The sequence below is a fragment of the Schistocerca piceifrons genome, chromosome 1 (genome assembly GCF_021461385.2).
Source record: "Schistocerca piceifrons isolate TAMUIC-IGC-003096 chromosome 1, iqSchPice1.1, whole genome shotgun sequence".
Taxonomy (NCBI): domain Eukaryota; kingdom Metazoa; phylum Arthropoda; class Insecta; order Orthoptera; family Acrididae; genus Schistocerca; species Schistocerca piceifrons.
The window spans coordinates 747,971,178-748,115,356 of record NC_060138.1 but is presented as its reverse complement, the minus strand read 5'-3'; the positions used below and the strand labels follow the sequence as shown (position 1 = coordinate 748,115,356).

Here is a 144,179-nt window from a genome sequence, read left to right as displayed (position 1 = left end):
TACCAACTGGAATAAAGCTTTAGACAGCTTTAATCACCACGCTGATACAAAATATCATAAATTTTCTGTCGAGCAGGCAGCAAACTTTATAAAGGTCATGGAGGGAAAAGCTCTTGATGTTTCAGAGTCCACAATGTGGAAAATAGTAAAATTGCTGAAGAGAACAGAAGAAGATTGAAAGCTATTGTAGAAACAATTCTTCTCTGTGGAAGACAAGAAATTGCCCTAAGAGGGTGCCGTGATTCTGGAGTAGTTGGAATAAACGAACCTGCACATAATGACGGTAATTTTAGAGCGCTACTTCGTTTTCGTGCTCGATCCGGTGATGAAGCACTTAAGAATCACTTACTTACGCAAAACATCCACAGTAGAGCCATGTATACCTCTTCAGGAATTCAGAATGAAGTTAGTGAACTGTGTGGTAATGCTATTCAACCACAAGTACTGAAAAGGGTCAAGAAGGCAGGTTTTTTTACTGAACTGACTGACGAAACAAGAGACATATCACGCCAAGAACAACTAGCGTTATGTTTACGATATGTAGACTGCCCATCTGGAAAATCGAGTATCATGGAGGATTTTCTTGACTTTATTTACGTGGAAGATGTTTCAGCGCAAGCATTGGGAAACACAATCATAACACATCTCTTATCTTATAACTTGGATATGGACAAATTGGTAGGGCAAGGCTTTGATGGCGCTGCAATAATGAGCGGCCAAATACGAGGCGTGAGAACAATGATTGCAGAACAATATCTGACAGCACAATTTGTACACTGTGTGGCACATGTTCTTAATTTAGTTCTTGCGCATTCGTGTGAAATACCTATGATACGGAACTGTATTGGAACAATAAAAAGTATAGTAAACTTTTTTCGACAGTCTCCACTTCGGGACAACCTTTTGAAGAAAATTTCAGATCAAACTGAGTCATCTCATTCAACGCTGATCTCCCTTTGTGAGACACGATGGACCGAAAAGCATGTGGCTGTTGAGAGATTTGCAGAAATGCTTCCTGTAGTATGCGCAATACTTGAGGCCCTTCAAGACGCTGTTAGTAGGGATGTCGCCACTGAAGCATACCAACTGCAGACTGCCATGGAAAATAGCCAATTTATCATGTCGCTTGTTATATTACGAAAAATTTTTTCGTATACAGCGAACCTGAATAAAGCAATGCAGAAGGTCAGTGTTGACCTGATGAACACTTGCAGTTATGCAAAAACAGTTAAAAGTACTTTACAAAATATTCGGAATGAAAGTGAGTTCTTAGTCGTTTTCGAGCAGGCAAAGCAGATGAGCTCAAGTGACATAACTGTTCCAAGAACGACTGGAAGGCAAACCCAGCGCAGCAATGTACCAGGAGAAACTGCTGAAATATATTATCGTCGAAATGTATTTTACCCTTTTCCTGAACATGTGATCACAGAACTTGATGCTCGTTTTAAACCACATGAAGCAACAATCGAAGAAATTCAGATGCTTCTGCCTGAAAAAACCAATAATGACTCCAGGACAAAAGAAAATCTTAAGAAGATAGTGCAAACATTTCTTGGTGAGAATGTAGGCACAACAATTCTGAGTGAATACGAGATATGGCACAATCACTGGAAATCTGTAGAGTAAAAACCCGTCACTGCTATAGAAGTTATTGATCAGTGTGATGAACTATTTTTCCCTTCGATAAAAAAGTTTATTATCATATTAGCCACACTCCCAGTGTCAACGCCAACCCCTGAAAGATGTTTCTCGACTATGAAGAGGCTAAAAACTTATATAAGGAATAAAATGGGAGCTGAAAGACTTACTGGTCTTGCTCTAATGAGTGTTCATCGTGATCTGGCGGTGTAACTAGATTGTGAAGAAATTATTAGTAAGTTAGCAGCAAGACGTAAAAGGCTAAATCTAATACTTTAAATTAAATTAATTAATGTTTATTTTTAAATTATCTTACTACCTGAAGTTACAGCAAAATGCCAAAGAGTCACAATTTAAATACAAAGACTAATATAATAACATTATTGCTTAATATAAATGATTAAGTATGATATTCAAAAATATATAATTACCTCCAATGTTAGCTTACAATTAGTTGCTTTTTCATAAATAAATACCTCAACAGCTACAATACATGTTTTATTTAAAGACGCTTGGATCAATTAGCGTTTCTCTACAGTTTTACCTGCATGTAATATGGATGCTAACGTATTTGTGTTTTTCTTTTTTTTTTAATTTCTGCTTGATTGACTCTATTGGCGCTAACAGCAAAACCTTTTTATGTGGTGGGCGAAGACAGGTTTACCTTCCTAAAAGATAGTGTTACCCCCCCCCCCCCCTCCCCATGCACAAGCTGTAGGTACGTTCCTGAGTCAATCATACTTACACCAGAACATACGCATGATTTACATGCCATATTGAAATAGTTCTCTCACGTTTTTGAAGAAAAACTATAGTTATAAAGGGATACGTGTATCAAATGAAGGTACACCCACATGAAACTCTCTGTCGCACGCTATATGCAATTTCATGAATGAAAAAGATGGCAATAGTCAAACCTGATGTTAGTGTTCGCCTTGTCCTTGAAGCTAGGGTAATAAATAAAATCATCATACCCATAAGAACCAGGCCAGACAATACTGAAGAGCAATTGTTAAAATTGCACGGAGTTAAGTATTTATTGCAGCATTAGATACAGTGCTTAGGCCAGAACATTTGAGTCAAATCACTATATTATGTGGATGACCTTATCGCTACATCCACGTGGGAAGCACATGTACAAATACTTAGAAAAGTCTTAGAATGGTTCTCTGAATAAGAAGTTACTGCTAACTTGTAAAAATTTGAGTTTGCGCGGGAAGAGAGAAAATTTTTAGGCTGCATCATCTCACCTGCAGGTATTAGACCAGATCCCAAAAAGCTAGACGCAATCAAACATTTTCCTTGACCACAGACAAAGAAATACTTAAAGGCATTCCTAGGGTTAGCATCATTTTTTTTCGAAAATTCGTGCCCAATCAGTTATTAAATAGCGATGCTCTGCCAAATTTATCAAGGAAAAACACACATGGTTATGGATGCCCAAGTGCCAAGAATGAAGGCAATGAAACAGGTTTTAATAAACTCAGACACATACCCAGTCATCCCAAGGACTGGGGACAATATTGTTTCAAACCACATCAGAACAGGGACGTCAACACATGAACATCATCAGTTTCGCAAGTCGTACAGTTACAGAAAGTGAACGAGCTTATTCAGTCACAGAAACTGAGGCATTGGCAATAATATGGGCTTTTCGAATGTTTCAGTATTTTTAATGGGGAAATCACACTAAGATATTCTGTGGTAATCAAGCGCTTTCATTCCTATTAACATGCAAATTATTACACCAACAGGTAGTCTGATGATGCCTATTTTTACAAGAATTCGATTTTGATGTAATTTATGTCAATGGTGAACAGAATTAAAGTTGAATCAAATGAGCCCCTGGTCACAATTTTTAGCCTTAGTAACCAGGTTTCAACATTTCTAAGAGTGCCTTTATCAGAATTTAAACATTGAAAGTTACGGATTATGGGAAAAGAAATTTTTTACAGCCAGCTGTACAGGTATGTCTCGGTCTTGTATTGTTAGTCAGTACTAACACTTTTTTATGTATAAAATATTTCTTTTCCCATTAATTTGTAATTACGTTATAAGTCACATTAAACGTTTAAATTCTGATGAAACCTGGTTAATAAGACTAAAAATTGTGACCGAGTGCTCATTTGTTTCAAGTTTAATTTATAAACCGTCACCGAAAAAATCAGCCATGTTTAAAACTTGGTAAACAGAATATTTTGGTAGACGCTTTGTCTAGGATTCCGCAAGGATTGAGAGAATATGTGGAACTCAAGGAGCAAACCTCAGATTTCAGACTAGTACTTATGCATGACAATTCTCTTAGACCTTATTATCTTAAAATGGTGCAGGAACATGCCTCAGTAACAAGGAGAGGATGAACAGTGGCATAAGCAACATACAGTTTGTGAACAACAATTCTAAATTAGGGAAACGACACAAATAGAAGAACGGAGTATTATTTTACTAAAGAACACATGAATCTCAGAAGTGGTGTGGCTGCTTGCCAGAAAAATGCATTGACAGCTTTACACAGTTCACACACAATGCATGGGGACATTATGGCATGACAAAGTGTACTAGTAAAATCACATCTTACTGTTATTTCCCAAATATTAGAAAACGGCTACTGCAAGTAATCAATTAATGCATTATATGTCAAAACGCTAAACAACCAAATAAATCATGTCTGAATGAACTGTCTCCAATCCTACCAACAAAACCCAGAGACCTCGTGTCTATTGACGCGGCGGAACTGTTTCCAACCGCCAGAGGAGGTGCAAAACACGCAATCGCCTCATAATCACAGATTTTCAAATATATTAAAATTGTATGTTACCAAATCTCTTGTAGCGGGAGCCATAATAAAGAGAATAGTAGGAGGTTATTTTGTTTAAGTCTGCAAGCTGAACGCCATACTCACTGACCATACTAGCAATTTTACAGGCTCTAAATGGAAAGAATGTGTTAAATCTCAAGGCATAAAACATATTTTTGCTATCGAAATTCCACCCAGAAACAAGCCCCATTGAGCAGGTATTTCAAGAATTCAATAGACTCATCAGAACATACATCCCCACTAAACACAGTACACGGATACAGTATGTAACAAATTTCGAACAAATAATAAACAACTTGCCTCACTTATCTTCAGGATACACATCTTCCTAAAATAATGTTTGACAAGCTTTAAAGTGATGATTGGGTGAAGCCTTTACCAAAATTATACTAAAAAACTGTATCTTTGGAAGAAATGGTACGACAAGGATTGATAGCTCTAGAACAAATCACACAGTACAGGAAGGCGGAGTACTATAAAAAGATTGGTCATACGACTGCCTTTCATGTTGGGTAAGAAGTGTAGTTATGGTCACATCCACTATCAACAAAACATAGGATACTTAACCGAAAATGCCAATTAGTGTATGTAGAACCTTGTTGTTGTTGTGGTCTTCAGTCCTGAGACTGGTTTGATGCAGCTCTCCATGCTACTCTATCCTGTGCAAGCTTCTTCATCTCCCAGTACCTACTGCAACCTACATCCTTCTGAATCTGCTTGGTGTATTCATCTCTTGGTCTCCCTCTACGATTTTTACCCTCCACGCTGCCTTCCAATATTAAATTAGTGATCCTTTGATGCCTCAGAACATGCCCTACCAATCGATCCCTTCTTCTAGTCAAGTTGTGCCACAAACTTCTCTTCTCCCCAATCCTATTCAATACCTCCTCATGTAGGACCTTATGTCATACATGAAATATAATATCCAGGATGTTACTGAGTAATACGAAAATCGGGAAAAACGTGTGGATTGTACCCACATAAAGATGTGAAAGTATTTATACGATAAGACGGAGGTCATGGACAGACTACGATTAGGAAAGAATCATTTCCAAATAACACATGAAAGCGAAATATGAAGGTGGTCATAAAAAGCACAAATTGTTTTTAGGATGATATTTATTCCATACTTTAGCGACTTGTATATAAGGAAAGAAGGTGAAGGAACTAAGTGAAAACACACACTTCTATATAGGTTGGGGTGTAATATAATGTAAAGTAAGGTAAGTAATATGACTAGAAAAAATTAGTTTGTGAGAGAATTTATGTTACCTCTTAGAAAAGGTAAAAATTATAACCATTACACTGTGTATTATTTCACATTTGCTGGAACCTCATTAGAATTCGTTTCACGTGGAGCGGATGTCAAGCTGCCTCTAGAACAGTCAAGTAAGACAATGAGGATACGTTTTATGCTGTGCGTTACGCGTACGTACATCGACTCAGATGATACGGGGCGACAGCTTTGCAGGCACATTGAACTTGGACAGAACTGGCCAGGAAAGTGATCCAAATAAGCTGCAGTTCTGCGAACAGTTGTAGTAAAGATGTAAAAAGAAACAATATAGCTTTGGATTTAAATAAACAATATAACTTTGGATGTCACTTAATTTTTAAACAGAAGCAAATAATGTGTGCAAAACCTACAATTCTTAGGTGACCAGTATAAAACATAAAATGCTCTCGATCTAGCTAACCCTGTATTGCAATTAGACACAAGAATGAAGAAAATTCCTGACTTTAACAAGGGTAATTTTTCTGCATGAACTGTGTGTGGCGTAAAAGCGCACTTCTCTTTCCCATGTAGTTAAATATTGAAGTCACTGAAGATATTACTCTCAGTAGTCTGGTAGCCTCTGAACTCATTTCGTATCGGACTTCGAGGAATACGGTACAAATCAGTACTGTTACGTTGATAACGAGGCGATCAGTTACAGAATCCAAATACACTAAAAATCCACATTTCCTCCTCCTTTTTTATGATGTGTTGTTCTACATTTCGCCATCGTTCGACAGTGACGTGTCACAAAGCTTCGTACATCAGTTTCAATACCTTTGGCAGGTTAAATGTCTTGTTATTACTCGCGAAAAATCCCTTAACTTGGCTCCAGATCAATTCTACTGGATCTAGATTGCAGTTTTACCGCGAAAATGTTTTCCATGTTTTTATGATGTTTAATCAGTCTGGGTCGTGTGAAACCACATCTGTCCACAAAACAATGGGAATATTCAAATAAAGAGTATTTCATTTTCCATTTTTCTCCAAAAAATTTAATTGTGTAATGTTTTCTTAACTTCAACAATATTTTATAAAATATTGTCATGTAGAAGGAGGTGCAATTAGATGAATGACGAAAACTAACTTCACTTAATGAAGGTTTATTCAGGACTTGCACATACAGGAGCGCGGAGCGAACTGCCTCTGGCCAGAACACATACAGTATATATACAGATACAGAACATTCCAGTACAATGATTCTGGACATTTGTGGATACTTCTAGAATGTACTCGAATCGAATATAGAAATTAAGATTGTACAGTTCAGCTGAGTTTCGAACTCACGCCCCTCGATTCAACAGTTTGTTATCATAACCACTACACCACAGTGCAACTCATCTTCTTTTGTGACATTGCTCCCTCCTTAAGAGAACAGTGTCTCGGTGTTATGTCCTCCTAGTCTGACAATGAGTCATCGGTCCTGCATACTCTGACTCCCAATGACTGGCGGTGATCTTCTTAGAACTGCTGCTACGCTCTTCATCATCTTTCAACTTGTTGCCTGTCGCTGGAGCTTCGAATTTACTCTGGGTTGCAGGATCCTTGTAAGGCTTCATTCGAAGTATGTGGACTGTATCTCTGGTCTTTCATCGTCTTGTGTCAGGGTCGAAATCTTACAACTTCATAAGTAACATCATACAATTGTCTTACAACCTTATAAGGTCCAAATTAGCGCTGTAGGAGCTCCTCAGGGAGATCAATCTTCCAAACAGGAGTGAAGATCCAGACACGGTCATCAGGCTGGTGGCTCACATCATACCTTCGGCGATCTTTTACTTGAGTCTGCAGCATGTGGAGTCGAGCTAACTGGCGTGCTTCCTCATCTCTGATTAACACCTGACCGATGTAGTCGTCGTCGTCCACATCATCAGGATGTAATGGAAACACAGTGTCCATCATCGTAGTCGCCTCACGCCCATGCACCAGGAAAAATTGCGTACATCCTATGGTGCCTTGTTTGGCAGTGATGTAGGCAAACGTCACGAAAGGTAGCACCTCATCCCAGTTGCTCTGCTCAACACTGGCAAACATTGATAGCATGTTGGCCAAGGTCTTATTAAGGCTTTCAGTAAGCCCGTTACTTTGTGGATAGTAGGCAGTCATCATGTGATGAGTTATGTTGCACCGACAATTTATCTCTGTCACATGATTCGATTGAAAAGCTTTCCTTTGATCCGTAATTAACGACCTTGGAGCACCGTGTTTTAATACAATGTCTTCCACGATGAATTTGGCTACCTCAGAGGCTTCGGCTATTTTTGCGGCTTTTGTAATGGCATAGCATGTCAGATAATCAGTGCAAACAATAATCCATCTATTGCCACTAGCAATCGTTGGAAATCGTCCAAGGAGGTCAAGCCCAACACGCTGGAAAGGCGTTTCGGCTGGAGGAATTGGTATGAGTCGGCCAGGTGGTTTCTTAGGAACTGCCATTCTCCTCTGGCACTCTTGACAGTGCAACACATAGTGACGGACACTCCTAAATAAACCTGGCCAGAAAAATCTCTTGCGGATTCTATCGTATGTCTTAATAAATCCTAAATGTCTGGCCTCGGGTATGCCATGGAATTTCTGTAGAACATCTAAGTGCATATGTTTAGGAATCACTGTTGCCACCTCTTTCCAAACGGATCAAAGTTTTTCTTGCGAAGTAATCCATTAACTACCTTAAATTGTCCTTTCACATCCTCTGACCGATTTAAGGCAAGCATAATTTGAGATATCTTGGCGTCCTCCTTCTGCTCAGCTTCGACCCTGACTACTGGAGTGCAGCAAGACAGTCGCTTTCTTAATCAAACTCTTGATGGTCTTGCGCAGGGTTTCTTGAGAGACAGTCGGCATCTTGGTGTTTTCTTCCACTTTTGTACACTATGGTAATGTCATACTCCTGAAAACGCAGTGCCCACCTTGCGGGTCGTCCTGTTGGATCCTTAAGACCTGTCAGCCAACAAAGTGAATAATGGTCCGTAACAACTGTGAATGGCCTTCCATAGAGATATTGTCGAAATTTTCACACGGCCCAGATCACAGCAAGACATTCTCTTTCTGTAGTTGAGTAGTTTCTCTCAGCTTTTGTAAGTGTTCTGGAAGCATAGACTATAACCTTCTCTTTTCCATCACAAATTTGCACCAGAATAGCACGAATCCCATACCAACTGGCATCTGTGTGTAGTTCTGTAGGTGCTCTTTCAACATACAGACCAAGTACAGGGTCAGTCGTCAGAGCTTTTCGCAGCACATCGAAAGAATCTTGTTGAGCACCAGCCTAGATAAATTTAGCATCACCTTTTAGCAACTCCTGGAGTGGCCCGGCTTCGATATAAAAGTCTTTGATAAAATGATGGTAATAAGAACATAATCCGAGGAAGATTCTCACATCTCTAATACTTTTAGGAATAGGAAATTCCGTTATAGAGCTCACCTTTTCTGGGTCTGGCTGCACACCTTCGTTTGACACAATGTGTCCAAGTACAGTAGAGCGTCGATTATCCGAAGTAACTGGGGGACATGGGTGTTCGGAAAACTGGTTTGTTCGGATAATCGAACTGTACATGTTTATTTGCCAAAAAGAAGTACTGTACAGTAAATTTATTCATAAAAACAGGCATCTCTTTTAGTATTACAAAGTAACATACAAAGGCAACTTCAGTAGGAATATATAGTATGTGGCACAGTTTATTAAACAAAAACATATACATATTACATACGCATTTTGCATGAACAATACACACAGTATACAAAATTAACGTTTAAAAAATCCTTTATTTTGTTCTGTCTAAGCAAGCCTACATGCTTACTAGTAGCTAAGTCACGTACTTTTTTCATTACAGGCATCAGAAACTGGGCACTTTCAACTTAGGCTTCAAACCATCAAAAGGCAATATCTAAACAAGTGAACGCCTCAGAAGCTGTTGGTATACTTTCATCTTCAGTTTCTGGTGCACTGATTGATGAGATGCTGGCGGCGTCATCTTTATCAGTGACGACGTTTACAATCTCGCTGTCCTGCCTGATTTGGTGTCCTGGATTTGCATCATCGATATTCATCCATTCATGAACGTCTTCTTCATCACATTTGTGGCAATGTATTTCTTTTAGCATACCGATAATTTCGAACATATCATTCTGTTCGCCATTTTCAATCATACCTTCTGAATTTTCTTCTGTGTCCAAAATTTTATTCCAGGCTTTCATGTAGGACGCGTCTTTCAAGTCAATATTCTTACGATTTCTTAAGAGATTTTCTTCTCTATCCTCTTCTCTTTCTAACAATAACTTACGTAACAATTCTTTCCTGTAATATCGTTTGAAAGTCTCAATAACGCCTTGATCCATGGGCTGTAATAAGGAGGTTACGTTAGGTGGAAGAAATATTACCTTTATGAACTCGTCTTTTTCGTTTAAAATATCACATGACGGATGAGTTGGTGCATTGTCAAGGAGTAGTAGTGTTTTTTCCCTCTTCCCATTCTTTAGCTGATGAGCTTTTACAGAGGGTACGAAAACGTCCAGACACCACTTCATAAAAATCGCACTATCCATCCAGGCACTCTTTTGTGAGGTGTACACAACAGCAAGGCTGACGTATTAACGTGCTTGAAACAACGCGGTTTTTTGCTTTTACCAATGACGAACATAGGCAGTCGGTGACTTCCAGTAGCCTTAGCACAAGCCAAAGCTGTAATACGGTCCTTGCTTGTTTTAGGACCAGGTGCTGCTAATTCATGACGTGAAACAAGAGTTTTTCTTGGTAAAGCTTTCCAGTAAAGTCCAGCTTCGTCAGCATTGTAAACGTTTTCGAGAGCAAAATCTTCTTCCCTTAAATCGTCCCTTAGTTCGACTTTGAAAGAATCAGCTGCTGAAGAATCCGCCGACAGTTTTTCTCCCTGTATTGTAAGCTCATGAATGCCGTGTCTTGACTTGAAGCGTTTTAACCAGCCCATGCTCGCTTTAAAGGCCCTCCAAGTTTTTCGTTGAACTGCATTGCCTTCTCACACAGAATGGGACCTGATATAGGTTCGCCTTCCGATCTCTTTTGTGTAAACCACTTGTAAACATCATCATCTAGATCTGTGTTAGTGGCGAGCTTCATAGTTTTACGGCTTGTTGTTGATCCATCAGTAGAATCAAGCATACCTATAAAATTTGCTATGCTCGTCTTTTGTTTTTTTATGTCCGTAATTGTCGACTTCCCCACCTTGTACTCATTGGATAAAGTGGTTGCAGAATTACCTTCTTCTAACCTTTTAATAATCTCGTACTTGTCCCTCATATAAAGGACAACAAGTTTACGTTTAAGCATTTTGTATCGTCAAGTTCACTTCTTCACGCAGCAGCACACGAGTGGTCGTAACAGACAACAGAAGGTGACTGTTTGCACCGTGAGAAGCTCTTCTTGGGGGCGCGCACTCCTTCAAACTGTGCGGAGCGGCACGCTTCAACTCTTAAGTTGGCGCAACTGTTGCTGTGAACAGCTTTGATACTGCCGCTGCTTCTACTGCCAATGCCAAGCCGACAGAAGTGTGCTGATTGTTGAAACAGAGCGACTGGCGGCTTGGCCGGTCAGCAGCGCCTTGTGAAGGCCCCATTAGAAGCAATGTTCCGCCAGCGGTGGCCCAGTGCTGCGACTACTGTGGGATACTTGGTTTGGGAGTGAGGGGGATGATGGAAGGTAGGGTGGGAGAGTAACAGGTGCGAGCGAGTACACAGTTCGGTTAAGCTGTCGTTCGGTTGACCGACGTTCGGATAATCGACGCTCTACTGTAATTTGATTTCTTTTGCTCCAAAGAGACACTTTCTTGGATTAAGTTTCAGTCTGCCTAATTGGAGACATTTAAGAACGGGCCTCAGTCTTTTTATATGTTCATCAAATGTCTCCGAGAACACTATAATGTCATCTAAATAACAAAGACACATCGTCCACTTCAGGTGAAGTAGAAGATTATCCATCAACCGTTCAAAAGTTGCTGGTGCATTACACAAACCAAACGTCATTACCTTAAACTCATACAGACCATCAGGGGTGATGAATGCAGTTTTCTCACAATCATCCTCATCTACCTCAATTTGCCAGTATCCCGAGTAGATGTCCATGGTTGAGAAAAACTTAGCAGCCTTCAGCCAATCTAGTGTATCGTCAATTCGTGGAAGAGCGTAAACGTCATTTTTAGTTATCTTATTAAACTTCCTGTAATCAATACAAAAGCGCCAACTGCCATACTTCTTCCTGACGAGAGCCACTGGTGACGACTGTGGGCTCGGCAAAGGCTGAATGATGTCATTCTTCATCATTTTCTCTACGTGGTCACGAATTATTCGACTTTCTGTTGCTGACACACAGTATGCTCTCTAGCTTATTGGTTGATGGCCTCCAGTGCTAATCCAGTGCCTCACCATCGATTTGCCTAATTTGCTCTTCACCCGTGGATTGAAGCACTCAGAGAACTGGAAGAATGGCAAGTAGCTTCTTCTGTTGTTCCTTAGTGGAATCTGGTGATAGTCGAGCTAGAAGATCTTGTCTCCTAGTGGTAGCGCTAATTTCGCCCACAGACTCGGCATGGAAGGTTTCTATGACACACACAGCTGTTCTGCAATTAACGGCTCAGCGTTTGCTGTGCGCATGCGTCTTGGAAGGACATGTTGTTCATAGTGACAGTTAACTACCCGCTCTTCACTGAATCCATTATTAAACTAGACGACAGAGGCTGGGATGACCAAGTTATTCTTCAGTAGTATGCTTCTCTTAGATTCCAGTACAAGATCCATGGGTTGATGCATGGCATGACACATGACAGTTACCTTTCTAGTGCTGACTACAGGAATGATCACTTCATCCAGCACACAGTCTCCACACACTCGGATGCACGTCTTCCTGTCCACAGTATCTCACCCCGTCTAGCATAATCTTTGAACGACCACAATCTATAATTTTCTGAGAAGCTTTCAAAAAGTCCCATCCGAGAATGACGTCATGACTACGCTCTTGTAAGATGAAGAATTCTAAGGGCTGTGTGTGGCTACTTATACCCACACGAATGCTACATCTTCCTGTAGGTTTTACATATTTTCCATTAGCCACCTTCAGCAGAGATGTTTTGTTGTCGATTAATATGGTTTTCTGCAACTGGGGACAGTACTTCTCCGAAATGACTGAATCTGATGCTCCAGAGTCCACAAGAGCTTGGGCTGGTCCGCCATTTATGAGGATATCGACGTAGTTTCCTATCACTTTTGTAGTGATCGACGGCGAAGGATTTTTCTCCTCTTCGGCCTCACCTCCAAGGAAGGTCGCACCCTTTAGTTTTCCAGGTTGCGGCGGCCAGGTGATCGGCTGGAGCTTCTAAACAGCGATGGAAACCTTGATCGGCGTGTTGAGGAGCGTCCTCTCCAGCAGCTAGCTTGTGGCGATGGTGACCTACGTCGTGCTGCACCCATATCTTATTGTTCATCTTCATCGTACCGGAGTTGCCATCGGCTAAGATCGATCTGCTGTCTTCTGGCGCGGGTGTCATCAAATATCCGCCGCCTTTCTTGACACTAGCGCTCCACATGTCCCCGTTGTCCGCAGTGGAAACATACTGGTTGGTTATCCAGGATGCTCCAGACGTCAGTCTTCCTTGGTACCCAAATAGGTTCCTCATGCAGCATTACGAGAATGTAACTTCGCCTGGGTCTCGACTTTTTTACCGTTTTAAAGAGAAATGAAGGACGAGAGATTGGGTTCAATGTCTGTTCCACTTCCCCCTTTATGACCTCTTGAAGCGTCTCGGTTTTTTGCTCGCCTTGCAATCCAAATGCCTTTTGAACTTCCTCTCTCACTATCTGATGAAGAACACTTATGAAATCAGTTGCTTCCTCCATCACAGACATCGATACGACGTTTGGAAGCCATTCAAACTTCTTGCATGTAATTCTTTTTTGATTCATTGTCTCGATATATTGGTACATTTTATGAAGTCGTCTGCAATCGAAACTTCCTTCAGGAGTAGGGCTTGATACATGTCTTCAGCAACACCCTTCATGAGATGTGCAACTTTGTCTTTCTCCTTCATTCTAGGATTCACTATTTTACACATCTCCAAGACGTCTTGAGTGTAGGATGCTGTAGTTTCTCCTGGGCGCTGTGCCCCGCACTTTAATTTATCTTCAGCCTTTCACTTCTGTCGTTGTGTGTCGCCGAAATACTTGTGCAGTTCCATCTGGAATACTTCCCAGCTTGTGAACTTCTCCTCATTGTTCTCATACCATTGCCAGCCGGAGTGGCCGTGCGGTTCTAGGCGCTGCAGTCTGGAGCCGAGCGACCGCTGCGGTCGCAGGTTCGAATCCTGCCTCAGGCATGGGTGTGTGTGATGTCCTTAGGTTAGTTAGGTTTAATTAGTTCTAAGTTCTAGGCGACTCATGACCTTAGAAGTTAAGTCGCATAGTGCTCAGAGCCATTTGAACCATTTCTCAGACCATTGCTTGGCAGTGCCCTCCAACTAGAAAAATACGTTACCCAAACACATGGTGGCACCCCATTTGTTAAATTTGGCTATATGCTAATATACCTTCAGCCACTTGTTTGGATCTTAGCCATCGTCACCAGAGAACCTGCAAGGATGTGTCATGTGCTGGCACACAGTCTCTGGTAGATTGCGATCTGTTGAATATGGCTCGAACTCGGGTTTCTCGCCACGTAAACGGCAACTCTGTCGTGGCGTGATGGGAGCTGCTGTGTCGTCGATAATGTGCGCTATCACAAGTTCCAATACCCAGCGCCTCCACCGGAATAATGTCACGTAGAAGACGATGTAATTAGATGAGTGACGAACACTAACTTCGTTTAAAGAAGATTTATTCAGAACTTGCACATACAAGAGTACGGAGCGAACTGCCTTCGGCCAGAACCCATACAGTACATCCCTTTCAGACCAGCACCTAAACTTGAAATGAAAATTTTGAAATAAATGCATTTTTGTAACTATAAAAAATATAGAATCGTGGACCAATTGCTTAGAAAATTTTATTTTTTAATTTTGATACAAATTTTGAACCCACACGATTGTGTGGGTCGGGATTATCTTACATATTTATGTCATTTCTTGCAGGGATATTCACGAAAGCAATTACTGTCTTTTGACAAACACAAATAAATATTACACTTCAGACATCTTGTTCTCGTCCTCTTCTTCCAATTTTTTTGCCTGCAGCAACGAGCTGAAGGCAAATCATCAACAATGGCCAGTGATGATATCCGTCTAGCCGCTTTTCATCTCATGGTGTGTTTGCTGGTTTGTACATTTTATTTGGTGGCTCTTCATCGGATTCACTTTCATGTTCCTGTCCTGAAGAAGAAGAAATTAGCGCTTCCCCAATCACTTGTCGGAATCCAAGAAGATCTAAAGTGATTTTCTTTTGTACTTTATTGGCCTCGCATTCAACTTTGTATTGTAACCAGGAACTGACGCAAGCCAAATCAAGTAAATGAATCAAAGCTTTTAAAGTCCACTTTTTTGTCTTCAAGAAAGTCCTGTAGATCTCCATCATTTGATCGCAGAGGTCCACTCCTCCCATACACAGGTTGTACTTCACTACGAGTGTAGGACATGGCACTAAGATGTACTTCTTTTCTGGTTTACTCCATCTCTCAACATCGCTTACAGGTTCACATCCTGTACAAGTAGAGGCAAGGGTCACAGCTTTTGAATCTTTCCACTTGTCAATTTTATCATCGGCCCTGCAGAATTCTACTACATCTCCTCTCTTCAGTCTTTTTTCTTCTGTCAGGTGAACTGGTTTCACTCTGGTTTTCATTATGGTTCCTGTTCCTTCCAGCCTTAGGTCAAGTAACTGTTGCAATAATGGTAAAGCTGTAAAATATCTGTCAAAATATAGCCTTGCACCTTGAGGTAATGTTTGAGCAAGGTGAAGTATTACAGATGGCCCAAGACCAAGACCAATATCTGGCAGAGGAGTTGATTTACTTTAATAAAATTCAAAATCAAGTACCAAACCTTTCGTTGTTGCCAAAACAAAGTTTTTAATTCCCAAAGGGCGCGATTTGTTTGGAACATAATAAGACAATGTGCAGCGTCCAGTAAATGGTACCATTTGCTCATCAATGGAATAATCATTTCCAGAAGGGCGTGGAAGTCTCAAACAAGCACTGCATACAACATTAATTGCAGATTATACTTTCCACAATCTATTAGTTTCTGATTCACATGGAATGTTGTTAGTGTCCACAACATGCAGTGCTGTTCTGAGAGTGAAGAACCTGTCTCTAGACATACAACCTGCAATAATTGGCATACGCAATGACTTCTGCCAGTACATACGTGTACAAGGATATCTAATGCATCCCATAAGTAGATGCATGCCATACAGCTTTTTTATCTCTTGAGGATTTGTATGAGGCAACTTCCCTTTCTTCGAAAAGTAGTAACTGTTAGTGCAGTCAGATGCTAACTGAAAAAAATCTTCTGGGTAGTACTCGCTGAAATAGCTCATTGGAGTTTTAGTTTCCTGTCCTACCTCACTCTCTGAGTGCGCAAAAATTTTGGAGGTGATTGGTCTTTTTCTCCAAGTGCACAAAGGACGATGTGTTTCCACTGTTTTTTTAGAATTCTTTCTACTGTATTGACTGGGAAAATTGTCCTGAACTTCTGGAGCAACTGGTAGTATTGTTGCAGAAGCATTGTTACACATTTCCTCCTTGTTAGAAGATTCAGAGCTTTCTCCAAGTCTAGGTTTGATTGTTGGAAGACTCCAAGTTGTATCTAACAATTCGTCATAACTACTGAAGACTTCCACTTCAGAGTCATCTAATATCGCTAGAATTTCCTCTCAGTAAGCCCTAAAACGAAACAAACAAACGAACTGTGAAAATAATGCGTAAATACAATAGTAAAATGACTTATCCCGTAATCTGTTCCGAATCGTAACCACAAACGTCGACCGAAAACGACAAGATGTCTGTAAAATAGTCCCAACACGCACAATTGGCCGAAGTGGCCGTGCGGTTAAAGGCGCTGCAGTCTGGAACCGCAAGACCGCTACGGTCGCAGGTTCGAATCCTGCCTCGGGCATGGATGTTTGTGATGTCCTTAGGTTAGTTAGGTTTAACTACTTCTAAGTTCTAGGGGACTAATGACCTCAGCAGTTGAGTCCCATAGTGCTCAGAGCCATTTGAACCACGCACAATTGTGCGTATGGATATTACAATCATTGTAGCTATGAAAGTATTCAAGTAATTGTGGCGGACATATTTTTGTTTACTTCTGTACACCTTACGGAATCTCAAACACATTTTTCCAAATGTCAAAACGCGATAAATAAAGCGCAATAAACATTTCCCTCGTCAGACATGCTTCCGACCCGCCATCTTGAAAATTACCAAAGATTAAGACACAATATCTCGCGTCTGTAACGAGATATCGATATAAATCGAGTTGTATACGAAACAGCAATTACTGCACACTCGTGTGACTTAGAACCTTAGACCATAGATATTGGTTTCTATGGTCGAAGCTTCGACCATAGTATCTATGGTCGAAGGGTCGAAGCTTAGAACCAACCAACGAGTTAAAATTTTAACTCGTTGCTTAGAACCTTCGACCATAGATACTAGTAGACTGGCCTTGCTGTGCAGAAGCTATAGGGCTGGTGTGGCTCCAACATAAACCACGTGACTGTTGGCAAAACATGGCGGGATTTCAAATGAGTGGTCTGACATCCTGTGTTTGTCTCGTATTCTACCCACATTTCTCAATTGACTGCCAAACGCTTCCAACAAAAATTACTTTTTTATTTGCGAAAAATTATGTCAGAACTACATTTGACCTGGATTTGTTCACAGTACCATTTATAAAATCTAAAAAATATATCGAAGGCCCCTCTGGTGGGCAGTAGGACTAAATTACTATAAACTATCAGTTAAAGTAAAATGTCGTAAAAATTCTTTTAAACAGTAAGAGTGGGATCGTGTCAAAACTTTAAATATTGGATTCGCCGCGTTTTGAGCTCTAGCACTTAAAAAAGAAAATGGGATTTTGGAATTATGTCAACTATAGGTCCCAAAATTGTCGACTTTAGGAGCAGGTCTATTTTAGAGTATCAATTTTAGGTGCACTTCAAAGGTTCAGTTCCTACTATTTTTACAAAAGTTTAAACTATCAGTTTAAAAAAAAATGATATTTTTGATGAAAGGTGAGACTGAAGTTTCAGAAAATAATTTTGGAACCTACATTTATTTAATAGTATTAGAAGGTAGAAAAAAAATGCTCTTCATGTGTCGACTATATGTGCTCTTACCTTACTATAATCTCACTTGTATATACAAAAAGGCGCGTATGTGCAGATGGCTTAAAGTTTTTCCGTTTCAGGGCCTGTATCCAAAGCTGTCTTCGGTTTTCATCCTTAGGGAACCTTTGAGTAGGAACGAGAAACACTTATACTTACTTCTGTAACCGAATTATCACAGATACTTTCCAAAATGTAATATGAGTCTGACTTTACAGGCATCACTTTCAACACTTTAATTTACGTGATACTCTATTTCAAGTGTAAAAAACATATAAAAGTCACTTCAGCAGATTTCAATAAACGTATCTGCATTATCATAGAAACACACGTGAAATGTAATGCCATTTCCCCCGACAAAACACTGAGTACAGCCATAAGCGCCACACGAAACAACCATGTTTTGCCGACATTCACGTGACTTTAGCCCAGAGATGTTGGAGCCACGAAAATGACGTCAGGGCCAGTCTATTATATTTATGGTCGAAGCTTAGAACTCAACTGTATAGCGGAATAATGTGATGCTGCAACGCAAATAAACCGCGCCACACAATTGTGCGTATCGGGTCTGAAAGGAATATATACGGCTACAGGACATTCCAGTACAATGATACTTCTAGAATGTACTCGAACCGAATACAGAAACTAAAATTTTACAGTCCAGGTGAGTTTTGAAATGACGACCCTCCATGCAACAGTTTAGTATCATAACCACTACACCACGGTGCTACTCAGCTTCTTTTGAGACAATATCGGTAATAAAGAATGTATATTTGCAATGAAAACCAGACTTTGCATCCAATATGTAATTAGAAACTGGAAGACGTGCATTTTTATTGAAGAATGATAGTTAAGTATGAGTCAGTTAACATATATTTGATGAATTTAGATATTCTAACTGGAAAAAAAAATGTTTTATAGAACACATCGAGTTTCGAACCACCGCCCACCAGCATACACTAATTTCATTCTACGACAATAGCGTTGCCCCACACATAGTAAAATACATTGTATTTATTACATAGTGTTTCTCGAAAAACGTCAGACCTGACTTTTCTCTCTAAACTTGAGAACGGTGTTCCACATGAGTGTTTCACTAGGAAGCAGGAAACTGTTGTCCACGTCCACAGTGCATAGTAATAGCGAGGCAATCAGAGCACAAGTAATATTCGCACGGACAAAGTTGATAATTGGCACGGTGGCTGATGAGAGCGACTGTAAGTGGGAAATGCCTTTACAGTCGCTCCCCTCAGCCACAGCGCCGAGTGTCAACTTAGTTTGCGTGTGCAGTAACGTTTACAGAGGCTATGACTGTACACGATTTTTGAAATAAAAATCACGTAGCTAAAGTATGATTAAGAAAAACTATGATGGTTGTTAATACATTAGAATATCTTAAAGGTTCTTCTGTAGTGACATAGTAGTAAGATATCTAATACATAAGTTGGATCTACTTCCAAGAGTGGAACAACGCCCAACTTACAAGAGGTACGGATTCCGACCAATCATCGCGTTTGTGGATGTTTATATCCGGTTTATTCTTATGATGAACGAAGTATAGCAATGCGCTGTTGAGGTTCCGACAAAGAGGCAAGCGCTACTGTGTGCAACTAAAAGAGCAATTAATCTGACCCATCAGATAAAGATTTCTTAATTCAGTTGAGAATAAATGTTGTAAATAGATCTTTGTTGGCTAGTGCTAACACATTCACCTACAGTATTAAGCAACGATAGGAAGGGCCAATTTATGTACATACAGGGTGTTTCAAAAATGACCGGTATATTTGAAACAGCAATAAAAACTAAACGAGCAGCGATAGAAATACACCGTTTGTTGCAATATGCGTGGGACAACAGTACATTTTCAAGCAGACAAACTTTCGAAATTACAGTAGTTACAATTTTCAACAACAGATGGCGCTGCAGTCTGGGAAACTCTACAGTACGATATTTTCCACATATCCACCATGCGTAGCAATAATATGGCGTAGTCTCTGAATGAAATTACCCGAAACCTTTGACAACGTGTCTGGCGGAATGGCTTCACATGCAGATGAGATGTACTGCTTCAGCTGTTCAATTGTTTCTGGATTCTGGCGGTACACCTGGTCTTTCAAGTGTCCCCACAGAAAGAAGTCACAGGGGTTCATGTCTGGCGAATAGGGAGGCCAATCCACGCCGCCTCCTGTATGTTTCGGATAGCCCAAAGCAATCACACGATCATCGAAATATTCATTCAGGAAATTAAAGACGTCGGCCGTGCGATGTGGCCGGGCACCATCTTGCATAAACCACGAGGTGTTCGCAGTGTCGTCTAAGGCAGTTTGTACCGCCACAAATTCACGAAGAATGTCCAGATAGCGTCATGCAGTAATCGTTTCGGATCTGAAAAATGGGCCAATGATTCCTTTGGAAGAAATGGCGGCCCAGACCAGTACTTTTTGGGGATGCAGGGACAATGGAACTGCAACATGGGGCTTTTCGGTTCCCCATATGCGCCAGTTCTGTTTATTGACGAAGCCGTCCAGGTAAAAATAAGCTTCGTCAGTAAACCAAATGCTGCCCACATGCATATTGCCGTCATCAATCCTGTGCACTATATTGTTAGCGAATGTCTCTCGTGCAGCAATGGTAGTGGCGCTGAGGGGTTGCCGCGTTTGAATTTTGTATGGATAGAGGTGTAAACTCTGGCGCATGAGACGATACGTGGACGTTGGCGTCATTTGGACCGCAGCTGCAACACGGCGAACGGAAACCCGAGGCCGCTGTTGGATCACCTGCTGCACTAGCTGCGCGTTGCCCTCTGTGGTTGCCGTACGCGGTCGCCCTATCTTTCCAGCACGTTCATCCGTCACGTTCCCAGTCCGTTGAAATTTTTCAAACAGATCCTTTGTTGTATTGCTTTTCGGTCCTTTGGTTACATTAAACCTCCGTTGAAAACTTCGTCTTGTTGCAACAACACTCTGTTCTAGTCGGTGGAATTCCAACACCAGAAAAATCCTCTGTTCTAAGGAATAAACCATGATGTCTACAGCACACTTGCACGTTGTGAACAGCACACGCTTACAGCAGAAAGACGACGTACAGAATGGCGCACCCACAGACTGTCTTCTATATCTTTCACATCACTTGCAGCGCCATCTGTTGTTGAAAATTGTAACTTCTGTAATTTCGAAAGTTTGTCTGCCTGAAAATGTACTGTTGTCCCAAGCATATTGCAACAAACGGTGTATTTCTATCGCTGCTCGTTTAGTTTTTATTGCCGTTTCAAATATACCGGTCATTTTTGAAACACCCTGTATTTATCTTAAGGAATATGACACATCTGGCGGCTTCAGGAACGAACTAATATTCTGAATATTTGAATGAATAAATGAAGCGCCAGTGTTGTTACTCTTCATGAGCATGTAAATAAGATGGGAAATAGATTAGGATAGAGGGAAGCAATATATACAGGAGGAAAGGAGATTATACAGGGTGAGCACAAAGTCTTGCCCTGATTATAAAAATTTATAAGAGAATAACCGTTTGACATAGTACATAACATTTATGCCGTTACAAGGGTTAGTGTTATTAGTTGTTGTGATTTGTGACCAGTAGATGGCGCTAGAGCTCCACAACGCCGACGCGGTCTGTTAGGTCACGTTAGCTGCTGGCGAAATGGCATCAAAGCAGGAGAAAGCGCAATGTGTGCTTTGGTTTCACGAAACGAAATCGCCCATTAGTGTTCAGTGTAAATTTCGGGCTTCTTACGGGTGCAGCCCTCCTGACGTTAAATCAATAAAGCGATGGTATGCAAAGTTTAACGAAATAGGCAGCGTTGAAGATCACCCTTGAAGTGGCAGACGTCGTGTGAGTGATGCAACTGTTGATCGTGTTCGGCAATAGTTTCAACGGAGTCCGTCTAAATCAACTCATCAAGCATCACGTGAACTTCAAATACTGCAAGCAAGTGTGCTGAAGATTCTGCAGGAAAGGCTTAGGTTGCATCCTTACAAAGTGCAAATTGTGCAGGCCTTGCAGCCGAATGATTTGCTGACATGTGCTGAATTTGCAATTGAGATTCTTAACAGGAATGATGGTGCTAACATTTACTTAAATCGCATATGCTTAACTGATGAATCCATCTTTCATGTCAGTGGAATGGTAAATAGGCATAATGTCCGTATATGGGGTTCAGAGTCCCCACATGCTACTGTATAGTCACAGCGAGACAACGAATGTTTGGTGCGGCCTCATGAACAACCAGGTTTTTGGACTGTTTTTCTTCGCGGAAAAATCCATTACTGCTAACATTTACTTAGACATTTTGCAACAGTCCATTGCCACACAGTTAGAAGAATATCAACCATGGATACTTTTCAGCAAGATGAAGCACCCGCCGCCCCCCTCCCCCCTCTGGTCTTTGATAGTGTGTGATTTTCTGGATGAACCATTTCTGGATCGGTGGATTGGAAGAAACAGGCCACCACCCTGGCCACCCCGCTCTCCAGACATTACGCCTCTTTTTTTTTTCTGGGGTGTATCAAAGAAAGAATCTTCGTCACCCCAGTTGCTGACGTCGACGAACTGAAGGCTAGGATACAAGCTGCTGTGGGTACTGTGACAGAACACGTTACGAAACACCTGGGGGGAACTGGAATATCGCCTCGACATTCTCTGAGCTACCAAGGGAGCACACATTGACGTTTATTGACGTTTACTAACGTAAGTGCTCTTAGTTTTTTTTTTTTTTTTTTTTTTTTTTAAGAAAAAAAACCCTATGTAACGGCATCAAATATAAATTATTATGTCAAACGGTTATTCTGTAATAAATTGTTATAATCAGGACAAGACTCTATGCCCACCCTGTATATACACACGAACTATTTAAAAACCTAGAAACACAAAGAGAAGGAAAAACTATATACAACGAGATAATTAAGCGAACAAAAGAACGAGTTATACGAAAACTAAATACGCTTTATATTCTACTAGCTACTCCTATTTAATCTCAGAACGCCACATGCTAAGTTTGCTACGAACTACAACCGATTAAGCTACTCAGCTACAAGCTACACGAAACTACGGCTAGCGAAACTTATATCTAATTGGATTACTACTACGCTAAAACGCCGAAAGGAATGTTAGCTACACACGTAAATGGATTCGACACAGCACAGTGAGCGGAAGCAAGTTGCAAAGCTAAGTTAAAACGCCACAACACAAAACGTGATCCAGAAAACACATCAATGCAGGGGAATTCACTGCCAAATATTGAAATAAGAAGGTAAAGAGCGATTTGTTCTCAGGAAAGCAAATAAACAGAGGTGTCTATCAATCTGCAGAAGTACATAGCTGCAAAATTTATACATATGTGTGTGTGGAAAAGTTGTCTATAGCCTCTCGGAGCGACATGTATACTTAAGGATTTATGTCATAATTAATATTGCATATTAAGTGTAGGCAGCAGGTACCCCAAAAAGGGACCCTCTCCCACGTTCTATTACTTTTAGGTATGTATGTTAGTGATTGTGTGCGAGTGGTAATGAGAATTGTCCAAGCCAAGTACACTTGTTCTTTTACACTGCAGCGGTAAGCTTGAACTCTTGCTGCATTACCTACTAAGGAAGAGAACCGATCCAATTCGCACTATTTACAGCCTGCGTGGTGGAATACTGACACAAAAAAATATCAAATGATCCTTGTTCACGCATTACATTAGATTATGCATAATGTATAAATGCATTAATTAATATTCTATTACTCTAGGGTACGAGATTACAAGTTTTTAGGACTATGATAAAATATACATCACCACTAATGTTTGTTCAACGCAATGACTTTTGAAGATGAAGGTAGCTATTAAGTCAGAATTTAATAAATCGCTTGACTAATCAGTTGCTTAATGAAGTCCTTTCCTATCCTCACCTCATGTGTGGTCGAAATGTTCTTGTATTTATGACGACAGTAATATTAACTATTTCCGAACTCAGCTCGCAGAAGTTCTCTCTGTTGCCTGAAGGAGAAAGCTATAATAAATACAAGGAAAAAAGGAATGGTGTCCAAGGAGGAAGTTTACCTCAAAAGTAGCTGGTAAGATGACACTAGAGGAGACCTAATTTAAATTTCAAAAATACATAAGATTTAAAAAACTCTAATCCTTCATAAAACTGTTTGTTTCCAAAATTTGTATATGTATGTCGAGTGTTCTATGTGGAAGTGCAAACATGTCTGATCAAAAAGTGTGAATTAGAGAGGGGGGGATCATGATGCAATGAATTAAGCGTCCCAAAGGTCTTAAAAACCAGGCGAAAGAATCAATTTATTAGTGACACTAGGATTTATGATCATAACAATGATGCGTTGTTGGCGAAGACATGCGGTACCCACCTCAGATACTGGAATAATTTCTTCAGGTGTGGATGTTCTGGTGGGTTCCTAAGGCAATGCACATCCGTGCTGTCGTCGGAGTCTGTATTATATAGACAAAATTAAGAAGAACTGGTCTCCGACTCCACACTGTTACCCTTAAATTGCGAGGTGACTTTTCTGTAATGTATACCACAAGATGGGGTATCTGGAGCCCCTCTGTTTAAACCAAGGTTTAAGGCAAAAATCATTTGAAATTCTTAATGTATGCTATATAATTTTTATTTTTACAGTTGCTTAAGTGTTGTTTAAATGCTTCTAGTTCATTTTATTCCACTAAACAAAGCCTGCAGCATTTTATTATTTATCACATAAAGGCACAAAATTTTGTGTGGTTCTTTTAAATAGTACTCATAAATAGACTGTTGAAGAGTACTGAATTTTACATTCTGAACAATTATACAACCTCTGTAGAAAATAGACTTCCAAATAAAACTTAATTCCTGGGTTTAAATTTTCGCATAAAAACTCCACCTGATATGTGCAAAAAGAAAGTCTGTCAAATTGACACTCACTGCTGGGAAGTACATTTTTCTTATCACCACTCAGAACGCATTCATTTTAAGACATTTTAAGTAATAAGTACTTTTTTCTCTTTTGTTTATTTTTGTCATAATAATAGAAAGCAATATTTTAATGTTAAGCTATGATCAAAGTAGTCTCCATCGTAATTGAACATATCACCTTATGTTCCCAGAGAACAGAGGTTGAAAAATAAAGCCTCTGCCCATATGGCCTCACTAATGACAACACATTGCCTCCCCCTTTGTATTTGTATATGTAATTTTTGTGATAACCAAAATCTTTATGTAAAGTCAATGATCAATTATCTGTATGTAATGTGTACTGTACATCTTTGTAAGTACCAAACAATAGGGGGAAGATGTGGCAGTACTTTTTAAGTTTATTAAAAGACATGCTCTCTGACCGCTAGTCAGGGATAACATTTGTGCCAACAATGAAAGATAGTGAGATCAGAGATGATTATTAATGAGCAATCCAGCTCGCACTAATTACTTAGAAGCTGTCTGTATGTGTTGAGAGACTAGACGTGTGTGGAAGCGCGTCAAGTATGATTAACATTGTGAATGTATTACGAAAATGTTGCCTGTGAAAATATATTCAAGACAGTTTTAAAAAGTTATTTATCAGTCCATCAATTCCAATGTAACAATTTTGGATGATCGTGAGGGTCTGCAAGGTCACCAGTAATAATAGAGGGAAACTCCATGTTACTGCAGTGTTGAAGAGGTATAAAAAGAAAATGATTCCACAAAGAGACACATTACCATAGGGGTAAAAGTCAATAGTTACTGAACATGAAAAAGGTAATGCAGAGGATGACAACAGATCTGCAACTGTACATGAAGCAAACAAGGGACACACCAAAGGGGGATCTAAAACAGATAGTCACACTTAATTACATTGGATGAGGAATTAACAATGGCCAAATTAGTCCATGACTTAATTAATAGTATAGAGGATGCTAGATTAGAGATTACTCTGTTGCAGGAAGGGATTCACCGTGCTACCCATTGGCAATTAAGTATTAACAACACAATTGTTGTTAAAGGGTCTGCAACAGGCAGAGAATGATTTTCCAGCTGGCCTACAACACAGTCACAATAGATAAGTAGCAACATAGAACTCTTTTTATCAAGGTTATACAGACCAAGCCAGACTGTACAGAAATACAGTTTCTTGTAACCATATTAAATACCCAGTACTAATGTTATAATATACATCAGAAACTTTTCAAGTGGGAACATGTCAATAAAGGGGGGCGGGTTTGAACTCACGAAATATTGTTTGGTTTGGAAAAGAGGAATACACATGTCGGCAGCAATTTCAGTAAGTGTATCAGGGAGTTAGTCACCATTTTTCCAGCCCAGGTTGTATATACTGTCAATCATGCAACTTGCAGTTGTTGGGTCAGATGGAAGCACCAGAGTGTGAAGGAATTGAATTGAATTGAATTGAATTTTATTTGATCCTGTAAGATTACATCATGTACAGTAAATGTACGTGTAATATAGGACATGTCAAAGTATTAAAATTCTTTATCAATTATTTTTCTACACCTTTAGCTTACATTTTTACATCACTGATAATGAGTAACAATATATACAAATTTAATGGCATAAGTATTCTGCAACACTGTAAAACTCTTTTTCAATGAGATAGTCTTTAAGTTTCTTTGTAAATTCATTGTGAAGTACACTATCTTGCAAGGTTTTGGGCAGACTTCTTAGTAGTCTGATACCAGAGTACTGGGGTCCTTTTTCTAGCATTGCCAGTCGGTGGGGTATGCTCCGTACTTCATTCTTCTTTCTTGTATTGTGGGTGTGTACACTAGCATTTGTAATCCAGTCCTCACTACCTTTTGTGATGTACATTATTGTTTTGTATATATATAATGATGAAAAAGTTAAGATACCTAAATTCTTGAAACAGTTTCTGCATGTTTCAGAGGTCTTTCTTCTTAAAATGGTCCTAATTGCTTTTTTTTGTAATGTGAACACTCGTTTTGTCTCTTGTTTGTTTGAGTTTCCCCACACCGTCACTCCATACTGTAAGTATGGTTCGAAAAGTCCATGATACACTGTACACAGAAGGTTCTTGTCTGAATACTGTGATAGCTGCATCATTAAGAATATGACAGAGCTCAGTTTCTTACAGACATTATTAATATGTTTTTTCCATTTCAGTTCATTATCCACAAGAATACCTAAGAATCTAGCAGATTCTACTTCTTCCAGCCTTGTTCCGTCAACCTCTAAATCCATGTCTACAGCCTTTTCCTTGTTTTTAAACACTGCATACATAGTCTTTTTTAGATTTATAACCAGTTCATTTTCCAACAGCCATTGAGCTGTGACATTTGCAGATATGTATGCTCTTCTCTCAAGCTGTTCCATATTTTGGTCACTATTTAGTATTGTCATGTCATCAGCATACAATATTTTCTTTTCTTCCTCCTCAACACCTATATCATTAACAAATACATTAAATAACAATGGCCCCATTACCGAACCCTGCGGCACTCCATATTTGATGGATTGGGTTTCTGATTGGTATGAGTTTCCTAATGATACATACTGCTTGCGGTTGCACAAGTATGATTTTATCCATTCACCTGGTTGCCCCCGAATGCCATAGTTGCTTAATTTTTGTATCAGCATTTCATGGTCAATGGTGTCAAATGCCTTTGAAAGATCCAGAAACATTGCAGAGACAACCTTTTTCTCATCTAAGGACTGTAAAATGTATTCTGTTAGACTGACAATTGCTGATTCTGTAGATTTACCCTTTCTGAAACCATGTTGTGAGGTCATGAGAATGTTATGTTTGTCCAAATAGTTAACTAATCTGGTATACATAAGCATTTCTAGGATTTTTGAGAAACCTGATATCAGTGAAACTGGTCTGTAGTTGTTGGGATCATCCTTACACCCTTTCTTGTACACTGGCACTACCTTCGTTATCTTCAGTTTTTCTGGAAAAATTGCATCTCTGAAAGAACAGTTTGCTATGTTCAGCAGTGGTGTTATTATCTCCTCACATACCAGCTTTATTACATGATTTGATATTTCATCATCACCAGCTGATTTCTTGGACTTCAGTTTCTGTATAGTTTTCCGCAATTCATCTTCCGTGACTGGTCTTAAGAACATAGTACTGCATGATCTTCTTGGTACCTTAATACCCTTCTGTTTTTGACTATTTCTTTCCAATTTTAGGTTTTCTACTACACTGATATAGTTATTATTCAGTATGTTTGCTATTTCCATACCATCTGTAGTAGTGTCACTGCTTGGGCCGCATTTCAAAAGTGTGGGGAATCACTGGATCTATTCTGTTTTCACCAGAAAGTGGCAATAAATTTTGAGACTGAGACTTTCAAGGGTTTAGCAAATGTGAAGTACAGGGGAGGGGGGGCTATTGATTAATGGTATGAAATTTGATATGGCTGAAACACAATTTAAACTTCCTATTACAATTACTGGAACTGCTACGATTACAGATTCATGACCAATGTTGTATTAGCCAGGAACACCTTTCAGTGTCGTACTTACACAAAATTTAACTTTTCTGAATAGCACTTTAGATTTCACATTGCTACCTGATCAAATCAGAAAGAAGAAAAGTGTCAATGAGTCGCATGTTACAACATGTACAGGAGTATTATATACAACGTAAACTGTACATTGTAACAATTGGTGTATCAACCACTAGTATTACTGTGTTGCTAGCATTTGTTTGTGTTTTATATTCTTAGAGAAATAATCAGGAATGCAAATGAGAGACCGATTCATGAAATTCCTGTACAATGAATTAACATAAACAAGTAACAAGACGGAGAAATGTGTGATTAAGCTGTGTAAATAGGATAAACTCGAGTTAGAAGTTAGTAATTAGAACTATTGTTATAATAACATTGTATGATGTACTAAGGAAATAAACAAAATGTGGGACGAATGTTCTAAGAGGAGGAAGGTGTTGCACAGTGGAACATTTTTGTGTGGGAAGACAAAAAACTAAGGTTATCGGCCGAGCATTGCATCTGCAGTGAAGCCAGTGTGTCAACAGCTGTGGCATTTGTCTTAAGTGAGTACACTTGGCAAATAGGCTGGCAGAAACAGCAAGCTTGGCAAGGCAGTGTGTGGCAACGAGCAATTTAGTAAGAAGTGTGCAACAGAGACAGGAGAGTCTCAATGTGCCTCCACAACATTATTTATGGAGCACGATTCACTTTGCAACTCCATTCACCATGGGTTTATCAAGAGGGCTAACATAACAATTCACCATGGGTTTATCAAGAGGGCTAACATAACAAAACAAATCGTTAAGCAGATGTAGCAGTGGGGGAAGAGTACTGATGGCTAGGAATAATGGATGATGGTTTGGTCACTACAAATGATGTCTAATAGCAAGACCCCCTTCTCCAACTAATAAATACACCAACAGACAGGCCAGTAGTCACTTGATCAGAGGGATCGACAGCTTTGTGAGCTGCCTTCAAGACTGGAAAGACAACTGCCACTGATGAGCTACTCAGGAGGCAATCATCATGACACTGAGATTGGGCACAAGCTGCTCTAATGTCGCAGCCACCAATCCACCACCGGTTTGCAGAAGGGCGGGTCAGGATCGGTAAACAGCATGACATCACAACACAGTCATGTGCTGGGCAATAGCATCAGTCATCACAAAAACCAACAACAATTAAGTGCCTGGTGGGGCATCCGACAACTCTACAACACAGTGTGTGAGGCGAGGGGAGCCGTGGGAGGGACTGAGCACTCCTTTCTCTGAGAGGTCCAGTCAGAGAACCACAGCAGCTAACAGACATTAGTCTCTGCTCCCAGGACCTAGCTTAGAAAGGAAGCAGCTCTCTGGATTGTAAAAATTACTAAACAAACATGTCTTACAATTAATTCTTCTGTCACTGCATCTGCTCATACGTCTAGGAAACTACCACAACCATCATAGACACACTAGAGGCACCAGTTGGATGTGCTGGCTTCTACAGTAGTGAGATGTATCAACTGCTATGCCTAAATGTTTCTTCTCATCATCAGCATTAATTGCCACTTCTGGGTCTAAACATGTGGTGCCCTTTGTACAGGAATACCACAGGGGTGATTTATCCACAATTTCGGATCTCATATTCTTTAATAAAAGGAAGGCAGTCATTCTGGAGTGCAAAGATACCTTTCCCTCATACTTCACATTGACAAGTAGCTTTTTTAGTTGTACATCTGATATCAACCTTTTGAGGCCACAGCATATTTATGTTGTCATGTGGATCTATTTTTAAGCTAACCTGTTCCTACAAAACTTCTAGTTTGAAAAATTTCCTGTTTAAGTGAGCTACGAGGGCATCTGATATTAGTCACAGATGGCTCAACCTGACCACAGTCTCAAAAGATGGGAGATGAGCTCTCAACAGCTTGTCTCTCAAAGCCTGACTTAGTAATTCCAATAGTGACTTAAGATTTTTGTTTTGCCTTCTTTTTCCTTTCTGCTTTTTTCACATACTTTTAAACAGCTGTTAATATTTTCCACCCACTAGAGAGGGCAAAACTTTTGTAAGACCACAGACATGGCTATAATATTGTTGGAATTAGCTGGGCAGGATGGTGGTCAGAAGCAGCCCGAAAAGCTTGCAAGGGTGTTGTCCAGAATAACTTTCACCGTTTCTGATTTAATTAGCATCAAAGTTGGCCAATCGGGTTGTAACGCATGCAAATTCAAGCAGCCTGCCAGAGACACTGATGCCAAATGTGTTCATTCTTCGTTTGGTTTCCCTACTTAAATTTATCACTTCCAAAGAAGGAACATTTTTACTGGTAATAAGCATTTGAATAAGAGGTAACTTAGGGACCCACAGGTGTCTGTACCTTACTACATTTTAGTTCATGCAAATGCTTGAACTTGTTTGCATGGCGACCTGGTTGGCTAACTTCAATGATAAATAAATCAGAAATAACAAACGCACTGAATTTTTTTCTTAACAATTATATCTCAGCTCAACCACCCCTCCAAAAGCCTTACAAGTTTTCTAACTGTTTCTAACCACCATGTAGTAAAGCTCTCAGAAACTGAAAAAGGTTCTAGTCAACACTAGGACAACCTGTCCGAAAGGCACCATGCACTGTAAGCAAGCCGTAAGTCCCAAAGCTCGGGATCCTCTGCGTTATCCTCAATTTTAAGCTTGCTCTTCAGTTCTCTTAAAAATGTCTTATTAAAATTAGGGCCATCTATGGACACATCAACAACTTGGGTTTTCAGATATATCTTATATTGGGATGCACTTCGCTCAAATCCTCCAACTAAATCTTTCACAGGACTTTTTCCAAAAATCATTGGAGCGAGGTACTTGCTCGAAACCTTGCCCAATACAATATTCCAGAAATTAAAAAACAGATCACTCTGCTGGTTTTGGCTAAGCTTATTCACACTCTCCCCAAACCCAATTATGACTATGTCGCAGGCAGCAACAGTATCCTGTAGTTTTTGACCGAGAAGCACTGTTATCAACTGTCTTTCAGTAGCAGCATATAAGACATGCACAAGAATTATTACATTTCCGTTAAGTGCCAATGGGGGAAAAAAAATCTGAACACAATACTATAATTTATTTTTGACTTTTGAAGCTGCACTTTGCAGAATAATGTTACTGTCTGGGAACAGATTCGGTAAGAGATTAAGAAGGCTGCAAGTGCCGCAAGAAGATTGACATCTCACAGCAGCCAACACACAAACGGATCTCTTTCCTTCATCACTGCATCCCTTGGTACGTAATCCAGCAGCATTGGCCATCTACCAAACTTTTCTGCAGTTGGTGCTTGATGCAAATGCTTTGGGTTAGGACCATGTTGTCGAGACATCACAACTGAATGACACATTCAGTGCCCGAGCCACAGCAGACTAAATATGCATGGGGACTATTACAAAAGACTTTTTTTTTTTCACTGAAATTTTTCTTTCCAGTGCATATACGGAGTCAAGAGCACTGTCAGGATTGTTCTTTCCAATGTCAGAGTGGATGATTGCATTTCTTCAAAACTTCTTTTCCTTCTGTTCCTCATCTGTATGGATCTTGAAGTATTGGCACCAGCCCATTAAAATAAAATGTTAACTATTGTTGCAGCTTGAGACATGTAAACTTCATATGACTGGGATGGCCCCACAATGACCACAATTGAGTGTTTTATAAAACATACGATACGCTACTGTTGTCACTGACCAGCCCCATGATTGCTGAACACAAGCTGTTCTTACAAGCTTCCAGTGCCAGTGGTTTCTTCTGGCAGAAGAGTTGAAGGAGAAGGAAGAGGAGGTGAAGGAAAAAGACTGGAGAGGTTTAGGGGAAGGGGTACAGTTCAGAAAAGTCACCCAGAATCCTGGGTCACGGGAGACTTACCAGATGGGCCTTCTCATCCCATCCGGTAAGTCTCCCCTGACCCAGGGTTCTGGGTGACTTTTCTGAACTGTACCCCTTTCCCTAAACCTCTCCAATCCTTTTCCTTCCCCCTTCTTCCTTTCCCTTCAACTCTTCTGCCAGAGGGAGCAACTGGCTCTGAAACCTCAAACAGTTAAATCCGTGTGTGTGTGTGTGTGTGTTTTTCCCCTGCCGCCACTTTTTTACCTGTATATTACTGAATTGACATCACATTTCTGTCTATTGTGATGCTTCTTGGCAGGTACACAGCACTACGAGCAGCACCACTTACCTGTGCAACTTTCATCCCCCCCCCCCCCCCCCCCCGCTCTTTTGCTTCTGTGTGTAACTCAAGAAAAAAATTCAGCAGACATGCGACTCCCAATGGTTCACACTAAAATGTCCCTACTGGGTTAACTACAAATGCCAGTGGCCTTTCTTAAGTTTGGCACTTAGTTTTCAGATATTCAAGGAAAGATAATGGACGGTCTACCAGTTTTCAAACTACTGTTGGAAAATCACACTATATGCAGTGCAGGCCACCATGCAAATTGTGGTAAGTTCTTTACAAAATCAGAATAGAGCCAATGGTGTAGGGACTTTAATCATGTGCTACCACCAAAAAGTAGAAGCACATACAACAGTTATAACATTTCCCTTTCAATGCCAATGGAACAACTATAGCAATACAAAATGTGCATTACAAAATTCACATTATAAATTATCATTTTTTGATGTTATCAACTGTCTTTTAGTAGCAGCATATAACACATGTACAAGAGTTATTACATTTCCCTTAAATGCCAATGGAACAACTAATGCAACAAAAAATTTACAACACAAAATTCTCATCAAAAAGGAATCGAATATTTCTTGAAGTTATCAGTCATCATTTACTACATCATGGCATCTTTCAATACACATTCTAGTACTTCCTTGCCCCTGTGAGACTGCTCTATCTTTAATTTAGGGCTGCTGAATCCTGCTTCAGTAAACGGAAAGTTTTCAATATTTATACTAAGTCAGACTGTGTCTGGCCCAGGACAATCCATAAGATATGAACAGTCACACTCTTTCAATATTGCTTACAAATAGCAACAACATGGTTTATTTTCCTGTGTTGAGTTAACAGCCATTACTTCTTGAGGGGTATCTTCCCCATATATTATGCTGCATAACCAGAAGGATAATTCTAGCACTATTTCTCTCTTGTGTATCTTCTAAAGAAAATATAGTTTTAAGAAATTATGTACTTAATTCTGACCATGCTCAATCTTTGCTATTTTGATTTAGAGGGGAAGAAGAGCAGAAGGAAAGCTGCTTCTAAAATAGAAGACTATAAAAGAATGGACTCTATACTAAGTGAAAAATTGACTTACAGGAAGATACCCACCAATACTGAGACTGAAATCAGTTTTCTACACACTACTTGCAACATCACACTACCATCCAAACATATATAATAGCTTTACCCTTTATTTTGAGGGGTGTTGACTTTATTACATGGAAAAAAAATAATTCAACACTTAAGGACAACAGATGAACTATATTTAAAAAGAAGTTGTTCTATCAGTAAGTCCAGAATCAAAAATGGAACAGTGGAGATATATACATGTTCTTTGTGTAAGAACACACATGTAATACACCAAACAGCAATTTTAAGAAGAAACTTAAGGTTTGAAAACAATATATTTTGAACATGTTATGGATACAGATTTAATTTACATGTACAAGCTGTAATATGGAAACCGGATCATTTTCAAGTTGGTATAAATACTGATCAAAAATGAAATTGTATAAACTCTAGAAAAGAATCATACAACAATTCATACTGCTTCAACATTGTCTCTTAGACTTACATACACTATACCTGCTAAAATTATTAAGGAAATTAATGTCACTCAGCACTGTGTCGGAAAAGGAAAACATTTACTGGGCCATAGAATAAAACAAAATGACTTTGAGAGTCTCAGACAGTGGGAACACACTCATATACCACAGAAAAATAATCATAAAGGCACAAATAATTGTATATGTGTGTTTGTCTGTGTTTGTGTGTCTTTAAACATACATATTTATATATTTGTTCACTCATTCATTCATTTATTTATTGGTGCTGAAAATTTCATCTTATATTTTCAACGTATTTACACATATTCTGAAGAAACATAAAGTCAACAGGCATAACACATTTGCACACGACATACACATATATATATATTATATAAACAACTATTCAAGATGTCATGTAGAAATGTTTTCCGTTGATATGGAGTCACAACCATCTATGTACAAAACTATCATAAGCATTACAAAATGGTATTCCACAAATATATAATAAGTACCAAGATGAAACTTTCAGCAGTAAATTTAAAAATATGACATTACAATTCAGTACAGTATTTACACACTAAGCAGTCTAACTCCTTACACACATTTTTCATTTTCCTTTTTTTTTAACCCATAAAAATTGTAACAAAATCATTTATAGATATTCAAAGCACACATCACTCACTTCATAAATCCACTATGCTGGTGACAGTCATACTGTACAAACTAAAATAAGCTGTATAACAAATTGGCCAGCGTCATTATTTCTAAAGAGGAATCTTCAAGGAGTGAGCCTGCCTATGCACAAGGCCTGGCCCACTAGAATATCACAGAAATGCTCGTTCCCCACAGTTTGTGGTGATTTTGTTTTGGGCCTTGCCAATTTATTCTCTTATCTTGTTTTACCTCAATATTGTGTACACACAGAAGCCTCAAAATAAATTCTATGGACCAGGCCATTATATCGGTGTGTGTGTGTGTGTGTGTGTGTGTGTGTGTGTGTGTGTGTGTGTGTGTGTGTGTGTGTGTGTGTTTTGTTTACATAAAAAAGGTGTCATTTCACTGCAACTAATATTTATATCATTCTAGTGCAGTAAATGACCTCTACCACTAAGTCATTACATAAATATTCACTAAAACTATGAACATTCTCTTTCATTAAATACATGGCACTTAAATAAGGCCCTCATACAATTTACATTCTTTCAAAATATTAAATTCAATATACATATTCTAGTCCAAATACTCGAGGAATGACAAATGAGGACATAGCCCTCAGATAACTGAGAATGTTCACAGTGTTCTTCTTCTATTTAAAATCCAAAGGAATCTACATGCTCAGTCACAGTAAATGTGCAATCACTACTAAGAGTGAATGATGTGGCTGAGCAAAGCTCTAAGGAAAGGGATAAGGAATTGAAGAAAATTCCAAACATCACAGAGCCTTAAAACTTAATAACAACATAGTGCACTGCACAGACACCTCAAGCACAACACATTAACAAGTTGTGCTAAAACGTGAATTATAATCTGATTGTTGGGTTAATCAATCAAAACTGCAATTTCAATAATGCTTTCAGAATATTAAATTTACAAAATTATTTTACGATGATCATTATGCAGGTAAACTTTGAAAACAGTTCTCAAATGTCTGAGGTAGAACTTTTTCCTTAGGAAATTAATGTGAGCTTCTTTATTACACGAGAACATGAATATGCAAAGAAATACAGTGTGAACTAAATTTGCATCAAAACAATTTAACTACCAAAGGCATTAATGCTTCCATCCAGTTAACACAATAATGCTTAGCGCCACTGTAGTGAGCCAATTATAAAGCATTGGCTCTTGCCTGTGTTCTGCGTACTGCCTTTTTAATTCGTCGTTGAGCAGGAGCAGGTGAATTAGCTTCAGCTCTGGAATCAAAATAAATGAATTATTTATCCTCAATAAATAGAAAACTGATATGTCTGGATTACATTTAGTTAAGATTTTTATACTAATTTGCTCAAAGTGCTAAATACAGAAACAAAGAAATTGGTTCAATGATATCTGCAAATGTCTTCCAATCGCATTATGCAAACATCTATGAAGGTGTTAGCAGACAACACAGTTGTTAACTAAATGGTGACATCATTAGGAAATTGTTATGACATGCAGATACCTAATCGTCACCACTTAATTGATGTGTTAGCACACTTTACTTATCAGCCATGGTGATTTCTGCCAAGCACCGACTAATTATCACAACTGTCAATTATCTATTAGCGTCTGTCAAAAGTGATTTAAGGCAGAACAACCACTTTAAGGAGGGTAGGATATCAAACAGGCCGACTTGGAGCAGGAGAAGCACCACAGGACACTTTAATTAGACTGTGTATACTTTTACAAATTAATTCATAAAACTTTGTCATCATGAACTGGAAGGATTCAGGATTCACACTTACAGCAGTGGAAGTTCAAAAAAACATTTCATCATTTTTTCACTTATTATTGGCTGAATTTGTTGCTATAGGTACACTTTTCTTCATAAGTATGAGAGATTCTTCGATGAATTTTGCACTGCTTGCATACCATACTTATAGGTGTATCAAACTCTAGAATTTATTTAATTTATGACTTATCTCAATTTTTACCACAGTTTTTAATAGATTTGGAAAATTCTAGACTTTCATGCACCTGTAGGTATGGCTTATATGCTGTGCAAAATTAATTGAAGAATCTCTCTTACTTATGAAGAAAAGTGTACCTATAGCAACAAATGCAGCCAATAGTAAGAGAAAAAAAATGATGAAATGTCACATGTAAAAAAAATTATTTTGTTACGTTTAGAATTTCCACTGTCATGAGTGTGAATCCTGAATTCTTTCTGATCGTGCTGATAAAGTTTAATGAATTTATTTTTAAAAGTATAGACAGTGGAAATTAAAATGTTCTGTGATGCCTCTCATGCTCGAAGTCGGCCCGTTTGACGTCCTACCCCCCTTGGTCATAAGGAAACCGCTGCCAGATTCATGAAGTATTGTTAAATTACCAAGTTGGATTAACAGAGGAGACTGAAAAAGATTTACAGACAAGCTATATTCTTTACGATGGGTTTAGTCAGCAAAAAAGTACTATAAAAATATTAAATACATTGTGCTAGTGACAAAAAAGGGTGTTGTGGAAGACTATGAACCTACTCACAAAATTTGAAGAGACCACATTCCAAAACATAATTCTTCCAACACATATCTTGTATAGTGATCGAAAGACAGCAAAATTAGAGAAAAACTGTAGCTCATACAGAGAGACGTTGATACTTTCTTTTCATATACCATATGCACATAGAATAATGGGAGGGGGCTGTCACTCACTGACTAAGTATCCTACACCACATATGAGGTATATCCACAAAGTAAGTTCTGTTTGGTTGTATAAAACAAACGTGTACAGATACAGAAAAAATGTTTATTGTACAAAAATCTACAGTGGTTAAACTACTTTTCTACATAGCTTCCGAAATTTTGAAGGCACGTGTCACAGCGTGGCACAAGTTTTTGTATGCCTTCTTCATAGAAGAAATGGTAGACATGACTTTTCGAGGTGTTGTAATTTGCTTAGGCTTACCCTTAATTGGGGGTGAAGTGTGCCTCCATTCCATTGATTGCTGTTTTGTTTCTGGGGTGTCGTGTATTCAACCATGTGGTAACATGTTCTTTCAGCTCATCATCATCATCGTTGAAGTGTTGACCACCAAGGACAGATTTTAGGTGTAAGAAGAGATGGAAGTCGCTAGAAGCGAGGTCCAAGCTGTAAGGAGGATGATGAAACGAGTCCCAGTGAAATTCCTGTACGAGTTGTTTGGTCACATTCGCCATGTGATGTCAGGCATTATCGTGGAAAAAAAACCAATACCTTTTGACAGCAATCCTCGGCACTTGTTCTGTCTTGCACGGCGCAATTTCTTAATGGTCTCGCACTAACCATGTGCATTGATTGTTTGGCCTCATGGTAAGAAATCAATCAGCAAAATGCCTTTTCTGACCCAAACAATGGTGGACATGACTTTTTGAGGTGTCATAATTTGCTTAGGCATAACCTTCGTTGGGGAGGAAGTGTGCCTCCATTCCACTGATTGCTGTTTTGTTTCAGGGGTGTCGTACTATACCCAAGTTTCATTCTCGTGACTATCCGAGAAAGAAACCCATCGCCTCCTTCATTGTACCGTGTCAGAAACTGAAGTGCACTGCCCATCCATTGTTTTTTGTGCTGTTCAGTAAGAATTTTGGGTATCCAACGTGAACAAAGTTTTCGAAATTTCAGTTTTTCAATAACAATTTCATGAAGTAGTGACTGTGAGATTTGTGGAGCTTCCATAGCAAGGGCACAAAGTGTAAACCTACGGCTGTGCTTAATCTTCTCTTCAATTGTGTGAAACAGTTCATCAGTAACCACAGACGGGCGTCCACTTCATTCTTCATCGTGCACTTGATCACGTCCTTAATTGAACAGTCTGACCCATCTTCTAACCATTGAATCACTCGTAGCATTTTGTCCGTAAATCTCGCAGATTTGCTGATTAATTTCCTTTGGTTTAACTTTTTTTGCATTTAGAAAATGAATCACAGATGTGATTTCACATGCGGCGGCATTTTAAATTACAGCACACATTATGAAGAAGCACTACAAAGCACACATCGGCAGCAGTCATCTGAAAATGGCGTACATGTCATCTCCTTGAGTCAGAGTAACTGCCGCGCATACTCGAAACTGCGGTCATAGCGATGCCGCAGATAGAAACGGAAGTTACTTTGTGGACGAGCCTAGTACAATATGATAGCTTGCAGACTACAGATATTGAGGTACAGGTGCACCACCATTTTCTTTGAATATTGAAGATTGTTTCATTTGAAGACTGTACACATCCTATCATTAAGTAACATCCAAATAACTTTTCCTTCTGCCTTGATGCTCTTTGAACACAGTGTGAAAAGTACGTGGGCTAAGCAAAATTCTACTTAAAACTACAGGAGGTTACTTAACGTAAATGAGTTCTGAACAAATAATTTTTATTTGATTTGTTACTCTGAAGTACAATGCTGTCATAGATAGAAAAAATTCAACAGCAACACCTATTTGTTGTGTAGGTGGGTGTCAACAACCCACTAAAGTTTTGATTGTCTGACTAAAGAATCTTCAAATTGGCGCCACACCAATTTAGTTTTGCCAAATAATATAGTAATAGCAAGACATAGAAAAGAGTCTGTTTGCTGGATGCTTGTTTTTCCTAAATAAAGGGTGCGTTTCAAGTGGCAAGCACATCAATTGCACTGTTTAGAAAATGAAAATAGTTGAAGCCTTTAGAATTAACAATTATTACCTACTGCTATACAGGTTGTGATGAACACACTCATTTTCTCAGTATGGGGGAGGCTTGTTCTCATGTAAACATATATTAGTATATTGTTTACACACACACACACACACACACACACACACACACACACACACACGCACACACACACACAATTCAAGCTTTCGCAACCCACAGTTGCTTCATCAGGAAGGAGGGAAGGAGAGGGAAAGACGAAAGGAAGTGGGTTTTAAGGGAGAGGGTAAGGAGTCATTCCAATCCCGGGAGCGGAAAGACTTACCTTAGGGGGAAAAAGGACAGGAATACACTCGCACACACACACATATCCATCTGCACATATACAGACACAAGCAGACATTTGTAAAGGCAAAGAGTTTGGGCCAATATATATATATATATATATATATATATATATATATATATATATAAAAAAAATCATTCCACGTGGGAAAAATATATCAAAAAACAAAGATGATGTGACTTACTAACGAAAGCGCTGGCAGGTCGAAAGACACACAAACATACACACAAAATTCAAGCTTTCGCAACAGACTGTTGCCTCATCAGGAAAGAGGGAAGGAGAGGGAAAGACGAAAGGATGTGGGTTTTAAGGGAGAGGGTAAGAAGTCATTCCAATCCCGGGAGCGGAAAGACTTGCCTTAGGGGGGAAAAAGGACGGGTATACACTCGCACACACACACATATGCATCCACACATATACAGACACAAGCTTCTCAAACTCCCTCAAAACCAAACGCAAACACCACATCGGCACACTCAACGTGAACACACTGATGAAGACAGGAAAGATGAAACAACTGACAGACACTCTCAAAAAATTTCAAATCAAAATATGTGCACTGCAAGAAACACGATTCACAGATGAAGACCATTTCAACACGGAGAATTTCAGAATATACAAAGGAAAACCATCGAGACAACTGAAAAACGTAAGGCTTTTTGGCACAGGATTTGCAGTACACAGGTCCATCACGGACAGCATAATCGACTTTTCATCACCAAACGAAAGAATCAGCACCATCACAGTGAAATCGGCCAATAAATCCTACACAATAATCAACGCACATGCACCGACTAATGACTACAACAGGAAAAACCCGAACGAAATTGATGATTTCTGGACGACAATGGAAGAAACTATCAGAAAAATTCCTGCACATAGAGTCAAAATAATACTGGGAGACTTCAACGCTAAACTCGGAAAAGAAAAGATATACAGACGTATCACAGGAAAACATACTCCACACAAGGACACCAACAAAAACGGAAAACATCTGATAGACTTTTGCAAAAGCCGCGACCTCACCATTATGTCAACAAAATTCAAGAAACCAACACGAAAACTTACCACATGGAAATTCCCCAGCGGAAAGCAAGAACTACAAATCGATCACATAATAGTCCAGAAAGACTCACAAAAAGAAATTTTGAACATAGACACCCGTAAAGGCTACTTCGACTCAGACCACCACCTACTACAGATCAGGATTCGCCTTTTGCCCAAAAAAAAGCTCCAGAAGAACAAAATTGTTAGACCAGATCCAGAATACGTTACTTTAAACCAGACACAAATATTACACAAAATTAAAATGGAGAAAACGACAGACTGGACACAACTTTCACGAAGAATCCGAGAGGCCATGAAACTAGCAAAAGCACCACGCACACGGAAACACCGTTGGTGGAACCACACATGTGACAAAGCTATTGACCAACGAATCAGTGCATGGAAAAAATTTAGTAGCCATAAATCCCAAGAGAATTGGATGAACTTCTCGAAAACACAGAAGCAATCAAGCAAAATCATTCACAGTGAAAAACGACAGTATGACAAACGGCGACTGACAGAGATCGAATCGGACTTCATGAAGAACAATACAAGAAACTTCTACAGAACGTTCAGAGAAAATATGACTGGATATCAACCACCCAACTTGTGCTTCAGAAGGCCGGATGGAACCCTAGAAACCAATACCAAAAACAATTGTGACATTCTGGCAAAGTACTTTGAAAAACTGCTCAACACGGACCCCCCCCCCCCCTTATGGAAGAAATAATGACAGAAACGAGCACATACAATCCAGATAGTGAACCTCCAACTCTAGAAGAAGTTCAAGAAATAATTAAGTCACTCAAGAATCGTAGAGCACCAGGAGAAGATGGCATCATCGCGGAAATCTGGAAGTTACAAGACCCAGAACTCACCAAAGACATTCACAGGATCTTGGAAGACATCTGGAAGACCATGAAAATTCCTGACGACTGGAAAACTGCCCTGATACACCCACTACACAAAAAAAGTGATATATAAACCAATATTCACCATTGCATTAGCAATAAGAATGAGTTTATGTACTATTTAGATTTATTAATCACACAAGCCATATATTTACACTCTCTTGTAGTATAAAAGAAACACAAAAGAAACTCGGAAAATCATTCAAAAAATGTGTGCAGAGAGAAAAAATTCATCCAAATTGGGAAAAAAAACAAAAAAATTGCAACTGTTCTTCACCAGACAGGAGACAGACAAGACAAATATCATCAGAGTCTCCCCTCAGAAAACAATACTGAGGAGAAGGGGACACATTTCAGCGAATTTTAGTTGTAATTTTTCCCCATGAAACACTATACCAAGTGTACCGGTATGAAATGAGCGTTTTTTTGTGAAAATGGAACACTAATTTGAATTGAAAAGTAAAAACATTTTATTCAAAGTACTGACCATTGCTTTCTATACATTTTGACCACCTTTCTGGCAATTTGTGGACATCACGCCAATAGAAATGTTCGTTTTTTGAAGCAAACCAATCAGACATCCAATTTTCGACTTCTTCGTAGGAATCGAAGTGTTCCTCAGCCAATGTGTGTCCCATTGATGAAAACAAATGGTAGTCGGAAGCGGCCAAGTCTGGTGAATACGGCAACTGGGGTAGCAGCTCCCAGCCAAGTGTTTTGATTGTATCCTGAACCAGTTTTGCTTTGTGTGCAGGTGCATTGTCGTGTAAAAAAAATATTTTGCCATGTCTTCTGGCCCATTCTGGTTTTTTTCTGATCAATGTGTAGTTCAAATTGATCATTTGCTGTCTGTAGCGATTAGTATTCACAGTTTCACCGAGTTTTAGAAGCTCACAATACACCACACCTTTCTGATCCCACCAAACACAGAGCATTGTCTTCTTGCCGTATCAATCTGGTTTAGCAGTCGATGTTGATGGTCCCGGATTAACCCATGATTTTTCCCATTTAGGATTCTTAAAATAAATCCATTCTTCATTGCCACTAATAGTTTGATGCAAAATTGATTTTCTTTCATGTCTTTGAAGCAAAATTTGACAAATGGTTTTTCGGTTTTCCATCTGTCTTTCATTCAATTCATGTGGCACCCATTTTCCACACTTTTGGATCTTTCCCATAGCTTTCAAACGGTCAGAAATTGTTTGTTGTACAACATTTAGCATTGCTGCCATTTGCTTCTGACTCAAAGTACCACCTTCATCCAATATTGCTTGCAATTTGGCGTCTTCGAACTTTTTTGATCGTCTTCCACATTCTTCATTTCTTACATCAAAATCATTATTTTTGAACCATTGAAACTGTCTTTTGCATGTTGCTTCTGATAAAGCACGATCACCATATGCCTCAACAGGCATTCGATGCAGCGCAGCACTTTTTTTCAAATGAAAACAAAAAATTAATGCTTTCCGCAAATCATCACTTTCTGGTACAAAATCCGACATTGTTAACACGATGAAAACATATGATGATGTTTGTTCCATGACTTGATGTATACTAAATATCTTTGACAGATGTCATACCAACCAAACAAAAAAAAAAAAAAAAATTAAGGCTCATTCACAACTAATGTTCCCTAGCGAACAACTTCATGTTATGTCTAATGGAAGTACATGCTATTCAAAACTATTTACACTCTTTCAAATCATTGCAAAACATGTTTGTACTAAGGTTAGGTATTATATGTATGGAAGAAACAATTCGAGAAGCTTTCTGCATTACAGAGCTCTCCAGCAACCAGGTTGCCGGACCCATGGAGAAGGCATTTTGTGCGATGGAGTTCTCCAAGAGTGAGTCCACAACCACAGTGTCAGAAATTTAGGACCATATTTAACAAAGCTCCACCTACCAGGAAATCCATTTACAAATGGGTGCATAAGTTCAAGGAAACAGGATGTCTTTGTAAAGACACAAGCAGTGCGTGGTCATCAACATCTGAAGAACAAAAAAACAAGTTGAGTGGACTGGGGGAACACTGCTCAGTAGTTCACGAAAGTTTTGTACCTGTCAAGAGCTAGAATCCCCCGTGCCCCCAAACGTTGTTGAACATGTATAAGAATGCCAAAAGGTTACCATGTTTTGGGCTTTGTCAATAATTACATTTTTTAACACATTTTGGTGCTCTACTGCATTGCCACAGTGACGGATGTGAGTTACCATGACGACAGATCAGTCATGCATCAAATGGCATGGGCCCCACATTCACCGGACCTGACACCACACGATTTCCACCTGTGGAGTTACATCAAAGACACCAGCTTCACGTCTTCACTTCCCCATAACATCGCTGACATACAAGGACATACGGTTGCACATACAAGGACGTAACATGGCACCTGCAAATGACATCTATGAAGACACTTTGGCCCACTTTGGCCAACTTTGGGCTGAACTCGACTATTGGCTGGATATGGATGGTGCAGCTAATGGTTCACACTCCGAATATTTGTGAACATGACACAAAAACCTTCTCAGCCGCTGCTTCCATACATATAATACCTCACTGTAATACAAACATATTTTACAATCACTTGAAAGTGCCTCGATCATTTTGTATAAACCTTTACAAAATTAAACACAAACACTGTCAATAATGACACACAGCCTGTTTTTTCATGGCATTTCAGATCAGAGCAGATCCAAAGGTTATTTAAAAAGGAAAGCATGTTATCTGGAGCACAGTCTTCTGTCTTAAGACACAAATGGCTGAGTTTAGGGATGTTGAAACTCCAATCTAAAATGCTTGGAGAGTCCCCCAATCTCTACAGTTGCTGTTTAACAGACTTCCAAAATCTTCTTAAAATACTCTCCCAGGATTTAAGTCTGAGGCTGTATCCAGGGAAATGAGCTCACCTTTGTGTATCTCAATACATTAGTCTACCAGTTCAATAAAATCAACTTCCCATGTTCATCAACACATATTTCACAGTTTGGACAGAGTCATAGGAAAGCAGCTATATTCACACTTTCACATGCATGTCCAGTAGTGTTCAGGTGTGCCTTCTATATACTAAAAGCAATTCAAAGATCACCTTTCTGACAGTCATGACATCTGGCAAAATGAGTTCATATACTTGTTATTTCTTGGCAATTTCAACAATGGGTACATAACAGAATATCCATTGTATCCTGTCATGATCTACATGACTCGAGAACAAGTTTTATTTGCGGACAGCCCAAACTGTTTCCTTACTTTCGACTTTTTGGCAATGCACAGCTACAATACATAATCTGGAGCCTTCGAGTTCTTTTATTATTCTGAGCTCACTAGTCATCATCATGATGTCAAAGTTGTTATATAGTGGCTGCTTCCATGCTGCAAATAAATTGCGCAACACAATCAGCTTAAGTATCACACAAGCAGTTGTAACTTATTCAACTATCAACGTACATTTTATCGATGTGAGAACACAGGCCTCTTCAAAGGTTCTGAATATTTCTCTTCCAGCAGTAATTAAACTCCCTCATCCATGTTTGGAGTGTTGAACAGCTGGGCAAAGGATACTACTCTCTCCTGAAGTAATTGAATGCATTGGGAGAAAACAATGGATATTGCACGAACTTTCTTTCCAATCAGTTATGCTTCAAATTAGGTGCCAATTAAACTGGTATTTCATGTTATAACAATGGCAAAGACAGAAGCTAAAACAACTTGCTTCTAAATATTTAGTTCTTTTATTCAGTATGTCCCAGTGAGGATATGGCACTCAGTACACTGAAGTACCTGGCAGGATATGTTGTCTTCAAATGCAGGAACATCACCAGTTCACTGGGCAGTCGAAGAACATATTGTCATTTTAGACTTTACTGGTTTATGATTATTTTTAAATGATCTTAGTTATTAAGCCAAGTGGCACTGTCCAAATGGTGTGATATTCAGAAAATTGACTTGTTACTATGCGGAGGCAGTCGCAATGACTGACTATATCCCACTGCATGCCATAGTGTATACTCTCTGCCCTCCTTCCTGCTGTTGATTAGAGTCAAAGGTGCCAACATGTAATTCCATTACTGAAGTGCTGGTAGGAAGCGATCATCAGACAGTGTGTCACCAAGAAGCTCATGTCACACATGGAGTGGAGAGGCTTCTATGCAGTGTGGTTGGGTTGTTTAGGGGAGGAGACCAGACAGCGAGATCGTCGGTCTCACTGGATTAGGGAAGGATGGGGAAGGAAGTCGGCCGTGCCCTTTCAAAGAAACCACCCCGGTATTTGCCTGGAGCGATTTAGGTTAATCACGGAAAACCTAAATCAGGATGGCTGGACGCAGGATTGAACCACCGTCCTACCAAATGCGAGTCCAGTGTGCTAGCCACTGCGCCACCTTGCTCAGTGCAGTGTGTTCGCTGCTCTTCAGTCAGAATGGCATAATTGGGTCTTCCTACAGATTGCAGTTGTGATCCAAGCATGATCAAGGCTGGGTCACAGGCCTTAGTTGCCTTTGGCCTTTATTTATTAGCCACCAAGTAGTTGGTTATCTACAGATTTTTTTTTTTTTTTTTTTTTCACAGAAATGCAATCCCCTTTATGCTGGCTGTTTTAGCAACTTAATGTCACCATAATCCATTCCATTACCTTTCAAGATACAGTTCTCTCTTGTTATTTATCTGTGTGATGCCGGTTCTCTGTGCAGCTTTGTGGCATGGTCTGACCTATGTACATTTTTCAGCACTGGCAGAGTATGCAGTAGATTTGTTTTCAGAATTCTAAGTCGTCCGTAAACAGACTTCAACAAGGCTTTCATATTTGTGTGGCGGGCAAAATGCATACTTTATGGTATATTGTCACAGTATTCTTCAAATTTCTAACAATGTGTTACAGATGTACGGAATAAACACTTGTTGCAACACACTTTTAACTCTTTCTATCTACTCAGCTACATAAGTATCTTCAGTTTTTCCCATTCTGAATCTGGGGTAGTGGCTGTAACCTTTCTTCCAGAACTTTTGTGTACGTGCTGCAGCTCCACTGTCTTCATGAACCCTGTTATTATCAGCAGTAGCCAAAATGTTTATGGAGGCATTTAAACAACTTCTGGTTATGCAGCACACAAACCATCATGTTTCTTAAACACACGGACAATTATGTTTGTAACCTGACCAAACAATACACAAGACTTTCTGAATCTAGGAAATTGTTGCGCCAAATCATTAGATTCGTGACTGAGACAGAAAGAAACAAACACCCTCTGTTTCCTGAGTAAGCTATTCAAGCAAAGACTGAATGGCACACTAGGCAAAGCACATACCAGGTGTAGAAGTATGAAAGTGTAATTTCCCCATAGATGGTGCTAGCCGTCAGTGTAAGGACAGTGAGGCCGCATCTGCAGCACCATCTGCTTCCTATAATGGCTGATGAATGTCGACACACAGTAACCCAAGTTTCATATACCAGTATCCGTTTCAAACCCATAAACATGTCGATTTTTGTGCCTACGAACTACGACTTGCGAACAGCACTGGTTTTCTGTTATCATTTAAAGAAAACTGGTGCAGAATCACATCGAATGCTTGTCGAAGCTTTTTGCGAACATGCTCTTGGGAAAACAGTGTTTCAAGTGGTTCAAAAAATTCAAAAGTGGTGATTTTGAGATGAGAAACGACGAGTGTGGGAAACCACCCAAAAAGTTAGAAGACAATGAATTGCAGGCTTTATTAGGTGAAGAAGATATTCAAACGCAGCAGGAACTCGCAGAACAATTGAATGTGATGCAGAAAGCCATTTCTCTTCAGTTGAAAGCTGTGGGAAAATGGGTTCCACATGAACTGAATGGAAGACAGCAACCAAACTGAAAGACCTCTTGTGAAATGCTGCTCGCTAGATACAAAAGAAAGTCATTTATCCATCAAATAGTGACAGATGATGAAAAATAGATATATTTTGAGAATTCTAAGCATCATAAATCATGGGTGAATCCAGACACACCATCGAAATCCACTGCAAAACAAAATCACTTTGGAAAGAAGACAATGCTCTGTGTTTCGTGGGATCAGAAGGATATCATCTATTATGAGCTGCTGAAACTAGTGAAACCATTTTAGCACTGATCGCTATCAACAGCAAACGATCGATTTAAATCAAGCATTACATGAAAAACAATTGGAATATGGAAAAAGGCAACACAAAGTCATATGTATTGTTCCATGATAACACCCCATCATACACTAAAAATGGCTCAGGGAAACGATCGAGGCATTCAGTCGGGAAATACTAGGGCATGTGGCTTATTATCCAGACTTGGCTCCATCTGATTATCATCTATTTGCATCACTGGGACACGCTCTGACTGAACAACGCTTCAATTCTTATGAAAATGGCTACTGGTTTGCTTCAAAAGAAGAACTGTCTTTTTGGTGTGTCATTCATAGCCTGCTGGAGAGATGAGAGAAACATATAAATAGCACTGGAGATTATTTTGAATAAAATATTGCTTATCAGTTTCAAACAACAGACAAGTAATTATTGCAACCAGATTACTGTTTCATACTTCTACATCTGGTACTGCACACCAACTCATACACATTTATAATTGTATGCCTGCAGCTATCATGGACCCTCTCAATGAGAAGGCATCCTCTGTACACTAGTACACAGCACTCTTAAAACTTCCAACTGAAACATCTTAGCAGCAGGGCTGCATACCAGAAAAGTGAAGAAGCCTAGACCACAATGTGCAGAGGAAGATGAGAAACTTGTTGGGTTGTAACATACTGATGAAAATGGGGGAGGGGATTGTCTGGTAATATAATATCAAGTGTGCGTTTCGCCCCCTCCCAAAGAAAAAGTCCTGTTGGAAGTCTGTTAAGGATGACCCAGACCTCTGAAACAAGGAGTCTTCCACATCCCAGGCCAATGCGCATACGTAAATAGGTCAGATGATTCACATGGTGGAGGAAGCATGTGGAGCATGGGCATCACACAGATAAAAAACAACAAAGTAAGCTGTTGCAGACCAATGCATCTCAAAACAGGCAACAGATTCTGGGAATGTATTTTAAAATATCTATAGAGATCGAATTACACTTTAGACTAATAAATAAAGACAGTAGCTTCCAACTAAGGCCCGTGACCCATCCTTGCACATGCTCAAAGCCAGTCTGTGGGAAGACCCAATCATACCATCCCAACTGAAGAACTGGGAGCATCACACAGAACTCTCTGCTTCTCCAGCAGTGACATGAACTTGGCAATAATGGTTCACAGGGTGCGGATTGCCATTCACGTCAAGTCATTGCACTTCCCCACAACCTCAGCAGTGGCACCATGGTCTGGCATTACAGGCCTGTGGCTGACAGGAGGATGGATGGGAGAGGGTATATGAAATGACGCCTAGCAGAAGACAGTCAGTCATCAGGACTGTCTGAAGATGGAAACAAATCAGTCTGACAAAGTATAACACCATTTGGTCGATGACTCTGAGCTGACTGCTCGAGAATATTTTGAAAGGAGTTCTCAGTCTGCAAAATAAATATTGTGAACATGATTGGATTAATGTGACTTCTAAAGGAGATGTCACAGCTTCCATCACCTGCATGGCAGAGTAATCAGTAGAATCTATCATATTTTTGTGAATGATGTTTAAAATAACATCACATTTAATTGATAAACTTGCATAACATACATGATGTGTCACATTACTATAATTTTATCATTATGATTATTATTTGACATTTATCCAGGGTGTCCAGTGATTAATCATTTTCAAATTAAAGGTTTTTTCCAAGGCTTTCAAGGTAAATTTTTTCCATCTTTTTTTTTATTAATTTGAGACTAAAACATCCTTTTTTAAAAACTTTATATTTATAGTTGTTAGAATACACGTCACTAATTACGTCATTTCTTTAGCAGTATAAACCACAGATAAAAATTAAAATATTTTTAAATCATCATTAATACTATATTTTGATTTACAGGCAATAAAAAAATATAAAATTTACAGATTTTCTTTATTTATGTCATTAAAGGGGTTTTTCTACCTTTGTTCAACTGGTTAAGAGTGAAAGTACTGCTGAATACATGAATGCATTTGAAGGAAAGTGTTTATTTTATTTAATTTCCCCTGTACTTCATGCTGGTAGGAACTACTGGCCCCAGCAACACAATCCAACAGTGTGTGGCATTGTAGTAAGAAGCCATTATACAGTGAACAGTTGCTCATTTAAACATGATCAATGTTGGTGCATGAACGGACAAATGATGAATAAAGCAACTACTTCTGCCCCATCCATATCTACGCTGCTATGGACGCAGGGTGAAGCAAGAAAAATTATTACAAATATCACACAATGTTGCAAATGGAAGAAAAAATTAACAGGAGAGTACATTAAAAAAAAAGGGGTGTGAATAATTACTTACTAATGATAATTGTATAAAAGCTACAAAATGAGACACAATTACAAATGTCTAAAATTTCATTCATCTCCTCCCGTGTGAATACAGCCTCGATTCAATTTCTTTTGCTCACAGAAGCAATGTTAAGTTGTTCATACAGTTTGATACCTCATCTCATTTGTAGTCCATCTGTATCATGAAACTTAAAAAAAGAAAAATATTTTGGCTGTAAAAATGGAGCCTGCAAGTTATCTTGTAGTTGGGGTACAAAGTAGAAAGTTCAGCTCAGATGCAAACTACAAAATAACTCTTAGTCAACAACTGGTCGCCAGCTTGAGTATTTTGAAACTTGTTCGACACTATGATCCATGTCTTTTTTTGTATCTGCATCAGCAGTTGTTCAGTCTTCATTGCAGATGGTTCACTGACGTTCATCATTATCTGTGTTCCATTTTCCTTGTAAAATAGCTAGTAATAATAGAAAACTGAGTTGCGCAGAACTTGAACAGCTAGCTAACATGAACTAAGGAGAATAGGATCAGTTTATGGATGAATCCTCTTAAGTGAGGATTCCGATGCAAACAGTGAATGGAATGAAAAATGAGCAGTTTGCACAATAGCAGGCACTATGAATAACAAGGATGAATGGGGCGACATTCGTCAAGATCCACCAGTATGTGTATTTAATGAGGATGCTACACTGAAGTTAAACTTACATTGGTAAAGACCGATCATGGGTTCAAATGTCAGTTTCTTTATCAGCGATGAAGGGGTGAGCCGAAAAAGTAGAGTAACGAATGAATAAAAAGAAACAGTGAAGTATGCGTACTCGAAGTGGTACAGTCACTGAATATAAATCAAAAATAAAGTGTGTAACATGTGTAAAGTGTACTTAAGATTATCTTTTAATAAAAGGTTGATTTGATTCATTTTTTAGACAATGCCCAAATGTAAAATAGGAGGAGATATTGCCAGTTCTGAAGCAAAACTGCAAAAACAACAAGAACAGCGAAGAAATCAAATAGCTGAAGAGTGCAAAGCATGTTCAAGTTTCCAATGAATGGGAATGAGCACCACGAGGAGCAGAGAAATGAAATAACAATGAAATGAATGAACTCAAGAATCAAGAATTGCAACACAAACTTATAAAAATAGACAGCAAATTCAAGTCAGCCATAGAAGCTATCATCCTATGAGAAGCATGGACAAGGAAAAGTAAACGGTGCAACCTAACAAATGAAGCATTCCAATACAATCCATAACAAACACAAACACATCATAATCAGAAAAATGGATAACACATGCCAATTTTGCAACACAAAAAGTTCAGGAGAGAAACACAAGGATTCTGTTGCATGAATGGAAAAATTCAATAACCACCACTGGAAGCACCTTCGCAACGAATTTTCACATTACATGACTGGGGACAAACTGAGTGTCACTTCGATCAACACTAAACAATAACAGAGATGAAATCAATTGTTTTTTCAAACCAACGACAAATCTATCACAGCATGGGTCCATTACTAGCACTACCCAATTATGAGCATAAATTTCTGCAAATATACTTCATCGGAAATGAAGAAAAAGAAATTGATCAATGATGTAAAAATATCAGTGGACTGAGACAATTTTTAGTGCAAGATTTACAGAGGAACTTACACAAAAACAATAAACTGATTCACATATTCAAAATAGAACTAGACTGAATGATTTATAATGACTATAAACATATAATTCGACCTGACAAAAAGACTTGCTGGAGAACATGAATGTTGATTTAATGCACCTCAGATAGATGAAGACGTCATCATAACTCTGGACAACAGAAACACAAGCTGTGACATAATTGTACTACAAACAAAATGACTATTACACATTGCAGAGACACACCATTCATATGATGTGCTCCAATATCTATTAATATTTCTGCACAGAGAGGATGAACATCATTTTAATGTGAAACAAATCCAACCTGAAACAGGTGTAGAAACAAACAAAAGAGTCACTTCTAAGGAGTTCAATGCTTACTGCTTGAATATCATTATTTACCTAAACATAGCATCACATTCTCAACACTGACCGTTTATTCCAACAATTCCAGTTAGATATGTATGTAAAAATAGAAGTGGAATGGATGATTTACATAAGACTGAATCAGAGGAAACTATGCATGGAAGAATACATCCACCTTCGAGACGCAATAATAAATACAGAAACAATGACAACACTGGAACAATGATAATCTTACCTGCATCATACATATGTAAGTCTGAGACAAATGCATGAATACATTCAAAATGCCATGACCTACATAAGAAAATATGGACGGCCTGGCCTCTTCATAACATTCACATGATGCAACTCGACATGGCCAGAAATCAAAGAATAACCAAGATACAGACAAGCCCCCATGCATCAACATGACACAATAGCCCAAGCTTACTGACAAAATCAAATGAGATTTGTTGAAGTCCCCATGAAATACGAATCTTTGGAGCCATTAGATGCTGGATGTACACAATCAAACGGAAAATACGAGGACTGCCTCAATTCTCACATGGCTACACGACAGACACCATCTCATGGGTAAATGGATAAACTACCAGTTGCACCACGAGATACTCAGACATTACACATCTGTGAATGGGAGGGAGGGAGGGAGGGGGGGTGGTGGTGGGGGGAGGAGGGGGGTGGAGGGGGGGTGGAGGGGGGGTGGAGGGGGGGGAGGAGGAGGGAGGGGGAGAAAATTCATTATTTTCTTGTATCATTCTGCTTATTTGCAACTTCAATTTTGTAGTTGAAAGTTCAATAGAAATAAAATCACCATACACTTGGATGTGGTCATTAATTGTCAACCCTTTACAATGTATTCAAATTGGATAAAATTCTTGGGAACCAAATAAGGACCCCTCAAACGATTACTTTAAAAAAATTAAAACTGATCAGAGAAATATACATACAAGGTAATTCTGTGATGATGCAATGAACTTTACGGGACAATGGAGAAGGGTAAATGTATCAATTTAAGGTGAAGGGCCCTGGCCCAGGAATGACTTGAGTCGAAAATTGTAAGCAAAAATTGTTCTGACACCTCTGACAATGGCGCACATATTCCTGGAACATATTATTCGTCAATGGAGGGTGGGGTTTCAAAGTAAAGCAGCCCCACCTCACTTTGGACTGAAGGCTTGTGAACATCTGGACCAGACAGTCCCTGAAAATTGGACAGCATGTTCACCTGATCTCACCCTACTTGATTTCCTCTTGGGAGGCCAAGTGAAATGTCTTATGTACGAGACGGCTGTCGAGACCAAAGAGGATCTCCTGGAAATAATTCTTGCTACCTGCAACACTGCTCAAGTGACACTGGGGATATTAAAATGGGTACAACAGAATCTCATGTGATGATGCCACGCCTGCTCTGACACAGAGCAGATGCCATTCTGAACAACTGTTGCAAATATAGCATCTTGCTGCTGGGTGGGTGAGGGGTTGGGGCCAGTGTCACAATGATATGTACTTGCCTGCAGTATACCTTTCAAAATTTTCCGATTGTGACTGAAACAATCAAATATATTTTGCAACTTTATTTGAGTTTCACTCAGTCAAGTATTATCTTGCTACCAAATGTTAGGCTATTTGTAACATTTCTAAGCCAGTCTTATACATGCTCTTAGATGTTCTACTGGATTTGGGTGTGTAGGACCAAAAGTGTTTCCCAATAACGACTGACCATCATCCTCAAGTGGGAATGTGACATGCAGAAAAACACTACTAAAATAGAAAAGTAGGGTTTCTATTCATGCCTCTCAAGACTTATCACGGCATCTTGCACTTTTGTGTCCACAATATGAACTGTTTTCTATGCTATGCTGTAAAAAGGCTTTCACATGGCTAGTCATATTGAAAGTTATAGAGACGAATACAGGGCAACACTCAAATTAAATTCAAGCCATACTGATGAGATCTTTTACAATACCATTCTATATAGCATTTCATCAAATTTCAAAAACAGGTAGTAGAGTGCAGTTACTGCATTGCCATAATATATTACCACTTAAAAAGGTGCTGGGCTCTGTAATCTTTTCATACAACATTGGATTTCCCAGCTTGATGAGTGGCTGAGAGTGAGTGAAGAGGTAAGAGGGAGCCAGGGGCACCAATAATGGGGGTGGGGGACTGCACTGAGGAATGGCAACAACAGAATACTGAGGTCAATTAGAAAATTGCATTAAGCTGATCTGACAGATGTACAGGGCTATTACAAATGATTGAAGTGATTTCATAAATTCACTGTAGCTCCATTCATTGACATATGGTCACGACACACCACAGAGACGTAGAAAAACTCATAAAGTTTTGTTCGGCTGAAGCCGCACTTCAGGTTTCCGCCGGCAGAGCGCTGGAGAGCGCAGTGAGACAAAATGGCGACAGGAGCCGAGAAAGCGTATGTCGTCCTTGAAATGTACTCACATCAGTCAGTCATAACAGTGCAACGACACTTCAGGACGAAGTTCAACAAAGATCCACCAACTGCTAACTCCATTCGGCAATGGTATGCACAGTTTAAAGCTTCTGGATGGCTCTGTAAGGGGAAATCAACGGGTCGGCCTGCAGTGAGCGGAGAAACGGTTGAACTCGTGCGGGCAAGTTTCACGCGCAGCCCGCAGAAGTCAAAGAATAAAGCAAGCAGGGAGCTCAACTTACCACAGCCGACGGTTTGGAAAATCTTACAGAAAAGGCTAAAGTAGAAGCCTTACCGTTTACAATTGCTTCAAGCCCTGACACCCAATGACAAAGTCAAACGCTTTGAATTTTCGGCGCGTTTGCAACAGCTCATGGAAGAGAATGCGTTCAGTGCGAAACTTGTTTTCAGTGATGAAGCAACATTTTTTCTTAATGGTGAAGTGAACAGACACAATGTGCGAATCTGGGCGGTAGAGAATCCTCACGCATTCGTGCAGCAAATTCGCAACTCACCAAAAGTTAATGTGTTTTGTGCAATCTCACGGTTTAAAGTTTACGGCCCCGTTTTCTTCTGCGAAAAAAACGTTACAGGACACGTGTATCTGGACATGCTGGAAAATTGGCTCATGCCACAACTGGAGACTGACAGCGCCGATTTCATCTTTCAACAGGATGGTGCTCCACCGCACTTCCATCATGATGTTCGGCATTTCTTAAACAGGAGATTGGAAAACCGATGGATCGGTCGTGGTGGAGATCATGATCAGCAATTCATGTCATGGCCTCCACGCTCTCCCGACTTAACCCCATGCGATTTCCTTCTGTGGGGTTATGTGAAAGGTTCAGTGTTTAAACCCCCTCTACCAAGAAACGTGCCAGAACTGCGAGCTCGCATCAACGATGCTTTCGAACTCATTGATGGGGACATGCTGCACCGAGTGTGGGAGGAACTTGATTATCGGCTTGATGTCTGCTGAATCACTAAAGGGGCACATATCGAACATTTGTGAATGCCTAAAAAAACTTTTTGAGTTTTTGTTTGTGTGTGCAAAGCATTGTGAAAATATCTCAAATAATAAAGTTATTGTAGAGCTGTGAAACCGCTTCAATCATTTGCAATAACCCTGTATTACTCATCCTGTTGGAGAGTTGTGTGTTCTTGCTTTCCTCAAACTTATGAACCAGCTCAACAACATTTTACATGTGAGCACTTGGATACTAGTTAGTACCTGTCACCTTCCCCAATTTTTAAAATTGCATAGCCTACAAGGGCACCTGATGATCCCAGCCATTGGTATGAAGCACTGACATGCTGAACATTCTCAAACATCAACAAAGTCACAACAATCAGATATGAGCTGTTACATTGACTGCTGGTAAGGGTGTTGAGAATGACATCCATACAACAATCTAGTGTCTAGTATCTCATTTGTGGCCTTGACACTCACTATATGATTGAAATGTAAATGTCATGCATTCTTCCCCCTAAATTCAAGACCTACTAAATACAGCTGAAAGATGTCCCTTGTGGTTTTGGTGCTCCAATTTCAACATAAACACTCCAAAATATCTGTATGGGTGAAAGAATACTTTAAAAATGAAAAATCCAGGATGGAATAATGACAATATTATGAAACGGATAGATTGCTACTCAAAGTATAGACCCAACACTGAGTTGCAGACAGGCACAAGACTGCTACAATCTTTTTGTTGCAATTGTCTGCAACTCAATGCCTCCTCTACAAGATGAGAAACATTACTTCTAATATTTTTCTGGTTTGTTGATATTTTCATGACATGACAGGAAAGTTTTTATTCTCATGCTTTGCATTATATATAAGTAATTTATTACCTTATAGCTCGAGATTTACGATTAGCTGAGGTAAAAGGTACTTACGTGAAAGTTGGTGTATTTCCACCGGTGAAATTGAATGAAGGTTTTGCATTAGGGTTGAATGTTGGTGGACCAGCAGGCTGCGTTGATGAAAAATTAAATCCCGAAGTTGCATTCTGACTTGCTTGTGCACCATTTGCTCCTTGGCTTGAGGTGAATCCAAAAACATTATTGTTTGTCTGCAAATTCTGTCCAAAAAAGGGAGATCCTGTAAATCCTGTATTCCCACTAGCCCCAAAGGCTGGTGCAGTTCCAGGTCCAAAAATAGCTGGTCCTCCAGATGATGAAGTTGCTGAGTTGGAGCCAAAATTACCAAATCCAAAGCCAGAACTATGTCCTGCAGGAGAAGAGGTGTTGCTAGCTCCAAAGCTAAAGTTTGGGGGTTTTACTGCTGGTCCAGAAGCATCTGTAGCACTGTTCTGTGTTGAACCAAATGAAAATGGCAATGAAGGTAATGATGTATTAGAAGAAAAGACAAGTGGTGCAGATCCTTTACTGCCAGTGTCAATTGTTGGTTTTGTAGTAAAAGTTCCAGAAACTGAAGAACTGAAGCTTGGTGCAGGTGTTGTCACATTACCAAAATTCTGAGTACTCGTTGCACCAAATGCTGGTGTTGTTAGAGGAAAGGCTGGTGTAGCTGCCGGTACTCCAAACTGCTGTGAAGTAGTTGATGGTGCACCAAATCCTGACAAGTTTGTAGCAGAAGCACCAAAATTTTGTGCTGAATTAGTACTGAATGTGCTTACTGTTGACACAGGGGTACCAAACCTCTGTTGCAATGATTTCTGATTACCAAAGAGGGCAGTATTTCCTGATGCAGACACTGTTGATGCATTTGCAAATACTGATGTACCACCATTACTTTCTGAAGTTGCAGTTGCAGCTGTGCCAAAATTCAGCACTGGTTTGTCACTACTGAAATTAGTGGTGGCCGTTGTTGGTGTGGAAAAGCTTAGGGCAGCTGATGAACCAAACTGTGGAGTAGTTGTGATAGGGACTGATGTGAAACTTGATGTAGAGGCAGTACCGACACCAACACTAGATGTATCACTTGTAGTCACTGCACCAGAATGTTGCACAGATGAGGTCACACTTCCAAAATTCTGAGTAGTCAAGGGCACACTGAAGTTTACTGGTGCTACAGAAACACTTGTTGCAGCCACTGATGTTCCAAAAATTTGTTGCACAGTGTTAGTGGCACCAAAGGCTAATGCTGTTCCTGATGATGAAATCTGTGAAACTGAAACAGGTACACTTGCAGCTGAAGCAACAATACCGACAGGCTTTTGTAGAATGGAGACAGATGAGCCTGAATCCTGAGTTTTGTTTGGAATATTAATTGGCGAACATGAAACTGAATTTGTCTGAGGCCCTTCAGCTAATTTTGTTAAATGCTCCTTATTGGTAAACACTGTGTTTGCAGTAGTTACATGAACTGATTTGGCAGAGGCTTGTGATGCTCCAAAAATTGAAGCATCTTTCTCGGATTTTGATGTGACCTCATGAGCACTTTCAATCTGGCTGGGTTTCATTGATTTCTTTTCACTATCACTTGCTTCATTTGTAGACACTGTCCCTCCATTATCTTCAGATGAGGTTCGAACTGCAGCATTTGACACAGTCTTGGTACCAAATGAGAACAACGAAGGTGATACTGTTGAAATACTTTCAGATGAACTACTTGGCATTAAGAATTTGAAATTCACCACTGTAGATTCAGAGGATTGTTTATCACACCCACCAGACAAATGACCAGCCAAAGATACATCAGAACTTTTCTCTTGGTTTTTGGCGTCAGCATATGGTAAATCTGATTTCTGTGTCACTTTCACTATTTTACCCTGCTTCTCACTTAATGATTCATTACTTTCTTTCGTAGCTGCAAGCTTTGCAATGTTGTCATCCGATTTACACACGCCATCTCCAGAAGCTTTGCCTACTGCTGATGCGTTTGCCTTTATCTCCACAGGAGGAGGAATACCAAAAGTAAACACTGCTTTCTTCTCTGTATTTGTATTTTGAAAGTTGCTTTTCCCATTGTCTCCCATACCAAATGTGAATCCAGATGCTACTGCAACGGCCTCTGTTTTACCAAACGAAAATCCTTTTGGAGCAGAATCAGATAGTGCTGTAGTTTGTGATTTATTTATTCCAAAAGTAAATTTGCTAGCTTCTGCAGGGATATCGACATTAAACTTCAAAGTGGACTTTGCAACAGCTGATCCAGGTTTTAGTTCCTCACAAGCAGCACATTTTTGAGCTTCATTTTTGTTTCTTATCATGCAAGTTGGACACTCCCATGTGTCCGTGGGTTTCAAAAATTTTCCAATAACTGTTGACGTTCCAGTTTTTTCTTTTGGTTTACTTGTTTCACAAGCCTGACATTTGGATAAGGTTTCAGGATTTTTTATCCAACATGTAGCACATTCCCACGTAGTTTTTATTGGCTTTGTAACGTCGTTAGATACTTTTTTACTTTCGTCTTGTAGAAGTGTTTTCTCTTCAGCCTGTTCCAGTTTTGAACTTTTGTCCAGTTCTTTGGAGGAACTGCTTTTGAGCTGTTCCATGCTGTGAGAATAGGAAGAAGATTTTTGTGGTAATTCACGTGGTTCTGTACATGCAATGCATCTAGATGCACTGGGTTTGTTTCGTATCAGGCATGTTCCACACTCCCATGTGTCATCTGAAGTTTTTAAAATACCTCCCCAAGATGTAGTTAAACTTACATTTTTACCACTTCCTGAAGGTGTCCCCAAAGAGTGCAGAACTTCTCCATTTTTAGGACTAGTTTCAGGAACATTTCTGCTAGGACCACTGTCACCTTTTTCCCCTTCTGCTACCTTAGTCTGCGGAGGTGCACTCTTTACTTTATGATCTACTGAAAAAAGAGAAGCCTGCTGGCTACTCCCAGAACCACTAGTCACAGAACCAAAGAAACGTGTTTCTTTTACATTGCTGTCAGATAGGTTTGTGTCCATTTTTGGCTTAAGAGGAATGTCCATCACTGGATACCGGCTTTTATCAGTATTTAATGAAACTGTATCAAAACAGTTTTCACTGACACTTAATGGTTCACTAAACATAAAAGGTTTTTCAGATGATGCTGTCCTTGAAAAATCTTGAATTGTAAAAGGAGTTGCAAATTTTATAGCACCAGCCGATGTAGGCGGTGGGCTGAACTGAGGAGGAACTTCAATATCAAACTTTGGAAGAACTGTGATGGGCAACGCAATACTTGGCAGATTAACTTCTTTTACAGTTTCTTCCTCTTCAATGTTTGTTTTTCTTCCAAGTACCTTTCCTGATCTAGAGTCATCTTTGCTCCTATAAAAGAAAAAGAAAATGAAGCACAGATAATACATTTAACACAATTATTTGTCAACACCTGTACTACTGTTAGAAACATCTCACCTCAATTGGTAGCTGCTATCTTTTGTTGACGTAGCTATTAATCTAGCAGACTCCAGGGAATCTTGCAATTTCTCACGACGACGTAATTTTATTATGTCAGGTACAGTAGGAATGGTCAGCTGACGCAAGGAAGATTTTTGTTCAGTTACTGGTGGATCGAACCGTGAACGCTTAGAAGCCAAAGCGGGTAAAGATGGTGAATCTATCATCATTTTTTTTGCATCCTGCACTGGGGATGCAAACTGCTCCAATGCTTCCAAGATACGACGGGTTGTTTGACTCATTGCTGCCATATCACTTGATTTACTTGAGGAGCCACTGTTTACTGGCTGGACCTCTATGCTGGATCTTCTAGATATATGTAGCTGCAAAAATAAGAAAGTGATCTGAATCAGAAAGTGATAACATACTTTAAAGGAAAGACTATCTTAATATCAATAGAACAGCTCTAAAAGCAAAGTCATTTGCACAAGTATGGAAAAATTCATGATACCCGTGTAAGGACAATTCAACAGTTGAGGAGGAGTCAGAGTAGGACACTTAACATTTTAATTGCTGTCTGGTTTAAAGATGTACAGCACCATCGTCATCAGCAAACTGATTTTCAAGATCCAAAAACAGAAAAGATCAATTCAATCCCCACTACTACTAACAAATCAGAAAACTGTCTAAATCTATACCCCTTTAACAAACCAACCTGGAATTATTTTTGCAGACTAGTCATAAAAAGTGCAGAACATTTGTTCCTTACTGCCCCTTTCATGCTACTTCACTATCAATAGCAACCTTCGCTGCCATTTTTGCTGTAATTCTGATTTACTTCCTCTCATGAACAATCTTCCTTCAAGATACAAAAAAAATGTGCAGAATAGAAACATAAAAAATATAGCACAATTATGCAATTCAAGCAAAGTGAGCTGATCAAAGTTGATCGTTCTTCATAATGAGTGCTCCACTCACTATAATGGAATTATTCTTGGAGATTTAAAAAAACATCGTCATGTTTTCTATTTTTTATTATAAAATATTTGTCAAACTTACAACACTACTCACAAATCACACATAAGAGCCATAAATATTTACCACGCACGTTTTCTCATCTCATACAGCAATAATTTCACATTTTTATGTCAATAAAAAGCAACCACCTCCTGCTTTATTCCCTTCTTGCAGCGGTGTACCGTAGGTCTCTAGAAGAGCGTAGCCTTCCAAAGGATTGGAAAAGGGCACAGGTCATCCCCGTTTTCAAGAAGGGACGTCGAACAGATGTGCAGAACTATAGACCTATATCTCTAACGTTGATCAGTTGTAGAATTTTGGAACACGTATTATGTTAGAGTATAATGACTTTTCTGGAGACTAGAAATCTACTCTGTAGGAATCAGCATGGGTTTCGAAAAAGACGGTCATGTGAAACCCAGCTCGCGCTATTCGTCCACGAGACTCAGAGGGCCATAGATACGGGTTCACAGGTAGATGCCGTGTTTCTTGACTTCCGCAAGGCGTTCGATACAGTTCCCCACAGTCGTTTAATGAACAAAGTAAGAGCAATTGGACTATCAGACCAATTGTGTGATTGGATTGAGGAGTTCCTAGATAACAGGACGCAGCATGTCATTCTCAATGGAGAGAAGTCTTCCGAAGTAAGAGTGATTTCAGGTGTGCCGCAGGGGAGTGTCATAGGACCGTTGCTATTTACAATATACATAAATGACCTTGTGGATGACATCGGAAGTTCACTGAGGCTTTTTGCGGATGATGCTGTGGTGTATCGAGAGGTTGTAACAATGGAAAATTGTACTGAAATGCAGGAGGATCTGCAGCGAATTGACGCATGGTGCAGGGAATGGCAATTGAATCTCAATGTAGACAAGTGTAATGTGCTGTGAATACACAGAAAGATAGATCCTTTATCATTTAGCTACAAAATAGCAGGTCACCAACTGGAAACAAGTTAATTCCATAAATTATCTGGGAGTACGCATTAGGAGTGATTTAAAATGGAATGATCATATAATGTTGATCGTCGGTAAAGCAGATGCCAGACTGAGATTCATTGGAAGAATCCTAAGGAAATGCAATCCGAAAACAAAGGAAGTAGGTTACAGTACGCTTGTTCGCCCACTGCTTGAATACTGCTCAGCAGTGTGGGATCCGTACCATATAGGGTTGATATAAGATATAGAGAAGATCCAACGGAGAGCAGCGCGCTTCGTTACAGGATCATTTAGTAATCGCGAAAGCGTTACTGAGATGATAAACTCCAGTGGAAGACTCTGCAGGAGAGACGCTCAGTAGCTTGGTACGGGCTTTTGCCAAAGTTTCGAGAACATACCTTCACCGAAGAGTCAAGCAGTATATTGCTCCCTCCTACGTATATCTCGCGAAGAGACCATGAGGATAAAATCAGAGAGATTAGAGCCCACACAGAGGCATACCGACAATCCTCCTTTCCACGAACAATACGAGAATGGAATAGAAGGGAGAACCGATAGAGGTACTCAAGGTACCCTCCGCCACACGCCGTCAGGTGGCTTGCGGAGTATGGATGTAGATGTAGATGTAGATGTAGAATACAGCAACACATTTGGAACTATGGGGGTTAAGTGAAAATTTTCCATACAATACCTATGGATTAGAATAGGAGAGCATATTATGACTGCTCGCATACAAGTCAGCAGACTAATGACATTTTTAAAAATCTATTATTCAATCACTTCCAAACAAAAGCCACTCATTGAAAATTTCCAGCTTTTTATACAGACATTACTAAACAAACACTGTGTTCAATGGCAGTAACTTAGGAGGCAAATAAAGATTTTTTGTGTGTAATTATTTTTCTTTGTCTTACACAAAATCATCCTCCAAATTTTAAGAGACTACACAATATATGTCCTCCATCTATATCAAAAATAGGTGGTAAGTAAATTCCTCTAAGGAACATAATTTATATGGTTTTCACACCACGAGGAGTTTTCACATGACATAAAATAGCTTCAAGCCTGCCTCAGTACTATTAGCCTTATTACCAGTCCGCGTAAACACCACAGAAAAAAAGAAAAATTAAGAGTTTAACAGTTTCTCAACAATAGTTTGGGGTTTTTAAAAATGACTGAATACCTAAATCTGCATGAACACACAGGAAATTCATCCTTGCTTCTTCCAAATGCAAGGCCAGTGACTTAATACGAAAAGTGCAACAGACTACTACTTTTGCTGCACTACACCCAGTTACTGCATACATTATACTACTGGTATCAACTACCCAATCACACATACAACATTAAACTGTTGGACATCACTAACTTTTTAAAAACCTCTCTCAAAATTTCTCCAAGCTCAAAAATAATGCTGAAAGGATAATGCCATATAAAAATAGAACAATGTGCCTGAAGATTTACGTGAGGATACTATGCCTCCAAGTGATAAAGTAATATTTTATGCTATTTAAAAGCAGAAGACAACAGCTTTACTGGGTGCAATACTTCTGGCCTCAATAAGAAGGTGGGTTTACCCAACACAGTGCTTCACTACACTTAGTCCCATATAAAGTGAAATGCACTAACCTTATTCCAATCTTTGATGGTAGACCACCATTCTTCTATAGGCCTAAAGTTTAACCCTAGAATGACAGAAAACGCTTAAGTGATCTACCTGTCATACCTTTTCCTTCGATGTCATATCTAATTTTTGTAAATTGTTTATAAAACCATTTAAACTTTCCCAATTTTTCCGCTTCTTTATAATAATATATTAGGATCTACAAAATAATTATATTTTCTTGCACATTTCATTTGCTATGCCTTGAATGGCAAGAGGGATCAATTTGACACCACTGCAATTGCTCTTCTGAATATTTGTAAATAATCCAACAACAAAGCAGCAATAATCAGCAATCACCTAGAGTTGTTGTTGCTCAGTGCTGTGCCACGGCATATGCACATTCCAAGGTGCCGTAGTATATCATGACATTCACTATTTGTCCATGAAAGACATTTTCAAACATGTCATGAAGGAAAGTTACAAGTCTCAGAGAATTCCAAAACTGAATTGAAAATTGAATGTACTGACTAAAAATGAAGATTTTATACCAGAGACAAGTGAAGACCCAGACACTGTGTTTGAGAGGAGGATTCAGATGCTGATATATGTCAATCCTCACCTCGTTCATCACATCAGGCCCAATTGAATGACTCTACAAACACAATCAATAGGGATCGAATCTGGTGGGAGATAGACAATTTTGCATCTTCTAGAAGGAGGTCAGCTGTGAACATTCTATAGAAGAGGAGGTCCCACTATTTATGTTTGTCAATGAGCAGATGACTCTTATCAGTGCTTCCCATTTTTGATGAAGCAATGCTACATCTCATGATAAAATACACAGAATGAAATGCTTAAGAAAGTACTAAAAAACATTGCATGAGCCATGTCACCTGACAAACCGGAAAAATTGACAGTCATCATATATCCTCAGGGTGTCAATTGTACAAAAGTTATGTCTGCAGATGATCTTTCACTGCATTCTTCAGCGACAACTTTCACAGGAGATTCTCAAGATTTCTCGGTTACAATTAAACGTCACCTACAGCTGAATGCCTGCCAGACAACAAATTCACTTCTTTATCTGAAATTGGGGAAGTTCAGGAAAACAATATTCATTATTACTGCCCTGAAGAAAATATAACCATAGATGAGCAACTATTACCAAGCAAAGCAAGATGGCGGTTCATTCTATTCAGGCTCAATAAATACAGTATAAAATTCTGGATAGCTGTCGATGTAGCGACAGAGTATATATGTAATGCTTTTCCCATACCTCAGAAAACAGGGCACACATAGTGAGAAGCAACCGCTCAAGAGTATGACACCATGGCTCTTGGAGCCATTTCTAAATCTAGGAAAATACATGATTACAGACAATTTCAAATCTCTTCAAATTGCCAAGAAGCATAAAGAAATGGTAACTTTATTAGTTGGTACAATGAACAAGATCTGTTGTGAAATCACAGGTGAGATAAAAAGGCCAGATGCTGAAATACATTACACCACCATCCTGCACCAGATTGGCAACACAAACTGCACCTTGACTGTATGCCAACGAGAGTAGAACAAAAATGTCATTCTTCTGAGAACACTGCATGCTGAAACAGCAATGAGGAAAGAAGAAATGCAAAACCACAACATTCTATAATTCAACAAAGTATGAAGTGTACGCCACTGATCAAATATACTACAAAGGTTGTATGCAGACGATGGCTCATGCAAATGTTCTACATCGTCTTGGACATGACAATAAATACATGCATCACCTACAAAATAGTAATAAACAAGAAAATGGAAAGGAAGCAGTTCATGCTTCAGCTGCTGAATGAATTCAAAGGAACGAAAGAGCAAGAAGAAGAATGACAAAAGAGGTTACGAAACCAAAATCATCTAGAAAGTGGTAGTAGTGCCAAATCAGACTGCAAAGGCAGCAAGACCACTGCCATCTGTGCAAAGTGCTACAGAGCCATGTGCAGAAAATATGCACATAAAATACTAGTCGCTTATGCTAAATGTGCCTAGCAGATTACACTGACTTCAATAAAAAATACAATAAAGCCCTGTGTCGAATATGTGTGAGTTAATGTGGACCACATACATTTTCGTTTTTCTTAAAGAATATATTTTTTTAACTGATCAACATCAACTCAGTCCCACTCAAAGTAACCCCTCTCAGATAATGAATTTGTGCCCGTACTTTTTCCAATCTTGGTAGCACTTCTGGAACTCACTTTTCATTATGGTATACTGGTTATCCTTCAGCAATCCTGTTTTTATCTCATCAATGGTAGCAAAACAACGTTCTTTCACAGTTCTGTTCAGCCTCGGAAACAGAAAGAGGTCGGAGGGGGGCCATGTCCAGTGAATATGGTGGCTAAGGCACCACAAACAAGCATTGAGGTGTGAGCGGGAGCATTTTTGTGATGTAATTTCCACAAGTTGTTTTGCCACAGTTCCGTTTGTTTTCTTTGGATTGCTTCATGCAAACAGTGCACAACTTCCAGGTAGTATTCCTTATTGACAGTACGACCATAAGGCACGAACTAGTGATGCACTATCCTAGTGCAGCTGAAGAAAGCATTATAAAAAAAAAAAAAACCATCACATATGATCAAACTTGTTGAATTTTTTTCGGTTATGGCTCTTCAAGTAGTTTCCATTGGGCCTTCATTTTGATGTCATACCCACATATCTATGTTTCTTCACCTGTTATAACCTTCTTAATCATTGTCAACTTCACTCGGCAAGTCACAAGTGATGTCTATGCAACACTGTTTTTGGTCAAAATTCAACAATTTCAGAACCAACTTTACTGCTACACACTTCAGGCCCAAAACACCCGAAAAACTTGCTTGACATAGGCCAAAGGATATGTCGGCACCTTCAGTGATATCTCTAGTGGTGATTCGCCAATTTTCCAGAATCTATTTCGTTACTTCTACCACACTGACATAAGTAACTGACATGCTAGAGCTTGACCCTCTTTGAAACAACACTTATACCACTCATAAATTCTTGTCTAGTGGAGTTGAATAAAGCCGTAATCATAATTTCGAATGTGGTGCTGCACTTTATTCAACTTTCAAGTAAAATTTAATGTAAATTCTTTGATCCACTTTTATCAAAAGTAAAAATTCACCGAGCATTCTAAAACATGTATAACCTTTCAAACTGTCAACAACAAACTAAATATTCATAACAACTGAAAATTTAAACATACTTTAGAAACGTGTTAAAAAAAAAAAAATATATTGAAAATCTGAAGTATGGAGCCTGCGAAATATATTTCCTGTTACTTTTTGATCACACCTCTTATACTGTGTGTTTCAGCTGGTTTCAGCAGTGTTAATGAATAATCAGCATGAGAATAACAGTAGCTTACCATTTTAGATAAGGACACTGCAACACTTTACTGACTATGTCCACCTATAAATCCAATGCAAATCAGCACTGACTGTTCTTCACTGGTGTAGGGAATCTCAATGGTCTTGAATGTGACCAACACAAATTTTTAAGCAATCTGTCTCTGGTGAACAAGGCTTAACCCAAGAAAAGCACACATATACAGAAAACTGAGGAACAACCATACAATGCTGTAGGGTCATTCCATGGAAATTTGACAAAAATGGGCATTTTCCTCATCCACTATCTTAGATTTGGATGAAACTTGGTTTACTTGTTCTCTCTACGGAGATAAGTAAATGTCTCATTCTCTCTATGGAGATAAGTGATGTTGTCATGGTCTTCAGTCCAGACACTGGTTTGATGCAGCCCTCCATGGAGATAAGTAAACATCTTCTGGATTTTATCTCCCCTCATTTCCACTTTAAAATCTCAAAGTTGTGTATTCTTTAGTAAAGGATGGTAGGGAAAAATCTAATTCTTCCAGGGAAAACCACCAAGACAGGAAAAAATCTGTAACCTTATGTCATCCATGTTGGATTGTTTTTCAAGGAAACTGCGACTGTTCAAATAAAGCAATCTACCTGTTTCAGTAACTTTTTGTTTTCCCCCAAGATGTGTTTCAAGGGTTTATACGTTCATCTTCAGGTGGCAAACAGTGATATCTTGTTACACGTGTACCAGCTGGATGCAGCTAGTTAGTTGGTTTGGTTTCTTTATGACAAACTGCAGGATTCTGTACAATGGAACAGATTCAGAATGAAACCAAAACAAACAACTAGCTGCATCCAGCTGGTGCACACATAACAAGATATCGCCGTTTACCACTTGAAAATGAGAGTATAAACTCTCAAAACACATCGTAGGAGAAAATAAAAAAATGATTGATACAGATAAATTGTTTCTAAAGAACTTTTAAAAAATATGTACTTACACTTTTGTACTTTATTGTAAAAAAACCAACAATGTTTTTTACATTGAAATCACATAAAGGGAAAAATACAGTCCCTAACATTCTTTTGCAAAAATATGCCTTATGACATGAGAAAATAAAATTAATGTGGTTTCGTTAAGTGATAATGGTTTTATTACAGAATGTACATATAGCCACCTCGGCTACATGCAGGTGAGGTGGCTATACAAACATTCTGTAATTAAGTTAACGCACTGTTGCTGAACTTCAGCCTATATAATAGTTTTAAATTTTTTCTTGAGAATAATAATAAAAAAATTAAACAAAATTTCAAAGGTACTGAACAATATACTTTCGAAATCTGTTAATCTGAAAGAGATTAAACTCAATCTGACTCAAACTCAATCAATAATCTGAAAGAGATTAAACTCAACCAATATAACCTTCTTTTAAAATCATGCTTAAGCTAATTCATTTCTTTTCATGAACACCAGATACATTATACATAGTTTAAACAGTAATACTTTTTTCTGAATGGAGCACATACACTAAGTTCTTCAGTTGATACTTTAGGACATTCAACAACAAGAACATGAGAAACTGGAACCAGACAAATATCCTCTCATTTTGGTAAAATGACTTAGATCCTGGAGGATGCATAAATTGTACAGTGACATCATGTTTTGTTGTATTTAATTAACTGGTTACCCAATAGCACCACAGATTGGAATCTTTATACACTCCATATTCTTATGGGCTCAAATTTTCCCCTCTCAGAAAGGATGTCCAACTTTGTTTAAAGATGGGCTCCACATTACTATTGTCAAACAGTTCACTAAAGAGTTGAATGGCTTAAAAATTACAGAAACTCCTGCTATCAAGAAGTGTTTGAAGTTCTGCAAAGCCAGATTGTGTCTGATATAAAGTGCCTTAAGGAATAAAGTGAAACTTAACTTTGGTGATGTAAATATTACAAAACTTAAACAAATCTACAATAGTATTTGATTTACTATGGGTCTTTGTAAACTTCAATCTTGTGCTAATCTTTTAGGTTCCTCCTATGCTATCACACTCAGTTTTTCCATAGCTCCTTGCAAACAATAACCACTCAGCACAGATATTAAAACTGTTTTGATAAAGATGTAGATGTATAAAATTAAATTTATTTTATTATCTTGTGCAGCTATCACTAAAATAATTTTTTAAATATTTGAATGTGTTCTTTGATAATTTCAGTCACAGCTTCTTCAATTTTGTGGACCACAAAGACATCATGTTTCATGTCATCAAATATAAGACACAAGACACTTAATCTTTCATTTTCAGTACATTATGATTAATTATATCAGAATGTACAGCACATGTCAAATGTCCTAGATAGTGAAATAGTGATTTTCACTTTAGTCCTTTAATACTAGGGTAACATTTACATCAGATGATTTTTTTCAAGTGTCTTACAGTATTTTAATTGAGGATGTGATATGATGGGGACACAACGGGGAGGTCTTTAGGGTCCATATGAAAATGTAATGAGAGGGTGATGATAAATCAGAATTCAAAGAATTCTGAAACTTTAACTACATTAAAAAAAACAGCAAAACATTTGTCACACACACACACACACACACACACACACACACAGAGAGAGAGAGAGAGAGAGAGAGAGAGAGAGAAATACGAAAATCATGAAATATGTCAGGTTTCAAACTTGGACTAAAAAAGAAGTTGTTAAAAGAATTAAAACAGCGTACCAAAGTGCTGTGGTTGACTGATTGATGTCCTTAATTAACATATTAAATACACATGCAGGAGTGCAACCTCTTCTGCACTGCACTAAAATGAATTACTCTGGCTCCCTGTAGGGACCAAGGCGACGAATGGTTAAAACCCTGGATTTGGGATTGTACTTTCTCCACACTACGTGACTCGGCACACATCGCACGCAGATCCGAAAGGACCTTGTTGCTCATGGACAATTGGAAAAAAGGTGTTCTAGAGGTGCACAAAGAACAATATGGTATGCAGGTGAATTTGGAGCTCCGATTAACTTACTTGCCTGATGCAACATGAGGAGTTGCCATCAGACTGTAAGACGCAGTTCATCAGCCTCAGCACAGAGACTGGGCATGGGGCTGGTCCAACGTGCACCGTGGACAGACTAATGGTGAATAGTATCAATAAACTTCAAGTAAGAAGGCCTCTGCGATATATACACTATGCACCCACAGTCTAGCCGTGGATGCATGAAAGTCTAGGACATAGCCAGGATTTTGACAAAAGGGGAGGGGTCTGATTTAGGGCTATGTTTTTCATTTATTCTGCAACACATTTGTTAACTTTGTGTACATAATTAGCTTTCAGAAGGCTTTCACACAAATAGCAAGAAAAGCTTTTCTTAAAACAGTATAACATACATTCTCAACAATATGACATTTCTGAAACCAAGTCAGAATCCCTTCAGCACATCAAAGCAGCCCAAGTTCCTCAATTCAAACTCAAATTTTATTAAAATATCTCTATTTTCATTAAAATTTTAATTGCACAATCAAGAACTTTTTTAAAATTACTATTTCAAAAGTCAACTATAACTACCAAATATATTTATAAAACAAAATGGAAAACACAAATACCATGAGCTACAGTTTTTAGATTTTAAGATTATATAACGTATTGACTTCAATTAAACTTCTAATATATGCAATCTCCTACATGAGTTCATATTTATCCATGATAATATGGTGATACAGTCTTTGATGCTAAGAAACTCCTCTACAATGTACAACAAATATTGTTGTTTATACGTCATTTATTTACAAATAAGTAAGACTCTCTGCAACAAGGATATTATGAACGAGACATTTCACAATAGAACATCAGTCTTGTAGTAAAACTTGAAGACTTGATATATCGTCGTTCCACAAGCGAGCCATCTTTATGCACAGATACGTACCACAAATTGATGATTGCTAGCACCAGCAAATGTAAATATCGCTAAACTACGCAAATTGCCAAAATGTTACTCAGACCAACATTAAAATTAAATATCGTCTTTCCAAGAAATAAATAACTTAGCCCAAAATCTAGATAAATGCTGTTACAAAACGTAACAGAAGAATTATTTTTTACCATTGTTTCTACAATGTAAAAACATTACAGTTTGAAGATAATAACAGAACACCTGAAAAAGAATAAAAACTACCAAACAAAAGTATGCAAATAAAAATAATTAATTTGAATATATTAAATCAATATTTAATCCACAGTTCCGTCACACAAATCGTTATATGAATGTCTTCCATATCAGTTATCTTTACACGATAAGAACAGGCAAATTGCAAACTGAGTTAATCAATTTCACTAAAAATATTTTAATGTCGTACAATTAAATGAAAATAATATTTCCTTATGCTATTCATGTTGTATAAAATCAGAGTATTCACTGAAGATTAGACAGACCTATAAACTAAACAACTATTTGTTTTACATGAAAGATGAACTACTTAGATAATTAATTATTTAAAAAATGGCACTTATCACCAGTTTTATTAAATAACATTACATTTGTTGTTATGATTGTATAAATACCACAGAGTTTAATTTGATAACTAAAATCTTTGCCCCCTCTTTTGCCATGAAATTTTAAAAAATCTTGATTATTGCTGTCAGGGCTTTTGGAATAAATAGACCTGACACTGTTTTGTTTGATAGAGAAGTTAGAACAATTTTTGGTGGCAAAATTGCAAAGGATCTGGAATTATTCTAGCCTACACTTTTCTACATTTCCTCATTTTAATCTCCATCTGTCACTTCTGGCAATGCAGAAAAATAATTTTCTGCATTAAAGAATGTCCTGACAGTTAAATGTTTGATCCATAATAGGAGAATTTGGATTACTACTTATTTATTGTATGGCTTTTGGTGCTGAGATTTCCCGAAGAGATATCTGACTTGCCTTTGATTTAGCTCTTTTCATTTAATCACAGTGGTTGCATCTTTAAGGGAATTTGAATCTGTCAGTAGAGAAAGGAATTCTGAAAGAATTGGCTCCGGCCTATGGTAGAAACCAACCCCAGAATTTGCCTAAACTGAATCGCAGCATTACCCTGCTAGGTAATTAGGCTATTATACTAGCTATTATACTAATTTTAACTTACCATAATGCTAGTGGACAACTGAAAAATGTTTTCCTCTTCTTTCTTGTTACATACTTATAAATAATTAGAAACCATCATAGCAGCAAGCAATACAAAAAACAGTAAACAACAGCAATTACATTAAATTTAACTGCAAATAAGAACTGAACTGACTAACAAAACAACAACTGAGCTCCAGTAAGGCTAACAATGTACTGTAGTTGGTAAGGAAGGAAGAAGGATTGGGTTTAATGTCCTGTTGACACCGAGGTCATTAGAAACTGAGCACAAGCTCAGATTGTGTCAATGATGGAGAAGAAAACTGGCCGTTCCCTTTCACAGGAACCATCCCGGCATTTGCCTTGAATGATTTAGAGAAATCTCGGAATGGCCGAACACGGGTTTGACCATCGTCCTCCTGAAAGTCAAACTGGTCTTGGCTAAAGTAAGGATAGGTGATAACAGATTGTGCTATCGATACATCAACAGATTAAGTCTATTGATGGCCTTGCTGACTATCAATACTGCATATCCTTTTTCGTCATACCTTTCAATTTCACTACATGGCAAAAGGTTGTGCCTCATTTCATTTGGTGATAGGGGCATCCAGATCTCCTGGACTACTCCTTTGACTACATCCTTCTGAAATCCCTATAAAATTGGAGCAGATGTACCCTGTCTGCTCCCCAAGAGCTGTGGCTAAGGCCTACAGGGTACTGGCTTTCATGTTCCTCAGGTGCAGCAACCATGACAATTTGGAGTAAAAAAAAAAAATGATGCCCAGAAATCTCATGAAGTCTTTAAAATGTAGAATGGTATCTCTCATACGCAAGCCAGGTAAATTAAAATTACAACAAGAATGATTAAAATCAACACACACACACACACACACACACACACACACACACTTATAGGAAGAAAACTGAAAACCTGTCTTAGCAGCCCACTTCTCTAACCTCCGCACAGCAAGCTGCAACTGACGAGTCACTGTTGCAGCAAAATCATTCATAAATAAGGAGCATTTTAAAGGGCTCTTTACCGCAAACATGATACTGTTTATAGTAAAGAGCGTAATAGTTAAGCTTGTCTCCAACGTGGACCCTAAAGAAAAAAACACTCAGGAAAGACCATACGAAGATGGTGAGGCGGCCACGAAAGCCCCATTGATGAAGTTACTCTAGAATACCATTTGTCCAAGTAGTGTCATACGCTTTACTGATGTCAAAGTAGATACCAGCACAGTAATGTTTACACAGGAAAGCCAGCCACAATCAGAGTAGCTTGTCGACATGGTTCGAAATCTCCACAATCCACATTGAGAGTGGCTAAGGAGTTGTCTGATCTCTAACAACCAGATCGGATGATGGATAACCATTCGCTCCAGGGTCTTTCCAACACAGATTGTTAAGGCGATACTCCAGTAACAAGTGGGACATGTGCAGTCCGTTCCTCATTTGAGGAAAGGGATCAAAATTGCCTCTCTCCAATGGGTGGGAAGTAAACTGTCTGTCATATCAAATTAAAACATTCAAGGAGGATTTCCTTTGATGCTGTAGGCAAATGTCAAAGCATGTAATACCAGATTTGGTTGTGACAGGGTGCAGTATCACCAGTCTCAGACAATGCCAATTCCAGCTCCCACATGGAGAGATGGTAGTTGTAAGACCCAAAATAGTTGGATCTGATGTCCACGTTGCCCTTCTCTTCAGTAGAACAATAGCAGCAAAATGCTGGATCCTGACTGGCATTAGCAGTAATCTTTGCAAAATGCTCCACCAACGTCTGCGTGATGTCTCCAGACAGTGTCTGGAGACACCACTGTTTCAGTTGTCTGGAGACACCACTGTTCCAGCACTGCTGCTATTGGCAAACAATAGTGTTTGCCAGAAAACCTGTTGATGGCCTCACATACTTTTGTAGAACAAGTGGAACGGTTGATGGAGTCCAGGAACAAACAATTGCTGTGATATTTTCTTGCTCTTCTTAATCAGGTGTCAAGTCTTGGCTCTTGCGACACAACATGCTGCGACGATGTCTGCTGTTAGGTGGTACTTAAACCATTGAAGAGTGGTACAGCTCTCTGGATTGCTGACTGGCACTTACCAGACTACCAAGGTAAATGTTACCCCCAAGAGGAGCTGACAACTTTGGGATGGATAATTCTGTGGCATGATGCAATGCGGTCCACACATTCCTGGACACTGCCACAGTGTTCGAAGACAGCCAGCTGGCTGAACAGTGTCCAGTTAGCCCTGCTTAGCATCCATTTCAGTGGCTTCTGTTCAGGTAATGTTCCATCCACAGTGGGAAGTGGTAACTGGAATTAAGGTCATCAACTGCTTCAAACTCAGAAGTCTGCCTGGGCAGGAGAGCAGAAAGAGAGATCGATGGCCAAGAACAACCCAGTAGCAGCCCAGAAGTGAGTGGGACTGCACACCACCTGAGAAATCATAAGATTCTCCAAGACTCAACCACTAGGGCAAATATAGTGTGAGCTCCATAATATATTTGACATCTCTTTATAGGAGAAATGGTTGGGGAAGTTGTTCCTTAAGATCTACTTCAAAGTCTATTCCATCTTCTGGTGTTTTTTTTTTTTTTTTTGTGGTTTTAGGGTGCACAACTACAGTGGCCATTAGCGCCCAGACTAAATTATGAATGCACTGCAAGGCACAATGTTAAAACAGCAACTAAAAAGGACAACACTATGGCTAAATGGCTCTGAGCACTATGCAACTTAATTTCTGAGGTCATCAGTCACCTAGAACTTAGAACTAATTAAACCTAACTAACCTACAGACATCACACACATCCATGCCCGAGGCAGGATTCGAACCTGCGACCGTAGCGGTCGCTCGGCTCCAGACTGTAGCGCCTAGAACCGCACGGCCACTCCGGCTGGTGACAACACTATAAAAGGCACATTAACAGGCAAGGGATTAAAAGGAAACAGCATAATCAAATGTCCTTAGACAGGTTTGTCAAGCGGATAAAACGAAGAACGCGAGCAGCTGCTCCTGGGTCATCCGCTAAAATTTCGTCCAGAGTACATGGCAGGCCAAGATCAATGCGCAGTGTATTAAAATTCAGACAGGACGTTAAAATGTGGCATACTGTCAGCAATTGCCCACATGGGCAGAACGGTGCCGGCGCAGCCGTCAGCAGATGGCGGTGGCTGAACCAGCAGTGTCCAATCTGTAACGGGGCCAAAACAACCTCCTCCTGCCGAGAAGGACGTGAAGAGGTCGTCCAAGCCGTTGGGAGAGGTTTCAAGGCCCGAAGCTTGTGTTCAGTAAGTGTAGACCAATCAGCATGCCACAGCGATAAAATGCGCTGACCAATCAGCATGCCACAGCGATAAAATGCGCTGACAAATGACCCTGCTAAAATCAGATGAGACACACAACAAGAAGCTGCCTGAGGCTGGAGGACCGCAGCCTTGGCCGCGGCATCTGTAGCTTCGTTCCCAGGGATACCGACATGGCCAGGAACTCACATAAAGATAACTGGAGAACTGTCGTCCACCAGCTGCTGAAGAGAGTGTTGGATCTGGTGCACTAAAGGGCGAACCAGAAACGGATCACTGAGGCGCTGGATGGCGCTCAAGGAATCAGAGCAGATGACATAAGCAGAATGTCGGTGGTGGCGGATGTAAAGAACAGCCTGATAGAGGGCAAATAGCTCAGCTGTGAAGACCGAACAATGGCCATGGAGCCGGTAGTTGAAACTGTATGCCCCGACAATAAAAGATCACCCACACTGTCATTGGCCTTAGAGCCATCTGTATAAATGAAGATCGTATTAATGAACTTTGAACGAAGTTTGACAAACCGCGAGTGGTGTACCAAAGCTGGGGTAGAAACCTCCTTTGGGAGCGAGCTGAGGCCAAGGTGAACGTGAACCTGAGCCTGGAGCCAAGGTGGCGTTTGGCTCTCGCCCACTCTAAAGGTTGCAGGGAGTGGAAAATCAAGTTGCTGAAGGAGGCGACGAAAGCGAACTCCAGGAGGTAGCAGGGCAGATACATACAACCCGTATGACGGTTTAGAGAATTGTCAAAAAAGGAATGATAAGACGGGTGGTCGGGCATTGACAATAGCCGACAGGCATACCGACAAAGCAGTATATCGCGCCGGTAGGTTAGTGGCAATTCACCGGCTTCAGCATGAAGACTCTTGACGGGACTAGTATAGAACGCTCCGATCGCAAGACGTAACCCCCGATGTTGTATAGCGTAGAGGCGGCATAAGATCGACGGCCGTGCAGAGGAGCTCTCATAATCCAGCTTTGAGCGGACGATCGACCGATATAGGCGAAGTAGGACGGTTCGATCCGCTCCCACGACATACCGCTGAGAACATGGAGGACATTTAGGGAACGGGTACAACGGGCAGCCAAATATGACGTGGAGACTAGCTAAGTTTCCTGTCAAATGTAAGACCTAAAAGAATGGGAGAGCAACGGGACCGAGATGTAAGGACAGTGGGAGAAATTCTTTGTAGCGCCAGAACTTAATACAGACCATCTTCTCGGCAGAAAAACGGAAGCCATTGGCGACACTCCAGGAGTAAAGACGGTCAAGACAACGCCGAAGACAGCGCTCCAGGAAACATGTACACTGCGCGCTGCAGTAAATGGTAAAATCGTCCACAAAAAGGGAGCCTGACACATCAGCCAGAAGGCAATCCATTACTGGATTGATCGCTATGGTGAAGAGAGCGACGCTCAAAACTGAGTCCTGTGGCACCCCATTCTCCTGGCGAAAGGCTTCGGACAGGACAAAACCCACACGTACCCTGAACTTTCGATCCATTAAAAATGCAAGAATAAAAAGAGGGAGGCGACCGTGAAGGCCCCATGTATGCACGATGCGGAGAATGCCCGCCCTCCAACAGGTGTCGCAAGCCTTCTCCAAATCAAAGAACACTGCCACTGTCTGGTGCTTCCGCAAGAAGTTATTCATAATGAAGGTCAACAAGGTAACCAGATGGTCAACAGCAGAGTGGCACTTACGAAATCCACATTGCACATTGGTAAGTAGGCATCGAGATTTGAACAGCCAAACCAAACGAGAGTTAACCATTCATTCCATCACCTTACAGACACAGCTGGTAAGGGAAATGGGTCGATAACTGGAAGGCAAGTGCTTGTCCTTCCCTGGCTTAGGAATCGGGACAATCGCCAGCATGTGGGAACACGACCCTCAATCCAGATGCGACTATAAATACGAAGAAGAAAACCTTTATCTGCAGGAGAAAGGTTCTTCAGCAATTGAATAGGAATAGAATCAGGCCCCGGAGCGGAGGACCATGACCGGGCAAGTGCACTTTCGGGTTCACGCATGGTGAATGAGGCATTATAACTTTCATGATTTGAGGAGTAGAAGTTAGGTGGCCTTGCCTCTTCTGCCTGTTGTCGGGGGAGGAAGGCAGGGTGATAATGAGCAGAGCTCGAAACCTCTGCAAAAAAAATCGGCCGAAAGCATTGGAGACATCCTCAGGGGCCACAAGGACGTCATTCGCGACCGTCAAGCCAGAAATGGGTGAGCGGACCTTAGTGCCAGATAGCTGGCACAGGCTACCCCAGACAACAGGAGGAGGAGTAAAACTGTTGAAGGAGCTTGTAAAAGCAGCCCACCTGGCTTTCTTTAATAACACGATGACACTGCGCACGTAATTGTTTATAATTAATACAATTCGCCATCGTAGGGTGCCGTTGAAAGGTGTGTAAAGCACGTCGACAAGCATGTATAGTGTCTCTACATGCTGCGGTCCACCAGGGGACCGGTACGCAACATAGAGAAGAAGTAGTATGAGGGATGGAATATTCAGCAGCAGTGATAATGACTTCCGTAAGGTGTGCGACCTGACTATTGCAGCTTGCGAAGTTTTGATCCTGAAATGTCGCCCTGGAAGAGAAGAGCCCCCAGTCTGCTTTGGGAATGTTCCAACTAGTTGAGCATGGAGATGAGGTATGATGTAGGAGATCGATAACACAAGGGAAGTGGTCGCTCGAATACGTATCAGAAAGAGCGTACCACTCAAACCAACATGCAAGTCGGGTAGTACATATAGAGGGGTCTAAATTGGAATAGGTGTGTGTTGTGCCCGAAAGAAAAGTAGGGGCACCAGTATTGAGGCAGACAAGATTGAGGTGGTTGAAAAGGTCTGCTAAAGGTACGTTGTCCAAGACGCGACGCACACTAGCGACTGCGACAGGTTGCTACGTGATGACAGAAGTTGCCTACTGGCGCATGCGCAGTTCGAGTTTGAGATGTGACGCGCGACTGTTGCGGCAGCACTGCACCAGTGAGCAGTGTTGCGATGGAAGTCGGACGACACGAAGAAGTACGGCTGCCAGAAAGGTGTCGAGCCAGTCAAGGAAAACTGAAATGAGCCACCCACAGGATGTGATGCTCTGTGAGTTGGTCTCACAACATCCTTGCCTTTACGATTTGAAGAACCCTAAATACAGGGACACTTTGTTTAGAGACAGAATTTGGGAAGAAATTGATGCATAGCTGAAACTGGCAGGTGAGTGAAATACATATTTTTTCCCACTAATGCAAATTTTTCAGTCCTGTTACGAAAATCAGTATAATCCATGCAGATGTAGAATTAGAATGATGAAAATGAACTTGGAGGTTAATTTTCGCATTACTCCTTTTTTGTGACAATAAAAATTGAAAACGGCAAGTACATTATAAAATGAACAATCTGAAGTACAACGAGAAAGTTACATTTTACAATACCTCCACTTTGAAAGTAAACGGTAGACTGGTGTCTTGATGATACCTTCCCGTTGTGAAAAACCACCACCAGATTGTTGTGCAGCTTTCTGTAATCAATAGGTGCTCGTTTTTGAGGAAGGCGTTTCTCAACAGATTGTGCAAACAGTATGCTGCAATAAGTAATTTGTCACATTCACTTCAATTCATTGGTAGAAGATGGTGCTCAAAAAACTTGTGCCAAAAGTGCACAACTGTTTTACAAGGCCCTTCTGGTCTGACACAGTTCACAATTGAAATTCGTCTTTTGTAAATCCTGGAGTCATCTTTTGAGTGCAGCTTGGCAAGATTGAATGTTCATGTCATCCATAACGATGTATGCTGTCAGAATATAATAATATGGAAGGTCATTTGGATGGGAATAAAGAGTCAGTCGGCTATGAAAGTTGCCTTAGCTTGTTCCAAAAGTTTCTACATGGGAGAAACTGACAAGTATAATTTGGGGAAATTTTGTGAACAAGCACGGACATTATTCCTCCCACATTTCTGCCAGAGTATACTGTAGACGTTCAGAATGAAAATTCTAGAGATGTGTAAGGTGTAACCCTATCTTGTTGTCAAGAACTTAAAACAATGCAATGACGCTAGCGTGCGCTTATTGTTAATAAACTTATCTTTCATTGGAATTTTAGGTGAAATGTGCAAAAACAGATGGGAGGAATATTCGGGACCCGTATCAGAGAAATAAACGAGAAAGCTTGGAACAGGTTCACATGCCTCAGCAAAACCAAGAAAATGGATTCTGCTTGATCACTTGACTTTCCTGGAGACAGTTCAACAGGAGAGGCAGTACATATATTTGTTGATTTTAAACACACTGCTTTCATCTGCACATCTGTTTCGCTTCTTTGCTATTGTAAATAATAATTTTTGCCTCATATTGATATATTTAACGAGCTACAACCAAAAATACTTTGTTCCAGATCTATCTCCAATATTTCTCTATCGGAAGAAACACCCGACAGTATAGTTTCTGGCATTATACCTGATTTCGAGGAGAATACAGACATTGAATCTCCTCAGCCAGAAACGTCTGAAATGACAGAGGTGGAATGCACAGTAGATTTAGGTACAACTTCCAAGCAGTTGAATCAAGAACCTTGTCCCAGCGGCACAAACGTACGTAAAAGGAAGAACTTGCGTTCTGAGGATAGAATATTTGACCTGCTCGAAAAACGACAGAGTGAGCGGGAAATGGCATTTGAAGAAATAAAAAAAAGATGCCTGGAGACAAGTGCAAAGGAAGATGATGTCGATTTGTTCTTACGCAGCATGGGCCTGACAATGAAGTCATTCCATCCTACTACTTTGGCAGAGGGGGGGGGAATCTGCATTCTAGTGATGGACATGCAACTTGAAAATGAAAAGTTTCAGACTACGGCAGAACAGCCTAAAACTATCTGAGGCGATTGTACCGTAAGCGATACGCACGGTATATTTTCTCTTTTGTAAAAATGTTGCTTCATTTATAAAAGTGTGCAGTTCTTTTTAAAATGCATGTTGTTTCATTCAGTTTCACGATTTTTTTTTTTTTTTTTTGTTATTCTAAATCAGTTACAAATATGAAAATAAACTTGCTTATAGTGTTGAAAATTATTCTTTTATTTGTGGCACTACAAACTGAAAAGACAAGTACATTATAAAATTAACTATATTAATAGGAAATATGGCTGTCCTTCATCAAATGATTATTACTATAATCATTTGTTGTTCTTGCCTGGGATTCAATATCTGTTTTGCCAAGGTACAGAACCTTCATTTGCGAAATAATCTGTAAACTGCTTTCTAACCTGGAAAACTTCAATTTGAGAGAAACCGCCATGAAGTGTAATGGCAACTAAGTTTTGCGTTGGTTGCTGCAGCGTTTTATCCTCAGTGTAGTAGGGTTCCCCATTTCTTTCAAGGTAGGCATCTCTCAATAGATTATGCGAACAACTTGCTGCAATATCTATTTTATCACACGTAGTCACTTTAACTGCAATTGGTTGGTAGAATACTCTGAAAACTTGGGCCAGGAGTGCAAAACTGTTTTCCGAGACTCTTCTGGTCCGACACAACCTGTAATTGAAAATTCTCTTTTGTGCATCCTGGCGTGCTTCACTTCTTGTATATGGTTTCATCATGTGTTTGCCAAGACTGAATGCTTCATCACCTACAATGATGTATGGTGTCACAGTATCAGAATCTGGAAGAGCAGTTGCAGGAGGATAGAACGCCGTTTGGCTAAGCAAGGTCCCTATTTTTGATTTATGTAAGATTCCGCTGTCTCCTTCTTTTCCATATGATCCAACATCTATCATTACAAACTTATATTTTGCATCAACAATAGCTAAGAGAACAGTAGAGAAATGCTCATGGTGATTGTAATAAAGTGATCCAGAATTAGGTGGGCAAATCATTCTAATTTGCTTGCCATCTACAGCACCGACACAGTTTGGAAACTGCCATTTGTTACAAAATTCCCTTGCATTTTCCAAAAGTTTCTCTTTTGAAGGTACTGGCAGGTAAAGTGGAGAAAGTCTGTTGTCAAGTGCGGTGAGTACTTCTTCCACTAGTCTACTGATGTATCCTGTGGAGATTCGGAAGGAGAATGCTAAGGATGTGAAAGATTCTCCTGTTGCCAAGAACCTGAAAATAAGAAACCCATTAAGCTACTATTTTGAATAGACTTAGCTTCCATGGGATACTAGTGAAATATGCAAGAACAGACGGAACATTTTTGGGACTTGCTTGGAGAAATAAAAGAAAAATAAAGCTTGGAAAAGGACCAGTTTTTTGCTAATGTGGTGTTGGGAATAATAATTGAAGCCTGTGGTTGATAATTTTTTGTTAAGATGACCATGTACATGTGTAATGAAATGCATAACAGTGATAGCTGAAATAATTTCATTCATACCAATTCAGTCAGTCGGTTTTGTGGTGCACCATTAAAAGTAGCTTAGGTCATATGAACGAAGGTAAATGTTGTGATGCTCCTTGTAGATTCATCTGTCTCATGTAGGATATAGATGACGTGTGATAAGTAAAAGAATATTGTTTTCCATATTCCCTGGAATACGGTTTATGACCGAATCTGATGAATTTACGTAAATGTAAATATTATAGGATACATTCTCAAGCATTTCCTTACAACTTTTGTTGATACATTTAACAAGCTGTAACAAGAGAGACTTTGTTCCAGATATGTCTGCAATATTTTGCTCTCACAGTTGAATGAAATGATAGACAATACGGTTTCCATCGCTGGGACTGATTTTAAAGACAATACGAAAGTTGAATCCATATCAACAAATCTGATAAAAGCCTGAGAGAAAAGAATACAAGCTGCATCAAAAGTTTCAGATGAACATACAATTGTTCTGATCCCAGCGCCGCAAATGTACATAAGATAATAAAATTACACGTACCTTAGCGTCACTGCGAGTTTTTCAGCTGCACTGATACGTTTCTTGACCCGGTTGCACGATTTTCTCTGTATGTCACTTTCTATAAGTTCCAAAACATGAGCAAACTGGCTGACACTTAATCTGAAATAATGTCTGAATTTCGTATCATTTAAAAGGTGCCTGTTAAACAGCCTTCATCACCACGTGTCGCAAAAAGACAATGAACCTCCTCCTTTTTCCTTTTGTTGTGGAGCCACAACAACATTACTGTGTCATTGTCTTCTTCTTGCTGTAAAATATCTAAGTACTTTAAAGTGAAATCGAATGTGGCTCTACTTCTCTCCATCATGTCAATGACAGACCGCAGCTTGGGAAACACACGCCGCTACTGACAAGTGAAGGTCAAATACAGCTGAGCGACAGATGGCATACCCATCCGTACTTATCGCATGATGTACTATGAAGCGACAATGCGATACTCACTGGAAGTAACACTCAAACCCAGTGTCGCTATGATTTACCTACCACATCACATAAAAAATATAATTGATGGCAGGGCGATATTAAACTAATTTGAACATTTTCCCACTCTGTTGAAAAACGTAAATTTTTGACATTTGTTGGTTTTGTTAGGACGTCTACTTCTACTTGGGTATCCTCGTCCAGGTTCAGAAGAAAATACTAGAGGTGAGTAATTTATCCTCTTCCCAAGAATGAGAAGAAAATATATTGAAGGCAGTATGTCTTTACTTTTAAGAAACCTACATTTCGTGGCATTTTAAATGAAATTGTCAAGAGCATATGGAGAAATATTAGTAACTCATACCGGAGAAATATATGACATAAAATGGTTTCATTAGGTCCAAATGCGTTGACGAAACAAAACAAATGCATTCTCTATCGTGTGATGACCACATGATTCATGTTGCGCACCAACATAACTGGCGGCTAGTCACAACGCTCCCGGAGATACATGAGCCCAAATCTCGGAAACGGAGATCGATATCATTCTGATCTCAACTTTAAAAATAATTTCGATATGTTAGCTTCTTTTCATCGGCAACGATGTATGACCTAACATGAGCCATATGCAAAGTAGCCAGCGACCACATCTTTCACTGTACACAATTCAAAGTTTATGCAGTAGGTTACTTGTAAATTAAGTATCGGAATAACTGACAAATATCGGAAAAACAGACACCTCATTATCAAGCTGTGATGTGAAACTGTAAGATACGCAAACATCGTATCGAAAAACTAACTCTGGGAGCCAATGTAACTTTGTTCCATTAACATACAGTACTTTTTACAGCAAGAAAATAGGAATTCTTATTTTTCTTATGTATTTGAATCCACCGCCGCCGACCAGAGCTTGGGAAACAGTGATGACTCCTGTCGTGTTGCGGCCTTGTCATCGTCTGCCAGGGTGGGAAAAGAGGAGGGGGCAGCGTTGTAGTTGCAGCCAACTGTTGCGTCTTGGACAACGTAGCTTAACAGGGAGCCTCTCGGGCAGGATGCTGTAAAGCCTCAAAGGGGATGGTGGGCATTGAAGTCTCCAGTCAACAAAAATGGTGCAGATAGCTGAGCAATAATTTGCACCATGTCTACCCTAACGGCAGACGACAATGGTGTGTAAACAGTACAAATGGAAAATGTGAAAGTGGGGAGAGTAATTCGGACGGCAACTGCCTGCAGATCGGTGTGCAATGTGATGGGATCGTAGTAGATATCATACCGGACCAGCAACATAACCCCTCCATGAGCCAGAATACCTGCCACAGGGGGTAGGTCAAAACGCACAGAGGTATAATGTGCCAAGTCAATATGATCGCATGGGCGTAGCTTCGTTTCCTGGAGAGCTACTACGAGCGGACAGTGCAAGCGTAGCAACAACTTTAAGTCCTCTTGGTTTGAGCGAATGCCGTGAATATTACAATGATGAAGAGCCATCGTGAGAAGAAAAAGTAAAAGGAGAAGCAAGAAGGGGTCACATTGAAGGACGCTGAGGGCCTGGCTTCAAGTGAGCACTGTTGCCGCTATCAATAGGCGGAGAGTCGTCGTCAATTTTTTCAATAGATTCGTAGGCCACCATCTTAAGAAGGTTGGGAGGGGGAGCGTCCTCCGCCGGTGAACGGCCAGATGTTCAGCTACCAGTGGAGCGGCCAGGTGAAATGGATGACGGCCTGGGGCGACAACTGCTGGGTGGCACAGGAGAAGAAACACGCCGTGGTGGAGAAGGAGAACTTTGCTTCCTATGAGCCTACTTGGAAGGTCGTTTAGTCAAAGTACTGGCCGATGGCTGGGAGGTAGGGGTACGTAAGAAGTCTTCATGGGACGGTTCCTTCTTGAATGCCCATGCTTCTGGGTCTTAGACTTGGCAGAAGCTGATGAAGGTGCTTGTGTCTTAGGGGTGACGGGAGGAAGAGGAGACGTTGACCGGGCGATCTTAGCACTAGCCAAACAGATGACTATAGCGCTAAAGGTCAGATCGCATGTCTGCGTCAATACCTCCCTGGTAGGCCGAGGACGGTACTGTATTTCCCCGCTGGGAGCAGCGTGGGCTTCCTACTAGCAAAAAGCTTGCGAGCAGCCGAGGTGGACACTTTCTCTTTGACCCGAATTTCCTGTATACAGCGTTCATCCTTGTAGATGGGACAGTCGCGAGAGAATACTGCATGGTCACCCTGACAGTTCACGCAACGAGGAGACGGAGGTGGACAGTCACCCTCATGGGCGTCCCTGCCACAAGTGACGCATTTAGCCGCATTAGAACAAGACTGTCAGGTGTGGTTAAAATGCTGACACTGATAGCAGCGCGTAGGTGTCGGGACATAGGGGCAAACAGAAACAACCTCATAGCCCGCTTTGATGCGCGACGGTAGCTGAACACTACCAAAGGTCAAGAAAAGTGTGCGAGTCGGTACAAGGTCATTGTCGACCTTTTTCATGACCCTATGGACAGCCGTCACGCCCTGCTCTGCGAGGAAAGACTGAATCTTCTCGTCAGTCAATCTGCCGAGTGATATAGTATATACCACACCACGTGACGAATTCAAGGTGCGGTGAGCCTCCACCCGGACAGGGAGCGTGTACGGGAGTGTGGCCCAAACGAGTTTTTGTGTCTGAAAGCCGCTCTCAGTTTCCAACAACAAGGTACAGTTACGCATCCTGGTACAAGACTTTACAGGTCTGGCTATGACATCCACGGCCTTCTGAATAACGAAAGGGTTGACAGATGAAAAATCCTTTCCATCGTCAATCTAGAAACTACGATGAACTTTGGGTCAGGCGGTAGTACTTTTGTCACTGGTGGCTGGTCAAGTTTCCGTTTTTGGGCAGAAGTCGAGAGAGAAGAAGAAGAGAAATCCATTGCAGATGAATCCCCTATGATTGCCAGCGTCTCCGATGGCGCGCTCCTTCCTTGTGGGGATCCTCTCAGAGGGCACTCCCGCCTTAGGTGAATGTTTACACCTCAGGTCACACCTCCCAAGAAACGGACAGAGGGACCAATCGGAAGGTGTCAGCTTGGGCAATCACCCCTCCCTGGGCCTGGCATTTACCAGGGGGTACGCACAGGCCCTACTCGTCTACCCAGGGCGGGGAATTACACCGGCTATGCGTGCGAACGCGTGGGTCAGCCTTCAGGCACGCACAGAGAGAAAAGAAGAATAGGAGAAAAAAAGGAGAGGGAGAGAAAGGACAGACTGTCTCAAACGCCGAGGCGGAGACCATAGGGTGGACAAAAAGGTAAGGAGAAGCAGCTAAGGTAAAAAGTAAGGAAGACAGTGAGAGAGGGAGAAGGACAAAGAAAGGAAACAAACAAAGGAAGGAAGAAACCAGAATAAGCGAAAAACCAAAATGACCCCATATGTAAGTCGCTGAACCGTCCGTCTCCGGACGCAGGTGCAAACTACCCCCTTGAGGGGGAGGGACTCCTTTCAGTTGCCTCTTACGACAGGCAGGACTACCTTGGGCCTATTCTTACCCCGGACCCGCAGGGGGGATCTTGTGGGGGTAAAAGTGAGCAAACAGTGATCCCCCAACACACGTGACTTTCAACTGTGACTGCTTGCAAGTCAGTAACTACGGGGAGAACAGGGGAGTGGTGTGCGTTACTGACCAACATAGTGACCCCTCCCTTGGCTCTTTTTCCAGTCAGGTCATCCTTGGAGTGGAGGGTATACATGTTTCTTGTAAACAAGCACAGGGGGCATTGCCTGTGCAAGGAGCTTCAGTTCCTCCATGAGACCTGAACCCATTCATGTTCCATTCTAGTATCAGAGCCATTTCACCACTTTGCACTGGGGAGGTGGGGCACATTTAGAGTGAGGGGGAGTGAAGCGAATGCCTGCATTCGATGATGCATCTAACACTATGATGTTCTCCTACGCAGTCAGGTGTGCCAGAATAACTTCTGACTATGCCCGGGCAGCTTTTTACCTGAACACTGTGACCCCTTCCGTGCTCCCATTCCCTTCGAGGATATGAGGAAAAGGGGGCATTGAGTCACTCTGCTTTCATGTGCCTTCTTGACGCTCCCTGCAGAGCTGTTGCTCGTCTCTTCTGTTGTTGCCACCAGGACTGCTATGTCTTCACTCGCTTTGCTTTGCCATATACAGGTACAAGTATAGGTGGAAGTGTCTACCTTGGGAACAGGTTTCCACCACATGCAACCATATGAAGTAGCAAAGACAGTGGATTTTGTTGCCTTATACCGTATTTACTCTAATCTAAGTCGCACTTTTTTTCCGGTTTTTGTAATCCAAAAAACCACCTGCAGCTTAGAATAGAGTGCAAAGTAAGCGAAAGTTCTGAAAATGTTTGTAGGTGCCGTCACAACTAACTTCTTCCGTCGAATATATGTAGCGCTACACAGGCATGCTTTGCAGGCACAAAGATAAATACTGGCGCCAAAATCTCTGCGTCATTTAAAAAAAAAAAAAAAAAAAAAAAAAAAAAGGAGGTGTAAAACGAGCTCTTTTTTCTCCGCCCCGAGTTTCGACCACTGCATTTTCATACATTATCCAATGAAGTAAATACACTCCTGGAAATGGAAAAAAGAACACATTGACACCGGTGTGTCAGACCCACCATACTTGCTCCGGACACTGCGAGAGGGCTGTACAAGCAATGATCACACGCACGGCACAGCGGACACACCAGGAACCGCGGTGTTGGCCGTCGAATGGCGCTAGCTGCGCAGCATTTGTGCACCGCCGCCGTCAGTGTCAGCCAGTTTGCCGTGGCATACGGAGCTCCATCGCAGTCTTTAACACTGGTAGCATGCCGCGACAGCGTGGACGTGAACCGTATGTGCAGTTGACGGACTTTGAGCGAGGGCGTATAGTGGGCATGTGGGAGGCCGGGTGGACGTACCGCCGAATTGCTCAACACGTGGGGCGTGAGGTCTCCACAGTACATCGATGTTGTCGCCAGTGGTCGGCGGAAGGTGCACGTGCCCGTCGACCTGGGACCGGACCGCAGCGACGCACGGATGAACGCCAAGACCGTAGGATCCTACGCAGTGCCGTAGGGGATCGCACCGCCACTTCCCAGCAAATTAGGGACACTGTTGCTCCTGGGGTATCGGCGAGGACCATTCGCAACCGTCTCCATGAAGCTGGGCTACGGTCCCGCACACCGTTAGGCCGTCTTCCGCTCACGCCCCAACATCGTGCAGCCCGCCTCCAGTGGTGTCGCGACAGGCGTGAATGGAGGGACGAATGGAGACGTGTCGTCTTCAGCGATGAGAGTCGCTTCTGCCTTGGTGCCAATGATGGTCGTATGCGTGTTTGGCGCCGTGCAGGTGAGCGCCACAATCAGGACTGCATACGACCGAGGCACACAGGGCCAACACCCGGCATCATGGTGTGGGGAGCGATCTCCTACACTGGCCGTACACCACTGGTGATCGTCGAGGGGACACTGAATAGTGCACGGTACATCCAAACCGTCATCGAACCCATCGTTCTACCATTCCTAGACCGGCAAGGGAACTTGCTGTTCCAACAGGACAATGCACGTCCGCATGTATCCCGTGCCACCCAACGTGCTCTAGAAGGTGTAAGTCAACTACCCTGGCCAGCAAGATCTCCGGATCTGTCCCCCATTGAGCATGTTTGGGACTGGATGAAGCGTCGTCTCACGCGGTCTGCACGTCCAGCACGAACGCTGGTCCAACTGAGGCGCCAGGTGGAAATGGCATGGCAAGCCGTTCCGCAGGACTACATCCAGCATCTCTACGATCGTCTCCATGGGAGAATAGCAGCCTGCATTGCTGCGAAAGGTGGATATACACTGTACTAGTGCCGACATTGTGCATGCTCTGTTGCCTGTGTCTATGTGCCTGTGGTTCTGTCAGTGTGATCATGTGATGTATCTGACCCCAGGAATGTGTCAATAAAGTTTCCCCTTCCTGGGACAATGAATTCACGGTGTTCTTATTTCAATTTCCAGGAGTGTACAAATGCCGTATTGTTCATCTTCGAATGTAGCAGCATTTCAATGTACTACGAAAATCCGACAGGCAAAACTGTTTGGGATGTTTGTCAATATGGCCAACTCCACGAACCGAATTTTTTCCTACCTGGAGGAGAGACGGTTGATAATAGGAACTTTTATGAAGTGTGAATCACATGCAGTATTCTCTTCACCATAAGAATAATACGAATATAAACATTTTGCCATGTATTCTTTCGTGTTTGCTGCTATCTCGTTTAAATCGTGTCTGCCTAATAAACTACAAAACTAGAGTGAGGCAACAGCAAACATGGAAGAATATACATATTATGTCATGTTTATATTTGTATTATTCTTATGCCTAATAATGATACAGTCAGAAATGAAGCATGGCAATTGACTAGAATTTTAAATCTAAGATGACTAATTGTAAGCGGCAGTAGCGTGCACAAAAGCAAGCCATGCCATGACCGACGACAGGCCGTAGACACTCATTATCAGAATGCGACAAACAATGCATGACACAGTACAGTAATGCATTTTCAGCTTAGAGTGACGTAAACACCTATAACAAAGAGAACTGCACTTATCAGAGCAAAGATAAATAAGCAATCAATTCAAACCAGACGAAGCACGTGAAAAAGGAAGGGTACCCGAATAAATATGGATGGAGCACCTGACGCATAGCAATGGCTACCTAGTAAAGCTTAACTGCTAAGCTTACGATTCGACCCAAAGTACTGTAGCTTTATCGTCATTCATTCAAGCTAAATTGTTTCTCATATTACAATGGACCAACTTTGTTTCGATTTGGAGGTGCAGCCTATAACTTTTCTCTCCCCTTGAATTTCGAGTCTCAAATTTCAGGTGCAGCTTAGATTCGAGTAAATACGGTATTCTTGTTTTGCTTCGGCGTGGGGAATCCACATGGTCACTTTTAATTTCCTGAATTTTGCATTTCTCAGCAAAAACAGGGTAGTCCCAGCTCCACACTGGGTGGCTCCCAGAGCAGTTGATACAGATCGACAGACGGGCAGTTCACTCCCAGTGTCATTGACTGCCTTTCCACACTTCAACTCCACAACTCACTGCTATACAGCCAAAACACTGGAATTTATAACACCACATAGGATCAGGGATGTAAGGCCTAACTGAAGCTGGAGGAATCCTGCCACAATACATTTAGGCAGTGTTGGAGAACTAAAGGTAACAATGAAAGTGGCAGTCTTCTCAGTTTCTCCATTATTCCTTTGCATTCGTTGCTCCACATCCATCATCAAATGTGTGTCCATTCTTGGTTCAGTTCTGCTACGTCCATGTCCGTGGTATAACAGCACATGACCATACGAGTTGAGAGAGGTGTGCATTTCAACGATAGCAGTCACCCAATTTGTACGATTTCTTAAGAAATTCCACCCACTTTGATCGGTTAGTTTCGACCAACAACGAACCATTACACACTTCTTTAATAGCTTAAAAGGTGCCACCAAGTCCTAATTCTCTATGGATATAGAAGGGGGACACTTTTTCAAACGTTCCCTACTTCCTCTTGATCACCAAAAAAACACATTTTGATTTTTGACTCCTCGAGGCCTGTTACTAAAGTCCAAATGATTCTGATTATCAGGAGAGCTAGCCTTCCTCATTTGTTTGGATGAATGGGTGTAACTATTCCCAGGTGGTACATTCATAATACTGGGAGTAGAAGGAGAAGATTTTGAGGGTTTCATCTTGGTCCCACAAACAGCTTTGGAAACAAGGGTCTATCCAGACAGAGCCATGCGTACCTGAGGAAACTTTACACAACTGAGGTGCGGCAGGTTCCCCAGAAGTTGTGGCAGGTTCCCCAGAAGTTGTCCACTAATGACTGTTCTACCTCGACAGCCATGCATCTCATCACCATGCAGCAAACCCTGATACTGAGAGATTTTACCATTCTCACGATATGGGAAGTTAAGCCAAGATACATGTTCCCTGTGATACACAATATTCCATCGCCATCCCCACAGCGGTCGTTGAGGCATGCCCAGAGCTTTTGGTAACAAGGACTGGGGGTGTCCATCAGTCCCCAGCTTAGGAACCACGGGGTTGACAAATTTGGTGTGAAATATTAAAAACAGCCACACCCATCTCTAAAATGGAATCCTTCAAGTATTTTCAATAAATGAAAGATCCTCAATATAGTTAAAAATGTTTCCAGTAGGTGTGACAATTTGTGTTGCAGAGGCCAGGTTTTTGCATACTAGCATTCTAGTGATATCTTTATGGCTTTATTAGCTCATTAGTAAATTTATGTTCTGATAAATAGTGTATATAGATAGTAAAAGGTCACCATTAGCATCTGCTATAAATCATCATTTGGGGCCAAGTGAACATAATGTACAAAAACTTACTGCATTTTCTAGACATTCTCTTTTAAAACTTGAATTATCATCATGTAAATTGTTTCTGACCAACTGTTTTCTTTCACAATACTTCTCCTTGTGCTTTTAGAATCTTTTATACACTTTAAAAACCTAGACTGTTCATTACTTTGGAAAAAAATTATTAAAAACCCATTGCTTCAAGATTACGTCCCTTAAGCTTTTTCAGGAATTATTCTGCTATGAATTCTTTTTCTTTAAAAAGAAGAAGAAGAAGAAGAAGAAGAAGAAGAAGAAGAAGAAGAAGAAGAAGAAGAAGAAGATTCTGTAGCTGCCATGCTGAGTACTCAGAAGCTTCGAAAATGTTTTCAATTTTTTTTCTGAAGCCAGTTCAGTGATGCAGGTACAGTCAGAAAATGAATTTGTTTGATCTTCATAGTTTGGTGTCAGCTGTTCCTTATGTTACAATGCATCAAGTCCTATTAAAATATGTGGAACTTTGGGGAAACTTAAGTTGAGGCCAGAATGATTTCAGGAGTGGAGAAAGAGTTCTAAGGATAACTCCCATCTGTGCAGTACAGAGAAGCTGGTGGTGGAAGGGAGGATCCTGGTGTTCCAGGTTGCGAAGCAGCCACTGAAACTGAGCATTTTATGTTCAGCTGCCTGTTGGACCACAAGTTGGTCCACTTTGCTCTTAGCTACAGTTTGGCAGTGGCCACATGTCCTGGTGAACAGCTGGATGGTAGTCATACTAATATAAAAAGTTCTGCAATGCGTACCAGGATGTATGGCCACTGCCTAGCTATGGCCACAAGCAAAAAGGACCTCCCTGTGGCACAACATGCAGCTGAACATAATGTGCTTAATTTCAGTGACTGCTTCACAACTTGGGCCGTCTGAAACCCCCTTCCAACACTAGCTTCTCTGGACTGCACAGATGGGATTTGTCTTACAATGTATTCTTCGCTCCTGAAATCATCCTGACCTCAACCTGATGCAACCTGCTATTCCCGACCCTCCACCCAACAGTTCTGCCCCGTCTGTTCTATCACCTCCTCCCAATTCACGTCCTCCACCCTCATTGTACTCCACTTTGCCAAGATCACCAATCTTTTCCTCTCTCTCTTGTTCTCCATCAGCTTTTTCCACTTTCTGCTATTTTCATTTGCCACCCCTATTGTCCCCCTCTCCCACAGCCTCCTGATGCCATGTCACGCAACCTTCTTTGGCCATCAACTAGTCCCTGCATGCTCAGTCAGGCAATGCTAATCCCCCCTCCCCCCGTCCCTCGCTGTTCCTCTCCCAGCTCCAAATTGGTGCTTTCACTAGAAACAACACCACTGCACTCTGGACACAGCAGCCGGAGAGAGCAGCCATGTATGTGTGAGGTGTGCCAATTTGTGAGAATGTGTGTATTTTCCCTTTTCTTTTCTGAAAAAGGCTTTGGCTGAAATCTAAGTGTGTACCAATCTTTTCACTGTGCCTATCTGCAACTCAATGTTTTGTCTTTATGGGGAGTAGCAATTTATCCTTTTCATAATATTGTTGATATTTCAACCTGGCCTTACTATTGTTTAATGTTTCATTTTAGCTAGACAAGAAAAAATTACAAGGTGTACAACTTTGCTTTCGCCGTTTGCCGATAGGTGGTGACAATGGTAAGTAGCGGTCGAAAGAAACAGATCGCAGAAGTCAGGCAGTTAGCTTGGACCTTGGTCAACATAACGTCATTCAAACATTAGTCGATTTGTGCCTGCATCATAAGTTGTTCTTGATTGAAAAGTCAGTTTATGAACCTAATTCTCGTCATTTGCGGGAGGTGTTACTGTTTTGTTTCAACATGAAGAAAACAGTAGCTGAGTCTCATCGAATGCTGTCAAGTGCATATGGTAAGGATGCTATTAGTGAAGGAACGAGTCGTGAGTGGTTTCAACGGTTCAAGAATGATGATTTTAACATCGTAGAACGGCACAGTGGTGGAAGAGACAATGTTTCTGAAGATGTAGAACTGGAGACATTATTGAGTGAAGAATCGCGTCAAACTCAAGAAGAATTGGCACGATTAGTGGTAGTGACACAGCAAGAAGGAACTTTGGTCCTATGTGAGCTGAAACCAAGAGACGTTGAACGGCGTTTGCATGTTTGTGAATAGTTGCTTCAGAGGCAAAACAGAAGGGATTTCTGCATCGCACTGTGACTGGAGATGAAAAATGGGGTCATTACAATAGCCCTAAACGCAAAAAATCATGGGGATATCCCAGCCACGCTTCCACGTCATAGGCCAAACTGAATATTCACGGCTCCAAGACCATGCTCCGCATTTGGTGGGACCAGCTTGGCATCATGTACTAAGAGGTGTTAAAACCAGGTGAAACAATCACAGGCGCTCGTTATCGAACACAATTAATGCGTATGAGCAGAGCATTAAAAGATAAACGGCCACAATACAGTGAGAGGCACGATAGAGTGATTTTGCAGCACGACAACGCTCGAACCCACGTTGCAAAAGAGGTCAAAACGTACTTGGAAATGTTAAAATGGGAAGTTTTACCCCACCCGCCATATTCTCCAGACATTATTCCCTCTGACTATCACCTGTTTAGATCAATGGCGCATGGCCTGGCTGACCAACACTTCCGATCTCATGAATCAATTTGTGGATCGCTTCAAAAGATGAACAATTTTTTCAATGCAGGAATCACGCACTACCTGAAAGATGGGAAAAAGTAGTGCCCAGCGATGGAAAATACTTTGAATGATACATGTGCAACCAAGCTGTTTCATTAAAGCCTCAAATGTTGGGGAAAAATGGCGGAAGCAGTCGTACTCCTTGAAAAAACAATTATTTGTTACAAAAAGCAAAGAATATCAAAGGAACAAAAACACCATTAATTGTATTTTCCCGCAAATAATAGAACTTTTGAAATGCCTTCCATTCCTATTCTTTAAGATGGTGGCACTGAATGTTGTATGATTTTCATACATTTTCTTTGACGTTAGTAATGAAACACTTCTCAATGGAACAGTATGTTGTCAGAGTGAGAACTAAAAATGTTGTGAACTTGTAGAGAGACTGGCCACAAATTTTGTGGAATGTTTGGTCAATGTAATGCACCAAATAAATCAACTGCCAAATTTCAGAAAACCAGTTTGGATATGGACAGTAAACTCTTGGGGCAACCTCATGTTACTTCTTCTGTGGAAAAAATCTCTGTCATGAATGATGAAGTTGTTGTATGTCCGGTGAAACCTATTTGCTGATTTTCCCAACACTGATATTTCCAGAACCTGTATGCAACGAGTTCTAAAATACACAATACCTTCTGGCCTATAAAATCCAACTGGAAAGAAATGAAGTCAATCATGAAAAGCACCCAGAATGTGGCCCATTAGGTGCTTACAAAACAAAGAAAATAACATTCACTAATGTGGTGCACTTTCTGTTGGAATGGCTTTGTGAACAAGCAAAACTGCAAGATTTGTGACACACAATATCATGAAGTAATTACAAAGAAGTCATTACCTCCATAACAAGTACTTTGTGGTGTGGCAGTTGGGCTATGAATGTTACAGGGTTGTACTTCTGCCAGAATGGCACCAGAAATGCATTTAACAGTGCATAGCGAATGCTACCGCAACACTTTACAGTGTGTTTTTGAGGTCTTAAATGCATCATATGAATGTTGAAAGAATTTGGTTTCAAAAAGATGGTGCAGTCCGTCACTCAGTGATTGGAACAATGGAGAGTTATCATGACTGGTTGATTTCTTGCAACAGTGGTGTGAAACGGTCACCAACATCTTACTATATGATACCACATGATGCCTTTCTGTTGCACTATACTGGAAACTCATGCATACATAAGTCACTTTCAGCACTCATAATCAAGATGATGTATGTAATTTCAAATGTAGAGGTGCAAGTACGCCAAGAAGTTATGAAAAAGTTTCATCAAAAGAACAAGAATGTGCCTGCAGAGTCATGGGCGGCATTTAAATAGCAACATATATCATACATAATCAAATGTAGTCCACATTGCAATAATAAGTGAATTATTTAATTTTGTCAATAAATTTGTTCATTATCATCCACTCAAAAGTTGTGGTCTTTATGGTACACCCTCTCCTATAATTCAGGTAGTGAAGGGAGACGAAAATTTAATAGTCATGGGTGACTGGAATTCGAGAATAGGAAAAGGGAGAGAAGGAAACATAGTGGGTGAATATGGATTGGGGGGAGACCTTTGGAGAAAAGAGAACCATTTGTATGAATATCAAGAGCTCAAATGGAAACCCAGTTCTAAGCAAAGAAGGGAAAGCAGAAATGTGGAAGGAGTATACAGAGGGTCTATACAAGGGCGATGTACTTGAGGACAATATTATGGAAATGGAAGAGGATGTAGATGAAGATGAAATGGGAGATATGATACTGCGTGAAGAGTTTGACAGACACTGAAAGACCTGAGTCGAAACAAGGCCCCCGGAGTAGACAAAATTCCATTGGAACTGCTGACGGCTTTGGGAGAGCCAGTCCTTACAAAACTCTACCATCTGGTGAGCAAGATGTATGAGACAGGCGAAATACCCTCAGACTTCAAGAAGAATATAATAATTCCAATCCCAAAGAAAGCAGGTGTTGACAGATGTGAAAACTACCGAACTATCAGTTTAATAAGTCACAGCTGCAAAATACTAACGCGAATTCTTTACAGATGAATGGAAAAACTGGTAGAAGCCGACCTCGGGGAAGATCAGTTTGGATTCTGCAGAAATGTTGGAACACTTGAGGCAATACTGACCCTACCACTTATCTTAGAAAATAAATTAAAGAAAGGCAAACCTACGTTTCTAGCATTTGTAGACTTAGAGAAAGCTTTTGACAATGTTGACTGGAATACTCTCTTTCAAATTCTAAAGATGGCAGGGGTAAAATACAGGGAGCAAAAGGCTATTTACAATTTGTACAGAAACCAGATGGCAGTTATAAGAGTCGAGGGGCATGAAAGGGAAGCAGCGGTTGGGAAGGGAGTGAGACAGGGTTGTAGCCTCTCCCCGATGTTATTCAATCTGTATATTTGGCAAGCAGTAAAGGAAACAAAAGAAAAGTTTGGAGTAGGTATTAAAATCCATGGAGAAGAAATAAAAACGTTGAGGTTCGCTGATGACATTGTAATTCTGTCAGAGACGGCTTGGAAGAGCAGTTGAACGGAATGGACAGTGTCTTGAAAGGAGGATATAAGGTGAACATCAACAAAAGCAAAACGAGGATAATGGAATGTAGTCTAATTAAGTCGGGTGATGCTGAGGGAATTAGATTAGGAAATGAGACACTTAAAGTAGTAAAGGAGTTTTGCTATTTGGGGAGCAAAATAACTGATGATGGTCGAAGTAGAGAGGATATAAAATGTAGACTCGCAATGGCAAGGAAAGCGTTTCTGAAGAAGAGAAATTTGTTAACATTGAGTATAGATTTAAGTGTCAGGAAGTCGTTTCTGAAAGTATTTGTATGGAAGTGAAACATGGACGATAAATGGACAAGAAGAGAATAGATGCTTTTGAAATGTGGTGCTACAGAAGAATGCTGAAGATTAGATGGGTAGATCACATAACTAATGAGGTGGTTTTGAATAGAATTGGGGAAAAGAGGAGTTTGCGGCACAACTTGACGAGAAGAAGGGACTGGTTGGTAGGACATGTTCTGAGGCATGAAGGGATCACAAATTTAGCATTGGAGGGCAGTGTGGAGGGTAGAAATCGTAGAGAGAGACCAAGAGATGAACACACTAAGCAGATTCAGAAGGATGTAGGTTGCAGTAAGTACTGGGAGATGAAGAAGCTTGCACGGGATAGAGTAGCATGGAGAGCTGCATCAAACTAATCTCAGGACTGAAGACGACGACAACAACAACAACAGCAACAACAACAACAACAACAACAACAACAACAACTCTCCTATAAAGTGAACAAGCACCTAAATTAACATACTTTGGACGAAAATAAAAAACTAGTAGTTTATTTTCAAAATGTTAGCTGCTGTTGTTTCATTCCATCTCAATGATAAAAACGACAAAACTTACAAATTTTGAAGTGCCATAAAATGGATACAGGCAGAGATAAAATGTTGTAATTTGATAAGTTTATTGATCTGCACAGGAAGAACAAATCATCAAAGTTAAATTTAAATTTGAAGTGATGGGTAAATGGCCTGTATGACTTGTCATGGAACGACCCTGTAGCAGTCACAGGCTCAAGAGATACAAGTGAATAACAGTTAAAATGACGCACTTTCTGTGAACAATAGGAATTTAGTTGCTGTTGCTATATTACTTTCCACAGTTATTTGTGCAATACCCATTTAATGTGTAACCAATCAAGAAATGATGGAAGGGACCACATTAATGTGAGAAATTACCGCTTCTGCTAAGTTGGGAGTATGTATAGATCATCTTCCTCGCCGATGGTCACATTGTGGTTGAATCTGACTTGCTTCTTTTAATTACTGGAACAGTTTTGGTATGCTTAAAACATATCCTACAGGTGTGCCTGGCCTGGTTCAACCTTTCAGCTTCCCTAAAGGTTCCCATTGCTTCAATATACATGAAAATAATGCCTCATAAATGCATCACCCCTCCACTAACTCAACCAATAAGATTTATTCTCTTTCTGAGTGCACAGCCATGAGTTACTGCTACACATTAGTAACTGCTGTCATCTGCATTGCACTATTGCCATACTGGCAATAAAACAGTTCCATCCATAGGGTCAAAATTATTCACTGCAGCAAACTGTGTGTGATACTTTGTGATCACTGTGTAGTTATTAGTGTGTGTCTAAATGTGCTAATGTGATCTGAAAGTAAATATCGCAGGTGATGGCAATAAACATGAAGGGCTTCCAAACATATTGAGGAGTACAACTTACTATGTTAACAAATTTTCAAACGTGAATCTGAAAGTGTGTCTCCTACATTCTGAAGACACAAGAACGGACTGCAAAAGCCTGCAGTGTCAGTAAGCGAATTGTATAGCTAATTTTGCATGAAAATATCACAGCAGTAGAATGGATTCTAGAACTAGATTTTGTGTTGCCTGGAAGCATCCAAACCACAAAGAAAACCTGTAACACTGAAATCTATCATACTCTGCTACGGAGAAGTTGCAGAGCTTAGATGTTTAAGTAAATCCACAAGACTTCCAGTTCAGTTTCTGTCAACAAGCAACTGTGAATTACTATTTTATTCATAATACAGTATGTATCACACCGAAATGATAAATATAATAAGCGATTTCATCTATTTGAAAAAATTACACGTAAGAGGAAACAAAAGTAAAGGGGCCAAAAGATAGATTTTTATATTTTTGCATATTTGAACAGCCCTCTATTCCCTCTGTAAAACCATTTTTGCTTCATATAAAGACCACAATTTGTTCATGAGTTACGATTGTTTTCCTAATGCTCTGTGTGGTCTGGCATTTAAATGCCACGCCTTCAATCTTGCACCACACACAGAAAAATTGCACCGATTTTGATGTTCCTTGTATGCCATTTGCTGCTGCTATTATTTTATCGTGTCAAGGTTTCCTATCCTGTACCTGATATCAATACCCTTCATTCCAATCATGTTTGTAATTGTTTGTGAACACTGTTGTTTATACTTACTGAAGTTTGTTATGAGTGAAGTAAGTTCTGATTTATGTTTCCTCTGATTTCAATATTTTTATAAATATGCCATGAACAAAGAAATTCTTGCCCAAATTAAAATTCAGTGGAAATAAATAGGAAACGGTAAATTAAATTCATGGGCGAAAGGAGTGAGATGTAAAGAAAATGAGCCCTCAAGAAATTGTGGTATCTTTAAAATCTCTTGTTGCAGTCAGCTAGTGTAGAGAACACTCATTTGAAAATACTGTGGTGAACTTCAGCATGCTCTCCTATTTTACTTCTAAAAATATTGTGTGCAGAATATGTTGTAGTGACATATCTTTGGGAGAGACTCTGTGACTTCATAAAGGGCTTGTGTCCAAACTGACATTGAATTAGGCTAGGCATGAAGCACCTGCTACAACAAAGATATCATAAATGGTAAATAATACTCTGTATGATGATGATAATATAAGGCCAGTTTATGATCTCAGATCAATTGGTAAAAGAATGGAAGCAGGCTAATTCTTTGTGCAATGCTAGACATTCCAAATTCACCTGCAAAATTTATTACTTTCAATGAAATTATTGGAACTGCTGTTGCTGAAGTCTATAATCTCTCAGTGAAGGAAGCAGCTGGAGAAGCTCTCAAGGAAAGTGATGATGGTGAAAGTGGTGATATTTGTGCACATTATGATGGCAGCTAGCAACAATATGGCCACACTTCACTAAATGGTGCTGTGGCGGCTACATCATTTAATACCGGCATGATAACTGATAACTTGTGGCAATGGGACTGAGAAAGAGGACGAACACAACTGTCAGAAGAATTATGATGGTCCAAGTGGTGAGATGGAAGAAGCAGCAATTCTAAGGACTTTTAATTGATCAGTGGCAAACAGAGATGTTAGATACACACCGTATTTAGGGGATGGTGACAGCAAGGTTTAGGACCCGATATGTGCAGAGAACCCAATGGTCCTAGTGTCACAATTTCCAAATTGGATGTATTGGGCATGTGATGAATAGAATGGGGAAAAGTAAAAAATAGAACTGGAAGATGGTAAGAAGGTAGTTGGTAAAGATCTCCTGACAAACAATGAAATAGATAAATTATAGAAATAAATTACAGAATTATTATGGCCTGAAGATAAGAAGAAATGTTGGGAATTGAGACAACATGAAGAAAACTGTATGGGCTATCTTTTCCCCCAAAAGGTTTCCACAAACGATAATTCTCAGCATTTTCTTTGCCCAAATGTTCCTGACACTTGGTTCCAGTACAGGAAAACAGCAATGTATGACCACAAACGTTCTTTACCTGCTGCAGTAATGAATGAAATTAAACAGACCTATACTTAGATATCTTTGTAAAGACACTTTGTTGAAAAAAATATCGCCATGGGAAAACACAAAATGTAAATAAATGTATAAATTCTGTCACTTGGTCTCTGTTACCAAAATCTGTTCAGATCACAACCCTCAAATTTGGTATTTATGATTCAGTTTTATGCTTCAATGATGGTGTAACAAACAAACCAAAGTTTTGGAAGCACTGGCCATAAAATCTAGTGGAAATACTACAAATTCCACGATGAAAATAGATAAAGAGAGAATCCAACCAGCAGAAATTGCCAATTTAAAAAAAGGAGGGACCAAGATAAGAAAAGAAGACTAGTAAGATTCAGATGATGCTCAGTATGGAGCAGGAAAACATTAATTGTACGTAGTTCTCATAATTAACTATTCTAAAATTGCAATATTGAACTTTAAATTGACTTTTCTAAAAACTACATTTATGACTTTTCAGATACCATTATTTTCTGAACTAAATGGCTAAGAAATATAAAATTTGGTCAATTTGTACTCAGATGGTAGTAAATTATTATAAGTAAACTGAGAATCACCAACCCCAACAGAAACTGTTTTATGATCACTAATGTACACTCCTGGAAATGGAAAAAAGAACACATTGACACCGGTGTGTCAGACCCACCATACTTGCTCTGGACACTGCGAGAGGGCTGTACAAGCAATGATCACACGCACGGCACAGCGGACACACCAGGAACCGCGGTGTTGGCCGTCGAATGGCGCTAGCTGCGCAGCATTTGTGCACCGCCGCCGTCAGTGTCAGCCAGTTTGCCGTGGCATACGGAGCTCCATCGCAGTCTTTAACACTGGTAGCATGCCGCGACAGCGTGGAAGTGAACCGTATGTGCAGTTGACGGACTTTGAGCGAGGGCGTATAGTGGGCATGCGAGAGGCCGGGTGGATGTATCGCCGAATTGCTCAACACGTGGGGCGTGAGGTCTCCACAGTACATCGATGTTGTCGCCAGTGGTCGGCGGAAGGTGCACGTGCCCTTCGACCTGGGACCGGACCACAGCGACGCACGGATGCACGCCAAGACCGTAGGATCCTACGCAGTGCCGTAGGGGACCGCACCGCCACTTCCCAGCAAATTAGGGACACTGTTGCTCCTGGGGTATCAGCGAGGACCATTCGCAACCGTCTCCATGAAGCTGGGCTACGGTCCCGCACACCGTTAGGCCGTCTTCCGCTCACGCCCCAACATCGTGCAGCCCGCCTCCAGTGGTGTCGCGACAGACGTGAATGGAGGGACGAATGGAGACGTGTCGTCTTCAGCGATGAGAGTCGCTTCTGCCTTGGTGCCAATGATGGTCGTATGCGTGTTTGGCGCCGTGCAGGTGAGCGCCACAATCAGGACTGCATACGACCGAGGCACAGAGGGCCAACACCCGGCATCATGGTGTGGGGAGCGATCTCCTACACTGGCCGTACACCACTGGTGATCGTCAAGGGGACACTGAATAGTGCACGGTACATCCAAACCGTCATCGAACCCATCGTTCTACCATTCCTAGACCGGCAAGGGAACTTGCTGTTCCAACAGGACAATGCACGTCCGCATGTATCCCGTGCCACCCAACGTGCTCTAAAAGGTGTAAGTCAACTACCCTGGCCAGCAAGATCTCCGGATCTGTCCCCCATTGAGCATGTTTGGGACTGGATGAAGCGTCGTCTCACGCGGTCTGCACGTCCAGCACGAACGCTGGTCCAACTGAGGCGCCAGGTGGAAATGGCATGGCAAGCCGTTCCACAGGACTACATCCAGCATCTCTACGATCGTCTCCATGGGAGAATAGCAGCCTGCATTGCTGCGAAAGGTGGATATACACTGTACTAGTGCCGACATTGTGCATGCTCTGTTGCCTGTGTCTATGTGCCTGTGGGTCTGTCAGTCTGATCATGTGATGTATCTGACCCCAGGAATGTGTCAATAAAGTTTCCCCTTCCTGGGACAATGAATTCACGGTGTTCTTATTTCAATTTCCAGGAGTGTATATGAAAGTGAACTTTTATGAGTGAAACATTAAAAAATTTAGCTGAAATCCATAAGAGACATTTTGTTCATTTTACTTATCAATGGAGGCATTTATGTTGCATACATTCAGTAAAAATTTCACTGTTCTGACACTTATAGTTCTTTTGAAAAGCATACACGTTCACAGGCTGGAATAGCATTGACAGAATTGCGATAAAAAAAATGCCTTTCATCCCTACTTAACGTCCTCATGAAGCTGTGTCAGGTGTTCAGCATCTTTCATCCGGTTCATTGGAAAATGACTGTGTGTACAGTTCTGCAGCATCATCAAGACATGAATTTCAATGTTTATCAAGCAGATGAGAAACTGTTCAAAATCAGGTACAACATTTATTATGTTTCTCGGGTATTTGAATGTATAATACGATGTACTGTAGTCAAATGAACCTGAGTGTTGGTTGCAGCAATACAGCTTGGAGATGTGGACACTTCTCCACCTCTGTTATCATGCATAAGCAAACTTTATCTCTTACTTGTTTCCCTATCAAAGCCTGTAAATGGTCACCTTCCAACATGCTGCACGCTATAGGGTTGATAGATTGTACCCTCAAAATTTTAAATACAGATAGCAGTCTTACTGACCCTTATATCAAGACTGGCCGTGTCAGTGTACATTTCATGCCATCTGCTCTGTATTAGTGCAGTTTCTGTCTCAATCCCTCAAGACGTATGATTACATTTGGGTTGGGTTTATCTACCCTACAATCCATTACTTCTTACAAACAAAGATTTGCAAGTCCTTGCATTCCTGTGGCAGTTATCTCACATCATGATTGGCTTCATCACTTTCCATACTGTTGTCTCCAAACTAGGGTTTCTTACCTCAAATTTGAACATCTGCCTTTGTTCAACATCCCTGAAAGTTTGTACTACTGTGAAAGTACAGTGTTATTTAGGCATTAGCCAAACCATATTTCTTCCATTCTTTTCTATTATTCTCTTGTAATGATTTTATGATGTACTCCACACTTAAACACTCTTCCTCTACTAAAACACTCTTCCTCTACTAAAACACTCTTCCTCTACTAAAACACTCTTCCTCTACTAAAACACTCTTCCTCTACTAAAACACTCTTCCTCTACTAAAACACTCTTCCTCTACTAAAACACTCTTCCTCTACTAAAACACTCTTCCTCTACTAAAACACTCTTCCATACTAAAACACTCTTCCCAAGTCTGGATATTACGCAGCCATAATATAATCATATATCCACAAGGTAATACCACATTTAGACGTTTGGTGACATTTAGGGAATCAAGAGATGCCAGTTTTGTAATCTCCTGAAAGATTACTACTTATGACCTGTCATCTGAAGACCATTTCAGATTTCTAAGTGCAGCATATGTTCTGTTGTCACAAACACAGAATTTTTAATTGGTGGTTTCTCCCTTTCTCCACTTACTCTTAATTATAATAAATTTACCTCTAACCGCTCTTAACTGTTCATAAAAAACAGTGTTTTTACATGGACAAATATTTTTTTCTAATGACTGACTGGTTTACTGCGCAAAATTTTAACGCACACAAACTAAATGTAAAACCAATGTCTAGTGGTGACCAAAATGATTCAATGGTTTTGCTGTTAAACCCCAGCTTGTTTAGAAAGTTGTAGTTTTGTTGTAGTGGATTGTTATGACAGCGTTTAGATATCATATGGTGCAGCAAAAGAAGATACCAGATAGAGAGAATTGCAAATTCTACTAACAGGATTTTTTTGAAAGTGTTGCAACCTAGACTTCCTGTCATCAAGTTAACATTTGATTAAGAGCAATGGGATGATAAAATGATTACACAACAAAGCTATTTTGCTTAAACAATTTCACTCGTTAAGAGCTGACTTATAAAGACTTCCTGGACCAGCTACAGGAAATGAAATGATTCTCAAACTCTCACTATGCTAGCAATTTTGCCTCTCAAAGTTGGTTTTCATGAGCTCCAGGAAATATTAGCTCCTATCCAGTGTAGTACACAATAATCACCACCAACTGATCTTCAAGAATTTTAGTAGCTTAAGGGGGTAGGACGTCAAACGGGACAACTTGGAGCACGAGAGGCACCACAGGACATTTTAATTTCCACTGTCTATACTTTTACCAACAAATTTATAAAACTTTGTCAGCATGACCAGGAAGGATTCAGGATTCACACTCATAGCAGTGGAAGTTCACAAACACGACAAAATAATTTTTTTTTTTTACATGTGAAATTTCATCATTTTTTCAGTTACTGGTGGCAGAATTTGTTACTATAAGTACAATTTTCTTCATAAGTAGGAGAGACTCTTCGATGAATTTTGCTCAGCATACAAAACATACTTACAGGTGTATGAAACTAGAATTTATTTAATTTATGAAAAAATGAAAAAGCTGTTACATTTTAAACTTCATGTTTAGAACAAACTCAAATTTTATAGTTAATTATCTCAATTTTTACCACAGTTTTTAATAGATTTGGAAAATTCTAGAGCTCCATACACCTGTAACTATGGTTTGTATGCTGTGCAAAATTTATCGAAGAATCTCTCCTAGTTATGAAGAAAAGTGTATCTATAGGAACAAATGCAGCCAATAAGTGAAAAACTGATGAAATTTCAGATATAAAAGAAAAAAAAATATTTTGTTGAGTTTTTGAACTTCTGCTGCGAAACCTGAATCCTTCCTGGTCATGCTGCAAAAGTTTTATAAATTTGTAAAAGTACAGACAGTGGAAATTAAAATGTCCTGTAATGATGCCTCTCCTGCTCCAAGTCGTCCCGTTTGACGTCCTACCCCCTCTTAATGATGCGATTCAGATAATTAACACCAGATAATTTTGTGAATTGCATATTACCATTTAGCAGCAACGTAATGCTGCAATTCTACTTCCATCTTCCACAAATACAATTTCAAAAGAATTTCACTTGAATAGACCCAACCCAAGATGGGGAGAAGGTTCTGCTGGCAGCAATTGAGTACAGCGGATCACGGCTAGCATCGGCATGAATGACACATGCTGCCTGGGTATAGAGGCCATCCCTTGTTCTTTCCTACAGGTGACTAGCTGATTTGGTGAAGACAGGTAGCCTTGCTCACATGGTGGAAGAAGCTAGCTTCACTCGCATGGCAGAAGCAGAGCTATTGTTTTGTAGCAGTTCTCACAACTGGCCGCTGTCCTCTAGTTTGGAGCCATGTGGACAGCTTAAGCCAGAGGCTGAGACCATTCTGTGATGATCTTTGACACGTATTTCTAGAGCTACCTATCAGGTGAACAAATGTAGGACCCTACAACAATGGCTATGAGGGTAGCGGAGTAAGTGTAGCATGCACACATTGGTTTTTTAGGATAGAGAAATACATCCACAGGCCTGAGAACATGCATTCTTAGTCCAGACAGGATAGCATTTGTCACAGCAGATCTGCGAAAGGAAATGTTCAGACATAAATTAAATTTCTGGGACCTATGGAAAGACCCCGGAACTAGACTAACTTATAAGCAGTTGCAATGGCCACATAGTACTAGGGACAAAAACTTGGCCAACATCAGGTGTCAATAGCAATGCAATTCTGAACTCCAACTGCAATGTGTAACGCAAATATAGGCTGAAGGCTGGTGGTAAAGGCAAGCTTATAGCAATAAAAGTGATAACATAATATCTAGTGAGATTACAACAGATTCAGAATGTGAAAATCTGGGTGAAGGTAAGTGTCGAAGGTGGACCAATATGGTCATCAGATGCTTTTATAGACCCCCTGGGCAATGGCAGAACATCTGAGGGGGGAAACTTGGGAGAACATGTGTTGATTTCCTGGTCGTGTTATAATTTTAGGTGGAGACTTCCATTTACAGTTTATAGATTGGGAGACTAGAGTGATTAGGACAGGTAATAGGGTAAGAGAATCATATGAAACTGTTTTAAGTGCCTCGTCTGGAAATTACATTGAGCAATTAATTAGAGAACAGACTCATGAAGATGCCTGTGAAGTACTGGATGGTTTAAGCAAAAGCTTTTGAACGCTAGGTGTATTTGTCGATTTAACTAAGGTGTTTGAGTTGATCACAAAATATTACTCCAAAAGTCAAACCATTATGGAATACGGGGAGTAGCTCACAACTGGTTCACCTCTTACTTTAACAACAGACAGAAAAAGGTCATTATTCACTGGGTTGAGAATGGTTGTGATGTGGGGTCCGAGTGGGAGACGGTCAGTCAAATGGGTGGTGCCCTAGGGATCAGTGTTGGTGCCATTCCTGTTCCTTATTTACATACATGATATGCAGGTAATGAATTGCAGGTAATAAAGAATAACAGGTAATTCTAAAATATTTCTGTTTGTTGATGACTAAAGGGTGTGTGTGTGCAACATTGGTTCTGTTTCAAATAGTGCAGTTCACGACATAAGTTCATGGCTTGTACAAAATAAACTAACGCCAAATCACAGTGCGCCTCAGTTTTTATAGTTTCTAACACACACTTCAACAAAACCACACTTTTAATTTCACAGAATGGGCATATGATTAGTGAAACTGAACAATTCAAATTTCTTGGTGTCCCGATAGATAGTAAACTGTCGTGGGAAATCCATACTCAGGATCTTGTTTGAAGACTGAATGCTGCCATTTTTACTACTCGAACGGTATCTGAAGTAAGCGACAGTTCGACAAGCGTCCCCCCCTCCACCGCCCCCCACACACACTTTACTGTCATTTCTTGTTAACAATGTCAGCTTATTCCCAAGAATTAGCAGCTTTCACTCAGTTAATACTACGCAGAAAGCCAATCTGCATTTGGATCGCACTTCATTAACTCTTGTGCAGAAAGGTGTGCAGTATACTGCTGAATCAGTTTTCAATAAGCTACCACAAGAATTCAAAAACCTTAGCAGTAGTCAATGTGCTTTGAGGACTCTACCCAGAAATGGTGAATCACAGCAGATTATTGCAATATCATGCAATCTGAACATAAGCTTAGCTGTGAGTTACATTGTGTTACTCCTGCATGTTTTGTAGGGTGAAAGCTGTTACAGTAACTGGTTATATCATGACTATTTACCTCGGGTGTAAAGTCGTGACTGCGTCTGTATGCTGATGCACCTCCGTAACCAGTCCGCCCAGCATAAAATGGTGAATTAATGACAGCCGATCTTGAAAGTGAGGTATCCGATTCCTTGAATGCAAGGGGAAATCATTACAGCATTGCTTATATAAACAACAAAAATTACAATGTTAAACTATACCAACCAAACTTGGAGACCCAAATGCTGATACATTAAATAAACTTCTCCTCCTGTTCAAAGGAGTGTTCATTCTTGGACTGCGTGTACGATTAAGTAACAGTAATCTCCTGCTGTTCGTGGGAGCTGCAAATAAAATGAATATCATGCCAATAACAAGCAAAACACTAAACACACACTTAAAACACATCATAACATGAAAAAAAAATATAAGCTTACTCGTGTTGTCAAAGTTTCTTTTTGTATTTGATGCACTATTATTAACGGATGTCTGATGAGCCACATGGTGTGGGAGAGATGAGCATCCACTTGTCGATTCACTACTCTCCGACACATCATCTCCTACACAAAGGTAAGAAGTACATTACAGAAATGAAAAAAAACCTGACAACATGAACACAGCTGAAATTACAGAAGTCTGCAGTCATACCATTTATTTTTCTGTCAACACTTCCTGAGCTGACAGTAGATTGATTTAAATAAGTTGACAGAGATGGACGTGGCCTGATGTTTCGATGCTCTCTGACAGAACTAATTCCATCAGTTGTAAGGCCTGCTGATGCTACAGCATTTAATTTAATTTGCTGTTTGTTAAGGCCACTAGGGCCAGGGACTGGATCATCAGTAATCCTTTGAGGAGAATATCTCGATTCAGTCTCTGGTCTTTCTGCCACCAATGCTGTAACAAAGGAGAACATGAAATAAAAGTAAGTTTCCTCAATATTACAATTAAAATAACAATAACATCATGCACACAAACAAAAATTCTCATTTTCAAATGCTGGATGGTATGGCTCAATGCAATTAATGTAGAGAACACACACACACACACACACACACACACACACACACACACACACACACAGAGAGAGAGAGAGAGAGAGAGAGAGAGAGAGAGAGAGAGAGAGAGAAACTGGGTTTGTTGTACATTTTACATAGCAGCATTGCCTTTGACTCAAATCATTTATTTGCCGAATACTGCCATTATTATATGAAAACTAAATGTCAATAACAAGGCTTCATACATGCTCTGATACAACCCAAAAGAAGAGTCGGGAGGGGGGAGTATTTCTGGCACTTACTGCTTTAGCAGCTATTAGATTCGACTGCTGCACACTATGACCATGATCACTTTGACTAAATCCTGAGAAAATTTTATTAAAAATGAAAAAAAAATATGGCTAGGAATTACCAATATTAAAGGAATCCTGATGATATAACAGCATTTCCAATAAAAGATTTATTCCTTCTTCAGGACTGGAACTGTACAGGAGGAAGTAAGGCAGGGAGAGTCTTAGGGGCAACTGACACAGGGTGGTGCTCTTTGAAATTTGGCAGCTTCCCACACTTTTCATTTGATTTTGTGAACAACCAAAACATTTATTTGAAATCTGTAACTACAGTGTTTTCTGCTTCACATTTTCCATTTATATTTTGCTACAACTCACTGGGATACAACTTCTATTTTTAAATTTTTATGCAATATTACTACATAGGTCATAGTCCACACTTAATTCTTTCGTATGTCTACAGTAAATCATCAATACTTTTATTCTCAAAATTTTTCTACAACAATTGCACTGACCACAAAATGCAGGTCACATTAATGGTCTAATTGTACCCCTTTTCTAAGCCACTCCAGTAGTTTTCCTTCACGCCTCTTCCTTCTCCTTCACCTCTTCTGCCAGAAGAAGCGCCACTGGCTCTGAAAGCCTGGGTAAGTTAAGCCTGTGTGTGTGTGTGTGTGTGTGTGTGTGTGTGTGTGTGTGTGTGTGCGCGCGCTCCCACTGCTGCCTGATGAGTACCTCTTTTTTATCTATCCAATCATATTATATGCTACACATCAGTAGGTCATCACAGTTTAGATTTGATAATAAGATTCACTGGCCTTTCCAACCCAACCGTCATCGTCCGACATAACCTAGACCTCATGCTAAGATACAGATCTAAAGTCCAAAAAATAATACAGACCAAAAACAAATATTGTCAGCATTCTAATCTCACTCTATTTGACTGCATATTATGTCACGCACCACACTGAGTTACAGGACGAAGTTGACATCTGGTACTGGTAGGTCCAGTTGACCTGATTGACATAACTGATAATGCCATTTCCTGTGAAGAATAAACTAAACTATGCTGGGTCATGAACCATGGACCTTGCCATTGGTGGGGAGGCTTGCGTACCTCAGCGATAAAGATAGCTGTACCGTAGGTGCAACCACAACGGAGGGGTATCTGTTGAGAGGCCAGACAAATGTGTGGTTCCTGCAGAGGGGCAGCACCCTTTTCAGTAGTTGCAGGAGCAACAATCTGGATGATTGACTGATCTGGCCTTATAACACTAACCAAAACGGCCTTGCTGTGCTGGTACTGGGAACGGCTGAAAGCAAGGGGGAAACTACAGCCGTAATTTTTCCCTAGGGCATGCAGTTTTACTATATGGTTCAATGATGATGGCGTCCTCTTGGGTAAAATATTTGGATCTCCGGGTGGGGACTGCTCAGGATGACGTTGTTATCAGGAGAAAGAAAACTGGCATTCTACAGAACGGAGCGTGGAATGTCAGATCCCTTAATCGGGCAGGTAGGTTAGAAAATTTAAAAAAGGAAATGGATAGGTTAAAGTTAGATATAGTGGGAATTAGTGAAGTTTGGTGACAGGATGAACGAGACTTCTGGTAAGGTGAATACAGGGGTATAAACACAAAATCAAATAGGGGTAAAGCAGGACTATGTTTAATAATGAATAGGAAAATAGGAATGTTGGTAAACTACTACAAACAGCATAGTGAACACATTCCTGTGGCCAAATAGAACGAAGCCCACACCTATCACAGTAGTACATATTTATATGCCAACTAGATTCGCAGATGAAGAAGAGATTTATGAAATGTATGATGAAATAAAAGAAATTATTCAGACAGTGAAGGGAGACAAAAATTTCATAGTCGTGGGTGACTGGAACTTGATAGTAGGAAAAGGAAGAGAAGGAAATGTAGTAGGTGAATATGGAATGGGAGTAAGGAATGAAAAAGGAAGCCACCTGGTAGAATTTTGCACAGAGCATAATTTAATCATAGCTAACACTTGGTTCAAGAATCATGACAGAAGGCTGTATACATGGTAGAAGCCTGGAGGTACTGGAAGGTCTCAGATATATTATATAATGGTAAGATAGAAAGATGAAATAGTGAAGGTAGCAGAGGATCAAGTGAGTAAAAAGACGAGGGCTAATAGAAATCCTTGGGTAACAGAAGACATACTGAATGTAATTGATGAATGGAGAAAATACAAAAATGTTGTAAATGAAGCAGGTGAAAATGAATACAAACGTCTCAAAAATGAGATCAACAGGAAGTACAAATTGGCTAAGCAGGGATGGCTAGAGGACAGATGTAAGGATGTAGAGGCCCATATCACTAGGGGTAAGATAGATACTGCCTACAGGAAAATTAGAGAGACCTTTGGAGAAAAGAGAACTACTTCCATGAATATCTAAGAGCTCAGATGGAAACCTAGTTCTAAGCAAAGAAGGGAAAGCAGAAAGGTGAAAGGAGTATATAGATGGTCTACGCAAGGGCGACGTTCTTGAGGACAATATTATTGAAATGGAAGAGAATGTAGGTGAAGATGAAATAGGAGATAAGATACTGCATGAAGAGTTTGACAGAGCAGTGAAAGACTTAAGTCGAAACAAGGCACCAGGAGTAGACAACATTCCATTAGAACTACTGACAGCCTTGGGAGAGCCAGTCCTTACAAAACTCTACCATCTGGTGAGCAAGATGTATGAGACAGGCGAAATACCCTCAGACTTCAAGAAGAATATAATAATTCCAATCCCAAAGAAAGCAGGTGTTGACAGATGTGAAAATTACCGAACTATTAGTTTAGCAAGTCTCGGCTGCAAAATACTAACACAAATTCTTTACAGATGAATGGAAAAACTGGTAGAAGCCGACCTCGGGGAAGATCAATTTGGATTCTGTACAAATGTTGGAACATAGAGTAAGAAAAGACAAGCCCACATTTCTAGCATTTGTAGACTTACAGAAAGCTTTTGACAATGTTGACTTGAGTACTCTCTTTCAAATTTTGAAGGTAGCAGGGGTAAAATACATGGAGCGAAAGGCTATTTACAATTTGTACAGAAACCATATGGCAGTTATAAGAGTGAAGGGGCATGAAAGGGAAGCAGTGGTTGGGAAGGGAGTGAGACAGGGTTGTAGCCTGTCCCTGATGTTATTCAATCTGTATATTGAGCAAGCAGTAAAGGAAACAAAAGAAAAATTTGGAAAAGGTATTAAAATACATGGAGAAGAAATAAAAACTTTGAGGTTTGCTGATGACATTGTAATTCTGTCAGAGACAGCAAAGGACCTGGAAGAGAAGCTGAACGGAATGAACAGTGTCTTGAAAGGAGGATATAAGATGAACATCAACAAAAGCAAAACAAGGATAATGGAATGTAGTCGAATTAAATTGGGTCATGCGGCAGGAATTAGATTACGAAATGAGACGCTTAAAGTACTCAATGAATTTTGCTATTAGGGGAGCAAAATAACTGATGATGGTTGAAGTAGAGAGGATATAAAATGTAGACTGGCAATGGCAAGGAATGCGTTTATGAAGAAGAGAAGTTTGTTAACATGGGGTATAGATTTAAATGTCAGGAAGTCGTTTCTGAAGGTATTTGTATGGAGTGTAGCCATGTATGGAAGCGAAACGTGGAGGATAAATAGTTTGGACAAGAAGAGAGTAGAAGCTTTCGAAATGTGGTGCTACAGAAGAATGCTGAAGATTAGATGGGTAGATCACGTAACTAATGAGGAGGTATTGAATAGAATTGGAGAGAAGAGAAATTTGTGGCACAACTTGACTAGAAGAAGGTATCGTTTGGTAGGGCATATTCTGAGGCATCAAGAGATCACCAATTTAGTATTGGAGGGCAGCGTGGACGGTAAAAATCATAGAGGGAGACCAAGAGATGAATACACTAAGCAGATTCAGAAGGATGTAGGTTGCAGTAGGCACTGGGAGATGAAGAAGCTTGCACAGGATAGGGTAGCATGGAGAGCTGCATCAAACCAGTCTCTGGACTGAAGACCACAACAACAACAACAACAACAACATGCTGGGTCCAAGGGGTACGAAGGGTTTTGCAGAACTCGAAATTACAACAAAATCATCAAATATAAAATTTGAGTGGCGCAGGTCTTCAGGACAAATTTAAGATCCAGGATGAAAATATTATGGGCTGATGAATGCAGAAGGTTAAAAATTGTGACAATGAAAGACAGTCAAAACAAAATCATATTCATACTACAAAATACTATGTGGATAAAGCAGATGCCAGACTGAGAGTCATTGGAGGAATCCTAAGGAAACGCAGTCCAAAAACAAAGGAAGTAGGTTACAGTACACTTGTTCACCCACTGCTTGAATACTGCTCACCAGTGTGGGATCCATACCAGATAGGGTTGATAAAGAGATAGAGAAGCTCCAACAGAAAGCAGCGCGCTTCGTTACAGGATCATTTAGTTATTGCGAAAGCATTACAGAAATGATAGATAAACTCCAGTGGAAGACTCTGCGAGAGAGACGCTCAATAGCTCAGTACGGGCTTTTGTTGAGATTTCAAGAACATACCTTCACCGAGAAGACAAGCAGTATATGGCTCCCTCCTGCGTATATCTCGCGAAGAGACCATGAGGATAAAATCAGAGAGATTAGAGCCCACACAGAGGCATACTGATACACTTTATTTCCACAAACAATACGAGACTGGAATAGAAGGTAGAACCGATAGAGGTACTCATGGTACCCTCCGCTTGCGGAGTATGGATGTAGATCATCATACACTTGCCAAGTATAAAATCTGACAGCTCCTTCATATTCTCAAATACTGTTAACAGTGAAGAGGACACCCGCGTTAGCAAAGATGTCAGACAGATACGGAATCAACAACTACATAGATGTTGGACAACTTTTTTCTCCATAAATAAACAACACAATTTAGATTTTTAGTGCAACAGTTATTTTTTGACCTATTTTAAGGTCACTGAACTACATCACCACACAGGACCACAAATTCAATTCTACTGCTCATGAATTCTTGAAAGAAGCTTATTCAACCATTTATGGATAAAATTGGGATTATTTCAAGTTAAGCTGGGAGCAACACATCTTTCACAGCTCTTCTCCATAGTGATTGGATATATATTTTGCAATGAAATTTACGAGGGCATGCCTTACTATATTCTTTATATGCTGAAATTCATTATGCTGGCCGGTAATATCTTTATGCAACATCAATTTCTCCTTGACAGATTAATTCCAAAGAAACAAGCTTTGCTGTGAGTAAATTATATTAACACTTGAGGTTTAACACATCATTTTAGGGAAAATGATGTGTTACACTCTCTGTCCTTAAAGAAGATGAAAGAAGAATGTGACATTTAATGAATATTTGTATTAGTGAAGTTAAGTTTCGAATAAAATACTGTCAGAGAAACAGTATATTATTATTGCAGGCAATGCAAGTTACATCGCAATAGGAAAGCATAGCCCCCACAAACACACATATGATAACAGACACAGAGTTGTTCAATTTGCACTAGCACATAATACGGTTGAAGGTAGCACTATGTTCCCACACAAAAGGAGTTATGAAGCAAATGACGTAGCCCTAATCAGCATATCTTCAACCAAAATGATCAATAATTATTGATGGCAGGCATTTCTCAAACTTACTAGATGTACATACCTACAGAGGAATAATGAGGATTCAGACCACCATTATGTAATTGCTAAACTACGTGCTCAAATATCTAATGCAAGAAAATTGAAAGGAACACCTCGAAGAAAATATATGCTGTCAAAGCTAAAAAATAAAGAGATTGTTAAGACATACTCTATGAGAACGTTACTGAAAATCTTGCGCTAAACACTTCTAGTGTAAGTGATACTCTGAATCAGAAATGAAGTGCTTGCAGGGACACAGTCATTAAGGCAGCAGAAGTAGTGCTATGGAAAGAAGGAAAACAATCAAAGAATTCCTGATTTGATGAGAGAAGAGAATAAGTTATGAGGAAAAATCCTGGCTTATTGGAAAATGTTTGAGAAATCTTATACACATTTAGTGGCAAGAAATTATCAAAAGGAAAGAAGAGAAGGAACTGCATCGGAAGAAGAAAAGGGAATGGGAAAGAAAGCTGACTGAAAAATTGGAGTTAACTGGAAAAACAAATGATGTCAGAAAATCCTATCAGAAAACTGACAGAGAAAGAACAACATTTAAGCTGCATATTAATACATGTAAAAGTAAAAATGGGGAATTACTTACTGACAACCAAGAGAAATTGCAACGTTGGGTAGAGCATTTTGGTGAATGGTTGGATGCTCTAGAGCCCCCTATTGAAGAAATCCTAATCCACTCAGAAGAAGTTGTTGATGCCGTAGTCCCCACCCCTCAAGGAGAAGTAGACAAAGCAAATGCATGACTGAAGAACAACAAAGCAACAGGGACTGACAACATAACATCAGCAGCTATTCAAAGCCAGGAGTTGAGTTAAATTGTAGGGTATTCAAAATTTTGTGTCTCATCTCAGAAAAGAAAGAGTTGCCAGAAGAATGGAACATAGGGATGGTGTGTTTGATACACACAAGAAAGGAGATATATTTACATGTGGCGACTACAGAGGCATATCACTCCTAAATATTACATGTATTGTCAAATATCTTGTGTAGTAGACTCCCGCCCATAGAGGAAAACATCATTGGAAGTTATCAATGCGCTCAGAGCAGGAAAGTCAACTGTGAACCAGATATTTACTTTCCGACAAATAGTAGAAAAAACCAATGAATTTAATGTTGGTGTGCACCATCTTTTCATTGATTTCAAATCTGAGTATGAAACAATAAATCACGCTAAACTTTATGAGGCAATGCGGGAACTTCGAATGCCTGGGAAGTTGATGCGTTTGATAGAGGTTACCCCAAGGCACCCCCAGTGTACTGTGTGAGTGCAGTCTACGCTATCACCCCAGTTTTCCATACGAAATGGACTAAGACAAGAGGATGGGATTTCTTGCCTACTCTGGCACTCAAAAAGAGTGGTACGTGAATCAAGTATCCAGACAAGAGGTACTACCTACTATAAGTCTGTACAACTGCTGGGACATGCAGGTGATTTGGACCTAATGAGCAGAATGCATTCTCAGCTCTAAAACTGAATGCACGGAAGATGGGCTTGAAAATTAGTGAAGGAAAAACCAAGTATATGTATAATGGTACAAACCAACCCTTATAGCCCACATTAACCTATAAAATGACTGTTGAACGAGTGGAATGTTTCACTTATCTGAGCACAAAGATAGGAGCCAAATGGCAGCACTTCGACCGAAATTACAGAACACAAAAATGGTTCTAATCAATGTTATTTTGGAATACTACAACATTTAAAATCCAAGCTTCTACACGAGAGACTAAGTGCCGAGTATAAAATGCGGATAGGCCCAGAACTTACATATGGCTCAGAAACATGGACGATTACAAAGCAGGGTGAAAGCAGATTGAGATCAGACAAAAGAAGTATAGTGACAAGAGTCTGTGTGCGCAAATGGGAGTTGGAGAAGGTAAAGGAATGACGAGCTTTACGAGTGCTGTAAGGACGATGATGTGGTCCAGTTCATCAAGTTGCGTTGATTGAGATGGGCATGTAATATGACTCTGAGACAGATCATGTAACGAAAGCCAGCTCCAGTGAACCTAGAGGAAGAAGCACAAGAGGACGACTGAAGTTGAGAGGAAGTGACGAGGTTGGAGAAGACACCACCCGAGTTGGTTGCCAGAACTGGAGGCCTACAGTAAAGTCCATGGAGGAATGGAGGAAAATTATTGAGGAGGCCAAGTCACATCCTGGGATGTAGTGCCAATGGAAGAAGAATGCAAGGTACATGGCCACAGCAAATATGTGCACGATGGGTCATCAAGCTTGGAGTGTCTACCTGCTGTGAGCTGCCTGTTCCTACATATCGTGGCTTGGAGGTGTGTTGCAGCCATGGAAGTATGGAGCTCACAATAACAATAGTGATGCCATAGAAGACAGAACAAAAGTAGTTTTAATACTGTTACTTCTTTGTCTGAAAATGGAGAGAGAAAGTGTGTGTGTGTGTGTGTGTGTGTGTGTGTGTGTGTGTGTGTGTGTGTGTGTGTGTGTGTGTAAAAATAAAAAAAATGACAACTCAATGTATAAAGAAGTTTAAACAGATTAATTAGCGTTGAAGAAGAAATACTGTTGGGCAATCTGTAAAATTGAGGATCCAGCTCTCTTTCAGCCTACAGCACTGAAAACACTGCAACGAGAAGTCCACTAGCAAGAGCAGAACACTGTTATTTGGATTTTGATTAACTGGGGTGGACAGTGAAATAAGTGACCACAGAGAATATATTACACAACAAGACAGAGTAAACCAAAAAATAAATAAATTACACTCAATTTTGTCTCAATTCCCTGACAGGGCTGAGAAATAAAACTGACACACCACACTAGACATCACTTGAAGTAGTAACAGCAATGTATTTCAGTTCACAAAATTCATATATTCATCTGACAGGACAGGACACGACAGGACAGGACAGTACATCAAAGACGGAAATAAAACAGCTTGACATTGATGGAATTTTATCTTCCACTAGCATCCAAAGTTATCCTATTCATGTTAGAGTGTCTTCCTCATCTTTGTTCTTGTGACAAGTAACAAAGGTTTCAGCCGAATGTTACATTTCTAATGAGCATTCCCTCACAATAGACTCAATACATATTTCAAAATTAAGAGTTACTTAGATTTACTGTGCTGTAGAGACAAATAAAAACAAATGTAGGTCACAGATACCGCAATCAGAATCATTGAGGGAGAAAGTTATGTAGGACTTTGAATGAAAATAATGTGTAAAAGGTGAAGCTGAGGGCCAATTCTGTATTGGCTTTTAAAAGACGTTCACTTTGCATGTATTTATTACTGCAAGTGAATAAATGCCTATATTTAGTACACCAATCTTTTATTAGTTCAGTTTAAAGGAAATGCCCTTAATCGGGCAGGTAGGTTAGAAAATTTTTTAAAAGGGAAATGGATAGGTTAAAGTTAGATATAGTGGGAATTAGTGAAGTTCGGTGGCAGGAGGAACAAGACTTTTGGTCAGGTGATTACAGGGTTATAAATACAAAATCAAATAGGGGTAATGCAGGAGTAGGTTTAATAATGAATAAAAAAATTGGAGTGCGGGTTAGCTACTACAAACAGCGTAGTGAACGCATTACTGTGGCCAAGATAGACACAAAGCCCATGCCTACTACAGTAGTACAAGTTTATATGCCAACTAGCTCTGCAGATGATGAAGAAATAGATGAAATGTATGATGAGATAAAAGAAATTATTCAGGTAGTGAAGGGAGACGAAAATTTAATAGGCATGGGTGACTGGAATTCGTCAGTAGGAAAAGGGAGAGAAGGAAACATATTAGGTGAATATGGATTGGGGGGAAGGAATGAGAGAGGAAGCCGCCTTGTAGAATTTTGCACAGAGCATAATTTAATCATAGCTAACACTTGGTTCAAGAATCATAAAAGAAGGTTGTATACCTGGAAGAATCCTGGAGATACTAAAAGATATCAGATAGATTATATAATGGTGAGACAGAGATTTAGGAACCAGGTTTTAAATTGTAAGACATTTCCAGGGGCAGATGTGGATTCTGACCACAATCTATTGGTAATGAACTGCAGATTGAAACTGAAGAAACTGCAAAAAGGTGGGAATTTAAGGAGATGGGACCTGGATAAACTGAAAGAACCAGAGGTTGTAGAGAGTTTCAGGGAGAGCACGAGGGAACAATTGACAGGAATGGGGGAAAGAAATACAGTAGAAGAAGAATGGGTAGCTCTGAGGGATGAAGTAGTGAAGGCAGCAGAGGATCAAGTAGGTAAAAAGACGAGGGCTAATAGAAATCCTTGGGTAACAGAAGAAATATTGAATTGATGAAAAGAGAAAATATAAAAATGCAGTAAATGAAGCAGGCAAAAAGGAATACAAACGTCTCAAAAATGAGATCGGCAGGAAGTGCAAAATGGCTAAGCAGGGATGGCTAGAGGACAAATGTAAGGATGTAGAGGCTTGTCTCACTAGGGGTAAGATAGATACTGCCTACAGGAAAATTAAAGAGACCTTTGGAGAGAAGAGAACCACTTGTATGAATATCAAGAGCTCAGATGGCAACCCAGTTCTGAGCAAAGAAGGGAAGGCAGAAAGGTGGAAGGAGTATATAGATGGTTTATACAAGGGTGATGTACTTGAGGACAATATTATGGAAATGGAAGAGGATGTAGATGAAGACGAAATGGGAGATAAGATACTGCGTGAAGAGTTTGACAGAGCACTGAAAGACCTGAGTCAAAACAAGGCCCCGGGAGTAGACAACATTCCATCAGAACTACTGATGGCCTCGGGAGAGCCAGTCATGACAAAACTCTACCATCTGGTGAGCACGATGTATGAGACAGGCGAAATACCCTCAGACTTCAAGAAGAATATAATAATTCCAATCCCAAAGAAAGCAGGTGTTGACAGATGTGAAAATCACCGAACTAGCAGTTTAATAAGTCACAGCTGCAAGATACTAACGCGAATTCTTTACAGACGAATGGAAAAACTGGTAGAAGCCGACCTCGGGGAAGCTCAGTTTGGATTCCGTAGAAATGTTGGAACACGTGAGGCAATACTGACCTTACGACTTATCTTAGAAGAAAGAATAAGGAAAGGCAAACCTACGTTTCTAGCATTTGTAGACTTAGAGAAAGCTTTTGACAATGTTAACTGGAATACTCTCTTTCAAATTCTGAAGGTGGCAGGGGTAAAATACAGGGAGCGAAAGGCTGTTTACAACTTGTACAGAAACCAGATGGCAGTTATAAGAGTCGAGGGGCATGAAAGAGAAGCAGTGGTTGGCAAGGGTTGTAGCCTTTCCCCGATGTTATTCAATCTGTATATTGAGCATGCAGTAAAGGAAACAAAAGAAAAATTCGGAGTAGGTATTAAAATTCATGGAGAAGAAGTAAAAACTTTGAGGTTCGCCGATGACATTGTAATTCTGTCAGAGACAGCAAAGGACCTGGAAGAGCAGTTGAACGGAATGGACAGTGTCTTGAAAGGAGGATATAAGATGAACATCAACAAAAGCAAAACGAGGATAATGGAATGTAGTCAAATTAAGTCCGGTGATGCTGAGGGAATTAGATTAGGAAATGAGACACTTAGAGTAGTAAAGGAGTTTTGCTATTTAGGGAGTAAAATAACCGATGATGGTCGAAGCAGAGAGGATATAAAATGTAGACTGGCAATGGCAAGGAAAGCGTTTCTCACGAAGAGAAACTTGTTAACATCGAGTATAGATTTAAGTGTCAGGAAGTCATTTCTGAAAGTATTTGTATGGAGTGTAGCCATGTATGGAAGTGAAACATAGACGATAACTAGTTTGGACAAGAAGAGAATAGAAGCTTCCGAAATGTGGTGCTACAGAAGAATGCTGAAGATTAGATGGATAGATCACATAACTAATGAGGAAGTATTGAATAGGATTGGGGAGAAGAGAAGTTTGTGGCACAACTTGACCAGAAGAAGGGATCGGTTGGTAGGACATGTTCTGAGGCATCAAGGGATCACCAGTTTAGTACTGGAGGGCACCGTGGAGGGTAAAAATCGTAGAGGGAGACCAAGAGATGAATACACTAAGCAGATTCAGAAGGATGTAGGTTGCAGTAGGTACTGGGAGATGAAGAAGCTTGCACAGGACAGAGTAGCATGGAGAGCTGCATCAAACCAGTCTCAGGACTGAAGACCACAACAACAACATAAGGAAAATAATTTATGTACCATATTTATTTTGTCAATAAAGAGCATTTTTAACTTTGTTATAATACAATCATTTACTACCACTCCTAGTTCCATAACACAAGTACTATAAATGCACCTTTCTGTAAGATAGGCAGTCCCTTTGTAAGATAGGTAGTCCCTTATAAGTTCATTTACAGTGTTCAGTTCTGAACTGTGTGAAGCGATAATAATCACCTTTTGACAGGACATGACATTGCACCGACATTCGGAGTAATTTGGCCTCTACTTTTGCAACATTCTTGAACATTTCATGGTTTTAATCAATGTGGTGTTGTGGTCTTCTGTCCAAGGACTGGTTTCAGGCAGCTCTCCATGCTAATCTATCCCGTGCAAGCCCCTTCATCTTCGAGTAACTACTGCAACCTACATTCCTCTGAATCTGCTTAATGTATTTATCTCTTGACCTCCCTCGACGATTTTTACTCCCCACGCTTCCCTTAAGCACTAAATTGGTGATCCTTTGATGCCTCAGACTGTGTCCTACCAACCAACCTCTTCTTTTAGTCACATTGTACCACAAATTTTTCTTCTCCACAATGCTATTCAGTACCACCTCATTAGTTATGTGATCTACCCATCTAATCTTCAGCATTCTCCTGTAGCATCACATTTCAAAAGCTACTTTCTGTTCTTGTCTAAACTGTTTATCGTTCATGTTTCACTTACATACACGGCTACATTCCATACAAATACTTTTAGAAAGGACTTCCTGACACTTAAATCTATACTCGATGTTAACAAATTTCTCTTCTTCAGCAACACTTTTCGTGCCAATGCGTCTAAATTTTATGTCCTTTCTACTACATTCATTATCAGTTATTTTGCTCACCAAAAAGCAAAACTCTTCTACTACTTTAAGTGTCTCATTTCCTAATCTAATTCCCTCAGCATCATCCGATTTAATTCTACTACATTCCATTATCCTCACTTTGCTTTTGTTGATGTTCGTCTTATATCCTCCTTTCAAGGTATTGTCCATTCAACTGCCCTTCCAGGTCCTCTGCTGTCTCTGACAGAATTACAATGTCATCGGCAAACTTCAAAGTCTTTGTTTCTTCTTTCTGGACTTTAATTCTTACTCCAAATTTTTCTTCGGTTTCCTTTACTGCTTACTCAATATCCAGACTGAATAACATTGGAGGTAGGCTACAACACTAACTCACTCTGTTCTCAACCACTGCTTCTCTTTCATGCCCCTCGATTCATAACTGCCATCTGGTTCCCATACAAGTTGTAAATAGCCTTTTGCTCCTTATATTTTACCCCTGTCACCTTCATAATATGAAAGAGAGTAGGTTTGTTTTCCCTTAACCTATCATCTACGGGAAGTCATAGGGGCAGTACTGCCTTGCATGTTCGTACCTTTCTCCAGAACCCAAACTGATCTTACCCAAGTTCAGCTTCTACCATTTTTTTCATTCTTCTGTAAAGGATTCGTGTTGGTATCTTGCAGCTGAGACTTATTAAATAGATAGTTGAGTAATTTTCAGATCTGTCAACGCCTTCTTTCTTTGGAATTGGGATTCCTATATTCTTCCTGAGGTCTGAGGGTATTTCGCCTGTCTCATACATATTGCTCACCAATGCTATCAGTAGCTCTAAGATAGGCTGTCTACTCCCAAGGCCTTGTTTCAACTAACGTCTTTCAGTGCTTTATCAAATTTTTCATGCAGTATCATATGTCCCTTATCTTCCTTTACATCTTCCATTTCCATAACACTGCCCACAAGTACATTCCCTTGTATAGACCCTCAATTACCCCTTCCACCTTTCTTCTTTCCCTTCTTTGCTTAGGAATGGTTTTCCATCGGAGCTCTTGACATTCATACAGGTGGTTCTCTCTTCTCCAAAGGTCTCTGATTTTCCAGTAAGCAGTAACTGTCTTACGCCTAGTGACACATGCTTCCACACCTTTACATTTGTCCTCTAGTCATTCCTGCTTAACCATTTTACACTTCCTGTCAATTTCATTTTTTAAAAGTTTGTGTTTCCTTTTGCCTGCTTAATTTATTGCAGTTTTGTATTTTCTCCTTTCCTCAATTAAATTCAATGTCTCTTTTGTTACCAAAGGATTTCTACAAGCCCTCGTCCTTCTACCCACTCAATTCTCTGCTGTGTTCACTATTTCATGTCTCAAAGCTACCCATTATTCTTCAATTGTATTCCTTTCCCCTGTTATCAATTGTTCCATAATGCTCCCTCTGAAACACTCTACAACCCCTGGTTCTTTCAGTTTATCCAGATGCCATCTTCTCAAATTCCTGTTTATTTACAGTTTCTTCAGTTTTAATCTGCAGTTCATAACCAGTAACTTGTGGTCAGAGTCCACATCTGCCCTTGGAAATGTCTTACGATTTAAAATCTGGTTCCTAAATCTCTATCTAACCATTATATAATCAATCTGAAACATTCCGGTTTCTCCAGGTCTTTTCCACGTATACAACCTTCTCTCATGAGTTAGCAATGAATAAATTATGCTCAGTGCAAAATTCTACCCAGCGGCTTCCTGTTTCATTCCTTTCTGCCAGCCCATACTCCCTACTACTTTTCCTTATCTTCCTTTTCCTACTATCGATTTCCAGTCCCTGATGACTATTAAACTTTCAGCTCCCTTAACCAACTGAGTAATTTCTTTTATCTGATCATACATTTCCTCAATCTCCTCTTCATCTGCGAAGCTAGTTGTCACATAATCTTGCACTACTGTCGTAGGTATGGGCTTCACGCCTATCTTGGCTACAATAATGCGTTCACTATGCTGTTCACAGTAGCTTATCCATGTTTCTATTTTTTTTACTCATTATTAACCCTAAACCTGCATTACTCCTGTTTTATTTTGTATTTATAACCCTGTATTCACATGACCAGAAGTCTTGTTCCTCCTGCCATTGAACTTCACCAATTCCCACTACATCTACATTTAACCTATCCATTTACTTTCTTAAATTTTCTAACCTACCTGCCCGATTAAGGGATCTGACATTCCACGCTCCTATCCATAGGACGCCTGTTTTGTTTCTCCTGATGACGACGTCCTCTTCAATTAGTCCCCACCTGGAGATCCAAATGGGGGTCTATTTTACCTCCGGAATATTTTACCCAAGAGAATGCCATCATCATTTAACTATACAGAACAGTTGCATGTCCTTGGGAAGAACCACGACTGTAGTTTCTCCTTGCTTTCAGCCATTCGCAGTGCCAGTACAGCAAGGCCGCTTTGGTTGATGTTACAAGGGCAGATCAGTCAATCATACAGACTGTTGCCCTTGCAATTACTGAAAAAGACTGCTGCCCTCTTCAGGAATCGTATGTTTGTCCGACCTCTTAACACATACCCCTCTGTTGCACTGACGCACACAAGCCTCCCCACCAACGGCATGGTCCATGGGGTGGGGTATTCCATATACATTATAAAAGAATATATATCTAAAACAAAGATGATGTGACTTACCAAACGAAAGTGCTGGCAGGTCGATAGACACACAAACATACACACAAAATTCAGGCTTTCGCAACCAACGGTTGCTTCATCAGGAAAGAGGGAAGGAGAGGGAAAGACGAAAGGATGTGGGTTTTAAGGGAGAGGGTAAGGAGTCATTTCAATCCCGGGAGCGGAAAGACTTACCTTAGGGGGAAAAAAGGACAGGTATACACTCATGCGCGCGCACACACACACACACACACACACACACACACACACACACACACACACACACACACACACATCCAACCGCACATACACAGACACAAGCAGACATTTGTAAAGGCAAAGAGTTTGGGCAGAGATGTCAGTCGAGACGGAAATACAGAGGCAAAGATGTTGTTGAAAGACAGGTGAGGTATGAGCGGCGGCAAATTGAAATTAGCGGAGATTGAGGCCTGGCGGATAACGAGAAGAGAGCATATACTGAAGGGCAAGTTCCCATCTCCGGAGTTCTGACAGGTTGGTGTTAGTGGGAAGTATCCAGATAACCCGGACGGTGTAACACTGTGCCAAGATGTGCTGGCCATGCACCAAGGCATGTTTAGCCACAGGGTGATCCTCATTACCAACAAACACTGTCTGCCTGTGTCCATTCATGCGAATGGACAGTTTGTTGCTGGTCATTCCCACATAGAATGTGTCACAGTGTAGGCAGGTCAGTTTGTAGATCACGTGGGTGCTTTCACACATGGCTCTGCCTTTGATCATGTACACCTTCCGGGTTACAGGACTGGAGTAGGTGGTGGTGGGAGGGTGCATGGGACAGGTTTCACACCGGGGGCGGTTACAAGGGTAGGAGCCAGAGGGTAGGGAAGGTGATTTGGGGATTTCATAGGGATGAACTAAGAGGTTACGGAGGTTAGGTGGACAGCGGAAAGACACTCTTGGTGGAGTGGGGAGGATTTCATGAAGGATGGATCTCATTTCAGAGCAGGATTTGAGGAAGTTGTATCCCTGCTGGAGAGCCTCATTCAGAGTCTGACCCAGTCCCGGAAAGTATCCTGTCACAAGTGGGGCACTTTTGGGGTTCTTTTGTGGGAGGTTCTGGGTTTGAGATGAGGATGTGGCTCTGGTTATTTGCTTCTGTACCAGGTCAGGAGGGTAGCTGCGGGATGCGAAAGCTGTTTTCAGATTGTTGGTGTAATGGTTCAGGGATTCCAGACTGGAGCAGATTCGTTTGCCACGAAGACCTAGGGTGTAGGGAAGGGACCGTTTGATGTGGAATGGGTGACAACTGTCATAATGGAGGTACTGTTGCTTGTTGGTGGGTTTGATGTGGACGGACGTGTGAAGCTGGCCATTGGACAGGTGGAGGTCAACGTCAAGGAAAGTGGCATGGGATTTGGAGTAGGACCAGGTGAATCTGATGGAACCAAAGGAGTTGAGGTTGGAGAGGAAATTCTGGAGTTCTTCTTCACTGTGAGTCCAGATCATGAAGATGTCATCAATAAATCTGTACCAAACTTTGGGTTGGCAGGCCTGGGTAACCAAGAAGGCTTCCTCTAAGCGACCCATGAATAGGTTGGCGTACGAGGGGGCCATCCTGGTACCCATGGCTGTTCCCTTTAATTGTTGGTATGTCTGGTCTTCAAAAGTGAAGAAGTTGTGGGTCAGGATGAAGCTGGCTAAGGTAATGAGGAAAGAGGTTTTAGGTAGGGTGGCAGGTGATCGGTGTGAAAGGAAGTGCTCCACTGCAGCGAGGCCCTGGACATGTGGAATATTTGTGTATAAGGAAGTGGCATCAATGGTTACAAGGATGGTTTCCGGGGGTAACAGACTGGGTAAGGATTCCAGGCGTTAGAGAAAGTGGTTGGTGTCTTTGATGAAGGATGGGAGACTGCATGTAATGGATTGAAGGTGTTGATCTACGTAGGCAGAGATACGTTCTGTGGGGGCTTGGTAACCAGCTACAATGGGGCGGCCGGGATGATTGGGTTTGTGAATTTTAGGAAGAAGGTAGAAGGTAGGGGTGTGGGGTGTTGGTGGGGTCAGTAGGTTGATGGAGTCAGGTGAAAGGTTTTGTAGGGGGCCTAAGGTTCTGAGGATTCCTTGAAGCTCCGCCTGGACATCAGGAATGGGATTACCTTGGCAAACTTTGTATGTAATGTTGTCTGAAAGCTGACGCAGTCCCTCAGCCACATACTCCCGACGATCAAGCACCACGGTCGTGGAACCCTTGTCCGCCGGAAGAATGACGATGGATCGGTCAGCCTTCAGATCACGGATAGCCTGGGCTTCAGTAGTGGTGATGTTGGGAGTAGGATTAAGGTTTTTTAAGAAGGATTGAGAGGCAAGGCTGGAAGTCAGAAATTCCTGGAAGGTCTGGAGAGGGTGATTTTGAGGAAGAGGAGGTGGGTCCCACTGTGACACACAACACTAGACCTATGGAACCAATTATTGTTTTGTAGAATATGGCTGGCCACTGAGAGAGCCACAGATTCTGCCTGACAGAATTTCAGGGCACTTATGACTAAAGCACATTGTAGCTTCTGCAAAGTGTCTTCTTAGTGGTGTGCAATGATTATGGTTCCAGGTTTGAGGAACTCAACGTGCAGAGGACCCCTGCAGCCGAAGAAGGAAGTCATCATGGCCTTAATGAAACTTGTATGAACAGCCGGGACCCTCTGCCAGGGGAGATGTGGGATGTTTGCACTTTGGCCGCCGTTTGCCATTGGGCTTGAATTTGTGGCACCACATTTCGTCCCCAGTTACAATAGAGGACAGAAAGTCATGTCCATCAAAGTACTGCAGATGACTCATTCTGTCATCTTTTGTTCTCTGTCAGGTGATGCGAGACCCACTGCATATAAATGCTGTGGTTGTTGATGATGGCATGCAGGGAGCCATGGCTTATTCAGGCCTTAACATGAATTTCATCCTCCTTGATTTGTCAGTCAACCTGGATAAGGCTATCAATCCCCCCCCCCCCCCACACACCAAAGCGTGTCAAGGGTAGTGGCTTGTAGGGCCTGTTATGGGCATGAATTGTTTTTTGGTGATGTGTGCCCTTCCCGGGATCTTCTCTGCCACCCATGCATACAAGTCAGGGACATACAGTGTTTACTGTACACTGCGGTACTCCAGCATCCTCAGCCACCAGAAAACAAACCACACTTCTCTGCTCGTTGTCAAAAGCCGAACAAACACACTAAACCGTTCTGCCAAAACAAAGTCATAATTCCACAAATGCGTGCACTTGGATAAATCCAATGAAATGGTCCAATGGGGTTGCTTGACCATTTCTTAATATTTTGATTTTGTTTATGTGATTACCCTATAATTAAGAAGTTCAAAACAGTTAAAAAAGTTACTTTGCACCATTACTGAATGGCAGCCATTTTTATTTGTAAGTGCACGATGGTTTTTCAGTTTGGAGACATTAGCGTTAATTTTAATACCTCTACACTAGGTTAAGTTACAACATTGCAATTGACATGACTGTTTCTAGGGTGAAGAGGGGGGGGGGGGGGGGGGTCAAAATGGCCTCCAAAGTTTCCTACTGAAAATTTAGAAAATTCACTTTTTAAAGCCAAAAATAACAACCAAGCAATGATTTTTCAGAGTATATATATATATAGTAGTTAGATATTATAAACTACTAGCTTTATATACAGCTAGAACAATGACAAATGTTTCCTTAACTTTCAATATATTTTTGAAATTTTAAAATCTTTATTTTTTGTAAAGTTTGGGGCTAGTTATCACTGGTGGGACTGAATATAAAAATTTGATTTTTGCATATTTTGTACACCTATAAAACAGCAAAGTACTGTAAAAATCTCAATATTGATATTTGACTGTGAACAAAGGTATGAATTTTTGAAAACAAGGAAATAATTCACATTACACTACAACTGATTTTATAGTTGTTGCCTATTTAAATCGTTTATTGTTTCGCTGCAACAAAAGTTAGTAGTAACCTATATTGAGTTAGCACTATCACCCTATATTTAATTAGTATTATTTATTTTAATAATAGAGTATCAAATAATAGGAGTTTTTGCTTTAGTTCTACGTCAAAAATTTCTCATTTTATCTAGGTTTACCCTCAATTAAGTAGCTCATAATTGCAAGTTCAAAACGATACAAGCAAAACAATAAACATATCAAATTTCTCTATTGTTGAGAAGGCTACAGTTTTCTGCACGAGTTTAGTCCTTAAGACAAGTGTGTACAAGAGCTCAGTGGGCAGAGTAGCAAGTCTGCACAGGAGCCTGCAGTCATTGACAACTTGGTACATGAACTGGGTCCCCCACTAAATTCGTTGTGGTCTATTCAGGAACTTCTGTTAGAGTGGATGTACATACATCATTGAGAATGTAGGATATTTTATGTGTTATTGTCGTGAGTGTGATTTTTAACTAACTAAAATAAGTTTAAAACTTAATAGTAAATAAATCTGAAAGACTAATTGGACGCAATAAAATGAACTAATAGTGCTCTATTTGACAGATCGTGAGGTGCGTCACAAATCAGTTTATGGTTATGTTTCAAAAAACTTAAAAATGTTAATGACTTTGATGGAAATAGACAAACTCTGTTTAAATTATGAGAAAGTTCTTCTGTCTCACCAGTTTGAGAGTACCAGAGAAAAAATACCTTCTGAAGTACACTCATTTTTTGAAGAAAAAAAAAAAAAAAAAAAAAAAAAAAAAAAAAAAAAAAAAAAAAAAAAAAATTTCGAGGGAAATAAAACTTGAACATCTGCCTTGTTAAGTGTGAAGTAAACAGCTTCCCGAGCAACAATGTGAATTCTGGAAATTTCCTGTGCCCAAATTGTTACTCAGAAATATTTTACTTGAATTCAGAACCAGAGCCATGTAACCTTATTAATGACATTGTATTACTAATGAGGAAGTGATCAGCTAATGGAAATTTGCTTGTTCTAATTTAGAAGTATCTCCTGCTTTGAAAATACAAAAACTGAGTGGCAGAAAAAGAAAAGCAGCTATCGAAAGCAAGATACAATGAATTTAAGACAAAATTAGAAAAGACTTAGGATCACGCTTTAATAATGCATACACCCATATACCATCAGCACTTCTAAAAAAGAAGAAAACCTATCTCTAGAATCATCTGACACTGAATTTTTGAGCTTAATCAAGAAATGAAAAGTATGTGTTTAGTGACACCGACAGAGGAAAAAAATAAAATTTTAAGTTTTCTGCCTGACTCATGGTTAAGAGCAAAAACAGTTCACGAGTTCATTGTTTCTGATTGTTTGGTTAGACTAACATAAAAATTGGTGACAGAGCAAGGCATTTTACCAGTTTTAGGAAAGAAGGAAGGAGTAGGTATAAATGAAGAAACAAATGATAAGATCCAGCATTTTCCTGAAGATGATGAAAATAGCAAAATGTGCCTGGAAAGCAAATACATTATAAAGAGTTGTTATACATCAAGTTAAAGTAACAAAGGAGAAGCGACTAGTGGTGTCAAATTTAAATGAACTTTATGTAGCTTTCATAAATGCTCATCCTGAATGTAAAATTGGAACGTCAAAGTTTTGTGATCTTCACACTAAGTGGTGTATTTAGGCTGGCTCCTCAGGATCACACTCCGTATGTGTTTGTTTATATCATCAATCTGAAGAGAAAATGCCTAACACTGTTACCTTCAAACAGTGGGTCACAAACAACAGGGCTGAAATGGCAACAGAGGTTAAATCTCAGGTAGAGTACTTTGTACCTTTAATTGATATCTTAGAAAATCTCGAAGTCACCACTATGTTTCTGAAATCTAAAGCAACTTTCTGAAGGACAAAAAAGCACAACTTTTTGATACTGTATGCCTACTCCTAGCTGATTTTGCAGAAAACTTTACATTTGTGGTTCAGGATGAAACACTAGGGTACCAGTAGGTCAATGAGCAGGTAGTAGAGCCTAAGTGAGAAAGATGAAGTTTACAGTTCAAATGGCTCTGAGCACTATGGGACTTAACTTCTGAGGTCATCAGTTAAGGACATCACACACATCCATGCCCGAGGCAGGATTCGAACCTGTGACAGTAGCGGTCACGCGGTTCCAGACTGTAGCGCCTAGAACCGGCTGGCCATCGCGGCCGGTGAAGTTTACAGTTCTTAAATTTGCATTCAAAGCAACTACTTGGAGCACAACATTTTGGTTGTCCATGTGTGGATTACATAAAAGACAAGATTGAGAAGCTCATATACTTTTCAGATGGATGTGGTAGTCAATACAACATCAAAAAGAATTTTTCAAATCTTTGCAACCACTCAGTAGATTTCAGGTTGGAGGCCAAATGGCATTTTTTGCCTCCTGCCATGGTAAAAATGCATGCAATGGCGTAGGGGATACAACAAAATGTGACATGAGTAAAGCCAGTCAACAAAGAACGATCACAGACCAAATTCTTACAATAGAGGACATGTATGCCGTTTGGCAAGGATATTAAAAGTATCACCTATTTTTTCATTAAGAAAGAAGGGGTAGTTCTTTATCTCAAAACAACACTGCAAACTAGATTTCAAAACTGTATAGCAATAAACGGAACAAGGCAACTCCACGAATTCCCTGGCACTAAAGGAAGCAATTCGATACTATGTAATACCAGAAAGGCCATGTTTGGCATCTTGTCGTCAGTCTTGTGACTCACTCTGAGGATGGCTGGACGATACGCAGCTGAAATTTTATTTGTGCGGCTGCATGCCCAAAATTTAATGAACTACCAGAAACAGAAATTTACTAGGGCCATTGTGTAACACTGAATGACAGTGGCATGCGTGTATGATGGACAATGGTGGCTTGCATAGGTTGAAAGAATAAGTTTGGAAAACAATTATGTTTTTGTGCATTTTTACCACCCTGCTTGCCCCAGAATGTTTCATTCAAGAAATCTACTAGTGACAAAGTTTGGATACCAAAGAAAAATTTATTAAGAAAGCTTTCGGTGCTTGAACTTACACCAGCAACTGGGATGTCTTATTCTATATCACAAAAGCTGTCTGAAGAAATGTGTTCTTAACAATCACCACTAGGATTAGGAAGCACCACATCTCTTAAGTATGTTAATTCAAAATATTTATTTTAAATTTGTCAAGACAATATAAATGTTTAATTCAGTAACTTTTCTAGTATTTTCATTTAATTCAGTACCTTAACTTCAATAATAACTGATTACATCGAGCCAATATCGTGCATGAATTAGGCTAAGATCAATTGTAACTTGAACTATTTCCTCGTTTTCAAAAATTCATATATTTGTTCACAGTCAAATAACAATGCTGAAATTTTTACACTACTCTGCTATCTTATAGGTGTACAAAATGTACAAAACTCAAAAGCCAGTCAAATTTTTATATTCAGACCCACCAGAGCTCACTAGCCCCAAACTTTACAAAAAATAAAGGTTTTCAAATTTCAAAAATTTATAGAAAATTAAGGAAACATTTGTCATTGTTCTACTCTATATAAGGCCAGTAGTTTGTGAAACAAAAACAAAATACACTCTGAGAAATAACTCCTTATTTTTGGGTTTAAAAAGTGGATTTTCTAAATTTTCAATACCAAACTTTGGAGATCATTTTCACCAATTATTTTTGAATTCAAGGTATTTTGGGTATTATACAATGTTATAGAGCAGACTTTTCTAAAGACAAACACGTCAATTGCAATGCTGTTGCTAAACCCAGTGCAGAAAAATTCAAATTAACACATATATCTCAAAATTTAAAAACCATCGTGCACTTAAAAATAAAAATGGCCCCCATATAGCAAATGGAGCGAGATAAAATCTTTTTAAAAAGCGTTTTTAACTTCTCAATTATAGGACAATTAAAGAGAGAGAGAATTTTAAAATGGTCAAGCAACCAACTTAAAAACGGAATGGCTTTACTTGGATTGACCCATCTGTTATGTGGCACGATGCCACTGACCTACCGCAGCAATGACAGGATCATAATGTAACAACTGTGGGCCACCTGTCGAACGGATTGTGCATTACGACAGTTTTCATTTGACTGCCTCTTACATAATCCACACCCCATCCAACCAAAACCACTGGATCAATTTCCACCAAACTTGGTACACACATTACTTGCTGTCTGGAAAGAACTATTGTGGGATTAACAACAACCTACCTCTCAATGGCATGGGGCTGAAAAATAAGCGTGGCTCACAACATGGAAATAGCCAGTCTCTACTCATCCAGTATTTGAGACAGAGTACTTTGTGACTTTAACAAACTTCACACATAATATCAAACATGTATGAGACACATTCTCACCGACACTACCACTATACAACAAAAGGACCAAAGTTTATCGCTTATTACATTTTTACTAGTCATGCAGTAAAATTGCGGCATCAGACATGACCTTTTACTAAATTACTGCTTAATTACTAACTCTACTAGCAACAGATTTCCCAGTCAGTATCTACATAAATCACTGGATGTTCCTGCTGCAGCATGTAGTTCATAAGATACGACACCATGGACACTGAGTAACACACAACTGAAACTGCTGGATGAAATTCACTGAAGATAGCTGTGAAATATGTATGAAACGGGTCTAGTGTAGCAGGGGATACAACCCGTCGGCTTTGGACAATGACGTCACGAGTCGCCAGAGAGCAGTTTACCATTTTCGCTTTTGCTGTTATGTTTCAGTTTCGTTTTTTTACTGATTGCTTAATAAAGTGGATCTGTTTATTCTATCTCGTGAGATTTTTTTTAAAAAAAGGCAAAAAACACTTATCAGCCACTGAAGGGAGCTACAAAACTAAGAAGAATCGCTTCTCGATTGGCCACTTGTGACGTCATTGTCCAAAGCCGACGGGTTGTATCCCCTGCTACACTAGTCCCTATGAAACTTATGTGGCGTGCATACATGGGCAAAGCTGTGTGTGAAAAGCTCCTAAAATCTGAAGTGATTTTGACCAAATTTGGCATACGTATTACTCACTATCTGGAATGAAATTCTGTAGGGGCGAGAACCAGCAACCTCCTCTTGAGGTGTGGGTGTTAATGTGGAGATAGATGAAGGGGAAAAAGAGGATGGACAGGAGTGGGGGGGGGGGGGGGGAGGGGGGGGGAAGAGGAAGCAGCAGATTGATTTTATAGAATTGGAATAAACATATACCTGGGCAACACTGGGTACTCAGCTAGTCATTTCATAATATTTTAAAATTGAAGGTCAAAACAGAGTACACAACAAAGGCTGACAGGATACTAGGTAGATACTCGTGAGAGAGGTGTTTTGCATCCATATTCCAGTGGCATTTTTTTCTCCTCCACCTAAATCGTCAATGATATTTCAATGTAGAGGGACTTCCACCACTGCCGTATGCAAGACCGTGACTCCTTAAACCACGCGACACATCAAAATACAAGAGAAAAAAATGTGGAGTTAATATCACATTTGGAACAGAAAGCTTCTTATGCTGTTAAATCCTTTAACGCACTGCAGTCAAACTTCCACTGCAAACCTCAATTGACAACACGCAGCGACAGTGGCTCATAAAGCGGTTTAACTGAAGTGTCCGACACCGCGTCGTCAACTCTCAACTGACACTACCCATCCTAACCTAGACCTCGGTCTATATTACAAATTAGTGTGCCACCACGAACAACATAATAAAAGATAATACAGACGAAAAGAGTATTGTCAGTGTTGTGTTCTCTTTCCGTTGGAGCACGCACGATATCACATCGTCATTATGTTGTGGGAAGAAGCCGTCATCCAGTATCGGTAGATTTAGTTGATCCCATAACGCCTTGCACTTTTTCCTTATGATTACTGCATAGCTCTTCAGCAACCCAGGATTCAGTTTTTTGTAATATTTTATGATTATGTATAACACGCTAGTGGGCTAACCAATCTGAACAAATTACAACTCAATTAACCTATAAGCTCTTCATTTTACTGACATTCTTAAAAAGCACGTTATTACCACAACCTATTACACAACTGTACCGTAACAAAAGCCATGACCACTTCTTCCACGTGATGTTACCTTGTAATTATCTTTCTAACTGATATATTTGTTACATAACATTAAAAGGAAAGTTACAATGAAAACGTTGGCACTCTCCGCTCTTAGACAACCATGTGATATTTATCTCAGTATGTGTTAATACATGAATCCATATTTATAAAAAGTAATTATAAAAAGCCCTTCTATGTTAAAAAAGAAATCTAAGACGTATGACAAATCCTGACACAGTTGCAATCTTAATCGAACAAAAGGATTTGACAGTTCATGAAAACCAAAAAGCAATAACAGAAACACACAAACACAGCAAAAAAAGTCTTGTACGTTAAAAGAGGTGCACATCAAACCAAAGACATACAACTTGTCAATTGTTGGCATGATAAAATACCAGTAGGTGAATAACACATTCTCCAAGATTTGCTGTTTCATTGGCTCATAACATACATGTTTATATTTATTACTACCACAGGGTACAATAAGTGATATCCTACAGCTACTCTCAGGAATAGTTACATTCATATGCACCAGTTATTCAATAACAACAATTTCAATTACACATTAACCTACCAATCAGACACACACACACACACACACTTTAAAAGCAGGAAAGTAAACAACATAAAAAACAGTGATTGGGAAACATACCTTCATTATCAGATGCTGGTGCAACTCTGAAGCTGTTAACTGGGAATGATCGCTGGAGATCGATTTTCGGTCGTTTACTTGAACGGTATTCACTAACTGTCTCTGTGTCAGAGTCTTGATCATCCGAGTTTGCCTTATCATCTTCATTTGATGAAACAAACCACTTACTTAACCAAGAAGACTGGGGAATGAAGCTTGTAACACGTGATGCTACTTTTCTCACAAAAGACTGAAATGATGAAAAACATATTAATGGGTTTTTGACAGAGTACACAGCTAGCACTATCAATTATAAACACTGGACATTCACAAATTTGAATAATTAACACAGTAGCTACTTATTACGGTATAATCCTAACACCAATCTATATTCAAACGACGCACTGGTACCAGTTCATAACAGCAAGTTGCATAACAAAATCGGACCAAGTATTGCCTCAAGCACTGAACACCGTACTGTTGTTGTATGCTTACACATCAAAGACATGGACACACTAATTACTCCCACATTTAGCTCGGAGACGTACGAAATCATGTAGTTATTCACTATCCAGCGCTGTTTCCCCCTGAATATAAATTCCTGAATATTCCATGTAGTACACTTTCCTATTTCATCATTAGGCGCGAACTCCCGTAACAAGTATGTACTTACGTTAGATACATCATACGGCTTGGAAGAATGTGACTTCTTGCTCCTTGCGCTATTGCCTCCTTTCGCCATACTTTGTTTCTTGAAAACAAAAACATTTACTCTACTTATTACTTTACACCATCGAATTTCCTGTCAACTAACCCAACAACGACAATGAATATGGCGGCACCTGCGTAACTAGCCGTTGGTTGGTCTTTACACGTGATACTCCATGGAATTAGAATGCAATTGACGAACAAATGACAATCAACAACTATCATCGCCTTCTTTATTTCAAATTTTTTAAGTTGAGAAGAAAATGAAGACGTGAACACTACGGCAAAGTTGAATGAGTTTTATAAAGAGTAATGCGCTTCTCTTTGTGATGAAATATCTCAGTATATTCCATCGAAATACACAAATTAAAAAACTGAGCTAAGCTAGTTACTTTACGCAAACGCAATTTTTGTAAACGTTCACTCGTCGCGCTTTAACATCTTGGTCGCCTATAAATAACGAAATCGTATTGTGAACAAGCAAATCACTCTTCAAAAACATAGTAATTGTAGACATCAGCTACCTGGACCGGAATTTAAATGCAGTTGAGGAACTTCGCTTCAATTTACAGGTATAGGATCTTCTGACCGTAAAAATAGCTAGTTAGTTGCGAAGTGGGGAATCAAGTTGAGCATTCTAAAAGCCAATGTCCCACTCGAAGCATTAAACAGCACAGTTCCATCAGATCCCAGCAGCCCGCTTTTTCGATTGCCTTGTCTCTCCTACATAAACACCTTATTGTGGGACTATGCTGGTGCCTGGTAATATGGGTCATTTTCTCATCTAGCTCGTTATTTATTTTATACTACTGGTGCCCACTTAGGCGTATAAAAACACAACTTACCACGTTATTAGCTGAAGCAATAACGAAGGAACTGATATGGGCTCGCAATTGAAAACATCAGTGGAACAGTACAAGACAAGGTTATTTGCGGTTGGCGCAATTTATACATAGGCGCACCTGCTCGATGTTAATGTACGTTAATTTTATCGCTGTTAAAATAAACTGAGATTAAACTGTGTTTTGCTCATAACTGTTTACGTTGGAAAAATGAAAACGGCTATTATATTACGTTACATTAATACTTCTTCCATAGACCTTAAATGCGACTTTTCGTACTAATGTGGAACGTCTCAGTTTAACATAAGCTTTCGTTACACAATATATATTTTTTCCAGTTACTACCTCATGTCTAAAAATTCATCTATTGAGTAGAAGTTGTTGTCATTCAGAAATTCTTTTAATTTGTTTTCAAATGTTGATTGGCTCTCTGTCAGACTTTGGATGTCATTTGGCAAATAACCAAAGATTTTTGTGGTAGCATATTCACCCCTTTCTGTGCCAAAGCGAGATTTAACCCAGGATAGTGAAGATCATCCATTCTTCTAGTGTTCTAGCTATGCACTTTGCTGTTATTTTTTAATTGGGATGTGTTATTAATACCAAATTAAGTAATATCTATTTCGAAGGTACGGTGACTACCGAGAGTTTCTTAAATAAATGTCCGCAAGATGATATTGGGTGGGCTCCAGCTATTATGCTGATTACACGCTTTTGTGCAATAAGTACGTTTTATCTTATTGATGAATTACCCCAAAATTTGGTGCCATATAAGAAGCAATGAATAAAATTAGGCATAGTAGGCTAATATACTGATATGTAATCACCAAAATTTGGAATAACACTAATAGCTTCAATAGCTGAACCTAACCATTTCAGCAGAACATCAATCTCTTTCTTCCAGTTCAATTACTCATCAATTCACACACCCAGAAATTTTGAATATTATACCTTAGCAACAGTCTTCTTTTCAAAGTCTATAGTTACCAATGGTGTTATATCATTTACTCTACAGAACTGTATATACTGCGTTTTCTCAAAATTTATGGGAGCCCATTTTCAGAGAACAAATAAATAATTTTCTGAAATACATTGTTTACTATTTCCTCAGATAATTCTTGTTTGCCGAGTATAATTACTATACTTCTATCAACAGCAAAAAGAACTACCTTCACATCTTTATGAATACAGAGTGGCAAGTTATTAATATATATTAAGACCAATAAGGGACCTAAGACTGAATACTGTGGGACACCATTCTTGATACCTCCCCAGATACAGGACTGGGCTGATTTTTACAGACTATCTGTACTGTTCATTTCAACCTTCCACAATCTTCCAACTAAATATGAATTAAACCCCCTATTGTTAACTCGTGTACAAAGTACACCTTGCACCCACTTGTGTATGAAAAACGGCACATTCGCTTGTGGGTTGAAGGAGCATCAGTTGTTATATAACATAATCACATTTTATTGCTTATAAACAAAGTTTAAATGTTGGAAGGCTTACTTGAGTATTAAGCCATTGTTTATAAAATTTACACCACTGCAAATTTCATATGAAACGATAAAAGAAAATTATTTTCAATGGCATTGTATAGATAAGAGAGCTACATTAGCAGGAAATACTGAACAAATTGAGTTTCTGTTCCACCTGGAAAAGAGCAGATAAATTCCTCTTAGGTTAATACATGAAATATATTTCCAGCAGAAGAGGAGTGTAATTATTTTCTGTAACCAAATTCCCAGAAACAAACTTCATACAATTATCAACATACACAGAACACCACTTGTTGATAAGACTGTTTATGTGGTCAAGTTGGAACTCTCTGGTTCAAGTTTAATGAATTTTAAGATTAGGGATTTATATAATTCTGATTGTTATATACAGCATATAAAACTACAGTAATATAAATGATATGGTAAAGCTATAGATATTTTGGTAAACATGAGAAAAGATTCCCAAAAACCATTTCTAATATTTGCCATAAATGTGTTAAATTAGTTATGTATCACATATCCCATTGAGAAAAAGCTGTGGGATGTGGAAAGAATTTTGTATAATTTAAGTGCAACATAGCGAAATGATTTAAAATTACAAAATAATATCCTATTACAGTAGCAATTCTAATTTCAGTATGACCTAAACCATCAAATTTAAAAGTTCATTTGGTATAAATCATCAATGGTTAAAAATTGGTTCTTTATTTATTTCATCAATTTGATCATACCAGCAATGCAAATATATAACATGTCATTGGACTACATGGAAAACTACAATACATAATTAAAAATATATTTAGGTACACTGTAGTACATATCTGGTTTTGAAACCTCTGATCACCACCACAATAGAATAAAAGAATAAATCATTTTAAATGTAATGATATTTTTCTATGGAATGCAGTTTGGATTGAAACTTAATATACAGTACAGTGGAAATATTGTTTACCTCTTAATAAATAATATTTTTCAAGCTATTGTAGTAAGAGGTAAGAGTATTTATAATATGATGACAGTATTACACTAGTATGTGTACATGAGAGAAGGAGGTACATATTGTTGTTCATTATGCTACATCATATATGTAAGTGGACAGAATTAGTGTCAGTACATGAGAGAAGGAGGTACATATTGTTGTTCATTATGCTACATCATATATGTAAGTGGACAGAATTAGTGTCAGTCTAACGACTATTCTGACGAACTGTAGGATAGTGGGACAAGTAGAGTGTGTGTGTGTATATATATATATATATATATCTATATATATATATATATATAGGGTGAGTCACCTAACATTACTGCTGGATATATTTTGTAAGCCACATCAAATACTGACGAACCGATTCCACAGACCGAACGTGAGGAGAGGGGCTAGTGTAATTGGTTAATACAAACCATAAAAAAATGCATGGAAGTATGTTTTTTAACACAAACCTACGTTTTTTTAAATGGGACCCCATTAGTTTTGTTAGCACATCTGAACATATAAACAAATACGTAATCAATGCCGTTTGTCGCATTGTAAAATGGTAATTACATCCGGAGATATTGTAACCTAAACTTGACGCGTGAGCTCCACTCCTCCACTGTTCGATCGTGTGTATCACAGAGCACCGAATTACGTAGAGATCCAAAGGGAATGGTGATGGACCTTAGGTACAGTAGAGACTGGAACAGCACATTACGTCCACATGCTAACATCTTTTTATTGGTCTTTCTCACTGACGCACATGTACATTACCATGAAGGGTGAGGTACACGTACACACGTGGTTTCCGTTTTTAATTATGAAGTGGAATTGAGTGTGTCCCGACATGTCAGGCCAATAGATGTTCAATGTGGTGGCCATCATTTGCTGCACACAATTGCAATCTCTGGCGTAATGAATGTCGTACACGCCGCAGTACATCTGGTGTAATGTCGCCGCAGGCTGCCACAATACGTTGTCTCATATCCTCTGGGGTTGTAGGCACATCACGGTACACATTCTGCTTTAACGTTCCCCACAGAAAGAAGTACAGAGGTGTAGATCAGGAGAACGGGCTGGCCAATTTATGCGTCCTCCACGTCCTATGAAACGCCCGTCGAACATCCTGTCAAGGGTCAGCCTAGTGTTAATTGCGGAATGTGCAAATGCACCATCATGCTGATACCACATACGTCGACGCGTTTCCAGTGGGACATTTTCGAGCAACGTTGGCAGATCATTCTGTAGAAACGCGATGCACGTTGCAGCTGTTTGGGCCCCTGCAAAGAAGTGAGGACCAATGAGGTGGTCACCAATGCTTTCGCACCATACATTTACAGTCCACGGTCGCTGTCGCTCTACCTGTCTGAGCCAGCGAGGATTGTCCACGGACCAGTAATGCATGTTCTGTAGATTCACTGCCCCGTGGTTTGTGAAACCCGCTTCATCGGTAAACAGGTAGAACTGCAACGCATTCTCTGTTAATGCTCATTGACAGAATTGCACTCGATGATTAAAGTTATCACCATGTATTTGCTGATGTAGCGACACATGAAACGGGTAAAAGCGGTGACGATGCAGTATGCACATGACACTACTTTGACTCAGTCCACCGGCTCTTGCAATGTCCCGTGCACTCATGTGTGGGTTCATGGCAACAGCAGCTAACACTCCAACTGTACCCACTTCTCCTGTGACGGGCCTGTTACGGACCCGTTTGCGTGCTTCGACCATACCTGTTGCATACAGTTGGCGGTAGATGTTTTGCAATATGCGGCACGTTGGATGCTCTCTGCCCGGGTACCGTTCTGCATACACCCTGCAGGCTTCAGCTGAATTTCGTCGACACTCGCAATAGATGAATATCATCTCCGCCTTTTCAGAGTTCGAATACACCATGGTCACAGTTACTACAACACTAAACTATCACAGACGTCTGGTAACACGGTGTACTACAGTTGGTCTGCGTGTGGAGACGAATGCAGAATAACGATAGCAGCAAGCGCTACATGCGGACACTGCGACAGCTAGACCAAACCACAACAGTGCGCTACAGCCACACTCGTAAACACGGGGTCGTCATCGTAAACATGTCCCTGCAGATGTTGCTCGCCGACCGTGGCCCGTGTTTGTTACAACACGCAACTGAACGTCGGAGGTTTCAAGCGTCAACTTTAGGTTACAATATCTCCGGATGTAATTAACATTTTACAATGCAACAAATGGCCCTGATTACGTATTTGTTTATATGTTCAGATGTGCTAATAAAACTAACGTGGTTCCATTTTAAAAAACGTAGGTTTGTGTTAAAAAACATACTTCCGTGCATTTTTGTATGGTTTGTATTAATTACACTAGCCCCTCTCCTCACGTTCGGTCTGTGGAATCGGTTCGTCAGTATTTGATGTGGTTTACGAAATATATCCAGCGGTAACGTTAGGTGACTCACCCTGTATATATAATATTTCCAAGTGTGGTGTCTATTGGGAACATAGGACTGGAAGAGTAATGGAGGACTCTAAATGGTTAAAGAAAGTATTGAGAAGCGAGTGTAAGGAGTGAAGCAGGATGTTAATTTCTCTAAGATGTATTCGAATTCCAAGGTACATAAAGATGTATGACAGGGCAATGGACTATGAAGCCTACTCAGGAAGGAGAAGGAGGGCGCACCCAGCATTGATTGGATGGAAAAGGGCAGGTAGGCAGACTCAAGAAAGGCTGACCTATAATGTGTGGGCGGGGGCACCAAGCAGGGGATTGACCTGTACCATAGTATATTAGGAATTTCTTTAAAGGGGTGTACCTACAAAAACGAAAGGAGGAAATGCTTTCATAGTATCAACCTGTATGTAAGGTACAGGTACTGTGCCTAAAGGAAAAGGGCAGTGTCGTGACAAAAGTTACACATTTAAGTAGAGATTATTCTGGTAAGTTTGAATTCTCTTTTCCATTTGCATTGTTATGTTTGTGTGAAGTTATATGCGTTGAAAAGAACACCTTTATTTACCCAGAGTTCCTCCAGATTGTAAAAGGTTTTGAATAAATCAAAACTTAGAAGAAGTAGTACGTGAAGTAAGGGCAAATAACAGCATACACTTTTGTAATGCACATGGAGTTTACGATTGGAAAGAAAACAGAAAGATTCTTGTCCTTACAAAGTTTACATTGATCAAAAGGTCCATGATTATAATGGTATTAATATGGAAAGGAAAGAGAGCTATATATGAAGTAATCGATGGCTTAAAAAATGTTATATAAATTGATGGAAACGTAAAGTAATATTATATGAATACAATATTGATGTACATAATGAACATGTACAAAATATCACGTGTTCGAGATAAAGGGAGGGATATGTAGTGCTTCGAGAATTTCGAGGTAATTATAGAGACCCTCATATTTCCACTGTCTCGAACACACGTTATTTTAGAGATGAGTGTGGTAAAGTAGAACTGTGTCTACTGCACCATAATTATGTGTGTGGCGGACAGACGTGTATCGGACGCATGATCGTAGTGGGCAGGTAGTCGTCGAGCCTGCCTAAGAGGTTACACGTCCAGCTCAAGGAATAAACGCGCTGTACTCCATGCGACATCAAATATTTTTGTGTGGACATTTGAATGTTCTTGACAGAAGAGAAGAGACAATTACTTATTCATTCATTCTCTTACTTTCGTAAGGTCTGGACAGTTGTCTTGTTAAACTTGGAGAGATTTGTAGACTGTATTTATGGAAAATTGAATGTGAAAGCTTCTGACGGACCAGAAGCTGTCGAGCTTATGAAAAATGTTTTAGTTATATGAAAACTGTTATGTATGATGAAAATACAGTGAGATTGAGTTCAAAGTATTCTCGAGCATACGGAGTTATTTTAAAAATATAAAAAATTCCTCCAAAGTAGCATCATATCTTCAGAGAAGTTGAGCAGGACATTGCAGCTGGCTACCCTGAAAAGGAGATCGGCAATGCAACTACAAGAAAATTCGATAGCCCATGGGGAGTGTGAGTCTTGCACACTAGTACCACACTCCCACACTTATCACCAGAAACCACCAGACTGAAGTGCATAGTACACAATACATGTACTCTATAACAGAGTAAAAACAGTGGTGCATCACATTTGTTCCATGTGGCTTATGAAATAATTACGCCAGCATGAGTGGCCATGCGGCTACAGTCTGGAACCGGGCGGCCGCTACGGTCGCAGGTTCGAATCCTGCCTCAGGCATGGATGTGTGTGATGTCCTTAGGTTAGTTAGGTTTAATTAGTTCTAAGTTCTAGGCGACTGATGACCTCAGAAGTTAAGTTGCATAGTGCTTAGAGCCACTTGAACCACTTGAAATGATTGTGAATCATCACATGTGCAAGTAAATGATGAAACAGCTTAATTTCCAACTTCAAAGCTCCTGTCTGGTGAATCTGCAGGTAATAACTGTAGAATGTCTTTGATTCTTGTGTTTTTTATGGATATCGCAATTATTTTGCATTGTGGCATCACTACCCCGACACTACTTTCAAGAAATGTCAACATTGCAGAAATATCGGGCAAGGTAACCATATTTCTAGTTTTCTAAACAGAAGCCTTCAAGATATTCAATTTTTTGAAAGATAGTATTGTAATAGCTCTATTATCTATTTTGAAAGTATTTATCACTGCTGGTGAGCTTTCCCAGAAGCTGGGTCCATATGCCAGATGACTATGGAACCATACATAGAACACACCTTTTACAGTAATCTTTTTTCTTTAGGGTTCTTAATGTGTAGCATGTTTTGTTCAGTTTTGAATTTGTGAAATTAATGTGTTTATTTCATTTTGGATCCACATACCCAAGAGATTACTCTCTTAGAAGTCCTCAATATTTTGCTGATTGATGCTGAGATTAGGATTAAACATATTCATATTAAGTGAATGGCAGAACTTTTGTTACTGTCAATTAGCAGTTGGTTGCTATAAACCAGGCTACTTAGTTGATTTACAACAATATTAATATTTACTGATTATTGCAATTATCTCAGTTTTTACCCTTGATTGTTACTGTTGTGTCGACTGTGGTCATTATTATTTTATATGCTGCTATATTCGTATCTAGATCATGTATGTATACAGGGTGTTACAAAAAGGTATGGCCAAACTTTCAGGAAACATTCGTCACACACAAATAAAGAAAAGATGTTATGTGGACATGTGTCCGGAAACGCTTAATTTCCATGTTAGAGCTCATTTTAGTTTCGTCAGTATGTACTGTACTACCTCGATTCACCGCCAGTTGGCCCAATTGAAGGAAGGTAATGTTGACTTTGGTGCTTGTGTTGACATGCGACTCATTGCTCTACAGTAGTATCATTGTTGGTGATGTCTTTATTGGGCCCCATGTTCTTCCACCTACGCTCAGTGGAGCACGTTATCATGATTTCATACAGGATACTCTACCTGTGCTGCTAGAACATGTGCCTTTACAAGTACGACACAACATGTGGTTCATGCACAATGGAGCTCCTGCACATTTCAGTCGAAGTGTTCGTACACTTCTCAACAACAGATTCGGTGACCGATGGATTGGTAGAGGCGGACTAATTCCATGGCCTCCACGCTCTCCTGACCTCAACCCTCTCGACTTTCATTTATGGGGGCATTTGAAAGCTCTTGTCTACGCAACCCCGGTACCAAATGTAAAGACTCTTCGCGCTCGTATTGTGGACGGCTGTGATACAATACGCCATTCTCAAGGGCTGCATCAGCGCATCAGGGATTCCATGCGATGGAGGGTGGATGCATGTATCCTCGCTAATGGAGGACATTTTGAACATTTCCTGTAACAAAGTGTTTGAAGTCATGCTGGTACGTTCTGTTGCTGTGTGTTTCCATTCCATGATCAATGTGATTTGAAGAGAAGTAATAAAATGAACTCTAACATG

The 144,179-nt window shown here is 39.9% G+C and overlaps 2 protein-coding genes across 2 annotated transcripts in view; one reads left to right on the top strand and one right to left on the bottom strand.

Annotated features, from left to right (window-relative positions):
* The window catches only part of LOC124774170 (52 kDa repressor of the inhibitor of the protein kinase-like), a 5,369-nt gene extending 559 nt beyond the window's left edge, over positions 1 to 4,810 (top strand). Inside the window, exons 3-7 of the mRNA XM_047249463.1 lie at positions 161 to 1,555; positions 1,646 to 1,845; positions 3,594 to 3,605; positions 3,831 to 3,980; positions 4,772 to 4,810. Coding sequence (XP_047105419.1) covers positions 161 to 1,555; positions 1,646 to 1,845; positions 3,594 to 3,605; positions 3,831 to 3,980; positions 4,772 to 4,810 — 1,796 coding nt within the window. The remainder of the gene's footprint in view (positions 1 to 160; positions 1,556 to 1,645; positions 1,846 to 3,593; positions 3,606 to 3,830; positions 3,981 to 4,771) is intronic.
* A 30,280-nt stretch (positions 4,811 to 35,090) lies between these two features.
* On the bottom strand, positions 35,091 to 135,076 carry LOC124711869 (nuclear pore complex protein Nup153). The gene is made up of 9 exons (XM_047242111.1): positions 134,911 to 135,076; positions 134,259 to 134,487; positions 107,655 to 107,903; positions 107,444 to 107,566; positions 107,232 to 107,350; positions 107,044 to 107,157; positions 59,978 to 60,342; positions 56,570 to 59,890; positions 35,091 to 36,116 (listed from the first exon to the last, which is right to left on the bottom strand). Exons 1-9 carry the CDS (start codon positions 134,977 to 134,979, stop codon positions 36,032 to 36,034), a joined length of 4,674 nt encoding a protein of 1,557 aa, XP_047098067.1. The 5' UTR covers positions 134,980 to 135,076; the 3' UTR covers positions 35,091 to 36,031.
* Between the last annotated feature and the right edge of the window lie 9,103 nt (positions 135,077 to 144,179).

Excerpts from the sequence above, each read along its gene's own strand:
- LOC124711869 (XM_047242111.1), bottom strand. The coding sequence starts at position 134,979 with ATGGCGAAAGGAGGCAATAGCGCAAGGAGCAAGAAGTCACATTCTTCC. Across the intron at positions 107,351-107,443 it reads AAGAAACTTTGACAACACGA|CTCCCACGAACAGCAGGAGA; the intron begins GTAAGCTTATAT and ends TTTTATTTGCAG. Across the intron at positions 107,158-107,231 it reads CATTTGGGTCTCCAAGTTTG|GAATCGGATACCTCACTTTC; the intron begins GTTGGTATAGTT and ends CTTGCATTCAAG.